Source organism: Adiantum capillus-veneris, chromosome 5, assembly GCF_014529385.1.
Source record: "Adiantum capillus-veneris isolate H3 chromosome 5, ASM1452938v2, whole genome shotgun sequence".
Lineage (NCBI taxonomy): Eukaryota > Viridiplantae > Streptophyta > Polypodiopsida > Polypodiales > Pteridaceae > Adiantum > Adiantum capillus-veneris.
The window spans coordinates 162647830-162792008 of record NC_140935.1 but is presented as its reverse complement, the minus strand read 5'-3'; the positions used below and the strand labels follow the sequence as shown (position 1 = coordinate 162792008).

At 45.1% G+C, this 144179-nt stretch overlaps 2 protein-coding genes across 10 annotated transcripts in view; one reads left to right on the top strand and one right to left on the bottom strand.

The window, feature by feature from the left end:
- LOC147458465 (uncharacterized) overlaps positions 1-35160 on the top strand; it is a 106952-nt gene extending 71792 nt beyond the window's left edge. Inside the window, exons 4-8 of one of the 5 annotated variants that reach the window (XM_086513089.1) lie at positions 905-1089; positions 1342-1509; positions 26841-27350; positions 27428-27743; positions 34420-35160. In XM_086513089.1, the coding sequence (XP_086369215.1) occupies positions 905-1024 (120 nt within the window). In that variant the 3' untranslated portion in view covers positions 1025-1089; positions 1342-1509; positions 26841-27350; positions 27428-27743; positions 34420-35160. Of the gene's footprint in view, positions 1-904; positions 1090-1341; positions 1510-26840; positions 27351-27427; positions 27744-34419 lie in introns of those variants that run through there. The other 4 variants (XM_086513088.1, XM_086513090.1, XM_086513087.1 and 1 more) reach the window with 4 other exon arrangements.
- Positions 35161-54282: 19122 nt separating this feature from the next.
- Positions 54283-134476, bottom strand: LOC147458464 (uncharacterized). 5 transcript variants are annotated; one of them, XM_086513083.1, is made up of 8 exons: positions 134103-134476; positions 100154-100223; positions 99973-100074; positions 78928-78998; positions 78765-78833; positions 78153-78172; positions 77932-78077; positions 54793-54887 (listed from the first exon to the last, which is right to left on the bottom strand). In XM_086513083.1, exons 1-7 carry the CDS (start codon positions 134103-134105, stop codon positions 77978-77980), a joined length of 435 nt encoding a protein of 144 aa, XP_086369209.1. In that variant the 5' UTR covers positions 134106-134476; the 3' UTR covers positions 54793-54887; positions 77932-77977. The 5 variants fall into 5 exon arrangements, with proteins under 5 accessions (XP_086369208.1, XP_086369209.1, XP_086369211.1 ...); XM_086513084.1 differs by lacking the exon at positions 54793-54887 and adding an exon at positions 77316-77808; XM_086513086.1 differs by lacking the exon at positions 54793-54887 and having other exon boundaries at positions 77933-77977; positions 78059-78077; positions 134103-134472.
- Positions 134477-144179: the final 9703 nt, after the last annotated feature.

Sequence of the window (144179 nt, the reverse complement as noted above, 5' to 3'; positions counted from 1 at the left end):
AACCACTTTCGTGGGCAAACGTATGCAAAGCATCCAATTGGCGTTGCATTCCCTCTGGGGATTCGGAGATCAACACAATATCGTCTGCATATAACAAAAGTGGAATCCATGTCCCTGCCAACTGTGCACCTTTATCCCCGTCCCTGTCAATGTAGTCAGAAACCTCATCCACATACATACCGAAAAGAGTAGGAGAGAGCGGGCAAACCTGCTTCACCCCAATAGTGGAGTGAACCGGTATTGAGAGTGCCTCCGGGGTGCGTACATACCCTACTACTGATCTGTATAATGCCATGATCCCCCAAATGAGCTCTGTGGGAACTCCCATTTCCTGTAATCTGCGCATCAGTCTAGCTCTGGGTACCGTGTCGAAAGCTTTGCGGAAGTCCACAAAGCTACAATAGATCCGTCTCCCATGAGATCTGCCTTCCTCGATGATGGCCCTGAGTGTTAGGATATGGTCAAGAGTAGAGAAGCCTCTCCTGAATCCTGCCTGCCCAGTCGCACGCATTCCTTCCCTCTCTGCCCATCTACTCAGCTGTTGCTCAAGAATGGATGCATACAACCGTGCCAGTGTGTGCCCGATCATAATAGTGCGATAATTCCCAGGCTCCATGGGGTCTCCTGATTTGAAGATAGGTACGATCGTAGATAGGCTCCAAGTGTCCGGTAAGCCCTCACACATGGCACGGTTAAACATAACTGCTAGAAGAGAGAGAGAGAGAGAGAGAGAGAGAGAGAGAGAGAGAGAGAGAGAGAGAGAGAGAGAGAGAGAGAGCTTAACATTACATACACATGTATGTGTTTTCTGAGAATCGTATTTGTGTCTAGATGGGAGCGTCAAAAGACGATGATGATTGGTTGTTTTAAAATATCTTTTGGGTTTCATTTGGGTCATTTGCAGGCAATTGGGGTTTTTGATCAAATGATGGAAGCTGGTCTTACTCCAGACAGAAAAGCAAAGGAAATGCGCAAGTACATCAATAAATATAGGGCCAAGAGCCAGAGACCTCAATTGAGATGAAGAGTCTTGCTACTGCTTGCGAAGATGTGATGGTGCAGCAGATGTTTTTTCTCAATACAGGCGTGGTATAGTCTCTTTTTTCATTTTTGTTACTGATTCAATTTGCATGAAATGCTAGCTGAAAAATGACCTACTAAAAGTATTCCATGTTCGTGTCTATGAAATGGCTCAACAACCTTAAATTTTGGATTGTGATTCAATTTTGGTCCATTTGTTGCGTTAGTTCCTAGTTTCTGCACTTTGAACTTTCCAAGTGACTATACTTTCATGCAAAGAAGATCAAGGTTTTGTTTAATGGGGCCTTTGTATTTTGGCAGGAGATTAGTCTTCATTGACATTGAAGAATCTTCATTAGCCCAAATTTAGCACCTGGAGGGGTGGGGGCTGGGAGATCGCTGCAATTTGGTGGAAATTCTTATTATTGGAATATACAACTGAACCTTATTATGTGTTCGTGTCTGCGATTCAGGAAAGTTGTTGTAAAGGTGAGTTCATTTTTTAGCATCTTGCATTCGCTTCCCGTAGTTGACTTTACTTTTGGACTTGCTTCCATTCTTTGTGTCCATGGTTAGATAATTGCTCACATATGGGTGCATGTGGGGAAGAATGCTTGAGAGAAAGAAAGAAAGATAGAAAGACTTTATTAACATTGTCTGGAGGTTGAACTCGGCTTCTGATATGAATCAATGTACGATTGTGGTTTCTTCATATACATATACATATATACATACATACATACACACACACACACACACATATATATATATATATATATATATATATATATATATATATATATATATATATATATATATATATACATATATAGATATATATATATATACATATATAGATATATATATATATATAGATATATATATATATATATATATATATATATATATATATATATATATATATATATATATATATATATATACATACATATATAGATATATATATACATATATACATATATACATATATATACATATATATATACATATACAGGTGGTCCATCTAGTACAATGTCTGAGTACAACTAAAAGAGGGGGGGGGGGGTGAGAAGAGAAATGAGAGCTGATACAATGGTGCAATGGGTGGGCTGATACAATGGGTGTCATAAAATGGTAGGTGGATCACACTCCTCTGGCTGCTCATTGTCTGGTGTAAAGAAATCTGTGATCTGCCTTTGAGACTGGCTCTCCCTTGATGTCCTCAACAAGCTCTCCCTCTGTCTGCGCAGCTCAAGTAAAAACAGACTTAGGCATCTTTGGCCTGGGTATCTCATGACTCTAGAAAGTGGTCCGAAACCCTCTCTGAACAAGCAGCGAAAGCGGCCACGGATCTCGCAGTACACAGGGTAGTGACATATGTTTTGCAGCTCTGTCTTTGGCTCAATATGACATAAATGACATATCCTGGCCTTTGCTGGTACTCCTCGAAATCTACCAGTCTCAAACCGAAGCTGATGCGAGAATGTGCATATCTGGGCCAATAACATAGTGTATCCCATGAGATAAGTGTGTATTCATGTACCCAGGCCTCGTCACAAATCCGTCGTCCATGAGTTGGAGAAGATGCTCTCTATAGAATGGTATATAGCTGAATCAGATCCTGACGTATGAGTCTAGTGATCGCTGTCCGTGTGATAGATAGGGATGGTGCATCCAAGGAGTATTGGAACGGGGGCAATCTGTCCATGCTAAACCCATGTAACTAAAACCATGATGTCATTTGCCCATATCAACATGCGGTATCACCCTGCATCGCCAGCTGGTTGGAGGATTCAAAAGCCAGCCAAGCATATCTGTTTCTGGGGAGGTCCCATAAACTGTGTATTAAGGATATTGATCTGGTAAGTGCCTCAACCACAAGGGGAGGAGCAGCTAGCTCGGCTCGAATAATGTCATGTGGCATTGAAGCCTTCACCCGAATCATCCGAGAAATCATTGAGACTAGAGGCCTCTCCATACATCTCCATCCATCAATGCTACGAGATCTGCCATGGTGATCCATCTAGGGTCCTCATCTCTCAACTCCATAGAGCATAGCTGAAGCCACTAGAGTTCCAAAAAGCCAGAGCTTTGTTCGAGGTTCGTGAAACTGAACCTGCGAACACATTCTCTCCAGTCTCCCTAACGAGCGTAAGCTTTGGTCAGTCACGTCTCTGCTACTCTCCTCAAGGAGAATATTAGTCCAATGAAGACCACCCCAAGATAGGTATATGCATCTGTATACTCCACAGTCTCTCGACCATACATAAAGGTGGGACCTGACCTCCTAACCCACTGTGCCATGGTGTTAAACACCATTACCTTGGTCTTACCAAGGTTCACTGACATTCCACTATCCTGGGCAAACACCTGTAATGCATCCAAATGACGTTGCACCCCTAATGGAGAATCTGAAATCAGCACAATATCATCAACATATAACAACTGCAGAATCCAAGTCCCTGCTAGCTGAGCACCTCTGTCCCCCTCTCGCTTTACATAGTCTAAAAACTCATCCAAATACATCCCAAAAAGAGTCGGAGATAGGGACATCCTTGCTTCACTCCAATAGTGGAGTGGACCATGTCGGACATGCCCTCAGTAGTGCGTACTCGGCCCACCACTATCCTATATAAAGCCAAGATCCCCCAAATCAACTTTGTGGGCACACCCATGTCGTGTAGTCTACGTATAAGTATGGCTTTCGGCACCGTGTCAAAAGCTTTGCGGACATCTACAAAGCTACAATAGATTCTCGTGCCATGGTGTCTACCCTCGTCAATAATAGCTCCGAGTGTCAGAATCTGGTCAAGAGTAGAGAAACCTCTCTTGAATCCTACCTGCCCTGATGCTCATATGCCCTCTCTCTCTGCCCATCTACTTAGCTCGTGCTCAAGAGTAGATGCATACAACCTAGCCAATGTGTGACCAACCATGATTGTGCGATAGTTCCCAGGAATCATGGGATCTCTTGACTTGAAGATAGGCACAATCGTGGACATACTCCAAGTCTCAGGAAAACCCTCATACATGGCTCGATTAAACATAATAGCAGAAGCATATCTCTGGCATGGATGAAATGCTATGCTACCAGACCATCATGATCATGTGCTCTCCTTGTTTTCATCTTGTTAATGGGTTTCCTTACCCTCTCAGCTGTAAAGAAAGTACACGTCTCCGGACATGTCTCTGGTGGGTCTGGCAAAGGTGGCTGCCCTGATGCTGTGTAGAGAGATGTGGCCTATTCCTCCCCATGTCTCTGTGGAGGTGATGGGGTGGTGGTGGTGAATGCTCTTGAAATAGCCTCCATGCCTCACCCGAGTCCTGATTCATAAATAGCTGATACAAATCCCGCTCTAACCGAGATATATAAGTCCTCTTCTTTCGTTGCACTAGGTGGCGAAAGATAATCCGTGATTGTCTACGTGTGGTAATACCCATGAGCACCTTCCTCTGTAGTCTGATGCTCGTCTCTCTACACTCCTCATCGTATCTGTTGTTCTGGGGTATGCTCCCAAATCGTCTCCGTGTAGGCTGAGTTGCATCATGGAGCGTCTTTGTCAGTATCTAAGTGAGCTCATCTAGTGGCCAGGATTCATATGGGCAAGCTCATGAAGGTGCGAGTAGCCTCACCACCCATCATGAAGAGAAGTTCCTCGACTTCCTCTTCCACATCATCCCGGTCTTTTAGACCGGTTACTCTTAAAGCAAAGCTCTAGTCTTCCTCCTTTCTCTTCTTCTAATGTCATATTGATGATTGTAGGAGTGGGGATAGATGCTGTTTCTTTCCCTTTCCCTTTCTTGGCGACTTCTATCCATTTCTTGGCCTCATCCACCTTCTGTGTCTTGGTGATCACATCCACCCAGGACAATGTCTTTGTTACATTTTGCTTCTTTGCTACAGGATCATCCGTATCTGCTCCTTGATAACTATGAGTTCCTCTATCATCGAGGGCTGGATTTCTCCTTCTTCAAGTCCACCGCTTGCTCTATTGGCAAGCTCTTGCTTGAGTGTTGAAACCTCCTCTTTAAGTGCTTGAGAGTCCGCCTTGAGTGCTTGGATTTTTGCGTGTAAATCTTTTTCCATTGCTTGCCTTCACTAAAAAGCAGTTGTGTGTGATGCTTGTGCTTGTGGATCTGCATGTGCTTGGGGTGAGTGTGTTCTGTATGACTGTTTGTGGTTGAGGTATGTGTGCGCGTTTGTTTGCCTGTTCTGCCTGTTTATTGCTTGTTCTTTTTTTTTTTCCCTCTTGTTTGATGGGTGATTTAGGTTTGGAATTGGTTTGGTGTGTGTGGGTTGGTGGGTGTGATGGGCTGTTCCTGCCTCACCTTCAGATTTTCACCATATACTGCTTCTGCTTGTTGGTTGAAGAATGTTATAGTCCTGTTGATCATTGCGAGGGGTGGCTAGAGGCTATTTCTCTCTCGGATTTTTGGTGCAGTCTTCTTGTGGTGGTGATGTCTCTTCTGTTGGGATGCGCCATTGTATATGGCCTTGGAGATTTGGAGTTGGCTATCAGAGATTCTTTGATGGAGTTTTTGGGCTCCTCTCGACTCACGATGGCCTGTTTCTACTCTAGCTCTCTACAACTTTCTTCCCTCACTCCCTTGCTCCTAACCTTTGTCTATCACCCATCTCTTGTAACTTTGCATCAATGGTAGTTTTTCCCTATGGTTTGTAATCATTGAATATCTCAGGGGTTTTTTCACTATCAGATCTGTTATTTGTGTTGCCTACGGGCTAATGTAATGCCTTCGGGCTTGTAATTTTGATTACATAATACAAAAGGGTACCAAGACCCACCACAGAGAGAGAGAGAGAGAGAGAGAGAGAGAGAGAGAGAGAGAGAGAGAGATGTGAGTTTTAGGGTTCCGTTTTTCTGATTTTCTGCATTTTAGGGTTTTGAATTTGTATTTTATGCTGTTTTGGGGTTTCACAATCTCTTTTTTGCCATCACGTTGGTCTGTTTTTGCTGTTGTTATGTGTATAAGCTTGTACTTTGCTTCAACCCTAAATCAGTACTGCCAAAGTCAAAGCAAATTAGCACCTGAAAATCTAATTCTGCACCTGCAAACCCTAAAACAAAAAAGTACAAGCGTTCAAGTGAATAATTAGGGTTTCTAGGTGCTGATTTAGGGTTTGCAGGTGCTGTTTTAGGGTTTCAGTGCTTGATATTGGCTTCTCTGCTTTTGAACGTTAGTGGGGATATTGTAGTATTCGATACTATGCATGATGAAGTTGATGGATACATTGTCTTATGGGTGAGTACCACGACTCCATAGCTACACTTTCCTTCATAGGTGAATTTGGACTTTTGTAGGATTCATATAGGTATATATATAAATGCTAAAGGTGAGCTAGAAGAAGATAGGGAATCTCTTCTTAAGTTTGCTAATTCTTTGCTACATGAATTTTCTTGAAGCCATGGTTTGGAAGTTGCTCAATGTGAAGAACATGCTTCTGTTGATACAAAAGAGGCGTTTCGTGCCTTTGTAGGCGTCACTGATAAAGCTTGCATCCTCTTCTTTGCAGCGAGTCTGTCTCTTGTCTTCCTAATACGGCGTTGGCTTAACTATCTCCTTAATGAAGATCTTGTGGAACAAATTTATGACGGGCCTAAGGAGTTTTATGACGTGCTTTTTCGAATTGTACAGGCTTGTGACACTGTGTTGCAACACGTGCCCATATTCTATGAGGGACAAATGGTACATATGTATTACGGTTGCATGGTGTCCTCTGTCTGGAATGTTCCTTATAGGTAGAATTGCAAAATTGCCCGGTATGTAATTGCAGCTATCGTATCCCGCTATTTAGCGTTTTGGTAAGGTGCTTGTGCCACATCGTGTATGAACAATGAACAAGAATAGATTATGCGTGCTTTGGGATAAGGTCCTTGTGCCACCTCGCGTTTGAACAATGAACAAGAGAAGATTATGCATGCTTTGGGATGGTGCCCTATTGGGTTTTCCTAGAATGTATTTTAAATGGGGAGCTTTTGCTGGCCATGGCCTTAAAGTTGGCTCATTTCAAAGTAAAATTTAGACAACTGGATGCTGAAAGTTCTAGGCGTTTATCGACTCAAGATGTTTCTCTGTCGCAACAACTCTTTGCTCAGAATGGTCTTCACATGAATATACGAGGAGATCAGCAGCCAAGCAATCAACTGTTCGGTTAAAGGCCTAAATAACCCCTTTTTGTACATTTTTATACTTTGTCCATGTCCAGGTTCATATTGAACCTGGACACATTTTTTAAAGGTCACTTATAATAAAAGTGGGAAAACCCAAAACTCACTTATTGAGTTTTCCCCAAAAACGTGAGCTCTCTCTCTCTTCCTCTTCGTTCTGCTAGCGCTTCCCTTCTGCAACACAGTGCCTCCGCTTCAAGCCTCAAGGCGTGCATATCTTTGCGTGCTTTATCACTTGCACACAACGCCGCGCGCTCATCAATTGGTATCAGAGCCAAATTAGGGTTTGCTCCCAAACTTGCAAACGCTGATTTTCAGCCAAGGAGGTCAACTTTCACGCGAGATTTTGCAATTTCATCGCCAAAGGATTCGTCCCCGGACACTAGAAAGCTCCCAGCAAGTCAAATTGACCTAAAACAGGCTGAAATTAGGTCAAAATCAGCAAATTACGGGTTATGACAGCAAAATACAGATTTTGCAAATCATGTATTAAGGTGTGGGAACATATTTGCTAGGTCTCGGCTACCCAAAAACATTGAAATTGCCGAAAAACAGGTCCCAAAACAGGTGTTTTCAGCAAATTTCAGATTTACGCAGGTTTTTGCAGGTGTTTTTATGATGCGACTATATTGGGGAAAGTGCAAATTGAAGCAATCTACACACGTTTGACAAAGTTTGGCTATGTATGACCATTTGTGGCTCAATTTCGTACAATTTGATGCTACAAATTGGGGCTTTTGCTCTTATATGCTTCTAAAGGCTGTGCATTAGCCTTATGTATGTTTTGTGAAGTTAAAAACAACTAAAATTGTTGTTTTTGAGCACAAATCCACTCGCTGAAATTTCCAACGCATAAATTTCAGAAATTGTTTTTTTTGCCTAAATCAACCTATTTTGCCCCAAATTGCTCATGTGACCATTTGGAGCTGTAGTGCACACCTCAGTGAGGCTATACTCCGGTTTTTGTCCATTTTGCCCAAAATTCTACGTGTTAGCCCTCTTATTCGTGCAACTATTGCCTCATTTTCTTCGGATGTGAAGAATCTCTTCGAGATTAGGAGGTTAGATGGAACAGGTTTCTATCTTTGGAAAAACAGGATCCAGGGAATCCTATTTCATAAGGATTGTGAAAGGGCACCTGAACAGGTAAAGCCACAGAATATGACGGATGAAGCATGGGTTAGCCTGAACAGGAAGGTTGTTACATACATTAAAATGGCCATGACCGATGAGACAGTCATTGATGTGAAAGGTCTCACACGTGCTTTTGATGTGTTGGAGAAGTTAAAGATAATGTATGAGAATACAACGCATGTCAACCAAGTGCATTTGATGCGAAAACTTGTTGGCATGCAACTAGATGAGTCCAAGAGCGTTGCAAAGCACTTGTCGTTGTTTGCAGGTACTTTGTCGCAGTTTTACTGGATTCAGGCTTGCCCCCTTTTGATGATAATCTGAAAGCTATCTTCTTGCTTATGACCTTCTCGAGTCACGGGAAACATTGGTGGTTTCATTGTCCAATAACCCCAATTTGACCTTTGATGGTGTTAGGGGTTCTATCTTGAATGAGGAAATCAGGAGGAAAGCAAGTGGAGAGGGAGGCAGCTCTGCCAACATTGTTAGAGGCAAGACAGAAAAGAAGAATGCTTATGCACAAAGGAGTAAGAGTAAGAGTAAGGAAAGGGGAAATGGCAGCAAAGGCAAGGGTGATGTGACTTGCTATCAGTGTGGCAGGAAAGGTCACAAGAAACCCGATTGTAGGTACTACAAAGCTGAGTTGGAACGGAAAAAGAACGGCGGAGACAAAAAGAAAGAGAAGAAGGAAGTCAAGACAGATGCACAGGATAGCTCAAAGGACAAAGAGAAGGCCAACGTGGCTTCTAGTGTTGTGATAGAGGAGCTGTCAGATGTAGAGGACATCTTGTGTGCCACTTTGTCAGATGATGATGCTTATGACTATGATGCCTCTCTTAATGTTCATTCACAGGACATGCAGATCACCAAGAGTGATCTTATTGATGCTTTGTTGACTGTCAATGATGCATTATCCCAGACCTAGATAGTTGATTCCTGTGCTTCATTTCATGTGACTCCTATCAAGGAGTGTTTCTCTACTTTTGATGCAGGCAAGCGTGGCCATGTATACCTTGGAAACAATCATGCATGTTCCATTGAGGGTATTGGCACTGTGCATCTCTCCATAGATGACACAAATGAGCTTGTCTTGCATGATGTTAGATATGTGCCGGGAATCAAGAAGAGTCTGTTGTCTGTTGGTCAGATGGATATGCATGGTTACAGCATCTTGTTTGAGAGAGGATCATGGAAAATGACTAAAGGCTCAAGGCTGATTGTAAAGGGCACAAAGAAAGGGACACTTTACTGCTTGCATGGAAAGGCCGTGTTGGGCAAGTTTAGTGCATTGGCTGAAATTAACTCTCACATGGAGTTGTGGCACAAGAGGCTTGGCCATATGAGCCAAAAGGGCCTTCCTAAACTTTGTACTTTGAACAAGCTTGATGCTAAAGGCACAAAGCTTGACTATCATTATGAATGTCAATATGGCAAGCAAGTAAAGCGTTCTTATTACTCTGGTGTCTCTCGTAAATCTTGTGTACTTGATCTTGTACATTCTGATGTATGTAGCATGCCTACTAAGTCTATGGGAGGTGCATACTATTTTGTCTCCTTTGTTGATGATCATTCTGGAAAAATTTGGGTTTATTTACTTAAATCTAAGGATGAAGTCTTTGCTGCGTTTAAGAGATTTCATGCATTTGTGACCACCCAAACAGGTATAGAGCTAAAATGCTTGCGTACGGACAATGGGAGGGAGCTCACAAGTGCTGAATTTAACAAATTTTGTGAAAATTTGGGCATTAAGAGGGAGCTTACTGTGCCATACAGCCCCTCTTCTAATGGTGTGGCTGAAAGATTCAATAGGATACTTTGTGAGAGGGTGAGATGCATGCTGTTCACAGCTAATCTCTCTCATGGATTTTGGGGAGAAGCTTTGAAAACTGTAGTGCATATATGCAATCGATCCCCTCACATGTCTTTGAAAGGTGACATCCCTGAAGAGGTTTGGTCTGGCAAGCCTGCTTCATATGATCACTTACGCATTTTTGGTTGCGAAGCTTTTGTGCATATTAGACCCGAGTTGAGAAGTAAACTAGATGCCAAATCCATTAAAGGTCTTTTCATGGGATATGGTGAAGAAGGCGAAATGGGTTACAGGATTTGGTTACCTCAACTCAAAAGGGTTGTGGGGAGCCAGGATGTTTTTAATGAGGCAAGGCTGCTTCAAAACAATTGTGCCTCAAAGCATGACCATAAAAGGGTCAAATTTCAGCATGACAGCCACTTGTTAGGCCTATTTTTGACCCTCAGGATGCACCACATATGGCTGAAAATGTAGCTGATCCAGTGGTGTTTGAGCCAGATGATGTTGGACAGCAAATTGAGGCTCGTGAAGGGCATTTGCAGCCACGAAACAATGCTGGAAATGGTGCGGAAAATGATCTACAGCAGCCCATTGTTGATGATTTTATTATGCCACCTGATGTAGACCCATTACCGGATAATGTGGATCATTGGGTGAGGCGGTCTACTCGTCCAAGACTGACTCTGAGTAGATATGATCCCTCTTTGCATTACATTATGTTGACAGATGAGGGAGAGCCTCTTACGTATAAAGAGGCAAAGACATGCGAGTCAAGCACTAAGTGGGAGCTTGCAATGCAAGAGGAAATGAAATCCTTGTATGCAAATGATACTTGGGATCTTGTGCCATTTCCTAAAGGGAGAAAGGCTCTTCCTAACAAATGGGTATACAAGATTAAGATTGTGGATAAAAAACCCAAGTACAAGGCAAGATTGGTTGCAAAAGGATATGCACAGAAAGAAGGAATTGATTTTCAAGAAATCTTTTCTCCCGTTGTAAAGCTTACAACTTTACGTGTCCTTTTTGCTCTCGTTGCGGTGCTTGATTTGGAATTGAATCAAATGGATGTAAAGACAGCGTTTTTGCATGGTGACATTGAAGAGGACATATACATGAAACAACTTGAAGGTTTTGTAGTTCCTACACGTGAGGAACTTGTATGCAAACTGAAAAGGGCTCTGTATGGTTTGAGACAATCATCACGGCAGTGGTATAAGAAGTTTGACACTTTATGCTGTCTCAAGGCTTTCAACGCAGCCATGCAGATCATTGTTTGTATACGAAAAGGGATGAAGATGGTAGTCCCATCATACTTGTTCTCTATGTTGATGACATGCTGCTTGCCGAGAAACATAAGACTAGTCTTGATGCTTTGAAACATAAGCTAAATTCAACATTTGCTATGAAGGATTTGGGTGATGCAGAGCATATTTTGGGCATGCGTCTTAAAAGAGATAGAAAGCTGAAATTGTTGTTTTTATCTCAAGAAAGGTACATTGCAAAAGTACTTGAGAGGTTTAATATGGCTGATGCTAAGCCTCTTGGAGTACCTTTACCTCCATACACTAAGCTTAGCAAAGCAGATTGCCCAAAGGATGAGGTGGCATTGAAAGCAATGAAGGGAATCCCTTATGCATCAACTTGTGGTTCTCTGATGTATGCCATGGTTGCCACTCGTCCCGACATTGCTTATGCAGTGAAAGTTGTTAGTCGATACATGTCGAATCCTGGCAAAGCTCATTGGGAAGCTGTCAAATGCATTCTGAGATATTTGAAAGGTACACAATCAAAGTGTATCTGTTATGGCAAAAGTGACTTAAAGTTGCAGGGATATTGTGATGCAGACATGGCAGGTGACATGGATACCAGGAAATGCACCAATGGATATGTATTTGCCATTGCGGGTGGTGCAGTCTCTTGGTGTTCTAGGTTACAGAAAATTGTGGCATTGAGTACTATTGAGGCTGAACATATTTCAGCCCACAGAGGCTTCAAAAGAGGCCATTTGGTTGGGTAGACTTGCAAAAGAACTTGGCATGCCTGCTCATACATCCGTGTTGGGTTGTGATAGCCAGAGTGCTGTCTATTTAGCAAAAAATGCCCTGTTTCATGTGCGTACCAAACACATAGATGTGCGGTACCACTTCACACGACAGGTATTGGAGGATGGTCTAGTCAGCTTGACTAAGATCCATACACAGGATAACCTTGCAGATGTTCTCACCAAGAGTCTTGCTAAGGCTCAACATGAGCATTGCATACAGCCGGTGGGAGTTGGTTAACTTAAAGGCGTCATTTATGCTTTTAAATGGGAGGTTGTTGGGTTAAAGGCCTAAATAACCTCTTTTTGTACATTTTTATACTTTGTCCAGGCCAATATGAACCTGGACACATTTTTTAAAGGTCACTTATAATAAAAGTGGGAAAACCCAAAACTCACTTATTGAGTTTTCCCCAAAAACGTGAGCTCTCTCTCTCTCTTTCTCTCTCTCTCTTCGTTCTGCTAGCGCTTCCCTTCTACAGCACAGTGCCTCCGCTTCAATCCTCAAGGCCTGCACATCTTCGCGTGCTCTATCACTTGCACACACCGCCGCGCGCTCATCATCAATTTCACGCGTCAATTGTACCTGATTACAAGGGCAACGAACTCATGCCAGAAGATGATCATTGGCAAGAAGTGGTCCCTGCGAGGACCGCAAAAGAACTAATGAGTTGGGGCATGTAGGGAATCATGCCATAGGGGCTTATAACGAGCCTGTACACAATAGAGGGCAGTACTAATTCAATTTCCTGTGAACTTTACACAGAGCACTGATAAGAAAAGAGAGCACTGATGCGTCTAGTGACTAGATCATCATTGCGCACACAAAGACTGACACCGTGTAGGCCCCAAAGAGTGGCGCCCCTTTCGGTATTTCTTTATTCAATTGAAAATAGACAATTGAACACTTAGATCAAACTCTCACCAAGCTGTCCAAACCTGTCAAGGGCTGAAATGGCAGGTTTTCGACCTAATTTCGGCAGCATAACGGTGCCAAAACCCCTGTAGGTCAAAAGTAGATGTCAATGACACTTTCCCTTGCATTTTGGAAGCTTTTTGGTGAGCTACAGGTCGGTTTCAGAGTGATGTAATTCTCTGTTTCGCCATTGTTGAGTGCCCAAAACCTTGTAAACGCATCCCTGGGCTTTCCGAGGCTCCCTTGGTGATTTCTTGCAGTTTAGGTGCGAAACCCTAAACCTGCAGAAAAACACAGCAAGTTGTAATTATTTGTTTTGGATCGTTTTGAGTAGAGCAAACACGCCTATGCGTGTCTCGAGTGCTCCTGCACGCAATGAGACGGTTCCCTTTTGAATTAGATGAGTTTTCATGCGAGAAAACTCTCCGTTTTCGCAATCCTTCATGATGGAATTGTGCGTACTTGTGGGGGATTAACAATTAGCTAATCCTGTACCTGTTCTGAACGCTCTTGCCTTGGCAAACGCGCATAAAACCCCCAAAACCATACATGATTAACTGAGAAGCCCAACTCATGGGGCATTACCATATGTGCAAAGGGGAGAGACATGCGTGAGAGCAAATCATCGTGCTACATGAGACAAAGGAGAAGGCAAGCTTTCCATTAAAGCTGTGAATCTGCATCCACCACTCACACACACACTGTAGTTCACTTATCATAAAAATCAGCCTCCCTCTCAGTTTTTGGGGACCCCGCTCTTGAGTGAGACTTCTGGAACTGTGTGTTGACTTGCGGGTTGCTCTCTTACTGCAATGTGTCCAGTTTGCTCCGTTTGGTTTAATTCCTAGTATCAACCAACTTATAAAGTTGTAAGTAACTTGCTGAGTGGCCCAAATTCCATTCTGGCGCACATAGGCTTCTATACTCAATAGATTTCAGTGCTAATTGGCCTGACCAAACCTAGACAGATTGACCTAGTTTCCCGATCTGAGAAACCCGTTCGGTCGCAGTCGTTTCACACTGGCCATGCAATGTCCACTTGCACTTTTTCATATGTAGTATATATTTAAAGAAGGCAACAAGAAAAATACACCTTTGGGTGACATACCCCACTCTTGAAATGTTGCAAGCGACCTTGCTTGCATGCTAATAATACATGCTGATATCTCCTAATATCACATTTATTCTATGATGGGAATCAAAGATATACTTGCTTCCAAAAATGTATCGTTGGCGATTAAACAATTCCACCAATCTGGCTACCACACATATACTAAGCCTAGAAGTTTTCTTGTGTACTCTCAAGTACAAACTTCTCTAGCCAAATTCTATATGGAAAGAGTAGATACAATTGCTTAACTACTCCTTCGAGCATCATGAACCATGCTCTCACCTTGCTCCATATAGCGACATCAGGTAGCTGTGGGTTGCATCTGAAAGGCTTCAAGATATAGTTACAATAGCTGAGATGAATCCACCAATTCGGACTCTTCCATCCATTTGGCATCCAATGATGGATAGCTAAGAACTTCACCAAGTAGGGTCTTGCAACCTTTCCTCTATAGAACCTTCCTTTCCTTATGTGCCAATATCCGTTCAGGAACAAGAATTTCATCCAATTCTTCCACTTCGGACTACTCCTCATCAAGCATATTCTCTGGCACATCACCACCTTAGAAGGTTGAAATGAAAAGCATTCTGTATTTTCGAGCCTTCTGGTAAACCTATAAGCTACATCCTTGATCTTTTCTCAAATCTGAAAGGGTCCATAATATCGCATATTGAGCTTTGGAAACAAACGTTCCTTGCCTTTCCTTTTCCTTAACCTGGCCTTTTCAAAGTGAAAAAGTACCCAATCACCAAGTGAAAATACAAGTTCACGATGGTGACGATCAACAAGTTCTTTTTGCTTAGCTTGAGTCTTCTCGAGAGCAATCTTTATCTTCTTGTATGTTTCATCCATGTCTTGCACATACTTGTCTACCTTCAATATCTTGTCCTTAGTTCGCAAAATGGGTGGGACTTTCCCTCCTTCCACTGTCTCAAATGGTGCCTTGCCTGTTGATGTATGCACAATGTTATCGTAAGCCATAGCTATAGGGAATGGCCATTTTGAGGTCTCCGTTCCCTATTCCCATTCCTACTTGCCGTTCCGAATCCTTGTTCCATGTTTCAAATGTGAGTATCCATAACAAGGAATGGCATTTCATGCCCATTGCTGTTCCCTGTTCCCATTTCCCGTTCCGGGTAACTATGTTGTAAGCATATTTAACCAATGGGAAATGGTGTTCCGAAGTTGCCTTGTGCTCTGACACGTAACATTTGAGCAGATCTAGGACATTAGAATTTGCCACTTCTGAAGATGAGAACCTTTAGTGCAGTGCCCATGTTCTCAAACAATGCTTTCCAAAAAAGACTCGTCATACGTGGATCCCTGTCAATGACATTTGATTGAGTCATCCCGTGATACTTAAAGATATTGCTCATGAATATCATGACCATGTGTTCTGGCGTACTGTTGGCGTTCTTGGAAGATCAAAGATTAAGTCCATCGCTATGCTTTCCCATGGCTTATCAGGGATCGGCAATAGTTGCAACAACCCCGGTTCTTTTTGCCTGTCAAATTTTACTTTTTGGCATACTAAGCATGATCTTACAAATGTGTGAACATCTCGACGCAAGCTGGCCACTAGAAGAATGCCTCAACCCTTTCACTATAGCATCAATTCCACAATGCCCAGCATATGGTGGAGCATGACTCTTTATCAAAACCTTTGACCGCAACTGTTTAGTAACGCATAACTTTCCATGCATCAGGAGAAAAGTCACTCTTAAGCATATAGTGTTAATGATGTTGCCCATCAACAAGTTGATCATAAATCCTTGCAAAATCTGAATCTTCAGCATATTGTGTCTTCATTTCAGTTAGTTCACAATGGTACGGAACTGATACTGCTGAAATTTGGGGCTTTCGTGACAACGCATCATCCACATTCTTTTTCCCTCCACGTGCACAATCTGAAAATGGAACATTGACAAGATGTTTGCCCATCGCATGTGTTTCTCAAACAACTCATTTGTGTGAGAGAGTATCGCAAGATCTAATGATCTGTTTGGACAACAAAATCAGCCCATAGCACATAGTGTTTCCAACTAGTGAGATCGTGATTTGCTGCCAACTGTTCTTTCTCATAAACTTGCAAGTTCTTTTCGGTCTCCAAAAGAATTTTGCTCTCATATGTGACAACTCGGCCATTTCACATTAGAACTGCACCAAGACTGTGGCCACATGCATCACATTGAACCACAAAAGGTTTTGAAATATGTGGAAAAATGATTACCGGATCTGAAGTCAGCTTTTTTTAAAGCGTGTGAAGGCTAGAAATTCCTTGGTTGTCCACTTGAAAGTAACTTCTTCCCTTGTAGTGCATGGAGTGGAGAAGAAATCTCAACAAAATTTCGGATGAACCTCGTGTAATAGGAACATAAGCATAGAAAACTTCGAATGTCATTTACGGACTTAAGTCTGGCCATGACCTAATTGCTTCCATTTTGGTGGATCCATACGTATTGTCATGAGTTTGTGGCAACTTTACTTGTTGATTTCTTTTTTGGGGAATTTTATTTGACTTGTTTTAAAGCACCCCTCTGGAAATGCCAATGCCCGAGTTGCATGGTGTGAGGCGGACAGTAAGTCTAGGCCGGACAGCTAGTGAGCACTGAAGTTGGGTAAATGGACTAAGGCTAGCCATGGTGGAGCTACGAGTGTAAATCACCTGATAGCTGGCGGACATTGCATTTTTCAATGTGGTTCCAGTGGTGACTGATGGTCAGATGACCAGTGTGAGTGCCACGGAAGCATCTCCTAAAATTTAGGGAACTGCTATTTTGGACCTGAAAATGTGTTCGCGTCATTAGCTGTGGAATGACAAGGGGAACGTTTTATTGCTCTACTGCCAAGTCAACTCACGCACCAATTGAGATATTTTTAGCCAAATTGGCCAAAGTCGGAAACTGGGCGAGGTGTCACTCTGTGAGCATTTCTGCCACTCTGGGATAGCTGGGGCGAGCCTACAAGAGAAAGGGGGCGCATTTTTCAGCAGACAGGCAATCCGGCGGATTGCAACAGGTGCAAGAGCTATGGAGTGCTTCCTTTCCCTCTTATGTACAGTGCGGTGCCAGGAGTGATGCCCTGCACGCTACGCACTGCTCTCTCTCTCCCCTACGAGCAGTTATGTTATGCCCCTCAAGTGGGCTTCTCATTTGACCAATGTACAGTTGTGTGGGTTCATACGCGATTGCCGAGGCAAGAGCCTCTTGCACAGGTACTGGATTAGCTAGTGGCTAATCCCCCACCAGGTACATGTGAATTCGGAGAGGTTTCATGTGCGAAATCTTGTCCGATTCAAAGGGCAAGTAGCCCTACAGGTGCGGGAGCTCGAGGACTTGCTACGGATGCGATCGGCACGCAAAACGGAGCCCGAAACAGGCAATTACAGCCTGCTGTGTATTTTTGCAGGTTTAGGGTTTCTGCCCTAAACGGTCCCTAATACCCCCGGGAGGTTCGGGGACGCGAAGGGACTGCTGTAGAGGTGATCTTGCGCATTTTTGTGGCAGAAAACAGAGAATTCAGAGTGCTGCAGATTTTTGCCAGGTTTTGCAAAGTGACCATATGCGTCGGGAAAGTCATCTATTGCGTGGGGATACTGATTGTGAAGCGTCCTAGTACAATTATGTTGCCGAAATCAGGCCAGAATGGATGGAATTCAGCCCGGATTATGCGGGACAGCTTGTAGGAGATCACAGGTTTTATTCCCTCTGTTAAAGAATAAAGAAATACTGAAAGGGGCGCCAACCTTTTGGGCCTACAGGTGTCGCTGTCTGCTTGGGAGCATTCTAGCTTCCTGGCCGTGCTTTTGTTTTGAAGTGTAATCCCATTCCCAGTTACAAGTTCCTATTAAGTCATTGCTTTGTGTCGTATAGTCAAGTGTTAAAGAATGGGGTGAAAGCTAACGTCTACCGCCCTACGGGCCGGGCACGTCAGGCTCCTAGACAGGTCCCTCCTGTCCATGAACAGGTGGCGAGAATCCCTACTCCACAGGTTTTGCCAGTTCAGCCGGCCACCTTTCAAGGTCAAAATGTTGCATTGAATGGACAGGGAACCAGTCTCCAAGCAATGCATCAGGTTTTTCCACCACCGACGGTACATCCTTGGTATTTCGGGGTGGATCCGTTTTCCAAAGTACGGCTGGTTATGCGCTTGGAAACCAACAGTACATGCCTGGAACAGTGTTTGGGGGTATGCATGGCATGATGCCAAACCCCATGTATGGTAACATTGGCATGGAGCAAGGCTTTCAGAACAATCAGGGCCAGTTTGGGGTGCCACAGGTCAATTTTGGCATGGCAGGTTTTTTTGGACAGCAGCAAGATATGACACCTTTGATGCAGAATCTCAATGACCAAGGGGCACAGATGGTCCCTACTTTAGTGTCGATGCTGCCAAACGCTTCCCTATGACAATTTGGGGCCAATAGAGAAGCCAAAACCATACAAAGAAGAAGGTGCAGCTGTGATGTTCAGCATCTTTAGTGGCTTCGAGGATAAAGCAAAGGCTCTTACTTTCCTCCAGTAGTTTGATACAGCTTATGCAGGAGGGAATTTTACGAAGGCCTCTAAAGTAAGAAAAGCTGCCACTTTCTTAAAGGACAATGCGCTTACATGGTGGACGACATTGTTGATGCAAGGACAGGCTCCTGCCACTTGGGGTTACTACAAGCAAATGTTTGCATCTGCTTGGCTGTTAGATGAATTTGAAGCCGACGTCATGACAGATTGGCACCAGCTTACTTTGGCTACATGCAAGAGCTTACTGGAGTACAAGAGGAGGTTTTGTAAAGCGTTACTCTTAGTAACCTCCTATAAATTTGTGCCTCTTCAGGTACTTGGCCGTTTTGGATCGTTTTGAGCGGAGCGAACACACCTACACGTGTCTCAGGTTCTCCCGCACGCAATGGGACAATCCCCCTTTGAATCGGACGATTGTTTACGTGGGAAAACTCCGTTTTAGCAATCCTTCGCGATGGAATTGTGCGTACTTGTGGGAGATTAGCAATTAGCTAATCCAGTACTTGTTCAGAAGGCTCTTGCCTTAGCAAGCACACATAAAACCCCCAGAACTGTACATGGTCAAATCAGAAGCCCAACTTGTGGGGCATTACCATATGAGCAAAGGAGAGAGAGAGAGAGAGAGAGAGAGAGAGAGAGAGAGAGAGATGCACGAGAGAAAATCATCGCACTACATGAGACAAAGGAGAAGGCAAGCTTTCCATTAAAGCTGTGAACATGCACCCACTACTCACACACACATTGCAGTTCACTTATGATAAAATGCAGCCTCCGTCTCAGTTTTTGGGCGCCCCACTCTGGAGTGAGACTTATGGAAGTGTGTGTTGACCTGCAAGTTGCTTTCCTATTGCCATGTGTCTAGTTTGCTTCTTTTGGATTAATTCCTAGTAACCACCAACTTTTAAAGCTGTAAGTGACTTGCCACGTGGCCCAAATTCCATTTTGCCGCACATAGGCTTCAGAATTTAGTGCTTACTGGCCAACCAATTCTTGAATGATGGACCCAGATTCCCAATATGAGAAACACGTTTGCCGTAGCCTTTTCAAGGGTTTCAGGGGAAATAAGTAAAAATGAAATAAATAAAAAATATATAGTACATATTTAAAGAAGGCAACATGAAAAATACATCTCTTTGGTGACAACACTGTAATTCCAGATAGGCTTACGACACAATTGTGAGAAGGCAATGAGTTTGAAACTTTGGTCAAGTCGTTTTGTTGGAATTAGGTTTGCAGGAAAACACACACAGCTTGGAGAAGACGAAGGAAGCTCAAGGCACACAATAGAGAGTGTATTGCTTAGTGTGCAATGGAAAGATAAGTTAGCCCTAAAGTGATGGGCGTATATACAATGCACGGGGGAAAAAATCTCCTAGTGAGGGAAAAAATGCCCCGATGGTCCTAAGTGTGTTCCCTACCACAAGGCAATACCACCATTACACTGCTTAAACTGTATACCCAAGGATGCAATAGCCCCAAATCTTTCATCTTGAAAGTAGCATTCAAATCACCCTTAAATTCAGTAATATGTCTCTCATTTGGTCTAGTGGTCAGCAAATCATCACGCTTTACATACAATGTGCTCTTTGTTGGACATTTACGAAAGCCTCGTTTGACCAAATGAGTGTCAGCCTTCTCATACCAAGCACGAGGAGATTGCTTCAACCCATACAAAGCTTTGTTACATTTGCACACCTTATCCTCTTGTCCTTTCTTGACAAAACCGCGTGACTGCGTCACTTAAACTTTCTCAAAAATGTCACCATTCAAGAAAGCAATAACAACGTCGGTAACAATGTCTGATTGATGTACATTCCAACCAAAACGAGCTACCAATGCACATAGGAAACGCACGGTAGTCATATGACAAGTGGGAGCATAATCTATGCCCTTTTGCTGTGCATAACCCTTCGCAACAAGTCGAGCCTTATAGCGATCAATCTCACCATCTGGCTTGCATTTCAACTTTTAAACCCACTTGGTACCAATGGCCTTTTTCCTAGGAGGCAAATCACATAAAGTCCATGTGTCCTTTTCTATAAGTGCATCATATTTTGATTGCATGGAAGCACATTATTTTCTGATTTCTATGCTTCATCAAAAGACAGAGTTTCCTCAACATCATGTAAGCTAGACACAACCAAAGCATAACAATCTGATGCATAAGATGGATGGTGAGAGCTTGAACGAGTGCGACTAGACAAAGGTGCATCCAATTTTTTGTCACGAAATGTATGCACCAACCATTTTTGCATACCTCTAGCCTTCTCATTTTCAGCCCTTTCCTCATCACGTACATCATGTACATCAGCATCAGTAATAGGTTGATCTGGAACATTTTGAGAAACCCCATAGGTTGTACATTTGCCTCATTGGAATTTACATTTGAACTTCCACTGCTGAAAAGAGGCAACAAAGTGTCATAAATGTCTTGTGAGCTTACATTATTGTCTCTAGTATATGACAGCAAGGGCTGAACTGAATCTTCCACAAACACATCCCATGAGACCAGAATACGCTTTGTTTGTGGATGATACAACTTGTAACCTTTGCTTTCAGCACTATAACCAACAAAAATACATTTGACAGCCTAATCATCCAATTTTTTGCGCTATGTTTGTGGCATCAAAACATATGCCAAACAACCAAAAACATGCATGTGCTCAATAGAAGGTTTTCTATGATGCCATGCTTCATATGGAGTCATAGACTGCAAAGCTTTCGTAGGACATCTGTTAAGTCCATAAGTGGCACACATGATGGCCTCAAGCTAAAACGAATGCGACAAAGCTTGACTTTTGACCATACATCGTCCGTAAGTGACCTGTTTTTCCTCTCAACAGCACCATTTTGTTGAGGCATATAAGGTGTTGTACATTGGTGTTTTATCCCACGACTAGCCTGAAATACATTAAATTCATGAGACATATACTCTCCCCCTCCATCAAACCGGAGGGTGCCCATAGTACATTTCCAGACATTTTCAGCCATAACCAGAAATTGTTTGAAGCACATAAATACTTCGGATTTTTCTTTAAGTAGAAATACCCATGCATGCATGGAATAATCACCAATGAAAGTCACGAAGTAAAGGTAATTGCACAAGGACGGAGTTTGCATGAGCCCACAAACATCACCATGCACAAGCTGCAACCTGCATGTGGCCCTAACTGAACCATCCTTTGGAAACTTAGAACGTTGTATCTTACCTAAAATACAGCCTTCATAGACATGTTTGACACGTGCTTCAAGAGGCGGCAAAGAAGCAACAATATCAGATTTCTGCAAACACAACAAAATGAAAAAATTCAGATGACCAAACGTGCATGCCAAAATTTTGCATCTGAAATAGCCTTTGAATCCATAACTGCATTTGCAAAATTCTGCTCACACTTGTCATACAAAGTGAGCTTATACAGCCCACGACATAAAATGCACGATGCAACAATTTTATCACCAAAACTATGATCATGTACTCTATATCTGCCATCCACAAATTTGACTACAAGACCAAGTCTAGCAAGTGCAAATACAGACAAAAGATTCTTCTTGATCCCATGTACATAAAGTGCATCAACAAGTGTGAAAGAACTGCCATTTGCTGCAGTAAGCACAATCTTTCCAACTCCCTGAACCGGATAAGAGGCATTGTTGGCACAAGTAACTGAATTCCCATGAGGGACAGACTCAAGAGAGGTGAACAAATCACGATGTGAGGTAATGTGCTTTGTAGCACCACTGTCAAAATACCACACATGTGAATCTGCAACAATTGACATGCATGCATCATGGACAACAGGATTATAAGTGCACTCTACACTAAAAGCCCATTGTGTATCCATCTCAGCATCACAGTCTCCTTTCACAGAAGACTCAACAATAGCTCCCTTTGTAGTGGAACCAGCCTCTTTCTTCTTAGCCTCTTTGGCCTTCAACTTCGGACACTGCTTGATCAAGTGATCTTTAGCTTTACAATAATGGCAATGCATCTTCTTTTTGTCCTCATCACCAGAATTTCGAGACTTGCTGCAAGCATAAGCATCAGGAACAGGTGATTTTCCAATCGCAAAAGAACCATGAGAAGTGGCTGCATTACTGTTACTACCTTTTCTTTGAGCAGCAATAAAGGCTTGTTCTGCCTAGTCCTGTTTTTTCTAGAAAGTGACTCTTGCAATAGCAATGTGCATAATGTATCAAACTTGACAACTTCAGGATTTCCTTGGGTCATAAGTCTCCAAGTACTAGCAAAAGTCTGGTAAGAATCTGACAAGGCATCAAGAACAGGCTGTAGAAGGGAACTGTTTGAAATGACTTCACTTGCAGAAATAAGTTGCTCATTGATATCCTTGACACCAGCAAGGAAAGTGTCCATATCATCTTCCTCATGCATAATCTTCGACTCCAGCTCTTCATGCAACAATGCATTTTTTTGCCTTACTGCGACCTACATAAAGACCAGCTAGAATATCCCAAGCTTGTTTTGCAAATTTCGTTGAACGAATGTGAGAAGGTAGTAGTGCGCTTCAGAGACAACGCAATCAATGCATGAGCCTTCGGATCTTTTACATCCCAGCGAGAGCTTGTTGTGTTGTAGGCAAAACAACTCTAAGAGCAGCAATCCTTGCAACAAGACCTGCAACATCCTCAACATCGCCTACATCCTCAAAACCAGGACGTACATCAATGCCCTGCACAATATTCCAGACACCCTTTGACACAAGAACATGTTGCATCATGTAAGCCTACATAGGGTAATTGTCTCCATCCAATCTGTCCTCAGCTGCAAACTTCTTGAACACATCTGTGTTGTTGTTGGCCATGACAAATGCTTGCAACTGATGTGATGAAAACTTCCCGAAAAGAGGAGAAAAGAAGCGGGAACAACACGTGCTATATAGCACAAACCGTAGAAGACTGTAAGGAACCTGTTATGCAAAAAACAGCACTGATTGAAATTCTGCACAAAATGACGAAATAGCTTGTGCAATACTATTGCCCGTAGTGGAAATGGAGGCAGAAATGAGCCCAAATCAAAATTCCAAGTAGACCAAGCTCTTCTAGCTTGCCTATAATATTTGTCGACCTGTGAACGCTCGCCAAAGCTTACTAAATCGGAGAAAGTGAGTAGGCGTGTATTGGAGTTGTTGGCGACTAAGCTCAAGAGGACGCAACCTGCTCTGATATCAATTGTTGAAATTAGGGTTGCAGGAAAACACACACAGCTTGGAGAAGACGAAGGAAGCTCAAGGCACACAATAGAGTATATTGCTTAGTGTGCAATGGAAATATAAGTTAGCCCTAGAGTGATGGGCATATATACAATGTACGGGCGAAAAAAACTTCCTAGTGAGGGAAAAAATGCCTCAGCGGTTCTAAGTGTGTTCACACACATCACTACCACATGTATATGGTAACACGTTTCATGCACCTTTTACTGCCTTGCAATTTTATGAGAAGAAAGTGGTGATGCCATGGGATGGCAAGTAAAGAGGAGAAAACGGTCCTTCAAAACAAACATTTCACTTCATCTAATCCTTCTTTGTGACATAATTCTTTTGTTGTTGTGGCTGATTATATGGTTGATGCAAGGGCTTCTTTGGCCATCAAAGACAGAGCGGGTGAGATATCAGCTTGTCAATGATCCTTTTATTTTTTTTCACAATGACATGGGCTTTTTGGAATGTTTGGAGGCATTTGTGCTCGGCAAAAATGATGTGAATTGTGGGAGACACTCTTCAAATCAGCTTGGGATGTTAAATGTTGTTGCACGCATTTTGGACATCGCGTTTTTTGTAAATTCGTACAGATGGACATGCCGTTGTATGTCGAAAGGGTGTGTGAGAATTCTTTTGTTGGGCTTTTTAAATTACATGTACATGCAATGCAAGTCGCTTGACAAGCACTAGGTGGTGGGTTGCCTTAAGTGCCCGTTAGTGAGTTTTTTGAACTATGACTTGGATATAACTAAAACTCATGTACAAACAATAAAAAGTTCAGCCACATATCAAAATTTCGCGAGTCTTGGGTCATTGTGCCTCCTCCATGCTTTTTGATGGAGTTTTTTTGTCCTCGATAATCTTTTTCTACGCGTAGTCGCTCCATAGCAGCTTGCTCTTTGGGATAATTTTGTACGTAGTGGTGCATCGATTTGAAGTTTAGTGTCTTCAGAACTTTTGTTTCAAAAATTGTGTCACAAAGTGATTACGTGGCATGTCTAACTGGAAGAGATGGCCGAGTGGACAAGAGAAACTGAAGAACTGAACCTAGAAGAGCTTTTGTCGAGGGGCCTAACCGTAAAAGTCCCAAAGCTACAACTCTGAGGACGATTTCCTTAAAATGTGTTGACATGCTGGCGTGGCAGTCCATATGGACGATGATGTGACAAGACAATACAGATTTTCCGCATTTTGCGCTGCTGGTGCCATGTGGTAGGTTGTACGGGTTTTCGCAAATTATGTTGATTGCTTTTGGAGTTTCCAACGCTAGCTTTTGAGAGCAGATGCTTTTGGGCTAATGTGCTTTTAGAACTGAAGGTTTTCGGGGCTGTTCTTTTGGGCATTCCTTGTAAGTTTCTAAGAGCCCCTAGGGCCTCACTCTACAAAGCATCCGTACGTAGAGTTTGAGAGCATAGGACTCTCGGGAGTTGTACTTTCTTGTGGACAATAATAAAGAAATACCGAAAGGGGTTTGGGGCCAGTGCTTCTTGCACGAAGCTGCTCCGTGCCATCTCTCTCTCTCTCTCTCTCTCTCTCTCTCTCTCTCTCTCTCTCTCTCTCTCTCTCTCTCTCTCTCTCTCTCTCTCTCTCTCTCTCGCGTAAAGTTCAGAGATTTTGTAGTTTTCGTTCGGTGTTGCAACTTGCAATTGATTTCTCGCTTGGAGTGTCCAAGCCTGTAACAGTCGTATCAGAGCCCAAAAAGATTCTTCTTCTATGGAGGATCCAATCCCTTTTGCAACACACATGGATTCTCGAGGAGAATTTGACAGAACAGCCAAGATTTTGTTTGTCAAAGAATCTGTGTCCGTGCCTCGGACTTATTAGCCACTCCTACCCTTAGTCCATCATGAATCGGACGCGCTCGCGTCTTCATGGCTCTGCCTTAAGGGGCATAATCAATAAAGAACTCAAGACCACACATGGGTTCTCGTGGAGAATCTGACAGAGTTAATGTTGGGGGTAAATGCCTAAAGTTCACTCCCGATCTCCTCCGGACCGTTTCCAGCGCGAAGCTCTCCTTGAGAGCTTCGCAGATATATTTTTTGTATATTTTTTAGCCCACCATTTTGGGCCTGTACAATCATTATACTTCATTTATTGGCCTTTGGACCACTTGCACTATTTTTTAAGATTTCTCATTGTCCAAGCGACCAAATGACACATTTTAACGAAAAAGTTCCAAAACCCTGGTCGCTTGAGTTTTTTGACTTCACAAAACTTACGTGTCTCTTCTCGTGCAACGAGCGCTTCCTTTTTCTCTCCCTGTGCACACCACCTACGTGCACACGCGCCGCAGCCCAAACTCACCCAACTTGGGTTCACGAACGTCCTCTATCAACTGGTATCACAGCCTCGTTCCGCGAGAAATTCGTTGCGAATAGCTGAGTATTTCGGCGCTACATCCTCGAGAACCTTAACTCCTATTTTAGGAAGTTTTCATCGTGGAAGGTCTCTCCGGCAAGGAATTTTGTGAGCAGCAAGTGTTTTCTATCCATTTTTGGACAATTTTGAGCATTTACAGGTCAATTTCAGCAGTGGAAGTTGGGCATTTGGATGTGCATAGCTGCCCCATGTATCAATTTGTGGTTTGTACCTTGAAATTGCGAAAATCTCCAAATTTTTGGGGAAAAAATTCAAAAATTCAGCGTGTTGTTATTTTACTGCATAAAATTTTAATTAATAAATTTCTGGAAATTTTTTGAGAATTTTATGAAATTCAAAGGGGAGCTTTTGAAAGTGTTTATTATCTTTGTGGCACTTGTTCTTGCCAAAAAATTGCAAAAATCAGTGAAATTTGAACAAATTATTAATTGCTGAATTTTTTTTACAAAAATTCAATTTTCTGTTTTTTGTGCCCAAAGTGATAATATGGCCTCCTCCCTTTCAGAGGTGAAGAAATCAAGAGATTGGAAGGCACTGGATTCCACTTGTGGAGAGAAAGAATGCAGGGCATTCTTTTCTGCAGCTATGAGAGATGAGACGTGGCTTAATTTGAATAAAAAGGCTATTGCGTATGTAAAAATGGTTGTCAAGGATGAAATTTTGGTAGACCTTAAGGGTCTTAACACTGCCTATGTTGTGTGGGAAAAGCTCAATGTTACTTATGAAAATAGGACGTCGGTGAACCAGGTGCACTTGATGCGTAAATTGATGCATATGCAATTGGATATTGCAAAGTCTGCAGCTGAGCACATTGGTGCTTTTATAGGTGTTCTTTCCCAGTTGCAAGACTCTGGTTTGCCCACTTTTAATGATAAGTTAAAGGCCATCTTTTTGCTTATGACCTTGCTTGATTCTTGGGAGGCCCTGGTGGTCTCATTGTTTAATAACCCAAATCTTACCTTTAATGGAGTAAGGGATTCTTTCCTCAATGAGGAAGTTAGATGAAAGGCAACTGGTGAGGCTAATGCTTCGGCTCAAATGTTTAGAGGCAAGACAAATGAAAGGAATGCTAATGCTGGTGCTTGATTGCAGGTACTTCAAGAAAGAGCAAGAAAGGAAGAAGAATGCGGGTGACAAGAAGGAAAAGGACGACAATGCAGATGTATCTGATAGTTCCAAGAACAAGGAGAATGTCAATGTAACCTCGAATGTGGTGATTGAGGAACTGTCTGACATAGATGATATCTTGTGTGCCACTATGTCTCCTATGGACGCCAATGGTGATGTCAATTGATGCTTTGTTGTCTATGAGTGATGGCTTGTCCCAGTCGTGGATACTAAACTTGGGTGCCTCTTTTCATGTGCCATCTCGGGAGTGTTTTACCTCTTTTCGATGCAAACAGTTATGGTAAAGTCTATCTTGGAAATAATCATGCTTGCACGATTGATGGAATAGGCACTATTCATTTGGCCCTTGATAATGGGCAAGAGCTTGTTATGCATGATGTCAGATATGTTCTTGGCATCAAGAAGAGTCGACTCTCTGTTGGACAGCACTCCTGTGGAGTAAGGTCTGTAGCAGGCTGGAGTGTAGGTCGCCCCCCCTGTATCACTATCATCCTGCTGGTGGAAGATAGCTCAAACTAAAGTGCCGGGCCCGTGAGGGTGAACCAAGCCGCTGCCCCCCAACTGTACTGTCAAGCCGTGGAGAGGGCAGGCATCAGCCGAAGAACTCGTAGCCATACCTGCTGGGCCGAGGGGCAGTCCCAAAGACAGTGTCGCTGACTCTCCACCAACTGGTCACAGGCTGTACATGCGGCCGAGAGACCACTATGCACAAGCCAGCTCCCTACTGCTGTGGCTCTGTGTGCAACCAACCACTGGAACAAAGTGACGCGCCTCGGCTGTCTGGAGTCCCATAGCCTCTGCCAAAAAGCTACCAAGAACTCAACTGTGAGGCCCTCCTCCTACCAATGACGTGCTGCAGCGGGGCGGGCCTCTCTCTGTGCTGCAAGTATATGACGTCCAAGCCGAACAGTGTACTGAAAGAACGGGACTCCTGGGCGGTCTGCAGAAGAGAAGGGGTCCCTTCAAAGCCACTCACCAGGATCCCACTGTACCCGTGCCAGTGGACACCACTCCCAAGCCCATAGCCTCCAGTGTCCTGCCTCAAGAGCTGTTGGGTCAGGATCTATGACGCAAGTCCTCCCACAGATGCCCACAACTCGGATCCTCTGGAAACAGCACTCTGCTACCTGCGGGGCCTCTACTGCAACTCGCTGTAATCGTCCCCCACCTTGAAGCTCGAAGAACAGGGCTGGGACAGTCTCAGAGCAAGCCCTGACTGAAATGAGAACCTCCAGTCGTGTGAAGGCTCCCATCCACCGGGGTGCTACTGGCTCGAAAGGCGTGAGCCACTCAGTTGGAACTGACTCTGAGATGTCCTGACACATGCTCTAAACCCCTCTCATGCCCTGTAGCTGGACAGCCTGCACCTCCTCTGACAAACCTGTGAACTCTAGCCAGTCACCTAGAGAGCGCGCTGGACCTGCTGCCATGGGACCCCAAAAAACATGAGTCCTACTCCCAACCAAGTGGCCTCTCTGAGTGCTAACCATGGGGTTCCAGATGAGGGGCTGCCGTCGGCGCTCCTCCGTGCACGTCGGCTGTCTCTGCTCTAGGCCACCCCGTAATAGCTCCCAAGAACGCAGCAAACTCACATCGAATCGGTCCTCCAGTCTCCTGCTCAAACCAACTCGGCGCAACTCTGTAAAGATCCATCTGGTCGAAGGTTGCCAAGGGCCTCCTGACTGAGGCACCCTGGCACGAAGCCTCTGCAGCAAGAACTCCTTCCAAGGCTCCTCACCTGGAAGAAGTCCTCTGACGACGAACTTCCCAAGAAGGGGTCTGCTCTGCTGTGCTGGATCAATGATCCCAAGCCCTCCGTGGGAACAAGGAAGTGTAATGACCGACCAAGCCACCTTGGCTCGGGCAATCTGAGTGTCGCGACCTGACCAAAGGAAGTTCCTGATCAGCCTCTCTACCTGGCTGATGCAAGAACTCGAGAAGATCCAGCAAGAAGTGATGTATCACATAGTCGCCAACAACACCTGGTTGGCAACTACTCTACCAACCAGCGAAAGTCGTGCTGAGCTCCAATGTAACAGCTTTCTCCTGATGGACAGGAGAAGAGGAGCAATCTGCTGCTCGGGGGACAAGTCCAAACCAACCTGACAACCCAAGTACCGAACTACAGTCCCTGGAGGAATCCACGTGAAACCCTCTCTTGGCATCCAATCTGGCACAGGAGCACTATCAACCGAGAAAGTCACTGTCTTTCTCCAGTTGATCAGTGCGCCCGATGCACAGCAGAAGGTCTCCAAAGCCTGCCCACATCTGTGTAAATTGGCCTCCTGGCCCTCTAAGTACAAGGCTGAATTGTCTGCAAACTCAACGTCCAGGAGCTCATCTCCCCGTATAGGGAGTGCTAAGCCCCTCAAACCAACCTGCTATGACACCAAAAATTTGCTCATCGCATCCGCATAGAACAGAAAGAGAAAGGGGGCAAGAGGACAACCCTATTTGACCGATCGTGTGAGCATGAAGTGCTCACCTCTACCTCCTGCCAAAAGCACCTGACTGTGAGCCTGTCTGTATAAAGCTGACATCCCTATGATCCAAGCATCTGAGAAGCCCATCCTGCGAAGCGTGCCCTCTAGAAAGTCCTAGTCAACTCTGTCGTATGCCTTCTCAAAATCGAGAAGAAGAATCACAAGGTCCTCCCCACGGAGACGTGCCAGGGCAGAAGCCTCCCAGAAAGTGAAGACATTGTCAAGGATATTGCGTTCCTTGACAAAACCTGTGAGAGTCCCATGTATAAGGATCTCCAAAAGTGGTTGAATCCTCAAACTCAGAGCCTTGGCAAGAATTTTGTAGGCTAAGTTGAGGATGGTGATGGGGCGCCACTGTCGAATCTCATCCAAGGAGCCACCCTCCTTCGGAATGAGGTAAATCAGGCCCTCACTCATGCTATCCGGCATCACTCCTATGTGCAGAATGTACTGAAAGGCACTACAAAGGTCTGGGCCAAGCAGGTCCCAGTACTCCAAGAAGAAGCTGGGAGTCAGCCCATCCTCACCTGGACAGCTACCACGAGGGAGGGCCCTAAGAGCCGTGTGCAGCTTCTCAAGCTGAAGAGGTATCTCTAGCCTCTGGCGCATCTCCTCAGTCACAAGACAAGGCATCTGCGCCCAAACCTGCTCCCTGCATGCATCCTGTCTCTTTGACTGGGGCTCAGCCGACAGTAGCTCACGGTAAAAATCAGTAGCAACTGCACGCATATCCTCAGGCTCACAAACAACTGACCCATCGGGTCTCCTCAGCTGATTGACCTTGGCATTCGAGTGCCGAGGTCCTACTGTCTCAAAAAAAGCACCTGTCACTCTGTCACCCACCTGAGTCCAGTGAGATGCCTATCGGTGAAAGGTAAACTCATGGCGCCTCTCCTCTGTGCAAGCAAGCTCCTATCGAGCCTGCTGTAACTGCTCCTCCAACCATGGACTGTCTGGATGCTGCTCGTGCATCCTCTGTAGTGAAGCAATGCCTCGTCTGAGACGCTGCTGCTCCTCTCTCACTGCAGCCCGTCGAGCCAAAGACTCCTGGAGAAAAAAGTGGCTAAGCTGAGCTAGGCCTAAGGCCACTCTGGCTGCAGGAAGAGCCTGGCTGTCCATGCCCTTGCCAGAGAGCCTCTACCCTCTCTCTGAGTGCCGAGTCCAACAAGACCCGCTCTTGGATGCGAAGCATCGTGCTCCCACTCCTCTGCCTGTCTGCCACCGTGAGGATCACTGGTGCATGGTCCGAGAAGGATGTCCCTGCCAGGATGCCCACTAATCCCCCCAAGTCACTGAAGTGGTCACTTGTGTAGAAGCGATCTATCCGCGATAGATTCACTCCTCCCACTCTGCGGTCCGATCTAGAGAAGGCAAGACTCTCTGGAGCCCTCACAAAGCCAGAATGCTGCCATGTATCCGAGACCCTCAAAGTCATACACAACCTCTCCCAAGCTGCTAACTCAACTCCATGTACAGTAGCATGGCTGCCTCCGATTCTGTCAGAGGGGTCCTCCAACATGTTGAAGTCCCCTCCTACACACCAATGGTCAACCTGTGGCAAGGACTCAACAATCTGTGACCAAAACTCTGCACGAGCACTCGCCACATTGGGCGCATAGATGTTCAGGAAGCCCACAAGGCCACCCTGAACCTGCAAAGTAATCCACTGAGCCTTGCCTGGCACAATAATCCCTCTGCCCACAATGGCCTGCTGCAATGAGTCCGCAATAGTCATACATACCCCACCCTGGATGCCTCCAGGTCCAAAAGCAGCTGACCAAAAGGTATCATAACGTCCCCGCAAAATCTGACCACATCGCCAAATGCGGCTCTCAGACAAATGGTGCTCCTAAAGCATAAGGAGATCAATCTCTCCTCCCACAAGGCAACGCTGAAGCTCCTGACGCAATCGGCCCCGCTGTCGCTGAAACTGGGGTCCACCTAATCCCTGCACGTTCCACGAGACGATCCTCATGGGGAGCGAGAAAGAACAGATGTTGCCGCAGCAGCAAGACGGGCTATCTTCGAGGCAGGCTTGGATGGGGAGTAATCCGCATCCGAGCGTCCTCTAGATAGGCGAGCCTGTAGTGAGTGCCTGGCCCAAGCCCAAGCAGAGCGAGCCGTGCGCAAAGCAACCTCCTCTGTCCAGGAGTCCTCATGAATGTATACATAGCAAGGCAAACACTCCGTATCAACAAAAAAGTACACCACAATGTGCCTACATCCTGCTGAGTTTGGGGGTGTCACCGCAAACATGGCCAGTGGCCACAAAGTCTGCAGCAAATCTGTAACTCCAAGTTCTCCCATGTGGTGAGAGAACTCGAGAACCTGTGTATGCAACCATCCCACCACTGAGTCTAGGGACCACTCTGTCTCGGTCCGATCACAGAGGGGAAAGGAGAAACCAACTGCTGAGTCCAAGGCCTCTGTCCCCCTAGCGGCGAGGAACAGAGCGTGGACCCTGAAGCAGGCTGCCTCGTGGTCTACTGCGGAATCGCCGAGAAAGCGAGTGAATCCGTAATCGAAGAAATCCCGGCGGCGTCGGAGGTCAACGCTCGTCAAACCACGAGGGATAGCTGCAAGGGAAGATGTCTGAATCTGCAGAGGGGGCCGCAAGAAGGGCTGACCCTCTCTCGCTAGGCGACTCGTGGCAAAGGCAGAGAAGAGAAGCGGGGTGGGATGACAAAGACAGGGGGGCGAGGTGGGGAGTGTGCGGGAGCAGAGGGCGGGGAAGGGGATGAGGAGGAAGAGGGGAAATGTGAAGGTGGGGTGGCTGGCGAGGGTGAAGCGGAAGTGGAGGCTAGCGTAGGGGGCTCCTCCTGCTCAAGAGGACCAAAGCGGTTCCCCGTGGGAACCCACTGCTGCTCAGTAGGCACCTGAGGGCCACTCTGAGTGCCAGGCTGCCGCTGTGGCCCCTGGCGTCGACGGCCACAGGCCTGCTGCCATCCCTCTTCCGCTGGAGCCCGAGGCTCGGAGGGTGGCTTAGAATCTGTGCGCTGTGCCACTGGCCTTGGCAGGCTGCGGTTGAGGCTGACGTGCAGGTCGTGGCCTCCTCCGTGGACAGGCCTTCGCTAGATGGCCCATCTGTCTGCAAATGAAGCACTGGTTCGGGAGACCCGAGTACTCCACACTCTGTCTAAACCAACCCCCACTCACCCGAGGCAGAAGGATGACCTTCGGGAGCGTGTGGGTATCTCTGACCAAAACTCAAATTGAAGGGATGCCAGTCGCCTTGGCAGCTACTGATGCTGCCGTACGAGGTGTCTCCATGACAGTCCCGATGGCGGAGCCAATCCTGGAGAGAAGTGGAAGGTACTCCCTCCGTAAACCCGGAAAGCAGACTGAGATGGGGATGTCTGCCTCCTCTACTAGCACATCCGAAGTCAGGTCAAAACCATGTCGCCACTGTCGAAAGTGGGCGCGTGATGCTCGGATAGCCAGTGGACTCATAGCTATGACCTTGGAGGCCATCTCGGAAGTCTCGAACTCGATCTGGTAGTACCCCCGTCTGAGGATCTGGACATCCAAAATCTTGCCCACCTCTGCGAGAAGGCGGGCCTGGAGAAGGTCTCGCAGCTCTCCTCTGCTAGGACGGGTGCCGAGAACCTTGCAGATGACAGAAGTCGCCTGCAAGCGCTCTGCCTCTGCGGCAAGGCTCGCTTGCTCTGTCGGCGAAAAAGCAAGTCGAATGGTGGGCTCAGCGGGGTCGGGCGAGGGGGCTTCAGGCGAGTCCCTCTGTGGGGGAGCTGGAGCCTCCATCTGTGTCTACTGCTGAGTCGAAGAAGCGGATGGTGAAGAAGAACTGCAACCAAGTACGCCGAACACTAGTTCGAAGAAAAAACGATGCAGAGCCAGGTGCAGAAAACCTTCGGGGGCAATGCGGACCGGGGGGGGGGGGGGGGGGGATGGAGGGAAGGATACAGTGGCGAGCGAAGGAACAAAAGGCTGCGGGGGGGGGGGGAGAAAACAGCCAGGGAATGGGGGGGCAGCGGGCGGGTTAAAGGGCAGCTAGGGGCGAGAGCGGCGGGCAGCTGGGGGCAGCGGTGGCGGGCTGGGCTGGGCGAGGGAGACAGAGCGAGGGCGAGAGGGGGGGGCAGGGGAGGCAGCGCGAGGGCGAGGGGGGGCAGCGCGGGGGGGGCTGGAGGCAGCGCGGGGGCAAGAGAGAGGGGGGGGTGAGGGGCAATGATGGCGCAGGGGGGGGGGGGGAGCGTGCAGCAGCAGCGAGCGTTGTACACGTAGCCTGGAAATTTTATGCAGCCAAAGATGTTTGAAATGCAAAATGATGAAACTTCAAGTTCAATGGATGTGCTTTCTGAAATTGTGTGGGACAAGTACAGGATGGATTGTCAGATGTGGATGGTGGATTATCAGAATTGAGATTTTCATGTGTTGCAAAATTTGGACTTGCTTATTTTTGGGAGAGGAAGGTGCTACAACATACATAATGATCAAGATTTATTGTTTGTAAATCAGATTACAACTGAACCGGTTCAGAGGATCTCTATGGATTATAAGCTGCTTATTTTCTTGCTTTTTATGGATGTTCAGAACATTCAGCCGGATTTGACAAATGGATTAACTGGAATGTGCCCGACAAAGGAGTATGTTCTGACATTTTTGATATGGAGTTAGCCAAATTTCATTGGAAAGTCTATAGTGCAGCGGATTTGTCAGACATTCGTAGAGCAGTATTTTGTAGATGGAAAGTCAGCAGATATGCAGAATTTTTAAGAGGATGTTTCTATGGAGTTTGTGTCGAATTGCTTCACCAAGGCGGAGTGGTTGCCTGCACTTTTTCTTCGGAGTAGAGAACTCCTGATTGAGTTTTGGTTCCATAAGTTTGTTATGTATTAGGTGATTTGGATGTATTTGTATATGAGAGGTTCCGAGCCTTGGCATGTTGTCATAAAATAGAGCACTTGTATTTCACATTTAAGTGTGAGAGGATGAACTGTATGAGATTGCACATGTATGGGACTTGATGGATCTAGGAGGTGCATTTGTGAATCTTGGATTAAGTTCCAAGCACTTTGCTTTGCACACTCTAGTCTATCTAGTTTGATTGCAGATCAAGGGATTGTGGGAATTGAGTCAAATTTTGAGAAAATTTCAAGCTACCGAGCAGTGCCCGTGTAAAAGGCATATCCAGCCATTACTTATTCCAGCTGTTACCTATAAGGTTTAAGGTCTAAAGTCTATTTTGATCTTAATATCCGTGTGGTTGTCTTGGGAGTCTCACATGATTAAGTTACGTTGTTCAGTTTCCTAGAAAAACTTGTTGTAATCTTGTTCCGCATAATCAATGAAAAAGCGTCAGGTTTTGTCTTCTCTCAATCTGCGTATATTCCGTTGTCTGTGTGATTTTTTTCATATGTTTCACCATAGGTAACAACACTCTAGCTCTGAGGCCGTGTTTTGTTTGAAGTGTAATTTCCAGTCACAGGCTTTTTCGTGAAGTTTCTTTGTGTCGTAAGGATTAACAGTGTAAAGATTGGGTGAAAGCTAAAGTCTATCGCCCGGCTAGTTTCAGTTTCTTTCTTTTCGCGCGGCTTTTTGAGGGTGGAATTTGGGAATGCATCATCAACCAATATGGATCGCTATCAGTCAACTCTTTACACCTGTTGAGGCATTTGCTTTGCTTGAGATGATGGTTTGCAGGATTGGTATTTTGTTTGCCTGGGCTATGTCTTTGGTTTCATGCACTGGCTGCCTCCAATGCATATCGCTTGCTCACCCCCTGCCTTGGATTTGAGAGCGTAGAAATCGATTATGGAATTTGCATAAGCCTCTTGTTGGGGTTTTTCTAGCGTGTCGGTGCATCGCTTTCTCTTTATGTTGTTGTTGCCATCAATGTGTTGAGATAGTACCTCATATGTGCAATGTTCTCATGCTCAAGTTTTTTTGGGCTACTAAAGGCCTTAGTATCCATATGGATGAAGGTCATTCATTTCTAATTGTTCGACATGTGTCCCTCAAGAAAACCTTAAAAGTCTTGAAGAAAAAGACATCAGGGCATTTCAAATGCTATTTCCCAAAGCTTCACTATTGACAGACTATTTATTTAACCATGCAATACTTTATTTACAATATGCATTGGAACTCTTTAAGATTTATAAAACTATGTATTTTTTTCGAATAGCTAGCTCTTTCTGTAAAAATCAACTTGTGCAGCTTTCAAACTCTTTTGGAAAATTTAAATGTATAGTTAAGAGTATTAGTGTGCTAAGCACGTCATGAACCTATGTGGAGCATTCAACATCAATCCGGCAGGCCTCGTGAAATTTTCACTTGTTTTTTTGTTGTGAGGTTACACAAAGGTTGTAATATGGTTTCTCTTTACCCGGAATGGGGGAACGGCCGAGGGGCTTGTAACGGGAACGGCATGGAATTGGAGACATAAAAAACACCCGAATAATGCAATTTTTATCTCTATGTGATTGAAAACAAGCCGTCGTAAAACAGGTCGAGACAATTGCAGCACTTTGCATGGTCTCCCAGTGTGGCCTGTACGCGAAAGCTCGCACCTGCCCAAACCCACATCAGGCATGTAAGGGTAGAGTGGTATCAAGGGCTGAATTATGTGTGTGTTGGGGTGCGCTTGCAAAGCATAAGGATACATATATTGCTTTCAGACTGCCTGGACGAATAGGATTGGCAGGGGTGTGGATGTGTCGTGCCTAGAGCAGATTCTTGAAGATATGCAGGTTCTTTTCCGAACCCACTACACCCTTGGGTTAAGCTGCCTGAGTACTGAGCAACCTTGACGGTGCTTTGTGATGAAGTGATGCGGCAATCAAATACTGCAGGTTGAGGAGGAAGTCTTTGTTTGGACCTTGACCTCTAAGATGGTCTACAATCTAAGTATTCTCAAGGGTCTCTGCCAAAGTACTTCATCTGTATATAGCTGTTTGTGCAGTTTATATAGTGTATTGGAGTGATTTACCCTTGTAAATCTAGTAAAATGGATCTAGTGACAATGTTGTATTGCTATCAGACCACGTGTAAGAGTGAAGTAGAGATGGTGTGTTGTGGAATACTCCAGACTTCGTCTTCAATGCTCCTGGATTGTTCACTTTGGCGATCACTGTAGTGGGTTTGGTTTTGGTTTACAGATGACTTTACTTTGTATGCACAGGTCTAATGTGAAATTTCCTCATAGCACGCAAAGTTTTGTGTGTGCGCGCGCACGCGCACTTGTGACATTGCAATTATAAGTTTTTATCGCAATCGTTGCTGCAGCAGCGTCTACAGAGTTGAACAGACTGTCCTGTACTGTGATTTTTGTGACTGTGTCTGTAGGCGTGAGTGTGAGAGTGTCTGCAGAGTTGTGCAGACTGTCCTGTGCAGTGACGCACACGTCCACGTGTGTCGGAATCGGCATGAGAGAGATTGTATGTGTGGCTTCTCTGCTTTAGAGCCCTTGTGCCTTTTGTTGGTGGCATTGCCTTTTTCGATAGAAAGGGAGGGTGTATGCCCAGGGAGTTTCAGTCTGTGTACAGCATGAGTGGCTTGATGTGATACGATGCAATGAGCTCTGAGGTTACGTATACAAAAGGTTGCCTTAAATGATAGGCTTGTTAGATTTGATAGGTCAATAGAATTAGGATAACCTTATCTAGGGAAAACCCTTGAATTTTAGACTAACATGTGTTACTTCTTCTCAACAAATGGAGTGTTGCTTTCAAAATGTATGTCACAAACATTTACCTGTACATTTGCGGATTGTGCAATCTATTTTAATAACCCACATTTTATTCTTTTCGTCACTGTTGCATTGACCAACTTACTTTCAGGTTTAGAAGTCTGAAATTTTTATGCAAAATTAAGTATCATAAGAATGCCTTGCATTTTCTCTCAATGAAACGACTGTGATCTCCTAAGCATTTTGGTGGCTTGAATATTTTGAAGATAGATATTCATGTATTAGCTGAAGGCTGACAATGCTATGTTACTATTTGATTCTCATACTAAAAATGAACCTTAAAGTCAGACGACGGCGCTTATGCGGGAAAGATGGGGTTCCTCTGCATTTGGCCAGTGGCATATACTTCCTTTCAGGATGTGATTTTCAATCGGGGGATGACAATGGGTAATGCATTTCACTTTTAATTGCTCAATATCATTTTGGTTCGGGTAATCACTACCGCTCCTTTTGGTATCAATTCGTGAATAGCTTCATCTGTGTTTGCAAATTCCTCCATTGATTGCTTAAGAAAGATTGGTGGATCAGCAGCTTTGTGAGGTTAGCGTTTCTCGGATTCTAGCTCACTCCGTATATGCAAAGCTACAATCACATTCTTGAGTATTTGAGTGTGCAATTGTTTGTGGCATATGCAAAAAGAGGTGCTTGGTTGCAAAAATGTTTTGCAAGCATATTGAGAAGTCAACTGAGATGTTACTCAAGGCTGAATCTTTTGAGAATAGTTAGGGTATCTAGGAAGGCCACATTGTTAGGATTTTTTATTTTTTAAAAAAAACTTTGGATGCAAATGTGGTGTCTATGCGTTTTATTTTCTAGTAGTTTGCTTTCAACAATTGGCATATTTTGTTTTGAGAAGTGAATTTTGGCAAATAATTAGGTTCAATGTAGGGCTTGGTATCCTAAAACTACCGTGGCTAGTAATCACCTCTGATATCCTATAGCTACCTTGGCTTGTAATTATTTGCAATTGAAAAGCTTGCAATGGATTTTTGCTTTTCCATTTGCTTTCTAAAATGTTGTGCCTAGAAAAATAGTCGGTTTTTTATAATTATTTGCAATTGAAAAGCTTGCAATGGATTTTTGCTTTTCCATTTGCTTTCTAAAATGTTGTGCCTAGAAAAATAGTCGGTTTTTTATATTTTCCTTTCAAAATTTTCCCTTGTTAGAGCACTTTCTTCCCTTTCTAAAAAAATTTTCCCCTCAGCTTGTAAATAAAAAATAGGCCATTTACAAGAATACAACTTAAAATTTTGGCATAGGCAAGAATCCTCAAGGTTTATGTATAACCTAACTAGATGATGAAGAAATTCTTGCCTTTAATTTTACAAAGTAAATACAAAAGTTTGGTAGGAAAACAAGATATCCTATGTATGAGAATGCTTTTTGAAATTCACTTCTGTTTTTTGATTCGTGCATAAACTTGATTGTACATGGAAGGTTGATCTCGTTTCGTACTTTGATACGGTTGCTTCAAACTAGGCTGTCATTTAAAAAGATGTTTGTGATATTTTAAGTTTAACCTAAGAGGGAATCAATAGTTTGCGTTGAAAACCCCTCTTTGCCTATCATGGGTGTCAAAGACAACATAAGCGATTATTTGCCGTCGCCTTAGAACTTGGAATGTGTGTAAGTTATAACACACGAGCAACCAAAAAGAAACAAAGTGCATGTAGCTACAACTCCCCACGTTAACACATGCAATTTTCATTGTATTGCAATGAGTTGCTATTATGCATCTTTTTAGAGAAACAAGAGAGCATTAAACTCACATCAAACTAAGCATTAATTTTTCTTCTCACTTAACTTAGTCAAAGCAAAAGCCTCTATTTGTATCTACAATCAATATTGATAATGTAACTTGCTTTGCCTAGTAGAGCTGCAAGTGACATATCATTGGTGTTGTGGGAGTGGATTGGCATAAATGTTGAAGTAAGGCCATCGAGGGGTTACCTAAACCAGGCGTGCAACTTTTGGACGCCTCTTACTAGTGGGTGAAAGGGTCCCTCTGTTTAAGCGCAAGTTCTTCACAAGGCTGCATATCAATGTTCCCACAATGGAACATCATCTAACTTCCACCTTGATAGAGATCTCTAACTACCAATGTGAGGCAGACGGGTCTGCAACCTACGCATTGGCATACCACCCTTGCATTGGGAACTTCCTCGGCCTTGAGTTGCGAGCGTACTCCAGGTGCCACTTTTGCATTGAGGGTTGTCAAACTCTGGGAGCCAATCCCACAACCCAAGAGTGCCAGCTATCCCATAACTTGAGAGTAGATAGGGCGCAACACCTCTCTTCCTTCTTTCCGCCATCGTGAAACTCAAGAAGAGAAGCTCTTTTAATAGACCCTAGCTAGCTCCACACTTCCTTTCTCCCCCCCATCAAAGTCAAAGCTTCCTTTTTGTTCTCCTAGAGGTATGGTGCATTGTGTGTGTGTGTGTGTGTGTGTGTGTGTGTGTGAGAGAGAGAGAGAGAGAGAGAGAGAGAGAGAGAGAGAGAGAGAAGAGAATTTTAACGTCGTAGGAAACTATCCCAAGAGACCTTAAAGATCTATCCAACGAGGAGAGTTGAACTCAAGACATGTTATTCAAGAGGGAAATGGCATAACCAATCTACCACTCTTGGGTGATAGAAAGGTTATACCATTTTCCTCTTATTAGCACTCACGCGCACACACACACACACACACACACCCGAGAAGAAGAGAATGTTAATGTCATAGGAAACTATCCCAAGAGACCTTAAAGATCTATCCAACGAGGAGAGTTGAACTCAAGACTTGTTATTAGAGAGAGAGAGAGAGAGAGAGAGAGAGAGAGAGAGAGATGAGGAGGATGTACGTCATTTTGTGGGGTGGGTAGGACCCTATTATTAGAGAGAGAGAGAGAGAGAGAGAGAGAGAGAGAGGGAACGATGTACGTTATTTTGTGGGGTGGGTAGGGCTCGATGTTGGTAATGAAAGAGAGCGTGTGCGGATGTGTGTGTGTGTGTGTGTGTGTGTGTGTGTGTGTGTGTGTGTGTGTGTGAGAGAGAGAGAGAGAGAGAGAGAGAGAGAGAGAGAGAGTGACTCTATCTGGCGGAGCCAACCGTAGACAATGGTGAGAGCCCTTTCTTCTCTGTACTCTAAAGAATAAGTAAACGGTAGGTGGGCAACCTAACACCTTGTCCAACCGAGTGTAAGACACATCGTCTTTGCTCCAACAACCTCCCACTTAAAGGCGAGTGTGCCGACAAGTGGATCCACTATAGGACCTAGTAGTATATACAATGATAGGTGAGAGACACTCTCAATCTACGCACACTGGCTCTTGAAATATATGCATGCCTTTGTATAGACTCTAGCAATGTGCGAAAGTGCGTATTTGTGCTAGAATGTGCATGCATATCTTGCAAGTATCCTGTATTGTCCTGCATGGCTCCATGATGCATCATGCTAGTGTCAATCATTGCTCGACTGAGAACTCCAACTAGGAACGCTCCCATTGCGATTGCTATGTCAAGTCCCGACACTAGAAGGTCGTACATGAGATTCCCAAAGGCCAATGAAAAGTGCATGATATCTGTTAGCTAGTCCCTATTATTCATATCAACTCATAGTGCAACCTCTCCAATATATCCGTGGTAGGTACCTCAATGCTAATTGCTAATATAACATAATCATATTAGCCTCTAGCATGAGCTCTAATATGAGTTGAAAGAGCATTTCATAAAATCTAATATCTAACCCACCCAAATAATTTTCTCATATTAAACTGATCACTTAATGTGGGAGAATAAACGGGAACACGGGTTAAGATTTAGACATGTGCTTATGTATCTATCTCAACGCGGGGCCAATGGTAAAGGGGCCCAAATGAGAGATGGTCTATCAAAGAACAAGGCTCGCTACCAATGGAACTTAGAAGACCTTAGGGTTAGCTTCATTGAACACCTCCAATAGTTAGTGTAAAAGTCCTTTGACCTTAAGTAAGCTAGGGCTGAGCTTGAGGTAGGAACCCGGCCCAAGCTTGACGTGCTTGAGGTGGGAACCCGGCCTAAGATTAAGGTGCTTGATGACTGAGATGCTTTAGGTGCTTGATGATTGAGATGCTTGAGGTGCTTGTCCTACTGGATGACTAGGTGCTTGAGGTACTTTGTTGTGCTTGCTTGAGATGCTTGTGAGAACACCCCCAAGTTAGAAGTGCTTTGTCATGCTTGATGAGTAAGGTGCTTGAGCACAAAAAGTCATAATGATTCCTACATAAAAGGGGACGAGCCCATATTGTAGGGGCTAGTGAGAGAACACACACACACACACACTCAAGGTAACCCCAAGCCTTAAGAGGCACCAAGGACACATGTCAAGCTCCTACCTATGCTACCTTCATGGTGTGCATGAAGCCTATTAGTTGGCCACCCAAGGGGTCCACTGATAATTTAGGAGATTTAATTAATTGTCTTTGTATTTATCAAGTCCTCTCTCACAAAGGGGAAAGGGGACACTTGCCCCAAGGCTACCCTTGTTGCTTGTAATGCCTCCTGCTTGTGATTGACTAGGCCTGGAGGGGTCCAATGAGCTTCAAGCATGAGCTACAAGGGGGGGTCGACCAAAGCAAGCTAGGGGGTTGCTTAAGGGGTATACTCTCCCACACACACTCACACACACTCTCATTATGCAATGTGCAAAGTGCAGGAGCTCCCTCTCCTTCTCCAAGCAAGTAGAGGTTGAGAGCCTACACCAACATTCTTGGCTATAGAGTGCAAATCCAACCAAGAGCCATGATTCAATGCTTAAGCTTGCCATCTTGTCCTTCTTCATTACTATGCTATTATGTATGTTAGCAAGAAGACTTATGATATGTGAGGAGCTAATTTTTCTCCTATGAAATGTTTCGTCTTCCTCTTTATGCAATTGAAGAGCTAGCTATGATGCATGAAGAGTTGCAAAGAACTCAATGGTAGTTTTTTTGATATATTTCTATATAGTATTTGATTAAAGCCACTTCAAACATTGAGATAGATAGACATACAATAAATAGCTGTAGATTTTGTAAATAGGTGTAGATAGAAATCATTCAAAAAGTCCAAGTAACGCATGTTCATATTTCCTTGTAATGATGGATAGGCTTCTAGTGGCTCCCCAATTTTTGCGACAAGAGGGCATAATGTTAGTAAAGTTATCGTGTGTACGCGTCTATACCATGGTTGTCTATGGGTTGCAAAGTAGCTTGCTAGATCAAGAAGGTGTGAGGATGGTGAAGGTTCTTCAAAGAGTTTGCATATTATTCAAAGATTTTGTGAACATGGCAAAACTAACCACCATGAGTCCAAGGAATATATATATATAAATTTTGGAAAGAAGTTCAACCACCTCTTGGTGAAGTCTCGACAAAGAGACATTTTGTGAAGAGTCGATGTCGACAATGAGATATTTTGGACGTCAATCAACATGAGCTCTACATGTTTACCAAATGCTTCTAGCATGAGGTGATACAACAACATAAATAGCAAGTTGAAGCCTTGAAAGAGAAAACACCCAAGATTTTGTGGTTGCAATTGCCACAAAATCTTGGGTGTTTTCTCTTTTAAACACCCAAGCTAGGAGGACGCAACTTTCTCTTATGCCATTGTTGGAGTTAGGGTCTCTTAAAACAATTGCATAATCAAATTTGTGTGCCTACATGTACTACTTAAGAAACATTTAGGCACTTGAAATTGAATAGGTTACCCAATTCCTTAATTGGAACATGGTCCTAGCTTTGTTGGTGCTTGAGGACATAGAGAGGTGTAAGAACAAAGGAAAAAGAAAGCAAGAAACCCCCATAATCCTTGTTGAGGAGAGAGATGGGGGAGGTTAAATAAATTAATTGAGCATGAAGAGGCCTCAATGAAACTTGTGCTCCTATAGGACTTTGGTCCACAAACGACATAGATTGAGTACTAGATGGAGATGAGATGATCGAGGTGTTCAAGTTATGGCATCTCAAGAAAACTACCCAATTGAATCCTAATATTTATTTTGGCTTTTAGGTATTTATTTCACTTATTTGTCAAAGTTTGGTAGGTACTTTACTGAGGTGGTTATATATACAACCCATTGTTCCCAATGCATTTGTATCAATTTATTGCCGAGGTTGGTTGGTTTAGCAGTATCTCTTTCTCTCTCGTGTACTCTCCCCATTGCTCTACACTTATTTGCATCGTTGAATTTGACATGGTATTAGAGCACAAGGCTTGTTGATTGTGCGAGAGGACATCGCCATGAAGAACAGGAATAGGAGAAGAAGATCTAAAGGCAAGTGAAGGAGCATCAATAGCAGTGTTTCAAAATGCTTGGTGCAGAGGTGGTTTCATGTGTTTTTTGATATTCTTGCAAGATTAGTGTGTGCTTCATGGTCCAAACCACTTGCCTGCAAGAGGAGTCCCTGATTGAGTTTTGGAACGCATGCTACAAAAAAAAATCCCTAGTGAAGAGCAGCAATTTGCTAGCATTTCAAAACACATTAGAAAAATTGATAGTCTTTGGAGCCCTCTAGAGTGGCCGTTTTGAAATGCATATGCGTAGCATATCTTGGGGCCAATTTGTGCTTTGCATCTTGAATAGCGCCTAAAAGTCTTCGAGATTGTGTGGCCACCCTTTTGGAGTGCCAGAGAGTTATTTTCAGATCTAGAAACTTCAACATGGCCCCCCCTTTCTCGAGTGCCAACGACATTGAGACGACCAACACCAACTATTGGCTATGGAAAGCGAATTGACCAGCATCCAGTTAGCAGCCTATGCATGACTAAAGTTCTAAAGGAAACATACAAACTGTTTGGCTCGAGATTGTGAAGCCCAAAGCAAATGCACGGGTTTGCTAGAGGACAAAGGCAAAGGCAAGCTCTAGAAGGATGGCCAAAGCTTCCTCGGTACCCACGAGGTCCGACAACCATTGTTATAAATGTAGCAAAAGCAGGAACTCACACGAGGACAAAGGCAAAGGAAATCTAGACAGTGATAGCAATGAACTTGATAGAGGAGACCGGCATGGCACATGTGGTGGCGGTCATGATGTTAGATTTCTAGTTATGAGGCCATTGCCACCACTAGCTTCAGCCAAAGAGAGGCTTGTGAGTGGCAAGCAGTGCTCCCTATAAATAGTTTGGACCCTTGTATCGGGGTTCAAGTTATTGGTGTTTGAACCCATGGGTTGAAGTTCAAGGCACATGCATCTGGCAGGGAACCAATGAGATGCATTTATAACGCTATGGATGAGTGCACCAATCCATTGTTTTTTACTGGATTATGGATAGGATGTGTTTCAAAGTTCATTATCTAGGAGTATTTGGACATGATGTGTTCATAGTTCAAAAATAGGGATTCTTCGACGTAGTGTGGTGTACATTTTAATTTTCTACAAGGAAACCGAACTCATGATGACATTCTTCAAAGGTAAAAAGATATCTAGTTATGTACAAGAACATGTCAGCTACAAGAGTTCCTGGCTAACCTGAGTCTCGACACAATTTTTTTGGGGACCTAGAAAATGGGGGAAACTTTAGTATTTCAAGGCAAGTGCACACACTTTACCACTAGTTGAATAACAACATAAAGTACTTTGAAACAATGACAAAGAGTTGTGCAAGTAAAGATGTGGCATTGTAACATGGTAAAGATTGTATTGCATCAATCAAGTACATAAGCAGATTGGCTTAGCATATGAGTTTTCTAAAGTGCTTTGTACAAGGGACATAGAGCTAGGCTCTCAGTCTCTCTCCCACCATTGTGATGAAGGGTTCCTCCCTTTCTATTCTATCGTTCCACCTTTTTGGCACCTTCGTCTTGCCTTTCACTTGTGGCACCTTTCTTTGTTGTAACTTCAGTAGACACCTTCAATTGATTCTTTGTTTTTGAGGTTCAATTCCACACTTGAATTTCCACCTTGGCTTGGTTGGTTCTTGGTCTACAGTCGAGCCACTAAGTGATTGATTATACCTTCCTAGGGCTTGAGTATTCAAATGCTGCATCCATGAAATTCCACGTTATAAACTTTTGCAATACAATTTTTGCAAATAAAACATGAACATAAAGATGTATAAGATCAAAACCTAAATACAATGTGAGCCTCTTAAATCCATATTGAATTTGATTGCAATATGAACGTTCAAACACTTTACCTCTTCCAAGAGCAAGTATTTGAACATTGTTAAGTTTAGGTCAATTGATACTTGTGGCCTACATTTTGAAGTGCATTGGAGTCAAATTTTCCAAGCCATTGATAATCATCTTACAAATGACTCTTTTGGAGGTAGTAGAACCTATTTCCCCCTTGCATTCCACTGCATTGGCACCAAGTACAATAGATCTCTACTCCATTGTAATCATTTGGTAGCTATGAGCAAGCACACTCCTGCTAGAAATTACTTGCACAGTGCATAGTTCACACACACACACACACACACACACAGTAATGAAGGAGATGTTGCATCAACTATGGAAACAGATCTCAAAAGGGATAGGGAGCTAGAGTAGGAAAGTAGATGCTGCACATTCCTACTTTCTTGATGTTGCCCATCAAGAAAGAGGTTATGGAACTCGAAGGAGAGATGCAAGCTTGGGAAATGAGCAAAAGTGGGTTAAGAAGCCTTGATTATAGAACTCAAAAGAGAGATACAAGCTCGGGAAGTGAGTAAAATTGGGCTAGGGAACCTTGATTAAGGAAGGAGATGTTGGAGCTATTGAGAAAAAGGTTGTAAATCTAGAAGGAAATGTTGGAAGTATGGAGAAAGAGGTTACATATCTAAAAGGAGATATTGGAGCTATGGAGAAAGAGGTTACAGATCTAGAAGGAGATATTGGAGCTATGGACAAAGAGGTTGTAGATCTAAAGGAGATGTTGAAGCTATGGAGAAAAAGGTTGCAAATTTAAAAGGATGTATTGTAGCTATGGAGAAAGAGGTTGCAAGTCTAGGAGGAGATGTTGTAGCTATGGAGGAAGAGTTTTCATATCTAGAAGGAGATGTTTTCGAGTACTTTTAATATTTGAAAATTGAAAATATATTTCTGGGGGGGAGAGTAACTCCAACTATATCTAGTAAAATCTCCATATACTTTCCAAAAAAAAAGAAGTAAAAGTACTTTTATATAGGCATGTCTATGCTGTCTACCCCACCATTCTAGCCTTTGTTCAAAATTTAATTAAGTTTTGAATATCTCCTTAAATTGACAAATAAAAAGGCCCTCCTATACCCGTTGTCTTCCTAATATAGGTGTGAAGCATATGTACATGTGCCAAGGAAAAACACAGTAAATTGGATCCAAAAAGCAAGAAAGATTGTGTCTATCCATCCTTGATGCATTTCATGATGACTCTATGTATAGAGCACCATCGCAAACAGTTCAGGTTCGTCTTGTAATTTTTCAAGAAGATGGGCATCGGTATGAGGATCCTATTGTTGCTCCGACACAATCAATTGCACCTCATGTGGGAGATCATCCCTTCTAGTAAATTACACAGATGTTGGACAGGTATATGTACTTCCTCCATAGGTTTTGATACGTTCAAAGCGGCGTGCTGGGCGAACATAGTGCTATGTCACACTTGTATGGACTATGTCATTCTCACGGATTCTGAAGAGTGACCATGTTATGATGAGGCTATGTCTAGTGTTGATCAAGAGGGAGTAGGCTATGCAACCAAATATGGATTCATTGCTTCTAAATGGTACTTGGGATCTGACTCCTTTGCCTAATGGTAAGAAGACACTACCATGCAAGTGGTTTTACAAGGTGAAGTTGTCTCTAGTTGATGGTACGCCTAGGTATAAGGTGAAACTTGTTGCAAAGGGATTCAATCAATAGAAAGACATTGATTCTAATGAGATCTTCTCCCCAATGGTGAAGATGAATACCCTTTTCATAGTGCTTTCTTTGTTGGCAACATAAGATATGGAAGTAGTACAGTGGGATGTAAAGACAACTTCTACCATGGAGATTTGCCTAAGGATTTGTACATGGAGCAACTAGCTAGGTTTGTGGCTCCTAATAGAAAAATTTGGTATCTAGGCCTCGCAAAACCCTTTATGGCTTGAAGTAAGAAAATTGTGAATGGTACCATAGATTCATGCAATCAGAGAGCTACCTCTACACTCGCAAGGCTCATGGTAATCTTATTCTTTTGATTTTGGATGTGGATGACATGCTAATTGCAAGGAATTTAGTTTTGGATGTGGATGCCTCAAAACATAGGCTACATGAGACCTTTACCATGAAGGACCTTGGGGATGCTAGTAATATCTTGGGTATGTGGATCATTCATGATTGTTCTTGTAGGCTACTTGTTTTGAGCCAAAAAGAGTACATTGACAAAGTTCTTCAGCATTTCCATATGCAATAGGGGGAAGCCCATTAGTACCCCATTGGCTACATATGTGAAACTTAATCATGATGACTACCCTTAGAAAAATGCAGAGACTATAGAGACATCTTGAATGCGTTAAGCTTCAACTGCGTTAGGCTTCAACTGTTTGATTCTTTGACATATGCCATGGTGGATGTGCATCCAGATATCTAGATATTGCTCGTGCAACTGGTATGGTTAGCAAGTACATGTCTAATTTGGGCACGCCATGAGAGGTATTCTCAAATACTTGAGGGAGAGTTCAAAGTTATCTGTATGCTTTGGTGAGCAAGATATGTATGTGCATGGATATGCTAATTCAAACTGTTCAGGGTCAGTATACACCAAGAAGTTTATTGTAGGCTATGTATCCGTAGTTGTAGGTGGACCGGTCTCTTTGGGCATCACATCTGCAACCATGCATTTCTTTGAGCACTATTGAATCTGAGTATATGGCTTCCAAAGAGGCCTTATGGCTCTCACGGCTAAAGGGAGATCTTGATATGGTTAGAGATGCTCCTATATTACATTGTGATAGCCAAAGTTCCATTGCATTAGCAAGGAATCATATCTTCAATGCAAAAACAAAGCACATTGAGGTGAGGTATCACTTTATTATAGAGGTCCTAGACGACAAGTGCATCTCGCTTGTCAAGGAACATAATAATGATAACCTTGCTGACATACTCACCAAGTCCTTAGTCTCACAACAATTTACACACTCTAGATCGCTGATAGGTATGGCTTGGCTTTTATTGTACTATATCCACTTTAAAGGCACATTGATTTTAAGTGGGAGATTGTTGGGTTAAAGGCCAGTGTGTCCAATCACCCATGTGTAAAATTACTCTTTTTATCCATATGATAATGATGCTGTAGGTAATTTTGATAATGTGGTTCTTTATGAGGTTTTCGCTTTGTATAAACGGAACCTGGTTAAGGTCCTTGTTGGTCGGTAAGAATATACGGTGATGGTATTTTGGCATGGCTTTTTACCCTTCCATTGGGTTTTCGGGTTGCTGTTAAACTTAGTAGTTACTGTTTGAGGAGGTTTCGGGATATGAGGTACCAGATGTTGCCGTTTAAAATCTTTGTAAAACCTAGTTTTTTTAGGGGGACTGCTCTACGTCAACATTGGATTTTTAGGGGATTGTGCTGCCACTTTACGTAGCATGGCAAGTACTCTGTCGGTAGTAAGCGGACATACTTTGGGGGCTTACTAAGCATCAAAATAAATAACTATGCTCACACTAGTATATTGGTTGTGTGTCATCTTTCCTTGTGCTCTTTGTGTGTGCCTCCTTGCTTGCCATTGCTTCCATTGCCTCCTTTCAAATATTTGTCTTTTGCATTTCTTTAAAAAAATTCAGATTTTATATTATATTCATGACCATAATAATTAAATCTAAGGTAGAAGTTTGAAAATACGACTTCATTCAAACAAGTATATCATTTCCTTTTAATGCTTACATAAATTAGTATGAGATATACAACACAAAGGTCTAATCACATCATATTTGGAAAAAACACTTCTTCCTTTCTTTAATAGAACCCATAAATGGCTAGGTTCAACTCATTCCCAAGATCTAAAACCAATATGGAGTTATAGCATACCCAAGATAAGAAGGGTACCACCCAAAGTTATCAATTATAAAAGACTTTCTTTTGAAAAATACCAACTAAAACAGTCTTCCTCCCCAAAAAAAAATTAGGTGAGTCCGTTCAACTGCTCTTCTTTTATTGTTCGAAAAATCCAAGTGAATTATCCTTTAAAAACATAGAGGCTTTAGATTTCTTTGTATATTTTAATAATCAAGGAAGAGAGAGCAATAACTACTCCTGAATATATATTCCAATGTCCTTAAGAAAATTAAGGTTAAAAAAATTTGTACATTACCAATAAGGACAAATTAAAGCAATCAAGGAGCCAAAAACGCAAAGCTTCAAAAACCCAAAGCATAACAAAAGGTAGTATTTAATGGCACAAAAGCCGACAAAATTATATGCATGCACACCCTTTTAAGAATTTCAGGGAGTAAAAGAATAGTAAAATATGACCAAAAACATGACTATTGTTGGATATGTTCCCTAAGATTAAATCAAACAACCCTTAGAAGTAAAAAGGGGACCGTCCCTAGGTAGTCTTTTTTCACAAGTGTATACTTAAGTACCAGAAGAAATTCCAGTAAACAAAAGTAAATTGTAAACTTCTAAGGATAATATAAAAAGCATGATGCTATAGCACATACAGCTACAAGCAAAGAACCACCCCTCCAACATCATGCAGTTTTTTGAGGGCTCATGAAAAAATACAAAAAGTTACAACATATTGGAGCAACATCCTTCTTTATTTATTTCATTAGACCAACAAGTCAAATCAAAATCATAAAACTATCTTTAGAAAGAATTAAATGGTGAAGTACAGGGAAGCACCATAAGATGTTTCTCAAAAGAGCACCAAACCAGTCGAACACTACTAAACAACACTAGAGCTTGAATGTTCATAATTACTACCATGAACAAAGCCTATCTAGAGAAAGGGAATGTATCCAACCAAGAGAGGAAATTATTTAACAAATTAGAAAGGTAGAGTATCATTTAGAGGGTCTATTGTAACCATATCCAAGATTAGTCCATTATATAAGATGTTTAACAACCAGTGTGTGTACATGTTTTTATCATTAATGCTCAACACATATAAACAAGATAGACCCATGTCAAAAACTAGTGAGCACAAACAGCTAAGGTGTTTTTTATCTTTTCCTCATTTAGTCTTGGGATCTAAACAATGGTTTAAATTTCTTTTTGCTAAATTTCAACCCAAAAACCTCCCAAACCAAATTCATCCCTTTACTGTGAGAAACTATTTAAAAGTGTTTTGTAACATAAAAGATCAACAGTTAGGATCCTATTTTCAAGACCAAATCTCCAATATCTTTGAGGAGCACAATCAAATAGATAAGAAAACCAAGAATTTAAAAATTTGTAATGAAATTTTAAGTTTCAACATTAACCAAAGTTAAGCATCAATGTTCAAGGCAAGTGGCCCTTATTCAAACCATTTTAACAATTAAACAAATATTGGCATTGCCTAGATACTGCTAAATCTACCATCTTAAAAAACCATCAAATTCAGTAATGCTAATAGCATAAACTATAAAGATTTCGATCGCAAGGTGCAATAGACTAGAAAGATTTTTGAGTCGTTCTCATCTTCTTTTTTGAATTATTATTGTCATTCTCATCCACACTATTAGAATGAAAACTTTTGTTGTCTAAGTTAGTTTCATCTTGACATCCACTTCACCTTGTGAATTCTCCTCATGGGTTCCTTACATTGTGGTCAGTTGGGTAGAGTGATCCTTGAGTAAACCTTCAATTGTATCTATCCAATAACTTTACATGTAGTTGTTTGACTTTGAGTAATTCCTAATGGTACGGTCTTATTGGCCTTCATATTTTGAGGATGCTAAAGTTCTAAGGTTTGGGTTCCATAAAGTTACGGGGGAGAATATCCTCTTGCAAATCTATAGTTATACTCACATAAAGTTCACCTTCTACTAGTTGATAATCAATTGTGATAGAAGAGGAGACCACTCTCCTACTAAGTTGGATGGTGTTGAAACTGACTGTGGAGCTTGGTGCAACTTTGGTTTACGAAATACCACTCGTATTCCATACAGCATGGGATTTTTCTCTAGCTCCAAGTCAATCTTAGCTTGACCAAATATTTCTTTTCACCAAATATACCAAGTTTGATACTTGCCAGAGGAGATAACTCACTGTCTTTGGTCGTTTTCTTTACTCCCATGTTAACTCCTTTGTTTCTCCTATTTTTCACTTTGTTCAAGGGTTGTAGTTGCAAAATATCCCGTCCTTAGTTCCTCGAGTACTAGCTATGGTGACAACCATGTCTGTTTCTTCCTTGGGAAAGCTATTTGATTTGGTCTCTTTGGTAGTGTCTTGCTCCTTAACCTCAAAACTCACTTGTGGATCTTGATTTGTGTGGATGAATGCTTGCCCTGAACACCCCTTTGATTGGTGCTTGCTTTGCATTATCAGCTTCATCTGAGATAGCTAAGGTAACAAATTAGGAAAGTGTTAAGGATTAATCAATAACTTTGACCAAGTAACTAGAATTTTCCACCTCAACTATCCTCCTACATTATACTATCAAATGAATTCTAAGATATTATTGATGCAAAAGATGCATTGCTTCACTCAATTGGTAATTGCAATAGCAACAAATGGCACAGAATGCCTGCTAGTAGATTCAAAATGCTTAGTTGTGCACCGTTTAGGCTGTGCTCGTGAACTTTCATTCAATTGTGGTACCTAACATGAACTCGAATGTGATCCTATGGATGGTGCACTATTGCTAGACTCCGCCACGAATCTAATTGATGAGAGTGCATGCATGCAATTACAACCATATTTATGTTCTATAAAGTGCATGCAATATGAGAGACATTGCAATAGTTCAAGCATTCATGCCCTCAACTCGTTAATTACTTTTTTGAACCACTTGCACTTCTTTGTGCTAGTCTGTTTAATTGGTTGACTTGGCAAAAAGCGCACATTTCAAGGTGACCGCTTTTCAATCTCTTTTACAACGAAATTGCACGACCTAGTAATGTAAAGGTGTTGATGAAGGGCTTGAGCTCGACACTTTGATAGATAAACGGATTTCAAAAATAAAATTTTGATATTGAGAAATTGTTTCCTTTCTCTATGTCCATGTTTCTCCATTTCTCTTGCATCTACAAATTCTCTTGTTTACAAAGGGTCCTCCCACGTTTTCATATAGAAAGTAGGCCTCAAAAGTTGTTCCCACCACAATCCTTAACCCTCACAAAACACTTTTCCGAAAACTATGTATCTTTCTTTAAAGAAAAAATAGAGCATTGGCTCTTGAAGTAGTGCAGCACCTTTGAAGGTGTGAGGAGATTCTGAGCAACCATGCTAGTGCCATCACTTGTGGCACAAATGTTGCACGTGAAACTGCAACCCACTTCATGTATCTCAAATGCTTGTATGTGCCTTTATTTTCTTTAAAGGAGAGTTTACACGTATTTGGTACATCTCATTGACACTATGCCAAAAATAGCTTTAATGTCTTAAGTATGTCAGCAAAAATGTAGTTTACACCTATGACTATTTGAGAACTCAACCATCAACATGCAATGATGTCTTGAGTAATAGCTAAACAATTAAGACTGGGAGTCTTATAAAAACAAAAAAAGAAAACAAGAACAATCTACTAATTTGCAACAGTACTTTGTAGGAAGCACCAACAACAGAGTGATTTCTTGAAGTTAGGAGTCAATGCCAAATAGAGGCAACTCTTAGTTTGTATATCAACCAATTAAGAATCAGAGCTAAAACGGGCATCCTGACTCCAAGATCAGCAAGAGATGCATGGGAGCTTTCTGTCACTTTTCTTTTCACTATTCTCACAAAACTTATTTTTATTCCCGGGAACTTTGATCGAACCTCTTGATAGAGTGTAACTGTAGTCCTTTTTTTACTCATTTGTGATTGGACTTCGATAATGTTAAAAAAGAAAAACATATGAAGTTTCACACATACCTTAAGACTACAAGAAGGAAATTGAAGGATCCTTGAAAGTTTTCCAAATTAGCATCACGTCTTTGAAATCCAGACATGCACAACTGTTGCACTCATTGAAAAATAATTCGTCTTGCTTCTAATTATGGAGAAGCTTCCTTAGCCATACCCATAGAGGCTTTCTAAATTCAAAGTGTTTTCCATGTTATTGCACTTGTTTCCAAAATTCCCCAAAAATAGACTTGTGTCTAAACTATCAAAAAACAACATTGGATTACCCATCTTGAACAGTTTGCTCTAAAAGGAGCAATGGGCCAGGCTAACCCTCCAATCTCTGTGTTCGGGAAAGTCTTTTTTGTTAATTTCCTCTGCATACAGATGCAAACCGGATATACCAATAATATTTTCGAAATTTGCAGGATTTTTGAACTATTTTCTTGCATATTTCACTGATTTTCCTTCCCTCTATGATAGTTTAGAACCGCTAATCTTGATTTTTAATCGGCTCAAGGCTAAGCTGAGGCAAACCTTTCCCAAACACTACCAACTCTTATTTTTGTTAACCTTCTGTTCACCCATTACTAACTATACAGGCAGTGCACTGAGCATTCTATACTAAGAACTACCAACAGATTTTGCAAAGTTCACCCTTTTTTTTTTCCTTTTTCTTTTGTTGGGGGGGGGGGGGGGGGGGGGGGGGGCAGCATGAGATGAAAAAAACACTTGCACACATCTATTGCCTTCATACATGTGCTAGCCTCCGCGTGTTTGACCTCCTTTTGACATTCAAGTCTTACAGATCCGTTCAACCATACTCCATACTAGGACATGATTTAACCAATCAATCCACTCCCAAAAAATTACTTGGAAAACAAGTTTCACTACCCAGCTAAACAAAGCAGGCTGTTTGAGGAAATTTGAACAAAAGAAATACTGAGAAGACCATAATCTGAAACAATAATGCCTTGCACCTTCCCTTTGAGTGATTTGATGTGAAGCTGCATTGATCAACTATGGCATCATTAAACCTTATGGCCTATGGGAAGATAAGTCTGCATACAGCAGCAACTACTTGTAAAGCGGCAGGACCCTGGAGGCAGTTAACTTATTGGTTCGATTTTGAGTCCTCTCCTCCTCTTCTTTAGTGAATTCTTTGTGCCATTCTCATCCTCACTGCTAGAATGGAAGCTTTCATTGTCTGAGTCAGTTTCAATTCCTGAATGTGTTGTATTTATAACCTGACCACCAGCTAGCCTTTCTGCTACAGAAACAGCGTCATCAGAGCAAAGGTCTGCGACACCGAGGGCCAAGTCCTGTGACAAAAACAAAATATATAGGCGATTTCACTTGAAACTGCCAAAGCAAACTGGAAGTTGAACAATTATTAGCATTAAAATCCAACAGTTCCAGGCAGCACATGACCATCATCGACCTCAAATGAACAAAAGGCTGAAGTCACAAGCCTTCCATCAACGAACAAACTTTTCAGCTGTCTTGATGTCCATAGTGCCAATGAAATAAAAAAACTCTCTCATGGGTTGCCTTGTCATAGACTTGGATCTCCTCCATCATGAACTGCCTAGTGGGCCGTCCATGTGTCATAAGGAGATTGTCGAGTCGGCACTCTGCTGATGTGGCAGTCACCCATGTGGCAGCTGGTAGAAGTTGAACAACACAAAAGACCAGGGAGACTGCGCCAGAGAGCGCAAGCTTGCTGATGACTAGCCAGGATATTATTAATAATAAAGTAGGGCTGCCTTTTTGAAGCACAAACTCAATGAGAGTGACAAGATGATCATGGGTTGAGTTTCGGGCACCCACTTTACACCAGTTCTTGCGGCCAGGGACTTGGCGAGGCGGTGAATCAAAAACAGACACATTGGAGGTTAGAAACTCTAACTCGAGACACGGTAGAGCGGAGTTCTCTACCCAGATGCACTGACCCCTAAGTCAGGCGCCTCTTCCACTCTGCAACTGTGCAACCATGCACTGATCTGTCAGAGTGGGCTCCCAAGGCTCACTTATAACGGCACTAGGGTCCAAAAACAACTGTTACAAAAGCTAGCACCCAAAACTCTTTTCAGTTAAAAACATAGCCCCCAAAAAGCTCTCCAAATCGATGCTTTCAAAAACTGGTGACAAAAAGCAACCTGTTGTACTGCCATGTCAGCAAGTGAAACGCAGCGCGTTTTTCAATGGAAATCCTGCTACTACTCCAGCATCCGTACGACGCCACATCATCAACTCTCTCTCTCTCTCTCTCTCTCTCTCTCTCTCTCTCTCTCTCTCTCTCTCTCTCTCTCTCTCTCTCTCTCTCTCTCCCCAAAATCCAAAAGAAGGAGAGCTTGCTATTCTTTTGTATTATGTAATCATATTACACACCCGAAGACATTACAGAATATGACGGATCTGATAGAGAAAAAAACCCTGAGCTATTCAACATCCACATACCATAAGGGAAAAACTACCAATGATACAAAGCTACAAAAGATGGGTGATACAACAAAAGCTAGGAGCCAGGGAGTAAGGGAAGAAGGTAGCAGAACCAGGCAACCTAGATGTCGACGAGGCCAAAAACCAAAGAATCTCCGATAGCAGCTCAAGGTCTCCAAGGCCGTAAGCAACAGCACATTCGAGCAGAATAAGCACCACCACCGCCAAAGACTCTGCATCAAAACTCCGGGAGAGAGATAGCCTCGCAACCATACCTGGCCAAATCAACAGGGCTATGACTTTCTGCAACCTGCATAAGCAAAAACATAGTATGGAACAAGCTAAAGAAGAGGCTATAGGCTCAACCGTCCAACCCTCCATGACCACCACATACCCTAAACACTTATCCTATTGAGCAAAAACAGGGGAATTAAACTGAAAAATAGGCAAAAGCATACATCATACAATCATCCACACACACACACACAAGCAGACAGGCATACGCATGCAAGCATGCAGAAAAAATACCCATCACAGACTAAGGAAAGAAACCACAAGCATGCAGCAGGCAAAAACATACATCATGCAATCATCCACACACACACCACCCACAAGCAGACGAGCATACACATGCATATAAACATGCAAGCATGCAGACAAAACGCCCATCACACACCAAAAAAAGAAATCACAAGCATGCAACATCCAACTAGCATGTAAGTAAGCAATCGGAAGGACAAGCCTGCGTGAGAAAGAAGGCAGAAAACAAAAAATGTCACAGGCAGGAGATCAATAGGAAAGGACGTCAGAGTTAGGGTGGAAGAAGGGTGTCAAAGAACCACCAGGCAAGTAGGACCGCGTGCTTCTGAGGCATGGAGAGCAGGATCGTTGCGGGGAAGAACTGCCAGAAGAGGACACAAAGACCCGCACGCATGCATGCGCATTCTGGCCTTTTGAAGACATTAATATAACATTTCATTTAATTTCATTTCTCTCTCTCTCTCTCTCTCTCTCTCTCTCTCTCTCTCTCTCTCTCTCTCTCTCTCTCTCTACGCAATGGAAGAAGGAGAAAGAGGACATGCACGCAAAGATACAAGCACTTAAGGCGGATTCACAAGCACTCAAAGAAGAGGTCTCAGCCCTCAAGCGGTAGACTAGAGGACGGTGAATTCCAGCCCTCGGTGATAGAGGAAATCAAGGTCATCAAGGAACAGGTACGGATGATCAAAGAGGAAGAGAAACAGAATGTGGCAAAGACGTCTTTGTGGGTGGATGTGATCACGAAGACACAGAAGAAGGCAGACGAGGCCGAGAAATGGATAGAAGTCGCTAAGAAAGGGAAAGAGAAAGAAACCACATCTATCCCCACTCCTACAATCATCAACATGACTTTAGAAGAAGAACATCGAAGGAAGACTAGAGCTTTGCATGTACGGGTAACCGGTCTAAAAGACCGAGATGACGTGGAAGGGGAAGTCAAAGAACTTCTCCGCATGATGGGTAGTGAGACTACTCATACAAAGTCATGGAGGGTAGGGAAGAAGTCACAAGGAAATGGGGAGACTTCAAAGGAGAGAGCTCTAATCATGCGTTTCCCATCCATGGAGGCAAAGGACTTCTTGAAGAAACGTCCTACACTAAAGAAAACGGGCATATTCCTTGGTGATGACCTCACACTCTCACAACTCGCTCATATGAAAAAAATTATGCCCGAGATAATAACAATTCGAGAAAAGGGGAAAGTGGCCTTCTATAGGGATGGATGAGTGGTTGTTATGGAGAAGCGCCCCGCATGACGGCGCGAGACCTGTGGGACCACACTCAAAGTGGCTACATGGAATTGTAATGGATCTTTGCGCCTTGATGTAGGGGCCTTTGAGGATAGTTTCACAGGGAGGGACATCATTTTCTACTCTGAGACACATCACACATCAGGCCCCGGGGCAGTCCATGCCACATGTAAGCGGATACAGATGGGAGACAGCTTGCAGACAGGAGACTCCATCAGAGCATAGAGGACGAGGTTTAGGAGGAGTGGCAGTATTATTCAGGGAGTTACAACCTCTAGCTCGGATGGATGAGCATTATGTGGGTGAGGCTGAAGGCAGAGACGGGCAGATACCTCTACATCGCTATTTGCTATTTCCCTCCTAATACGTCAGTATATGCATCACCTAGAGGACAGTCCCCCTTCTCTATTTTGGATGATGATATATGGGAGTTTTCTAGGGAAGGCAACATTATTATCTTGGGGGATTTCAATGCTAGGACTGCCCATCACCAGACAGTATTCTATGATACCTCAGAGGAGTTGATGCGGGAGCTTGATATTATAGAAATGGGCTTGTCTAGATTGTCACGGGATGAGGAGCAAGATGAGGATATTTGGGAGTTCTCGAGGCATGGAGATGTCATCCTACTTGGGGATTTCAAAATGCTAGGACAGCATGCCATCAAGCACCTTTCTTTGACACTTCCGAGGAGCTGTTTAGAGAGCTAGACTCCAGAGAGATGGGACTCTCCAGGACCTCAAAGGATGCTGAGAAATTTACAGAGTATGGGATATCTCATTGAGATGGGCAAAGCACATGGATTGGCTATTTTGAATTGCCTTGATAGATATTCCGGTCCAGGCAGCTTCACTTGCTTCCCTCGTAGACATGGTGCTAGCACTGTGGATTATGTTTTAGCTCCCACATCACTTATACCATGCATTCAGGTCTTATCAGTCTCGCTCGCACCTGTTGGAGTGGCTGTAGATCATGCTCAAATATCTTTTGCAATAGATTTTACTTACACTGTTTGTGGCTTTCATCATGCAACACATCGCCATCCAAGATACCACTTCTGCAAAGAGACATAAGGAGTGTACATAGAAGAGTTGTATAGTCTTCTAGCAGGGGAAAATCCCCATAAACCCTCGTCAGAGCTCACCCAGATATGGACCTAGTGGAAGACCACAATCTAGGAGCACGCATCAGAATAGTTGGTATGATGATCAGTATCGCGAGACGAGAGCCGGCTACAAAGAGAGGTGGCTTTGGGAGAGATCCAAGCATGGGCAATCGCATATCCTCTTATGCCACCTTATATGGCGAAAGAAGAGAGCTTTCTTGGCTCAGCTTGAGAGAGACATTTATCAGATACTCTTGAGCCAAGACTCTAGGGAGAGTTGGCGACTCTTTAGAGAGCACTCACCCTCTCTTGTCATTACTTCTATAGAGAAATGGACACAATATGCATCCTCTCTCTATACACAGTAGCAGAAAAATTACCATTGCCAAACCCATCGGAGCAATATCCTCCCACCTCTACTTTCTTCACAGGAGAGATGGTGAGAGGAGCCATTGACAGATTGCACACAAGAAGATGATGGTATAGTGACATGGCATTTTATACATGCTAGGGAACATATTGATGGTTTCTTGGCCTTCATTTTCAATAGGGCCATGTGTGAGGAGTTTCTTGAGACTTGGAGTACATCTACCATTGTACCACTACTCAACTCTAGAGATCCAACCCTACCAACTATCCATCTCACTATCATGATTTGCCACTCATTAGCCAAGCATATGCATCTATATTTGAGCATGAGTTGAGCAGATAGGCAGAGAGAGAGAGAGAGAGAGAGAGTACAAGCTTCAGGGCAAGCTGGATTCAGGAGGGGATTGAAGATTCTCTACACTTGATCATATTTTCACACTTAGAGCGATCATTGAGGAGAGTAGAGCACATGGGAGAAGGATTCATTGTAGCTTTATGGATTTCCGCGAAGCCTTTGGCACACTCCCAAGAGCCAAGTAGATACACCAACTACATGATTTGGAGTCCCACCGGAGCTTTTTTGGGGTATCATGGCACTATATAAGACAACTATAGGTAGAGTACAGATAGCCGAGATAGCCGAGGGTCTTTCAGAACCTATTCACTCTACTATTGGGGTGAAGCACGGATGCCCTGGCAAAACCAAGGTGATGGTATTCAGTACTCCGACGCAATGGACAGGAGATCGTAGAGTATGTAAACTCTTATACATATCTTGGTGTTGTATTTAGTGGACCTACTTTCTCTATGAGAGGTGTTGCAGAGGCGAGATTGACTAGGGGATATGCAGCAATAGCAGGACTAGAGAGGATATGTTCACATGTGCAGTTTCAGGAGCCACACACAAAGCTATGGCTATTTGACACATTGGTCACTTCCACAATGCTTTATGGAGTGTAAATATGGGGGCCTAGCCTGAATCATCATAGTAGATTAGGGTGCACATATAATTGATCCATGGAGAGGCCATTTGTATCCATGATCTCCACGTTGATCCGGGTGAAAGCCTCAATGCCACATGAGATTATCAGAGCCTAGATGAGCGCAACACCAATTGTGGTGGAGGCTCTTCCTAAATCAATGTCTTTTATTCATAGCACATGGGAGCTACCACGCAACAGATATGCACAACTAGCGCTTGCATCATCGCGACAATTGGCCAGTGAGTCGTACTTCACGAGAGTAAAAAGTGCCCAACCAAGCTAAGTGGAGAGAGGACGTCTTAGTAGTCTCTGAAAGATATGCACTTTGACCGAAAGCCCAGTGAGCAACTGTAAATCAAGAACCGAAGCCATGAAAAGCCACCAGCAATGAAGATGAAAGTGATCAACTACCAGATGCTCGGTGTCGGGCAGATGACCGCCAACTAGTAAAATGTTGCAGCAAGAGGTAATGAGGAACAAAAGGGACAAAGCAGACAATGGCGAAGTGAGAGAGAAGAGGTGACTGACATCACCAAGGTCCAAGATACATCAGGAGGATGGCACAAGGTGGGTAACAAAGCACTGCATCGGAGCTGACAAGGAGCTTTCATCCAGAAGAGTGAGCAGTCCGCTTGTTAAAGGTGGCTCCTGAAGACCATTGCTGGAGAAGGAACTTCTAGGAGGCACTCTAGGAGGCTTTGACATAGCAGCCAGGTGGAAACCGGCTGAAGAAGCTTGGTAGAGAGAGCTGAGATGAGCACAGATGGTCAACCACGAACAAGAAACAACCAAAACCAAAACCCCAAACAAACAACCCAAGCCAACCAAAAGAAGGGGAATGAAAGCAAAACAAAAACAAGCAAAAACAACAGAAACACGAAGCAAACAAAGCAAACCTTAAGGACAAGCGTCCACGCACACTCGCACACGCGCACACTCAAAAGCAAACCTAAAGGACACACACACACACACACACACACTATGCAAGCCTCCACACACTCAAACCCACTCACACCCATAAGCAAACCATCAGAGGGACATAGTGCACACAAACACATGCCAACACAAACAGAAAAGCAAAAACAAACAAGAACCAAAAAGGAAGGCCAACATAGGGAGAAATGCCTAAACTAGTGCCAAAGAGTCTGCAGCACGAGAATGGGAAGCTGGAGTGGGAGCAAGGGCGCGGGAGCAGCCTTCTCTAGAAAGAGACAGTTGTCCTGGCAGGCTCCTTGTTGATGGAGGTAGGGCGGTAGCTTGAGAATCGGGCATGAAGACGAAACGCGAATCTGTGGAGAGGCCAGCTGCGCCGCTGCATGTCGAGGACGTCACGAAGCCACTCTCTACAAAGGATTCCTTCTGCGGCAGAGTTGAGGGGAGGCAACCGCAAGGGAGAGGGGGAAAGCCAGGTCACGGAAGAGGTGGGGAACAATGCCACAAGGCGGGGGTAGATGGTAAGGACAGGGCACGCGAAGGGGCAGGGCTGATGGTAGGGGCAGGGGCGGCCAAGGTAGCACAGCGCGTCACATGACACATCCAACCCTATGTATCCGTGGACAAGCCACAGTATGACCAGGGTTCAGTTCAGTCAGTCTAGAATAAGCAGTGATCTGACACTTTTGTGAGTCTGTTCATAGACCGTGCATATCCAGACACTTAGAATAGATGCATATCCTCTGGTTGGACACAGCATGACCATCAGATTTCCATCAGAACCCATCAGGAGCATTTTTACAGTGCATAGACCTATTTTTCCTATTTTTGACATTTTTCACTTATTATTTTTTAATGACTTGTTGGAAACTAGGTAGGGCAATTTTGCTATGTTTGTATATATAGAAACCTAGCGCTAGCACTTTCTCGCAGAAGAGGCAGCAGGAGCACCTTGCTCAACAGGCAACTTCTCAGCAAGACCCCCACAGAGGCCTAGCGTTTTTGCAAGAGACAGCACAACCTAGAGTTTTTGGATTCAAGACCAGCCCTGGCGTTTTGCGCAGCATATCAGCCCCGGCGACCACAGAGACAGCAGATTCCCTAGCGTTAGCAGATTCCACAGCAGATATCAGTTTAAGCTGTCACAAAGTGATGACGTGGCGGACAACAGAAACCCTAATTTTTGCCAGAAACCCTAAAATTCCTACAAACCCTAATTTTTGCCAAAAACCCTAATTTCCGGAAATCGCGGAGGCGGATTTTTTTTTTTTTTTTGGAAAATGATGAGCGACGCAAATTTCGCTTTTTCTCTACTTAAATGAGAAAGAGAGAGAGAATGCTTTTGCTTTCATGTTTTGACTCTCTGTGAGAGAGAGAGAGCAATTGCTTTTGATTTGAAGCTATTGGGGCTCTGCTTTTGGGCATCCCTTGTAACCTTTAAATTAGTGGTGAGGGCCTCACTTCTCAGGGCATCTGGACGCAGAGTCTGAGAGTGAAACCCTAACCGCTCTCTTGTACTTTGATGATTGATTAATATAAAAAGAAATACCGAAAGGGGCGCCAGTCTTTGGGGCCAATATCTCTAGGCACGGAACTCCGCCGGGCCAGTGCAAATCTATTGTGATCTGTGAATTGTTTTGAAGTGGTTATTTGGTGCTGTCCCGGTTGATTCTTGACTTGGAGTGTCCAAGTCTGTTACATCAGCCCTAGCGTTTTTGCATCAACCTGAGACCATCAACGTTTTTACAAATCTTCGGGACAAGACCTCAGTTAGCATCAACGTTTTCAGTTTTCAGCAGTCAGTACCCGCAATAGAACCCCCGAACCTCGCAGATCTCACCTTCCCGCAACAGATCCTCGCCGCACGGTCCCATCCAGCGTCGTTCACAGTTTCAGCCCGGAAAACGTAGATTTCAGCATCTGTGTTTTCAGCGCGTCGTCGCGCATCGTCGCCATCGACATAGAGTCAAAATTCAGCAGATAAAGATTGCACATTTCAGCCCTTAACATTTTCAGATTTCAGCCCGTCTCGTCGTCGACATCATCGGCAAGTCCAAAGCATTGTAGAGATTTGTGCAATCATAAGTAGACCACTCTCGCCATAGAGAGTGGGCCCTTGGAGGAGGGTTTGACAACTTTCTGGTGTTGTATTCTTCTCTCTCTATCTCTCAGTCTCAGCACCTTTATTCACAGTGTTCATCCACTTTGTTTGTGTCCATTGCACTCTCTCACTAAAGGAACGGAAGGCTCTCCCCCTTCCGTAAGTAAAACGAACCCTTGAGCACAATTCGGAGCACTCATCTTGAGCAAAGTTCAACATTCACTTCAGCTCCACCTTACATTGGTATCAGAGCTTTGGCAGTGTTCTGTATCACTCAAGGAAAGAACCACAAGAAATTTGTTTTGCTTGTTGCGGTCGCACGTAACCCAAGTTCTCTTGGGCGTGTCGATTCCTATTTGTGTTTTTAAAGAGTGACAGGAAACCCAAGAAAGAAGGGCTTGTCCAGCCTCCCCTTGTGCCTCTTTTCACTCATTGAGAGCGGACCGTGCACTTGGCGGCCGGCCAATCGACGTGAGGTGGGAAAAAGCAACCTTGGTGTGAGCGCAAGGCCGCCAAGGGGTGCACCCGCGTAAAAGAGTAGAACTCGGGTGAAGAGAAGATCCTTCTCTAACACAAATTGCAAGCGAAAGAAGAACCTCAAGACTCCAAGAAGCTCAAGACTCCAGAACCTCAAGACCCCAAGACCCCCAAGAACCTCAAGACCCTCAAGAACCCCAACAACCAAGACCCCCAAGAACCCAAGATCCTAGTGAACTTAAGAACCCAAGACATCAGTGGATGGTCATCACCCGAGGCGGAATGGATACTTCGCATGGAGGTGATGAGCATGGAAGTGGCGAAGAAGAGTTTTCCTCACTAGGAGGTTTTTCCGACCCTTCCCCATCTACGCCAAAGATTGCACCAGATCCTATGGCAGCTTTCGACAAGATGATAATGGACAAGGAGTTAGAACGCAAAGCAAGAAAAGCAGAAATTGATTGCGCGCGACAAAAGTACGAGGAAAGAATGGCAGCCATAGCGCGTGCGCGCAACAAAAGAGAAGCAAAGTTTGATCGCGAGAAGAAAGAAAGACAAGCAGAATTTGATCGCGCGAACAATGCAAGACAAGCAATGAACAACCGACACATGAAAGAGATGTTGCGACTCTTTTCTCAAGTGCAGGCACAGATGCAAGAGATTCGGGAAAAGGAGACTCTCAGTCTCTTCTTCTCCAAAGCATGAGACACAAGAGTTGAATGATGAATTGCATGATAATGATGAGCATGATGATTTGGATGATAAGGATAAGCATGAAGAATTGTCTGACAATGACAAGCATGATGAACTGCGTGATAGTGACAAGCATGATGATTTGCATGAAGATGATGTGATTGTTTACAAGCATGATGTGTTAGTTGATACTTTTTCTAGTGAAGCTAACCTCATTGCAGAGACGATCAATCACGAAGCACCAATCTTGGCTCTGGAGTCAAGGTCCAAAGAACCCCCTTAGGAAGAACCGATCTTGGCTCTCGAGCCTAGGTCCACAGAACCCCCACAGGAAGTATTATGTGTTCAAATGATTAGTCAGCAAGCATTGTTCGAGTGTTTCATTTGGGATCGTTTCATGTATTTTAGTCAGCGTCTTTATGTGATCCCTTTTCCTAGGCATGACATATTGTACGTTGAGCACGTTTCACTCATGAATGAGCACGGATGTATGCGGATTGTTCATGGAAAGCTGAAATGTTTGCAGTCTAGGAAGTCACATTTAATGTCTCTTCCTTGGCATGACACAATCGTAGAACGAGCACAAGAAGAATTGAGCACCAAGCATGGGCATTTCCGTTGTAAATTGCCACAGATGATTGATTTAGATCAAAAAGACACTATTCAATCTCATTGTTTGCATGTGTGTAGTGAACGGTTTGGCACTCCGTCTATTTGTTCATCTACATTGCATGCACAGTCTTTGAGGAAGACGAGATTTTCTCCACTCACTTTACATGGAATAGGTATGTTCATGTTTTTGTGTTGGAAGTGGTTTCAGGAATTTTCAGCCTCGGAGATTCTTGAAGAAGGTAGACGCATGACTATAGACGGTTGAAGCATTGAAGGAGCCACAGATGACTTTGTGTCGCTTTCGGCGCGGCCCAAAGAAGAAGGCATTGCAGACCTTTATGAAGTTCAAGTATCGCACGACACACGCATCAGAGTGGGCCAGCGAAGAGTCCTTTCAAGGATTCTGGATGTTGTTGGCGATCTCCCTCGACGCCATACAGTTCGGTACCAGTACCTCACTTTGAAAAGGAGAGGATGTCACGTGACACATCCAACCCTATGTGTCCGTGGACAAGCTACAGCATGACCAGGGTTCAATTCAATCAAGTCAGTCTAGAATAAGCAGTGGTCTGACACTTTTGTGAGTCTATTCGCAGACCGTGCATGTCCAGACACTTAGAATAGATGCATATCCTCTGGTTGCACACACCATGATCATCAGATTTCCATCAAAACCCATCAGGAGCATTTTTACAGTGCATAGACCTATTTTCCCTATTTTTGATATTTTTCACTTATTATTTTTAAGTGACTTTTGTTGGAAAGTAGGTAGGGCAATTTTGCTAAGTTTGTATATATAGAAACCTAGCGCTAGCACTTTCTGGCAGAAGAGGCAGCAGGAGCACCTTGCTCAACAGGCAACTTCTCAGCAAGACCCCCACAGAGGCCTAGCGTTTTTGCAAGAGAGCACACAACCTAGAGTTTTTGGATTCAAGACCAACCCTGGCGTTTTGCACAGCAAATCAGCCCCGGCGACCACAGTAGACAGTAGATTCCCTAGCGTCAGCAGATTCCACAGCAGATAGCACTTTCAGCCCAAGCGTTTTTGCAGATCCTCGCGACAAGACCTCGGTTAGCATCAGCGTTTTCAGTTTTCAGCAGTCAGTACCCGCAGTAGAACCCCCGAACCTCGTAAATCTCACCTTCCCGCAGCAGATCCTCGCCGCACGATCCGATCCAGCGTCGTTCACAGTTTCAGCCCGGAAAACGCAGATTTCAGCATCTGTGTTTTCAGCGCGTGGTCGTCGCATCGTCGCCATCGAGATTGTCATCGATATAGAGTCAGAATTCAGCAGATAAAGATTTGCACATTTCAGCCCTTAACATTTTCAGATTTCAGCCCTTCTCATCGTCGTCCTCATCGTCGTCGACATGATCGGCAAGTCCAAAGCGCAATCATAAGTAGACCACTCTCGCCATAGAGAGTGGGGCCCTTGGAGGAGGGTTCGACAACTTTCTCGTGTCGTATTCTTCTCTCTCTAACTCTCAGTCTCAGCACCTTCATTCACAGTGTTCATCCACTTTGTTTGTGTCAATTGCACTCTCTCACTAAAGGATCGGAAGGCTCTCCCTTCCGTAAGTAAAAAGAACCCTTGAGCACAGTTTGCAACACTCATCTTGAGCAAGTTCAACATTCACTTCTGCTCCACCTAACAGCGCGAAGGCTGTCCAAGGCAGGCAAGTCGCGAGGGAGGCGAGCAGGCGACCCTAGGGTTTCTTGCGCACAAGAGACCTTGTTCGACATGCTCTCTCTCTCTCTCTCTCCCCCCCCCCCCCCTCAGGTCGCGAGGGAGGCGTGCAGGCGACCCTAGGGTTTCTTGCGCACAAGCGACCTTGTTCAACATCTCTCTCTCTCTCTCTCTCTCTCTCTCTCTCTCTCTCTCTCTCTCTCTCTCTCTCTCTCTCTCTCTCTCTCTCTCTCTCTCTATAAAAGTGAGGCTTGACCCTTTGCATTACATAAATCGACCATCTGTCCTATGGGAAAAAACCTGACAAATGTACAATGAAATTTTAATCATGGGGGAAAATCCCATAACAAACCACAAGAAACATCTAGGGGTAAAGATACTTTAACCAGCTGGTGAAGTATAGCTATCTCGATAGTGATCAAGTCTACATAAATCTGCCCCAAGCTCTTTCCACCTCAAGCAATGTAGCGAAAACCACCAAGTCCAGTGATGTTCATCTGACTGATATAAATCATCCGCTGGAAAAAACCTCCTGTAGCAGCTCACAACATCCAAGGGACTGTGAAACCCCTAGGTCATGCCTCCAAAATCATCCACATCCATCATTGCCTGATGATAAACTCCAAAAAAGGATGCGGATCTATGGCACAACCAAACTGTAAGAGAAGCAAGGGGGACCCACTCGCTGTCCACCTCAAAAGCCAAGGGAAGGTACCAAGATGCACATCTCTCTGACCAAACCGACTCCCTAAGACCTCTCTAAACTAGCTCTCAAACAAATTTGCAAACTGCCTGATATCCACAAAGTAAATGGCCTCAACCATTGTCTACTCCTGTATGGTATCATAGACAGCCTCCCTTGTCCAGAAGGAGTTACCAAGTAAAACCTCTACTCTAAATCTGATCATGGGCGCTCTCTCTGGGCTGAGGAGAATGGAAAGTGTTCCTGATAACTTCAAAAAAAGCATGTCAACACATAGTGGCCCACTCCTCAAAGAAACATATGGAGATCTCCATGGACCAACCATAAAGACTAGCTGGAAAGATCTCAGAAAGCGAGACATCTACTGGAGATGCGAAACCTACTGGAGATGCGAAACCTGCTGAATAATCAAGCCCTCTGTAAACTACGAAGACCACTCTCCTGCTCGCCCTGAACAGTGTCTATTGTGAGAGGCACTTGCAACTGAATCTCTAAGAGATCCAAAGTTCGTTGGACTGGTCTATCCTAGGGCAACTCAGGATGCTTTGTTGATCCTCCTCTATCCCTCTGTCCAACCGCCTAGGAACCTCCTCTCAATCCTAGACAGCTAACCTCTCCTCCAGAGGTCTGTCTGTAGGTTGCTCTACCTCTACCCTTCTGTAAACAAGGATGGGTTGTGCTTGTACCTGTCTACCTGCCTAACTCTGTCCTGTCTCTGTGTCTGCTCTACACTGTGCTTGCTGAGCACTCTCCTACTACTTACTCTACGCAGGGTCCTACTGCTGTACAGAACTCTATTGTGGCTGTGAGGGTCGTCTCCTCCTCCGACCAATCTGTCTCAATTGCTGCCCTCTAGGGCAATCACTCACCGAGTGTCCCATCTCATGACATCTAAGGCACTGGTTCGGTATGTTCATAACCACAATCCTATGCAAGCAGAACACCCCTTTCCACTCAAAAGAAATTGTATCTAGAAGGACTATGGAAGGGATAGTAGCTACCTTAATAGATGGCACAAATGTCTAGATCTGCACTAAGCGCATGAATGGTATGCCAAAGATAGAATCCATCTGCCTCAACATGTCTGGCAACCCAAATTGTGTTGGTAGCTCTGGAAAAGCTATTTTTACGGGAAACTTTGGAACCTAACATCTGTCTTCAAATGCAGCCAATGAGAAATTCTCGTACCAGGGATGAAAAAAAACCAATCTATCCCCGAAGCCAAGAGGAGTGCGGCTCATGACCCTAGAGGCAAGTTTCTTTGACGAAAAATAGCATAGAAGTACCTCTACCGAGCAAGATGATTTTCTCTACTTTGCCTTTATCCGAACCAGAAAGAGTGCACGAGAGCCACTCCCAGATGTTGACACGAGCGTAGGAACACCCCACCAAGCCACCAACAACCCCGCTTTGAGAAAGAACCTCAATACGATCACCAATCTTGCTCTGAAGATCTTCTGAAATAGCCATAAAAGGTTCCATAATACTTGAGAGAGAGCCAATGAAGAAAATTCCCAGGCCGAAACCTTGACCTTTCCTTTCCTCAGGCCCCAAACCTCAAAGCACAAGAAGAAAAGCGGGAAAGAGTTAGGCAGTGTGTGCGAGGTGCTTGTGTGTGAGACTTGGCTGGACAAGTGAGCGGGAAAGAGTGAGTTATGCAATGCAAGTGTAAGAGGGTAAAGCCTGAAGCAGTAAATGAGGGAATGCGGGAGAGGGTTTGCAGCTCCAAATAGCAATTGCTGTCAAAACGAGGGGGTTGATGGCCTCCACAATTTCAAGAAAGCAGAAGGTTACAAGATGCAGGCGACTGCGAGGAGTAAACAACACGGGCGGCTGACTCGCGGGGTAAGCAGAGGTGTGAAAGGGTTTATGCACGCGTGGGCAAGGACGAGGAGCAGCGACAAGCTTAGCAAGGGTGAGGGAGGGCAACGACGAGGGTGAAAGAGCAGCAGCTGGCAAAAGGTGCGAACTCATGCACGGGTGACGCAAAGGGGTGTTGAGCAAGACGCAAGCAGAGAAATGAAATAGGTGCGTTAGGGTTTTAGGTATTAGTATTCGCATCAGAGTTAGGGTTTCAGGGCTCTCTCTCTCTCTCTCTCTCTCTCTCTCTCTCTCTCTCTCTCTCTCTCTCTCTCTCTCTCTCTCTCTCTCTCTCTCTCTCTCTCTCTCTCTCTCTCTCTCTCTCTCTGTTTCCCTTCGTTGGAAGTAAGAGAAGAGACCAACACTCAAGCAAACTGGGATATTTTTGGGTGATAACCTCGCTCTAACACAAGTAGCACGCATGCAAGAGATGATGCCAGAGATCAAGGCAACAAGGGAGAAAAGGAGAATTGCTTTCTACAAAGGAGCCAGAGCAGTGGCTTTGGAAAGACGCGTTGCATGATGGTGCAAGACCTATGGGACTAACCTTAAAATGGCAGCATGGAATTGTGATGGATCAATGAAGCTAGATGTAGGCGCATTTGAGGATAGCTTCAAGGGAAGAGACATTATTTTTTACTCGGAGAAGCATCAGACTCCTGGTGGCACATCACCTAGAGTGACGAGATACCATTGGGAGACTACTTGTAGACACGAGGTGAGATCAATGCATAAAGGACGTGGGTCAGGAGGTGTTGCAATCTTATTCAGGGAGGAGCTTCAGCCCCTCATTCGTATTGTTCGAAGAGATGAGCATGCCACATATATGTGGGTCAGAGTGACAGCGGAGATAGGGAGGCCACTCTATTGCAATATGCTATTTTCCCCCCAACACATCTCATTATCCATGGCCCAAGGGGCAGTCACCCTGCATGATACTTAGGGATGGAGACGTCATTTTTCTGGGAGACTTTAATGCCAAGACGAGCCACTCTTAGACAGCTTTCTACAATACCTCTAAGGAAATGTTGAGAGAGTTGGATATCAGTGATATGGGATTGGCCAGGTGTTTGCAAGATGATGAGCACACTAGGGGTGGAGGATATCTGACACACATGGGGACTGCACATTGACTAGCCATCTTGAATGGCCTCCACAAATTTCCAACATCGAGTGGGTTTATTTGTTTTCCTCATAGACATGGGGCTAGCACAGTGGATTACGCTCAGCCCAATTTTATACTCTCTATTCAGGACTTTACAATCTGTCCCAGGCCTATCGGGGTAGCAGTAGATCATGCCCTCCTCATGTTTACCATCTCATTCCAATTCAGCACAGCTCCATTGGCATAGACATCTACGCATACCCGATACACTTTTACTTCGAAGACTGATTCTCATCGATGGTATATACAAACACTTATGAACACAGAATCCGGGGAGACCTCTAGAGGAGCTCACTGATATATTGACAGACACTGCAGGATGCAATAACAGAGGCATACCTACACACTGAAACTGGGCAGAGATGACGTTCTGTAAGCATACCCCAAAATAGCTGGTATGATGAGGAGTGCAGAGAGAGGAGAACCCGACTTCACAGAGAGGTACTTCTAGGAGACATCACTCATAGGAAGTCACGGATTGCTTCTCGACGCTTGATGCGACGGAAGAAGAGGGCCTTTCTAGCTCGATTAGAGTAGGATTTATACCAGCTCTTTTTGAGCCAGGACTCAAGCGAGGCATGGAAACTCTTCTAAGGGCATCCTCCCCCACTAGTCATCACTTCTACGGAGGTATGGGGTCAGTATGCATGATCTCTCTACACAGTTACGGACAGCCACCTCTTCTTGATCCGCCACAGCCATGCCCACACACATGTGCTTTCTTCATTGTCGAGATGGTAAAGAAGGCCATTGACAGGATGAGGATTGGAGAGCATATGATCATGATGGCCAAGTAGCATAGCATTTCATACATGCCAAAGATCTACTGGCAAAGCTTCTAGCAATGATGTTCAATCGTGCCATGTGTGAGGACCTACCTGATACTTGGAGTTTGTCTACCATTGTACCTATCTTCAAGTCGTGGGACCCTATGGAGCCTGGGAACTACTCCACTATCATGATTGGACACACATTGGCACGATTGTACGCATCCATCCTTGAGCAACAGTTGAGTAGATGGGTAGAGAGAAAGGGTGTACGGGCAGCAGGACATGCAGGTTTCAAGAGAGGTTTCTCTACTCTTGATCATATTCTGACACTCAGAGCCATTTTTGAGGAGGAAAGATCACATAGGAGACGGCTCTATTGTTGCTTTGTGGATTTCCGCAAAGCCTTCGATACACTGCCCAGAGCTAGACTGACGCGTAGATTGCAAGAGATGGGGGTACCCACATAGTTGATTTGGGGGATCATGGCTCTATACACGTCAGTAGTGGGGCATGTACACACTCCAGAGGGGATTTCGCATTCAATTCACTCCATTATCGGGTGAAACAGGGTTGCCCGCTATCTCCCACACTATTTGGCATGTATGTGGATGAGGTTCCTGACTACATTAAGAGGGATGGTGATAGAGGAGCACACTTGGCACGGACATGGATTCCACTATTGTTATATATATGCTCATGATATTGTGTTGATTTCTGACTCTCCGGAGGGGATGCAACGTCACTTACATGCTTATTACACATTTGCTCATGATAGTGGATTATCTGTTAAACTTGGAAAAACCAAGGTTATGGTGTTTGACACACCACCACAATGGGTCGGGAGGTCAGCACCCACATTTACATATGGCCACGAGACGATGAAGTATACAGATGCATACACCTATCTTGGGGTAGTCTTTAGTGGACCGGTGTTTTCATTGAGGAAAGCACCAGAGATTGACGAGAGGTTATGCAGCCTTGGGAGGATTGGAGAGGATGTGTTCGCAAGTTCAGTTTCAGGAATCTCAAACAAAGCTTCGGCTTTTTGACACTCTAGTCGCTTTAGCTATGTTTTACGGAGTTCAAATTTGGGGACCCTCAGTGGACCACCATAGCATTGATGGATGGAGATGTATGGAGAGGCCTCTAGTCTCCATGCTCGCTCGGATGATTCGGGCTAAGGCCTCAGTGCCACTTGAGATTATTCGAGCCGAGATAGCTGTCTGCCCCCCCCCCGCCCCCCCCCCCCCTCGTGGTCGAGGCACTTACTAGATCAGTATCCTTCATGCATAGTTTATGGGACCTCTCAAGAGATAGATATGCTCAACCAGCCATTGACTCATCCCAACAGCTAGCGCTACAGGGGATACAACATGCTGGTATGGGCAGATGACATCATGGTTTCAGCATGGATAGACTACCCCCATTCCAGTACTCCTTGGATGTACCCTCCAAGGGGAGAGCAGTAGAGACTAGACTGACGAGAGCTTATGCAACCTTGGGAGGATTGGAGAGGATGTGTTCGTAGGTTCAGTTTCAGGAACCTCGAACAAAGCTCTGGCTTTCTGACACTCTAGTGGCTTCAACTAAGCTTACGGAGTTCAGATATGGGGACCCTCAGTGGACCACCATGGCAAATCTAATAGCACTGATGGATGGCGATGTAAGGAGAGGCCTTTAGTCTCTATGATTTCTCGGATGTTTTGGGCTAAGGCCTCAGTGCCACATGAGATTATTCAAGCGCCCCCCCCCCCCCCCCCCCCCCGCATGATCGAGGCACTTACTAGATCAATGCACAGTTTATGGCACCTCCCCAGAGACAGATATGCTCGGCTGGCCCTTGAATCATCATGAGAGCTAGCGCTGTAAGGGGATACAACATGCTGGTATGGGCAGATGGCATCATGGTTTCAGCATGGATAGACTGCCTCCATTCCAATACTCCTTGGATGCACACCCTCCCTTTCTCTCACACGGACAGAGATCACTAGACTCATACGTCAGCATCTGATTCAGCTAGATACCAGGAGCACATGGATACAGCAGACACAGGAGTTGGGCACGAAGATGGCTTTCTATAAAGAGCATCTCATGGAGGACGGCTTTGTGACTGGGCCCGGATACATGGATATACAATTATCTCATGGGATATGCTCTGCTATTGGCCAGATATGAACATCCTCGCATCAGCTTCAAATTGAGACTGGAAGATTTCGAGGAGGACCCGCAAAGGCCAGGATATGTCACTTGTGTCATATATAGCCAAAGACAGAGCTACACTAAAATGAGACACGAGGCCGCTTCCATTGTCTGTTTAGAGAGGGTTTTGGACCACTTTCTAGAGTCACTAGATACGAGGACGAGAGGTGTCTCCGATTGTTTTTACTCGAGTTGCGCAGATATAGAGAGAGCTTGTTGAGGACATCAAGGAAGAGCCAGTCTCAGAGGCAGATCACAAATTTCTTTACACCAGCCAGTGGAAAGCTAGAGGAGCAGCCGTCACAGCAGATTTCAGATCCCACCCAAACCAGAGGTACGTGGATTGATCAAGCGATTGAGCTAGGTAGATCGAGGCACCCACGACCACGGGGGCCTCACAGCATCGACGGAGGTTGCAGCAGAGGATCCGGGTCACTCTAGCTCAACATGCGAGACGCCCGGTCAGAGTACTAACCATGGAGGATATTGATAAGTTTCAACAGCGATCGATGAGGGATCTCCTCTGAGTTTGATCCACCCACCTTTGTTGATTTGTATCACTCATTGTATCAGCTCTCACTCCCCCCCCCCCCTTCCCTCCCCACTTCAGTTCTTTGTACTCTTCAGTGGCATTGACCAAGGTCGAAACCTGTGTGAAGGCAGAGCTCCGAGAACGACACCTTAAAGAAGCAAACACACTCAAGGTTCGCATTGGGGGCCTACCCCAAGCATGGGACAAGTGTGAAGACAATTTCTCTGAACGCATCAACTTCCTCAACGAAACCCTCAAGCCAATCCATGTGGACTACGACATGATCGAAAGCATCACCAACAAGCTCAACCACAAAAATACACCAAGCGGACATACCATCCTCGAGTTTGAGAACAAAGAAGGACGACTCCGGCTACTCAACCAATCGCGCCTCCTCAAAGGCACCAGCTTTTGGATTGCCGAGGAGCTCACCACGACACAACTAAAACACAAAGGTAGCGAACTCAAAAAAGTACACGCAGCAAGAGTCCAAGGGAAGTGGGCGGTATATCGCGGAGGAAAGGCTCTCATACAGGAGTTTCGGTCTCCCAAGCCTCCTATCACACCGCCGGATACCACCCCCTAGCCCCATAGTTCCCATTTACCCTACTTTATTTTGTATTGCATCCTAAGGTTGTCCCACCTATCCACTAGATCTTACCCTAGCCCTACCGACCCCTTTTTTTTGGTCACACATGCTAATGTAACAACCATTACCCTCTCCTTGATGAGAGGAGATACCCTTTGTACACATGTTTTGGTCCCATGGGTCATATTTGACCTCCGAGGACGATAATGACATCTCTCTCTCTCTCTCTCTCTCTCTCTCTCTCTCTCTCTCTCTCTCTCTCTCTCTCTCTCTCTCTCTCTCTCTCTAACTTGGCTCTTCATAACTTGGTAACTTTGTAATTTCCGTACTCAGACATGGTATCAGATTCACCAATTGTAACTTTTTGGTCTCATAGGTCATTTTGGCCGTTTGAAGACGTTAACGTAACATTTATAACATCTCTCTCTCTCTCTCTCTCTCTCTCTCTCTCTCTCTGGGCCGAGGTTTTCTTTGGGGAGAGCAGCAGAGACTAGACTGACCAGAGCTTATGCGGCCTTGGGAGGCTTGGAGAGGATGTGTTCGCAGGTTCAGTTCCAGGAAACTCGGACAAAGTTATGGCTCTTTGATACTTTAGTAGCCTCAGCTATGATGTATGGGGTACAGGTATGGGGACCTTCTGTAGGCCAGGATGGTTGGAGACGTATGGAGAGGCCCTTGGTATCTATGATCTCCCGATTGATTAGAGCCAAGGCCTCCGTACCTCACGCGATCATTCGAGCAGAGCTAGCTGCCCCCCCCATGGAGATTGAGGCGCTTACCAGATCAGTGTCCTTTGTGCACAGCCTATGGGATACTACTAGAGACAGATATGCTAGACTGGCCCTTGAGTCTTCCAGACAGTTAGCTCTACAGGGGGACACTTCATGCTGGTATGCACAGATGACTTCATGGTTTCAGACGCATGGCTTCACCATGGACAGGTTGCCCCCTTTCCAGTATTCTCTTCAGGCACCCTCGCTGTCTCTTACACGGGTGGAGATCACTAGACTCATTCGTCAGGACCTGATCCAGCTCGACACCAGGAGGACATGGATAGAGCCGCCTCAGGAGTTGAGCACGAAGATGGCTTTCTATAGAGAGCATCTTCTCCACCTCACAGGAGATGGGTTTGTGATTCGACCCAGCTACATGGACACACATATGTCTCATGGTTTGCGTTGTGCCATTGGTCAGATACGCACATCCTCACATCAGCTCGAGATTGAGACTGGTAGATTCAGAGGGATACCAGCAGACAGCAGGATATGCCGATTATGCCAGAGAGAGCCAAAGACAGAGTTGCACTACATATGTCATTGCACAGTGTTCTATGAGATACGGGGGCGTTTCCACTGCTTATTCAGAGAGGGTTTTGGTCCTCTATCTAGGGTCATGAGTTATGAGGATCAGAGATGTCTTGGACTATATCTACTTGAGTTACACAGGTATAGAGACACTTTACTGGGGAGAGCTAGAGAGAGGCAGTCCCAGAGACACATTACAGATTTCTTTTCACTAGATATGGGACAGCCAGAGGAGCAGCCACCACTGCAGAGCTCGTCCCACACTCATTCGACCACTACTGGCACTCTCATCGACCGAGCATTGGAGCTACAGAGATACAGACGACCGCGACTGAGGAGAGGAGCTACACAGCATCGACGGAGACTACAACAGAAGATTCGAGCCATACTCTCTCGACATCCATAGTGCAGATGAGGATGGATCCTCACCATTTCTTCCATCTTTGTTTCACACACTGTTACATCCAGTTTACCGGGTACCTATTGTGTCAGCTGCTACACCCACGTAGTTTTAGATTGTAGTAGTAGTAGTAGTATTTTGTTCCACTTCTAGTTCTTTTCTAGTTCTTTTGTACCCAGACATGGTATTAGATTCACTATTTTGTAACTGATTGGTCTCATAGGTCATTTTGGCCTTTTGAAGACGTTAATATAACATTTCATTTCATTTCATTTCTCTCTCTCTCTCTCATTGTACTACACATTGTACTGGGCACCTTTTGTATTCGCTGGCACATTCATACAGTCCCAATTTGTAGTAGTTGTATTTTTTGTTTCGGTTCTTTTTGATTCCCGACATGGATCAAGAGATCAGCATCGACTTTCACATATGGTCAGGAGATTGTAGAGTATACAAATGCATACACTTACCTTGGGGTTGTCTTCATTGGGCCGAGGTTTTCTTTGGGGAGAGCAGCAGAGACTAGACTGACTAGAGCTTATAGGGCCTCGGGAGGCTTGGAGAGGATGTGTTCGCAGGTTCAGTTCCAGGAACCTCGGACAAAGTTATGGCTCTTTGAAACTTTAGTAGCCTCAGCTATGTTGTATGCGGTGCAGATATGGGGACCTTCTGTAGGCCAGGATGGTTGGAGACGTATGGAGAGGACCTTGGTATCTATGATCTCTCGACTGATCAAAGCCAAGGCCTCCGTACCCCACACTCATTCGACCACTACCGGCACTCTCATCGACCGAGCACTGGAGCTACGGAGATCCAGACAGCCACGATTGAGGAGAGGGGCTACACAACATCGACGGAGACTACTGCAGAGGACATCCAGAGTGCAGATGACGATGGATTATAGTAGTAGTAGTACTTTTGTTCTAGTCTTTTTGTACCCAGACATGGTATCAGATTCACAATTTTGTAACAGTTTGGTCTCATAGGTCATTTTGGCCTTTTAAAGACGTTAATATAGCATTTCATTTCATCATCTCTCTCTCTCTCTCTCTCTCTCTCTCTCTCTCTCTCTCTCTCTCTCTCTCTCTCTCTCTCTCTCTCTCTCTCTCTCTCTCTCTCTCTCTCTCTCTCTCTCTCATATTGTTGGGCGCTCCTCTTTGCGACAAGGGCCAAGTGGATACTTGGACATATAAAACGTTACACCCATCTAATGGTAATCATTAGCTAAACAACTCGGACAAGACACACAACAAGTGCAAAAGTGGCCAAAAGATAGTTTCAAGCTGAAATTCTAAACTTCAAATATATTGTTGGCCTCCAAAGAGAGGGCAAAGCAAGTTTCAAGCTGAAATTTTAAAACTTCAAATGTATTGTTGGCCTCCAGAGACGTCATAGTGCAGGCCAAAGCATATGGCAGAGGAGACACCACTGGCTGGCTGATTTCTACAAGAAGAGATGAATAAGTGAGGACCTCAAATGGAGCATCAGGCTCATTTACCGCATAAATGTAGTACAATAGGAACACCCCCTGTTGCCAACTTGGAAAAAGACAAACTTCATCAGCTTATGTATTCAAAGTGTTGATACTGTATCCTGAAGATCTTATTGCAGACTCACAAGAGTAGACACAAAGATACTTGGCGGAATTTACCTGCTGTCAAGAAGAGCTATAAATTTAGGAGCACCAAAATCATGACCTACAGTTTTCCAGCCTCCAGGTAAGCACCATCCTTCACTTTTTGAGGGTGCATAGAATGGGTTACGTTACATGTTTTCACCTTTGCAGCCAAACATTCCCTACGCAAAGGGCTGTTCAGGAACGAATTACGCAGGATTTTGAAGCTCTAGGTACGCTGAGGAAATTATGCTTACATGTGCAAAATCTCAAGAGCCTGCAGACCAAGCTCTGGTTAATATTTACTCACACTACATCAAGTTAACATGGTCTATAAAGTAGTTGGTAGCAAAAAGGCACACAAATACTAAGGCTGGGAGCACATAAAGAGAGCCTCGATTAGTATGGTTGACAGAATAGAAAGTCTTAAATGATCTCTAGCTCAGGATTGTCAAAACACGATTTGCTGATTATTACTTTTCTTTTGAACTATTCCTTCTTTTATAAAGCTAAGATTGTTTTGTTATTCGTCTTTCTACATCCCTCTTCAAAAAGTCTTGGTTTTGGAAATTTCTGGTTGTATGTAATGATGCACATAATTAAATCACCCATGATTGCACCTTTTGTGCCCTTTTGTCCTATACCAATGAATACAGCAACTAGAGTTCTGGAATACCCTCACTTCCACATCTACTACTCCCGCAGAAACAAGCCACACGCTTCAGCTCAAAATCTTAATCAGTTCAACATTGTTTGAGCTGCACATAAACCTGAAATTTATGCATTGACGATTCCGCTTTGGCCTTTGAACCTAGGAAAAAAAAGTTACTCTGCAAAAAGAAATGATACAACTTTTTGGAAGTACTTACCATTTCCACATATGTGTTTGTTTCATGACTTTCCAAAACTTCAATATCATAGTCATCACGGCCTTTTTCCTGAATACATGTTTTCAGACTCTTGATTAGAAGCTCTCAACGACTACTAGTGCTTTAAATTTCAATTTACATCATGAAACGTTACAGTGAGCACCTTAATAGCTTCCGCTAGCTTGCGATTGGCTTCATCCAGCACCGGAAGAAATGCTTGCACCCTGTGTAGCACTACAATAGAGCCTGATCAGGACTCGAGTGACTCCTCCGATTGCCAAAAGTCAAATCACTTCCTCACAATGTTCCTTTGTCACAAGCATTCCTATATTAGTGAGTCAAGCAAAAATCTGGACATAGGAAAAGATGACCTTGCACATAGTTTTTTGATGCTACAGCAGCTAATATAATAAGTCAAAATGATGGAGTCAAGAGAGAAAACACACTACAGCATCAAGGACTAAGGAAAGCAGTCTATTTGTTTTTTATTGGCACTCTTAAGCGAGCCTTTGTGTGGCTTGCAACAGACCCACTTGGGAGGTTTCAACCTACATTATCACAAAATTGCTACACTACTATACAGGGTGCCTATTGGAGAGGAGCTTGAGGTGCAAAGCATTTGAGGATTACTTCAGAGGGAGGGACATCATTATCTATTTAACCTCCTGAGGGTGACTAGATAAAGATGGGAGAGCCCGTGCACACACTTGGCTCGTAATGAGCACAGGTTCCGCTATTCTGCACTCGTCCATCCTTTCAACTTTCCTCCCGACCTGAGAGGAGAAGCAATGGCCTCAGGACATCTCGAATAAATCTCATCAATCGGGTAATTCTTCAAGTGTTTCGGAAGTCTCGGGTCAACCTACAGTTGACGTTTGTACTCCGGTCTGGCAATATTTTCCACCCAGAATCTGTCCAAATCTTCATTTTTTTCTTTTGTTCCTGCGCCGGATTTCAACTTTTCTTTTGCCTGCCCACCTAAAGGTGTTATTTCTATCAGATTCTCTGAGAGAACCCATGAGTAATCTAGAATTCTTTATGGCTTATGCCCTGTAAGACGGAGCGATGAAGACGGGAGCACACCCGATGCGCGATGTACGAAGGGTGGGAGTGGCTAATAAGTCCGGGGTCGGGGTACGAAGATTTTTTCAAAAAACTGCGTGTGCTGCAAAAAAAAGGATCGGATCCTCCGTAGAAGAAGAATCTTTATGTGCTCTGATACCACTGTAACACACTTGGACACTCCAAGCGAGAAATTAATAGCAACACACAATCACAAACTTCATAATCATTGAACTTTAATAGAGAGAGAGTTGACACGGCCCAGCGTAGTTCCGTATCCAAAGAGATTGGCCCCAAAGACTTGCGTCCCTTTTGGTATTTCTTTTTCATTAATAATTGCAAAGTACAACTCCTGCGGGTCCTCGGCTCTCAAGCTCTGCGTCCAGATGCCCTGAGAAGTGAGGCCCTTAGGGCTCTTTTATTCTTACAAGGGATGCCAAAAGCAGAGCCCCAAAAGGAGTAAACTTAAAAGTAGGGGGTTCCAAAAGCAATTAACTCTCAAATCTGCCAACAAAAACAGCCAGCGTAAAAAGCGAAAATCAGTACACCAGGCCACGTCATCCAATCAGCCCAAAAAGCAAAAATCCTACATTGTGTAACGTCAGCCAGTCAGCGTGATTTTTGGGAATCTGTATAGCGTGCCAAGTCAGCCTGTCCATACCGCGTGCCACGTCAGCAGCCGTATTGTCCGCCTGTCAAGACTGTCCGCAGGTGGTCAAGACACGTCATCAATTCGTGACAATCACAACACAGGATGTAGCATGTTTGTTCATTAAGCGCTCGTATCTCCTTTGTGGTTTGTCAAAGTCGATAGTATCAGATAGGTATGTCAAGTTTACGTGGCATTTTTTACAAGCACTCTTTAAAAATTTTGGCACTAAGTTGAATTTTTCATCTGCAATTCATCTACAGTCCCATAATCAAACTAAGATTTACAATCAGTTAGGCCTGCGATATCCTAAAGCCATATGTACATGATCAACAATCTCACAGGGAGTAATATCTCAGTACAAGCGAGTTGAAATGACTCCTAATCCTGTGCTCCTAATCCTGTGCCATTGGTAGAACTTCGTATGAGGCAACATTTGGCCATCTATCTCGGACTTTGTTGACCACATCCGTGAGTCATATGTCTGTTTCCAATGCTGAGAGCCAGGCCTTGGACGAGATGTCACAAATTGATGACGTGGCGATACAACCAGGACACACACACAACATGATGACGTGGCAAAACTGTACGACACCCAGATTTCGCTCTGACATGATGACGTGGCAGACTATACTGATTTTCGCGTTTTGCGCTGACTGTCGACGTGACAGTTGTACGGATTTTTGTAAATCACATTGGTGCTTTTTTATGGCAGTTTTTGACCAGTTGCTTTTGAAACAGTTTGTTTTTTACCAGTTGCTTTTAGAACAGTTTGTTTTTGGGTTTAACTGCTTTTGGGGCTCTGCTTTTGGGCATCCCTTGTAAGAATAAAAGAGCCCTAAGAGCCTCGCTTCTCAGAGCATCTGGACGTAGAGTCTAAGAGCTGAGGACCTTCGGGAGTTGTACTTTGCTCAAAGATTAATATAAAACAAATACCGAAAGGGGCGCCAGTCTTTGGGGCCAATCTCTCTCGGCGCAGAACTACGTCGGGCCGTGTCGACCAAATTGAACTGTGATTTTAAAGTTGTGAAGTATTTTAAGTGATTCTCTCGTGTCGTGACAGATTCTAGACTTGGGGTGCCCAAGTTTGTTACAGTGGTATCAGAGCATCAGGCGTGTGCTTTTCTCAAAGCATACCGGTCCTATCAAAGAACAGACAGGGCACTTGGGCACTTTGGAAATTTCTATTATCCTCTCCCACCCTTCATACATTACGCATCGGGCGCGCTCCCGTCTTCATTGCTCTGTCTTACAGGGCATGAAGCCATTAAGAATACTAGATTACACATGGGTTCTTGTGGAGAATCTGACAAAAATAACACCTCCCAGTTGAAATCAGACGTGGGAACTGAAGAAAAGAATGAAGATTTGGGCAAAAAACAATTTGGTGGAGAAGTTTGCCAGAAGATTACCCGATTGATGAGATTCACTCGAGAGAATCCCGCCTCAGGTTGGGGTGGAAAACTGAAAGACAAACGAGTGCAGAAAAGCAGAAGCTTTACTCGCAGGAAGAGCTGGGACAGAACTATTGACCAAAAGATGAACCCGATACTGGAAAGGACACTGAAAGAGATACTGACAATCTGGTTGTTTGTGACAGATAACCAAAAATAGGAGCAAGGAACTCACTTCTGTATGGATTGGGAAGCATGGAGCTGGACAACCACTCTTTTGCAACGAGGTGAGCCATCTCCTTGCCTGTTTTGTAGGTGAAATCAAGGATGAGATGGTGAGATCGAGAGCAACGACAGCTTAGGAATGAATCGGATATCCTTACGATTCGAGATAAGAATGATAAATTTAAATGAATGAATGATGACCCATGTTGAATGATTCTAGTGCATCAAGATTCCCATATGAATGAGATGATTGGATACTGTGGTGAGCGCATCAAGAGTTCCTACAGGATGAGATGGCTACACAGGGATCTAGGAGCATCAAGACTTCTGGACGGATGAGATGACAGGATGACTAAAGCATTGTGTTCAGTATGAACTAAGTGTGTGAATGAAGAACTTTGAAATAGGAATTTCCGAAGATGATTCTGATTTATGTATGAGATTAATGTTGTCTGGAGAAACTTGCTAGTTGTGTGCACATAACATGTGAAATCAATGATTATGAATGCAATGGGGAGCGAGAGCAATGACCGCTCCAAAATGAACCTGACAACGATAAGTATCATGAATTTTGTGTGAAACTAATGGAAGAACCTGCTATTTGTGAACAGATAACAAGATTGAGACTGAGACGATGATGATTTTGGAGCAGTGACAGCTCTCAAATTAACTTGATAATTGGATCACAAATGATTCAATCGAATGAATTATTAAACCACTCTGCTTGATATGAACTTAGTGATGGATTGGGATCCCCCGAAACGATTCTCGCACACGTTAGTGCTTGAGGCGACAAATACTCGCACACGAGAGTGCTTAAGGCAAATGACTACTTGCACAGGACAGTGCTTGAGTCGAAAATCTCTATAGACATGATCACAATATGGGATTAGTTAACCTGACATCAGTGAGGTCCTGAATGGATCTAGATGTGGTTACTAAATACGTTGCTAGCAGTCATGGTCTGAGATTTGGAATGATTTTTTTTTCTGTGATTTGTCATGTGATGTCTTGTGATGTCCTGTGATGTGAATGTCGATTTGTACAAGTGCTAGATGTGTCCTGTCTAGTGCGTCAGTACTAACAATCAGTGTCTACTAAGACAATTTATGGCCTCTGTCTGTTTTGCAGGCGTAATCGAGGGCGATTACAATTCTTTCAAGAGGGGGGTATGCCACAAATTGATGACGTGGCAAAGCAACCCGGACACACACACGGCATGATGATGTGGCAGAACTTACAGACACCCGGATTTCATGCCGACATGATGACGTGGCAGACTGTACGGATTTCAACGTTTTGCGCCAATTGCTGACGTGGTAGTTGTATAAATTTCCATAAATCACGTTGGTGCTTTTTTATAGCAGTTTTTGACAAGTTGCTTTTGGTATAGTTTGTTTTTGAGTTTAACTGCTTTTGGGGCTCCGCTTTTGGGCATCCCTTGTAAGAATAAAAGAGCCCTAAGAGCCTCACTTCTCAGAGCATCTGGACGTAGAGTCTGAGAGCTGGGGACCCTTCGGGAGTTGAACTATGCTCAAAGATTAATATAAAAGAAATACCGAAAGGGGCGCCAATCTTTGGGGCCAATCTCTCTAGGCACGAAACTACTTCGGGCCGTGTCGACCAAATTGAACTGTGATTTTAAGTTCTGAAGTATTTTAAATGATTCTCTCTTGTGTCGTGACAAATTCTAGACTTGGGGTGCCCAAGTTTATTACACGAGATTACTGAGATATGAAGGTTCGTCGAAGCAAGGCTCAGGAATTTTATTCACAGTAGGCTAGCAAGCATCGTCAGGATGTTACTGTCAAGGAAGGGGATTGGGTGTATCTTAGAATCATGAAACGTCTTCTTAAGCAAGTAGGAAAGAGGTGTCCAAAGTTCTCTTTTAGGATGCATTGTCCATTTCCAATCATTAAAAGATAAATGATGTGTCTATGAAATTGAGGTTGCCTAACTCATAGTCAATGCAAAACGTTTTCCATGTTTCTTGGTTGAAGTTGTTTCAGGGAGATCTTCCAAGGGAGATTTCTAAAGAGGACAAACGTGAGATCAAAGACAGTGAAGTCATGGAGCCGGAGCATATTTTTCTACATCGTTTTCGTCCAGGGTCATAGAAACAAGCATGCCAATACTTTTTGAAGTTCAAGGATCGTGGAACCTATGAGGCAGTGTGGGTTGACGAAGATTTCTTTACGGATTACCCTGAGTTTTTTGCGGACTACAAGGCAGCCATGCAGCTCGGTACCAGTACCTCACCTTAAAAATGGGGGGATGTCACATGCACATCTAACCCTAAGTGCATGTGCACCAGTTGTAACCTCTATCTCTAGGGTTTAGGACAGCCTAAGAATTGTTCGGCGAGCACCCTTGTGAGCTTGTACGAAGGACATGCATGTCCAGGCACTTGAGTGTAGTTGTGTACCCTTTGATTGCACATAAGCATAGCCAGTGTCTGCTAAGTGCAGAAGGCATTGAGGAGTGTTTCCTTGCAGTTGCATTAGTACCAAGCCTAGCAAATCAAATGCATATAAACCACTTGTTATAGAGAGTTGATAACTTATTATAAGTGACATTTTAGCCTTTTTATCGCAAGTTGTGGGACCTCACTGAAGACCACTCACGAGCCGAGGGGTCATCGCTTCAGAATCCAGATATCCAATACTTGCAAAATCAATACCCGCAGCATCTCAGCACCTTGGCATTTTTTACAATCACTAGCGTTTCCCTCATCAAGTCAACCAGCGTTTTCAACCTACTATCGCTAGATTCCTTAGCAGCACAGCAAATACACCAGCGTTAGTCATTTTTCAGCCAAAGATCTCAGCCCATAGCATTAGCGATTCCAGATTTCAATTGGTAGCCTCCCAGATCCAATCATTCACACACGAAGATCCCATCAGCATCTCAGCATCTAGGAATATTGTATCGACATTTGTGCAATCTAAAGCAAATACCTCTATAGCGATAGATAGGGGTACCCTTGGAGGGGGGTTTGGGACCCCATATGGTGTTAGTCTCTCAGCTCTCTCTCTCTCTCTCTCTCTCTCTCTCTCTCTCTCTCTCTCTCTCTCTCTCTCTCTCTCTCTTCATTTACAAAACCTTCACTCACAGTATCATTCTCTCTTCTCTCTCAAGTCAATTGCACATCTCTCTCATGAAGTAAAAGGAACCTTCAGTACGCACTGAGTACTTATCCTGAGTTATCACCATAAATCACTTTAGTTGCACGCTACATTTTGAGGACACTGTATCCCGTGGGAGGAGGATCATGTTGCTAAATTAGCTTTATTTAGATGAAATATAATGTCAAAAATGAGATGGTTTTTCTCCCTTGAGACATGAGGAAAAATAATTCTAAAAGAATTATTGGATTTATAAGTGGGAGGTTTTTTCTCGCTTGAGATATTCGAGTACAGATATTTCTAGTGTGTCATTCAAAGTAATGACAGGAGCATTGTGAATGTGAATATTTGTAGGGCCACCAAGAACGAGTACTTTTGATGCATCACATCGGATGGGTGACATAGAGCATCGAGAAAAAGTATTCGACCATCTGGAACGCACATATCTGATCCGTCATTGGATGGGTGACAGAGCGTTGATCGGAGATTGTACCGTAAGCTCAATGAGAAAGGACTAGGTAATGGGTATTCTTGATGCGTCACAGGGTGGGTGACGGGAGCATTCGAAAGGGAATATTCCATAGTCCGAAGGCATTCCAAACTGAGTTAGAATTGTGCACAAGAAATGAGCAAGTGTCACAAATCGCTAACGTGTCAAGTGAAACCGGCCCGTAGGGCGGTAGGCGTTGGCTTTCACCCGAAAATCTTTACTTAAACACACACACAGAGCACTTTGCAAAGGAGACCTGTAACGAGAATTAACACTTCATCACACACACGGCTCGGAAGCTAGAATGCTCCGAGCAGACGCCGACAACCTGTAGGCCCCAAAATTGGCGCCCCTTTCGGTATTTCTTTATTCTTTAGGAGGGTAAATTACAAGGTAAGGTCTTGGGAATCCTTCACGTGTATCCACCTAGATACCATTTGATTTGGCCAAATTTCGGAAGCATAACAGCCCCAAAACTTGCGCGAAACCAATTCCCCTGCTGGAACTCGCTTGCACTGTCGTATACCCTCTGATTCCTGTCCAAAAACAGTCAATTCAGCACGCTGTATTTACTGGTTTTTGCCCTGTTTTCAGCCCCAAACAGTCCCCTAACTGTCCTTTGCCAGTGGGGCACGATTCCCAATGATCCTGGCGTCCGTATGGCTGAAAAACAGTCAAATTACAGCGCATACACAGCGCTGATTTTGCACCTGTACGGTGAGGTTATGACCCTCACCAGTGCCTGCTTTGGAGCAGCAGTTAGCTACCCCTGTTCCTGCTCAAGGAGGCTCTTGCCTCAGCACAAAAGCATGAACCCACACAACTGTACATCAGTCAAATGAGTAGCCCTCTTGTGGGGCATCACATAACTGCACGTAGGGGAGAAAGAGAGCAGTATGTAGCGTGCGGGGCATCACTCCCGTCACCATACTGTGCATAGAGGGCAAGGTAAGCATTCCATAGCTTCTGTACCTGTTGCAATCCGCCTGTGGCTGAAAATGGCGCCCCCTTTGATGATATGCAGCTCGTTTATGCCTCCCAGAGTGGCAGAATCGCTCACAAGCTGACACGTCGCCCAGTTTCCGAGTTTGGGCTTTCCCTGCTAAAAATATCTCAACTGGTGCGTCAGTTGACTTCGCGGCAGAGTTGTAAAGCGTTCCCCTAGTCATACCGAAGGTAATGACGCGAACACATTTCGTGGCCCAAAATAGCAGTTCCCTAAATTTTAGGAGATGCTTCCGTTGGGCTCCCACTGGTCTTCTGACCATCTATCCTCATTGGGACCGCATCCAAAAATGCAATGTGGCCCAACTGTCGGATACTTTTTGTTGGAAGTCCCACCTTGACTTTACGCCTTAATTGAGTTCACTTCCTAGTATCCACCAACTTGCTAAGTGCGACAGGGGGACCTATATGATCTTGCTCTGAGCCTAGACATCCTCTTACCATACGAATTCCAGTGCCGACCACTTCCCGTCTGCGGGTGAATCTACCGTTCACATTGGCCATACAATGTCCGACCGTTTGCTACTTCAAGAAGAGGGTCTTAAACAAATAAAATAAACCCCATTGGAAAGAAACCAACAACCAAGGTTAGCAGTTGCCACATCTCTGTGACATGGTTAATAACTGCCACGTCCTCATGACATACCCCCCTCTTGAAATCGCAAACGTCCTCGATTGCATACCATAAATACACGCCACTGATGATCTTGTGCTATTAACACTCTTTTATCATCGCATGTATCCGCAAGAAAGGTCGTAACATACATAGATACAAATGACTTAATGAGGCCTTCATACTTTTGCCATTTCCATCTATGGCACTGAATTCATATGTACATTTGATGTACTAGCTCTATCATTACCCCTCCTTTGCACACGTTGGGTTGGGGCATAAGTAGGCTGTAACCCAAAGGCTTCAAGGTAAAGCTGCAATACATTTGGTGACTCTGACAGTTCATGCTCTTCCATCCACTTTGCATCCATAGGCGGATAGTTCTTGAACTTCACCAAATAGCGTCTTGCAACTTGTCCTTTAACTTTTCTGTCCTTATGTGCCAAAACTTGCTCAGGTACCAGGATCTCATCAAGTTCCTCAACTTCTGGCTGATCCTCAACTGGCATATCTTCTGGCACATCACCCACGAAGGGTCTTAGAAGACTCACGTGAAACGCATTATGAATCTTCCACGCATCAGGCAGTTTCAGCCTGTAAGCCACATCGCTGATATTGTCAAGCACTTGAAAAGGCCCATAGTAACGCATGCTGAGCTTAGGAAACAGCCGTTCCTTGCCCTTCATCTTCTTTAACCTTGCCTTTTCGAACCTTAGCAAAACCCAATCACCAGGTGATAGTAGCAATTCACGACGCTGACGATCAGCAGCCTTTTTCTGTTTTGCCTGAGTCTTCTCAAAGGCAACTTTAATCTTCTTATACATCTCATCCATGTTCTCAACATATCGATCTGCCTCAAAGATCCTGTCCTTGGTGTGCAAAATGGGAGGAACCTTTTTGCCGCCTTCAACAATCTCAAAAAGTGCTTTGCCAGTAGACGAATGCACCGTATTATTGTACGCATACTCAAGCATAGGCAAATACTGTTCCCACTTGCCCTTATTATCTGACACATAGCATTTCAGCAGATCTAAGACAGTAGAATTGGCCTCTTCTGACTGTCCATCAGTTTGTGGATGAAACGAAGACGAGAACTTGAACGTAGTACCCATGTTCTCAAACAATCCTCTCCAGAACAAACTGGTCATGCGAGGATCACGATCACTGATAATCGATTGTGGCATACCATGGTACTTAAACACATTGTACATGAACAAGCGTGCCATCTTATCAGATTTTATCTTCTTCCTGACAGGGATAAAATGGGCCTGCTTGCTGAACCTGCAGATAATGGTCCATATACCATCATTCCCTGTTGGCGTCCTTGGAAGATCAAAGATAAAGTCCATAGCAATGCTTTCCCATGGCTTATCCGGAATCGGCAGTGGTTGTAACAACCCTGGTGCCTTTTGCCTGTCAAACTTGACCTTTTGGCAAACTATGCATGCTCGCACAAAGGCATCCACATCTCTCCTCAAGGTAGGCCAATAGAAGAACGTCTCTACCGCTTTAACTGTTGCATCAATGCCACCATGCCCGGCATACGGTGGGACATGACTCTCTTCCATGACCTTATGTCGCAGTGGCCTAGTGACACAAAGTCTGCCATGCATCATCATAAAACCATCTTTGAGGAGATAGTGCTCGTGATGTTGCCCCTCTTGTAACTGTTCAAAGATCCTTGCAAAATCTTCATCACCAGTATACTGTTCCTTCATGTCATCTAACTCATGATGATAAGGAATTGACACAGCTGAAATTTGTGGCTTTCTTGATAACGCATCAGCCACAACATTCTTCTTGCCTTCCACATGGATAATCTGGAAGTGGAACATGGAAAGAATGTTTGCCCATCGCATATGCTTTTCGGATAACTTTGACTGTGTCAAGAAGTATCGCAAGGTCTGATGATCTGTTTGGACAACAAAATCAGCACCTAAGAGGTAGTGCTTCCAGCTAGAAAGCGCATGAATCACGGCCAAGAGCTCTTTCTCATAGACTTGCATAGTCCTCTCTGGCCCTTGCAAAATTCGGCTTTCATATGCTACTACCCGTCCATCTTGCATTAGCACTGCTCCGATGCTACTGCCACACGCGTCACACTGGACCACAAATGACTTCCTGAGATCTGGCAAAACAATAACTGGATCTGAAGTCAACTTTTCCTTTAAGAGACTAAAAGCTGAAATCTCTTTTTGGGTCCATCTGAAAGTGACCTCTTTCTTTTGCAATGCGTAAAGAGGCGATGCTATCTTTGCAAAATTTCTGATAAACCTTCTATAGTAGGAACACAATCCCAAGAAGCTTCTGACATCGTGCACAGTCTTCAAGTCTGGCCATGTCTTGATAGCTTCGACCTTTGCGGGATCCATTCTAACACCATCCTTTGAGACTATGTGGCCCAGAAAGTGGATCTCTTCAAGGAAGAATTCACTTTTCTTAGGATTGACAAGTAACTTGTGACTGCGCAGCTCTTCGAACACAATGGTCAAGTGACGCCTATGCTCCTCTTCATTCTTCGAATACACAATCATGTCATCGAAGAATGTTCCAACAAACTGTTGATGCGAGCGGAAAATCCGGTCCATCATTCTGTTGAACGTGGCTGGAGCATTTGTTAGCCCAAACGGCATCACTAGAAACTCATAAAGACCAAATGTCGTTCTAAACGCAGTCTTGTGCACATCCTCTGGGCTTATACGAATCTGATGGTACCAACTCTTCAGGTCTATCCTGCTGAAAATTGCAGCACCCTCTAAACGATCAAGAATATCATCAATGCGAGGAATAGGAAACCTATTCTTGATGGTATTCTTATTCAACGCACGGTAATCAATACACATGCGCCATGAGCCATCCTTCTTCTGCACTAGGAGCACTGGGGAGCAAAAGGGTGAAGAACTAGGCTGAATCAGCCCCTTCTCTAATAACTCCTCCACCTGGTCCATAATCTCTTTCTGCTGTGCCGCACTAACCCTGTAGGGAGGTCTATTTGGTGGGCTACACCTTGGCACCAAATCTATCCGATGGTCCTCAGGTCTCTCTGGCGGCAATTGCGACGGTAATGAATCAGAAAAACAGTCACTAAACTTTTGCAAAAATGCTGACCTTTCTTTATCTAACACAGATAAATTTGACTGATCCCTATCTGAGACATCACGTGCAAAAATCAAGTACACAGAAAGATGATTCTTTATTACATAAGTGATAGCAGAAGCAGATACAATAGGGACTGACTCTCCTTTAAGCTTTACATCCAAGATGTGAGTTTTGCCCCTATGCTGTACAGTGATCTTTTTGTTGTAGGCATCCAAGACTCCATGCACTCGGAACATCCACGAGATCCCCAACAAGGCGTCACAACCTTCCAGCGGCATGATGTAAAACTCTTCAGTGTCCACATACGACTGAATATGCAGACGCAGTTTTCCAATGATGGGAGTAACACACTCTGAGTGGCCAGGACATGCCAACCCTGCCTCTGCTGTGTACCCCATCTCTTCAGCTTTGATGCTGAGCTTCATAGCTAACTCTGGTGAGATAAAGTTGGCTTTGGCACCTGGATCAAAGAAGATGAGTGCCGTCTGATCCCTAACTTTACCCCATGCCCTGCATAACTCACTGGCATCTGTGCTGGATCTGTCACCCACCATGTCTCGCACTAAACCTGCCGTGGGTTTAGGCTTCTTGCCTTTCTGGTCTTCTTTATCCTCTGAGTCAGCTGGCCTTTTCCTTTGTGGACAATTGATAGAAATATGACCAGGCTGCTCGCATATAAAGCATTTGTTCTCAGCCATTAGGACCTTCTTTTCCTCGAGCGACTTGCGCACAAAAGACTTCCTTTTCTGTTTCTTTGCCTGCGCTCCAGAAGTCCCAGCTGAATCCTTGTCTTTGGTGGCCTGTTCTGACCCCTGTGACGCATCAGGAGCCGTTTTCACAAAGGGCTTCTTCGCTGAATTTTTCTTTTGCTGCCCTCCTTTATCACTGCTCGGAAATCCACTGTCCTCTCCTTTCAACAGGGCAAGACCAGTGTTCGCAACTTCCATAAGCTGAGTAAGGGTAGCCACTCTATTCTTTGTACAGTAATCGCGAAGCCCTTTAGGCAACCCACAACAATACTTCTCTATCTGCTCTGTCAGTGGCACAAATCTGTAGGAGGTCACTGAGAGTAATGCTTTACAAAACCTCCTATTGTACTCCAACAAGCTCTTGCACGAAGCTGCCGTAAGCTGGTGCCAATCTGTCAAGACATCGGCTTCAAATTCATTTGATAGCCAAGCAGATGCAAACATTTGCTTGAAGTAAACCCAAGTGGCGGGTGCCTGTCCTTGCATTAACAATGTCGTCCACCAGGTAAGCGCATTGTCCTCTAAGAAAGTGGCAGCTTTCCTGACCTTCAAGGCCTCTGTAAAATTCCCTCCCGCATAAGCTGTATCAAACTGCTGGAGGAAAGTGAGTGCCTTTGTCTTGTCCTCGAAACCACTGAAGGTACTGAACTTTACTGCTGCACCACCTTCTTTGTAAGCCTTCGGCTTCTCTAGTGCCCCCAAGTTGTCATACGGAATGGTCTGCAACATGGGCACTGTACTAGGCATGATGGGCACGTGTTGGCCATTCACATTTTGCGTCAGAGGTGCGATATCTGGCTGCTGTCCAGAAAAACCAGCCATGCCAAAATGACCCTGTGGCACCCCAAACTGGCCCTGGTTGCCGTGGAAACCTTGCTGCATGCCGATAGTACCATACATGGGGTTTGGCATGATGCCTTGCATACCCCCGAACATTGTTCCTGGCATGTACGGCTGACTTCCAGACGCATAACCAGCCATACTTTGGAACACTGATCCACCCCCGAAATACCCAGGATGTACCGTGGGTGGTGGAAAAACTAAGTGCATAGCCTGGTATCCAGCTCCCTGTCCATTCAAGACAGCATGCTGGCTCTGAAAGGTGGCGGGCTGAACTGGCATAACCTGTGGAATAGGCGTTCTAGCCACCTGTTCAAGCACGGGAGGAACCTGCTTTGGAGCCCCCGACTCCGCAACATGCGAGTGTTCCCTTTCCTCCTGCGCCTCATGAAGTACCTGGGCTTGAGCTACAACAAGCTCTGTACGCGGCGTAGGTTGCCTATTTTGATGTTGCACTGGTGGCGCTTGTAAGAATTCCATAAACCTCGGATTCTGCACCAGTTGCGAAAAGACATTCACCGCGGCAACTAACTGAGTCTTAAACGCATCATCCTCAAGTTTCCCTGTCATAAAGCCCTGTACTACTGGAGGGACATTCACGTTGACAGGAGGTACAGATTGACGTGGCCGTGAGCTCTCGCCAATCTCAAAAACCATAGGAATCTCCTGCCTGTCCTTTGGAGAGGAACCCTCTTCCATAATTCCCTTCCCCTTGTCGGCCATAGTGTAATCCCTGCGTTCTTGCACTGTGTGTCTTTACCCTGAACAATCCAGGCTCACTCTTTGAGGAAAAAGTGATTGATATCCCGGCAATGGAACCATGAAACCGGCCCGTAGGGCGGTAGGCGTTGGCTTTCACCCGAAAATCTTTACTTAAACACACACACAGAGCACTTTGCAAAGGAGACCTGTAACGAGAATTAACACTTCATCACACACACGGCTCGGAAGCTAGAATGCTCCGAGCAGACGCTGACAACCTGTAGGCCCCAAAATTGGCGCCCCTTTCGGTATTTCTTTATTCTTTAGGAGGGTAAATTACAAGGTAAGGTCTTGGGAATCCTTCACGTGTATCCACCTAGATACCATTTGATTTGGCCAAATTTCGGAAGCATAACAGCCCCAAAACTTGCGCGAAACCAATTCCCCTGCTGGAACTCGCTTGCACTGTCGTATACCCTCTGATTCCTGTCCAAAAACAGTCAATTCAGCACGCTGTATTTACTGGTTTTTGCCCTGTTTTCAGCCCCAAACAGTCCCCTAACTGTCCTTTGCCAGTGGGGCACGATTCCCAATGATCCTGGCGTCCGTATGGCTGAAAAACAGTCAAATTACAGCGCATACACAGCGCTGATTTTGCACCTGTACGGTGAGGTTATGACCCTCACCAGTGCCTGCTTTGGAGCAGCAGTTAGCTACCCCTGTTCCTGCTCAAGGAGGCTCTTGCCTCAGCACAAAAGCATGAACCCACACAACTGTACATCAGTCAAATGAGTAGCCCTCTTGTGGGGCATCACATAACTGCACGTAGGGGAGAAAGAGAGCAGTATGTAGCGTGCGGGGCATCACTCCCGTCACCATACTGTGCATAGAGGGCAAGGTAAGCATTCCATAGCTTCTGTACCTGTTGCAATCCGCCTGTGGCTGAAAATGGCGCCCCCTTTGATGATATGCAGCTCGTTTTTGCCTCCCAGAGTGGCAGAATCGCTCACAAGCTGACACGTCGCCCAGTTTCCGAGTTTGGGCTTTCCCTGCTAAAAATATCTCAACTGGTGCGTCAGTTGACTTCGCGGCAGAGTTGTAAAGTGTTCCCCTAGTCATACCGAAGGTAATGACGCGAACACATTTCGTGGCCCAAAATAGCAGTTCCCTAAATTTTAGGAGATGCTTCCGTTGGGCTCCCACTGGTCTTCTGACCATCTATCCTCATTGGGACCGCATCCAAAAATGCAATGTGGCCCAACTGTCGGATACTTTTTGTTGGAAGTCCCACCTTGACTTTACGCCTTAATTGAGTTCACTTCCTAGTATCCACCAACTTGCTAAGTGCAACGGGGGGACCTATATGATCTTGCTCTGAGCCTAGACATCCTCTTACCATACGAATTCCAGTGCCGACCACTTCCCGTCTGCGGGTGAATCTACCGTTCACATTGGCCATACAATGTCCGACCGTTTGCTACTTCAAGAAGAGGGTCTTAAACAAATAAAATAAACCCCATTGGAAAGAAACCAACAACCAAGGTTAGCAGTTGCCACATCTCTATGACATGGTTAATAACTGCCACGTCCTCGTGACATCAAGCCACTGAAGAACGGAGCTAACTTGCAGATCCCGACCGAGGGGCCCAACCCTAGAAGCAGCAGAAGAAGTTGACGCCAAAGTGGGTCTATTTTTAAAGAAGAGTTCCCACCAACTTATGAGACCCTGTCCGATGGGGCCCTGTAACCTAAAGAGATTAAAATAAAGCAGGACCCGCTTACACTCAAAGATAGAGGTGCGTAATAGATGATGACATGGCAGCTCTACGGACACCCACGATTTGCGATGGCATTGCCACGTGGCAGCTTGTACGGAATTCCCTGATTTTATGTTGGCTTGCTAACGTGGCAGCCTGTACGAATTACCGTGATTTACGCTGGGCAATTTTCAGCGCCAGCTTTTAAGCAAGTTGCTTTTGAGTTTCAAGCTTTTCATGTAAACTGCTTTTCAAGGCCAAGAGCCTTTAAATAAGTGCAGAGGGCTCAGGCTTTGGCAGGCTTCAGTGAGAAGGTGCAAAGTGCGAGTACCGGCATTATACTGAGTTCAAGTAATATAAAGAAATAGCAAAAGGAGTGCCAAAGTTTGAAGCCAATACTTTCTGGTCCGCCACCCGGTGTCGCGTGTGCTCTCTCTCTCTCTCTCTTTCAGTTTCAGTTGTAATTGAAGTGCTAAAAGTCTGTTCAGTCTGTTCTTTTCCATTGGCACATGGTGCCCGTCTTGTGACAACGAGAGGAAACTTTGAGGGAGTGTAGTTGCTTTTTGAGAAAGCGAGTTTATTTTTTAGCAAGCAAATGCTTTCCCGTAAAGAAGTCTATGTTCGCATGGCATTTGTGCATGAGACTGCATCCAAGAACGCCTAGATTGTGATTGTGTACGCATTCTTATCAGGTTATAAGGTTTTAATGAGTTTTTTTTAGGTTCAAGCCATTTTTTTAATGTGTTCGGCCGTCCACTTAATCAATGGCAGCCCGTAATACAGAAAGTAGCAAAAGCAGAGGACCGAGCGGAAAGTCCTTATGCTTATGCATCTATACTCTTGAATAAACAGTGAGCTTGCTGAAATTTACTTACCTGCAGCCCAATAGACTGACTTGACGCTTTTCCCTTCTACTTGCACGTCACACCTTCTTCCGATCTGTAGGTCTACAACCGGTGCTCGTTTCCAAACACCTACTTGGCTGAAAATCGTTGTTTCGATGCTCGTTTGGCTGCGTTTAACTTTCAGCTCCAGACAGCAACACGAGAGAGAGAGAGAGAGAGAGAGAGAGAGAGAGAGAAGGATGAGAGATATGTGTGAGAGAGATCTCATCACCATCATGTTCCTTTCGAGCTGTGAACTGAAATCCAATATGACCAGTTTGAAGCAGCAAGGTCTGAGCACCAAACCGGAATTGGGTATGAGCAGTTTGAGGCAGTGAGTCTGAGTGTAATTACTTAGTCTATAGCAGAACTGCTATTTTCCAATCATGAAAAATGATTTTATGATTTTTAAGACTTAATGTGCACATATGAATTAATGCATCCATAGTTATGGGACAAGATGTATGGAGTTTATGACCGTTATGAATTTTCCCGTCGTCCGGGCACTGCAGAATAACCGGACACGGAATAAGGCGCGCCAAAACGACCAAGCACATAAATGAAGATGGGTTTCTAAGAACACCGAGTGCATTCTCGGTCAGAAACAGATTAATATGATAAGTTTCACGGATGCCCAAGTAAAATTTTTAAGTATTTTTAAATGCTCATGTTCCCGTTAGTTTTTGCAGAAAAATTCCAGGTGAAATCCCCATCTAAATTTGTTAAGTTTAGCATGTAAAATCGTCTGTTTAACATATATTTTATGCAAGGGGGGTCAAATGATTTTCAAAAGGCCAATTTTACATAAAGTGACCACATAAGTTTGAAAGGGCCAAAATAACTAAAGCCCATATAAGGTTTAAAAAAAACCCCACGATCTCTCTCTTTAGCCAATGTGGAATTATCGAGCAACCATCGTGGGCAATATGGAAAGATTTAAACGCGCACACACTTGGCAGAATTGATCGCCGGCACTCCCCCTTGCGTATTGAAGGTAAATCGCCCCCCCTCATAGAATATAAAAATGTTTACGATTTTCAGAGAATAGGCTCAAGTTCGACCTACTCAAACCTACAAAGTACAAGGCCTTTCCTTGTGAAGGGGGCCTCTTCAAGATACGATGCAACGCGGAGGTTCTCTCTCCCCAATCAAGCGAACGCGTCTTTTCGTGCCCACCCCATGGGTGGATCACATGGATCATCTTTAAGCTCAAATCCACGAACTCAAGGATGAGAACGTAAAGTTCAAGGTGCGTCTTGCAGCCCTTGAGACGCGTCTCTCCTCCTTGGAGTCTCAAAAGCAAGTCAACAATGAGCATGCCCTCACCAAGCCGAAAGAAATCGAACTCACCCTCACTACAAGTGTGGCCAACCTTGCCACCCAAGTTTAGGAAGCAACCGTCGCAGTCTCTTCCAAGGTAGAAGAATGCATGCAAGAACGTCACCGACGGGGAGGATTGGCACTCTCCGTCCACTAAGCGGCTTGTCATCTACTTAGTGGGGAGAGAACGAGGACTTAACCTCGACACTAGTCAAGCTCAATTAAGTCGTTCATCCAATCGAGCTCGATCTCAACACAATTGAGAAGGTTCACCATGACAAACGCACCAATCAAGGCATCTTGGTCTTCAAAACTAAAGAGGCGTGCGTATGGCTTCTACAACAAGCACGACTTCTGAAGGGCACTAAAGTAAGGCCTCAAGACCCTCGCTCAGCTCAGAGTCAAGAAACAAGAACTTCAAAAGGTTTGAGAAGCAGCCAGAAAATGAGCCATCTACCGAGGCGGCAAGGCCATCATCGAGGAATTTCAGGCTCCAAAAAGTCCCAAACCACCTTCCCCTTCTTACCTCCCTAAGCGACATATGCCACAATTTTCTTGTTGTATCCACATTAGTTATGATTCTTCATGTACTTTTCTAGTAAGATCGGGAAACCCTAGGAATGGGGGTCTCGCCTCATGCAAGCCTACCGGGTGGGCAACATCGTGGAGTGCATCGCCGAGAAAAGGTACGTCTCCCTCGGATCTGGCCGCGCACAGGTCCTCACTCCCTAATTTGCACTAGGGAGATACTGGAGCCACCATTGGGCAGGAATCTGAACTCTAACACTCTCTCTGAGCTCTTGGCTAGGAAACAAGTCCAAGGGAGTTGGCATGAGAGCATAATGTCGCCTATGGAAGAGGTTTGGTGAAGATATCAGCCCCATATCAGCAAGGTTATCTAACTTCAGAATATAGTCTAGTCGAATAGAGTCATCCTTGGTCTTCTCACGAACAAAATGGTATTGTATCTCTATATGCTTGGTACGGGCATGAAACACTGGGTTCCTCACAATGGCTATTCAACTCTGGTTGTCATAGTACATCATGGTCGTGTGTTGGGGAAATCCCATCTCCAAAAGTTGCCTTTGTAACCACACTAACTCACATATAGTACTGCAAACAGCCGTGTACTCTACCTTTGTGGAGGATAAGGCAATTGTCGGCTGTTTCTTACTGCTCCATGAAACTGCTCTTGAGCCAAAAGGAAAGGTGTAACGTGCAGTGGACCGTGGTCCATTTGGATCTCTTGAATCACTCCATCCTTGTAGAATGATTTTGGAGTCTGTACCTCCAGCCGCATAATGAATGCCTAATGACTTGGTCACCTTTAAATACCGTAGAGTATGAAGAGCCTGCTCCAAATGTGACTTCGGCAGGCTCTGGATGAAAGAACTGAGAAGTCCCACTAGGAAACTGACATCAACTCGAGTGTTCATGATCCAAATAAGAGAACGGATCAGTTTCCGATACTTTGTAGCATCCGTCACATCTGAGGGGTCATACTATGACAACTTTTGACTGGGATCCATATGGGTTGAGATAGGTTTGCACTCAATCATACCAAATGCTTCCAACAACTCTTGGATATAGCGCTCCTAAGAGATAAAGATGTCCCCCTCTGTCTACCATATCTCCAATCCAAGAAAGTAGTGAAGCAAGCCAAGCTGTCATCTCAAACTCCTTAGCCAAGGTCTCCATAGTGCTACGCATGTGCTCAACATCGCTATCTGTAATCACAAGATCATCCACATAGAGGATAACAAGGGCCATCAATCCTCCCTCACTGTAAATATACAAATCTAGGACTATAGAAGAACGTTTAAAGATGTGTCATAGGAAGAGAGAGTCTATCTTTTGGTACCACGCTCGAGGGGCCCGCTTCAGGCCATAGAGGGCCTTCGGCAACCTACAAACCATGTCTCTGAAATCTGGATCTTGAATCCTAGAGGTTGCTCCACATACATCCTTCTCTAGGTTGCCGTTGAGAAAATCCGAAACTACATCCATCTGAAAAGCCGGCCACCTGAAAAAGGCAGCAAGGGCAGAAACTGTCTGAATAGTCGCCATCCTCGTAGTCGGTGCAAAGGTCTCGCTACGGTCCACACCCTATCTCTGAGAGAAGCCCTTGGCAACAAGTGGTGCCTTGTGCTTGTCCAAAGAACCATCAGATTTGTACTTAGTTCTATTGACCAAAACTGCCGCTGAAAAGTTATAAAAAAATGATTTTTTTAATATCTGCTATCACAGTCAAAGCGAACGAGTGAATGTGTAAAAATACGAAGTACTTGACTGATTGCAGCAATCAATATGAAAAAAAAAAATGAAAAGATGGAAGCTATCTATGCATGACTACATATAAATTATTTAGGAATATATATACTTGTTCCCTGTAAACCTTCAAGTAAACAATTTAAAAAATAAAGACATCCACGCATGGGTACATAAATTGTTTCAGAATATATGTACTTGTCTTCTGCAAACCTTTTCAAATCAATTACTAATTTGACCAAATGTTTTGCTAACATGTGGTTCAGTACACATATAATGAACAAGCAACTACATTGAGCCGCTGGCTACTGCTTGCAACGTAGAGCACATGGCGATGTTACTCTACTGGACTGAAGTATTTTTCTGTATCTCATACTGGTTGAATTCAGCTGCTGTTGTACTCTTTGAGGTTTGTTACATTCTGATGGACTACCCCACCTCCCCAAGTGATCAGCATAGCCAAAAACCTCCAGAGGGGGTCTTAATTCTTAGGCAGCCGAGGAGCAGCCCAAATACCACTAAGGTATTATTTATCAGAAAAAATGATCTCTACTTGTTGCCACTGTGAACCAATAAATCCAAAACTACCCTTTGAGCGTCTTTGAACTCACGTTAAAAAACAAAAAAAATAAACCTGTAAAGAACTTCAATGTCTGCTATCCTAGACTTGATTGACAGGGCCTTTTTGACCTCATGAAAGCTTGAGACAGATTGGGAAATTGTCTCTCTCCTCATGAACAGACAACCAATAATTTTGCATAACAAAGATGCTTAAATTGACCTTTCCACCTACTTTTTTGTGTACGGACTTCTGCCGATTATAAAATCACTCCAGACACCGAAATCTCAAATGCTTAATAGGAAACTTTTCTAGCATTTACATAAATTCTCTTCAGAGTCCCTCTATGAGACTCATTATGTTGATAGACCTAATGGCAGCAACAGGCCTATCAAACTCACTATGCAAAGACGACATCAACCACATTGTACTGAGCTTCACAAAAACTTGGAAGTCTAGAAATTTACCACTACTTTCTCCAACAACATCACCGAAGGGCATAGTTCTTAATGCGCTTGGATGGCTACTTTGTGCCTTCTTAGACTTGCAGATAGACAAAAACTTTGCTCCTGCCATTTAATAAAAAAGTGTGTGAAGGCTAACAACCTAGCAATTTTTTGTAAATAAGCCAAAGAAACGAGAGAAAACCTGCTGCAGAGGATGTGTCAGAGTGCTCCAGTTGCAAAAGATCCTTGCTTCTGTGGGCCTTTGAAGGAGCCTTCACAAATGATGAGAGGTCAAGAACTAAACAGCTTGAACGTAGAACTTATGTGTGTAAGAGTGAACTATTCAGGAAGCCTTCATGAAAGATGAGCGCTTGAACTTAGATCAATACATTGTGTATCAGTGTCGGGTGTGTATGATTGGGTACGCACGCGCACGCACACACACACTCATATGGCAAACAAAGTCTTCTCGGATTACTCAGGTATATAGGGGGCAGGAACCTACTATCCAGGGCCCAACTTTGGATGTTTCCACTTCTTCTATAGATATATCACCTGTTGCTAAAAACCCTGATAAGGCTCTTGAGGATAATGCAGTCCCTTCATCCTCTCAGATAAAGATGATAATGGTATGGGGAGAACTTTCGACCCCTTAAAGCTGATAAAATATGAATGTATTTGAAGACGTGAGAGACTTGAGAACCAAGAAATGGACGTGGTCTTGTTTGATTGTAATATGTATGTTTCATGCAATTGGGGATCACACCTCTGAAGTGGTCTTTGAACATTTGTAAATTCTGCCTTGAGGATTGTCCTTGAGATGTTTATTTAATAGATCTTTTTTTTTTTTGTGTGTGTGTGTGTGTGTGTGTGTGAGAGAGAGAGAGAGAGAGAGTTCTAATTTTAAACAATATACATAGCACATGAGACATCCATCAAAGACCATAGACTACAGTTTTAGTGACAGTCATGTATTCATTGGATAGTCTATCCAAAAATATACATCAAAATTACAGGCCGAGAAAAGTAAAATTAGGTCCTGTAAAAGGTAGACAGTAACAAGGACAGCATGTCTTCTTTTCAATCAGCAGCCAAGGAGAGAGCACCCTTACCTGCATCCACAGTAAGAAAACAACCTAGCGGTTAGCTTCCAAACAGCATTGCAGGTAACTAGGGTGATCTAGTTGTCATCCATGTCACCAAGGTAGCAAACAGAAGAAGAAAAAAAATATTGTTTGTGTTTTTTTTTTTTAAAGGGTGATAAGTGAAAAAAAGTCCTCTTAGGAATCTCCTCATTCCAACTCATTAGTCCCCAGTTACACTGAGCATTCTTAAACCCTGTCCAGCACAATGTCAGTTCTTTGTTGAGATATGGCAGATACGGACATCCCAAAATAGCAGGCTACTACTTAGCAATCTATGATACATGTTAAAACTATGTTAAATAGCAAAGGGTTGTTTTACCAGAGTTATCTCAACTCTGTATATAAGTGTGTGCTAATCCTTTCCACGCTTTCCTCTAATCTCAGGAATAAACAGAATTTTATACAAAAACTAAAATGACCAACAGCCGTTGTCTGGTATCCAGAGTCAGATACCTTCAGCCAAACAAGAAAGCATTCTCTTATGTGAACTTTACTAAGTCGCAGGGCAAAGGTGTAGTAACCCCCTTGTTGGTAAGTCTACATAGTTCAGTTGTTTTATGCAAAAGATCAGAGAAAGTTAGTATAGTTCCAAAAGAACCTGTGTCCTGCTGTCATGAACCAGCTAAAGGAAGAAAAAGGTCAGACTAGAACAACAGGTGTTTTAGGGTAAGAAAGGAAAAAGAAAGAATCCGGGTGTTTGTTCCCAGAAAAACAACCCAATCCAGCCTGTACCAGGTTCAGCATTCCCAGCCTTACCACTGTGCTGTGAATCAATAGAAAGGAGTATGCATAAGTACAAAGACATACTCATGATATTTGCAGTAGCATAGTCACCCGGCCTAAGTCAGAGGTCAGTAAAGGTGTGTGATTATACATACAACCCAAACCCAAGCTTGTTTTTGTTACCATCCATCTAGAAATAAACCAGTAAGTTAGTCTATATTCTAGTTTACTACTGAAAAAAATGTGAGATAATAGAGCTGTGCTACATATTTCCAAGAGCACTCTCAAATACCATACGTATCTTACCGTTTACTGCAACCCAGTTTCAAGGTAAAGTCCTTTTTAGAAACCTCAATAGTTTTGAAGGATTTCCATTATCACAGATAATAGCCAGAGCCTGCTGTAAGAAAGATAAGAAAAAGCAGAGGCTGTCTGCTGCCTGTTAGATATCGATAACCATACCAAATTCAGACCACATATGGAAGTCATATTACGTCGCAGTTCAGTAACCTATTAGCCCCACTGGTGTCCAGTCAGATATTTCAGAGTTTATGCAATCAAACAGATAGTGTTAGTGTTTTTTTTTAAAAAAACTATTTTTAGCATGCTGTCCTGAATCAGTTATGATGACCAACAAAGTTATTATGAAATATACAGTTATGTAACCCGAGAAAAGATAAGAATCTACAGTCGGATGTTAGTGCCAGGAACCAAACCAACCCGTAATCAGATTATAGCAGGTTTAACCTTTCTACCCACTTGAAGTGTTATGAGCCATCAGAGGAGTTAGTGTAGGTAACTAATCATCCTATTCTGACCATTTTTAGCAGTATAGAGCTAGACAGCTATATCCAGTCAAACAACTTATTGAGGACAATGTTTATGTGTGAGTCAGGAAAACAAGCCATGGCAAGGCTTATTGAGGACAATGTTTATGTGTGAGTCAGGAAAACAAGCCATGGCAAGGCTTTGTACTGTGAGAAAGAAAGGCCAACCCAAGAACAAATATATAAAGCCCTTTAAAGATTTTGCCAACTGCAGACCCATACCGAAGCCAGTTACTTCTATACAGGCAAACCATTAGTGATTAGCTCTGATAATACAAAACAGTAGTTAAAACCAACCATATCTAAGCTTTCTACTCAATTACCTTGTAGAATCATCTCTTTCCAAATATCTACCATACCAGTAATGCCAAACCAAATATGACGTGCATCTTACCTCAGAAGGTTCAGCAACTGCCTTTTTGTGAGGAGCCATCAGTGGTGGTTGTAATATGCTTGTGGGCAATACAAAAACAGTACGCAGCAAACAAGAAGTACAGAGAAAAAAACTGAATGAAAGCTAAGTGAGCCTGAGGCTCACCTTATATAGCCAGGTAGGTTACCCTCCTCCACACACAGTAAGATACACCCCATTGAGTCCGCGTCAGACATGGTGGAGCAGAAAGAAACCGACGCAGTGAGCAACCGCCACTCGATATTGCGAGACCACCAAGTCAGAGCATGGACCAGCCACAGAAAATGGTGGGAGAAGCGATGTTGCAACACGTTGTCTGTACTGCAAAACAGAAATTCTGTTTCGGCAAGTTGGCTTTTGCCACTTATAGACAAAGCCACAGTCAGACAAGTCATAACTAGGTTAGTTTAGGTTGCCTAGCTAAGGTTGGCAAGGGGTCCTATCATAGAGTAGCTAGGAAATTAGAGTTAGTGATATTGAGCTTGTTGTGACCATAGGGAGTTCATATAGTGAGCAATGTGTAAAGAGAGAGAGAGAGAGAGAGAGAGAGAGAGAGAGAGAGAGCGCTGGCTATTCTGGAGTGCTTATACTTGTTCGACATGAACTCTTCCCGACCTTGGTTTTCAATGACCCGGCCGGGAGATGGATGGTCATCCAATGTATTGTTAATGGGGAAATTTTCAAATTTGGAGGATTATATGCATACACAGCTTTTGCAGATAGGGCATGGTTGTGGAGTGCCATCTCCTCTTATTGTTGGAGTTCCAATGCTTTTCTCTGCGGGGATTTTAATAATGCACCAAACCTTGCGGATAATACTACTGGTCATTCTCACATGCTTCATATGGAACAGCAATCATGGGACCAGTTTATGTCGACCTGTAATGGGCTTGATTTGTGGCCCTTTTTGCATGCGACTGATCCAGGATTCACTTTTCAGCATAATGCTCAATCTGTGTATCACGCTCGGCTGGATCGCTGGTATCTTTTTCACATGCAGCAGTATGATGACTTTGTATGCGAGATGAGGATTGATTATGCTATGTGTCTCTTGAATCATTTTCCCGTATGCTTCAAACTTCGTTTTGGCTCTTTTGATGTCAATGACCGCCTACCCATGAAAAGACTTTTGCATGTCAATAATGCTTATCTCAAGCATGAGCCTTTTCGCGCTATGATTGTGGATATCATCCCGCCTTTGATCTCCCATATGTATGTTGATATGGACATAGCCTGGTTCCGTTTTGTTATGCGTGTTCAATCTGTTATCCAAGATTATGGTAGGAATTATTTGTCACAATTAAGGGAACAGGTTAATCCGGCAAAGAATGCTTGTAGCCAAGGAACAGGTTAATCACGCAAAGAATGCTTGTAACCGATTAATGCACTTGGCTAATCATTCTTCTCTTACTGACGCTCAAATGATTGAGTTGTTTTCTGCTCGTGCTATGTTATGGCACAATGATGAGAGGAAATTGGCCAAATGGCAGACTCGAAATCGTCAACAGGCTTTTGCAGATAAAGGATGTGCTTCTAAACAACTCTTCCAGCATTTGCATCACTCCAAGCAGTCACAAGCTATACAAAGAGTTAAATTACCGTCAGGGAGTGGACCTCCACTTTCCGAGAGCTAGCACTAGCCCAACACTCTCATTATGGCAAGATTTTTGAGGCCCCTTCTTCTCCCACGAGAGAAGCTTGCCAAGCGTGTCACATGTTTCTATCGCATGTTACTCCCATTCTTTCGATGCGGCAGGCACAAGACTTGGAAGTTGTTTTCACTGAGTCGGAATTGTATGCCAGCCTGCTTGATTTGGGTCGATGGAGAGCTCTTGATGGGATGGTCTCTCTGTGGAATTTTTCTTGTCTTTCTGAGATTATTTGAAGTTGCCTCTGTTGTTCATAATGAATACAGCTTGGGAACAACAGGAATAGCGCTCCTCTTGGAAAGAAGGTTTGCTCAAGCTGATACCTAAGCATGCATTGTGTGAAGAATTCTCTGATTGGCGGCCTATTAGACTCATGCCTGTGGTATATAAATTAATGGCAAAAATGCTTGCTAACCGACTCAAGTGCTTTCTGCATGAAGGCTTGCATCAATCTCAATATAGCTTTATTCCACGACGTCAAATTACTGATAATCTCGCAAATATCATCATTGGTATGGAATAAGCAAAATATACTCGACATGATGTCTTGGTCATGCAGGTCAACATTGAAAAGGCATTTGATATTGTTCTTTGGGATTATATTGCGGATACCATGCAACATTTGTGCTTTGGGCCTAGGCTATCCAGTGTCGTGCTTTTCTTGTATGCACACAGCACTTCTGCAGGCTTGCTGGATGGATCTCTCATAGAATCTTGGCCTTTGGGACGGTAGGTAAGGCAGGGCTGCCCTCTGAGTGCTTTGCTTTATGGGATCGCTACTCATCCCTTGTTTATGTATTTGGATTCCTTGACTTCCACTGGTAAGCTACATGGCCTGACTTTACCTTCTAGACGGCAGTTTGCTGGTCAGGCTTATGTGGATGACTCTTTGTTCATGCCTCGCAATAACTATGAGGATGTACAACAGACTATGCATACTCTTCACTTGTTTGGATTGGCAGCAGGTCTCAAAGTTAACTTTTGCAAATCCAAGCTATTGCCTCTGAAAGAGTGTGAGTGGCATAAGATATTGTGGTCTGGGGAGATTGTTCCTCCACATGTTCTGGTTCGCCATTTGGGTTATCCGCTGGGTTGGAATGTATCGGCTATGCAGAAACTGGATTGGGTGCTCCAACGTCTGCATTCCAAGTTGAATTATTGGAAATTGTCCACGTGGCCACTTCATGTGCATCTCAGGATTGTCCAATGCATCCTTGTGGCTTATGTGCAATTTTACTTGCCTTTGTTATCTTGGCCTCGGTTGCGCTTGCGGTCCCTCATGTCCAATATTTTAGAGCATTTTTGGCGGACCTCGTCTAGCAAGAAGGGTCCTCGGCTTCTATCTATGGACAAGCTGTGTTCTCCCAAGCAGCTTGGAGGGTGAAATATTTTGGACTTGAGACGTCATCTTCTGGCTCGGAAAGCTATGTTGTTGCCAGTTTTGGTGGAGCACTAACACCCTGGGCTCTCATGGTCACACATTTTGTGTACGCACATTGTCATCCCTTCTTTTGGTCATTGGAAACCGACTTATTGGGATGTTGTTTTTGGGAAGCTTGAAGGACACATTCCTGGATGTCCCTCTACTTCTTCTCTAATTGTTGATTGAAAGGTTGTCACTTCGCATTTGGCTTGGAATGGTTGACAATCCTCTGTGGGTAACTCTCTTCGCTTCGAGAGTCTGCATTGGGGCAGGGATTTCGCTTCGACTTTGCTTCAACGGTCTCCTCGCCAAGCGCATTTTCTTTCCCAAAAATGAATCTGTCAGCAGCATCAAGTGGCTGATGACTCGGGTTATGTTCTTTCGTTCACTGATACAGTGTCCCACTTTCGGTTGGGTCTTCACAATTCTCCTCTCTGGTGGGAGATTCAAAGGATGCTTGTTGCTCACTCACCCATTCCTCCTTTGGATGTGGACTCTCGCTTCTTTTTTTTTTCCGAGAAAAAGATCCTTCTATTAGTTAATGAAAACTGCCCATAGGGCTACAACCACCTCTGCAACAGAGGGCTACAACAAGCATGATGGGGAGACACTCCCAATGAAAAAACAGCATATATACAATGGGGCTAAATCAAGAGATGGGAGGAGGGAAAAGCCACACAGGTGGACAGTAGTGCCATCTGAGCACCCCCTGGACTATGGTGTAGAAAGGCCCAGGGCGCCAGAGTCGAAGGAAAGCCTCGCGGCGCTCCCGCATGCGGTCGGAGCTGCCCTGGAGTCCCTCAAGCTGTCCTCTAAGAGTATGGATCAGCTCTAGCCAAAAGCCACGAGCAGTCTCTGCTGATGGCACAGGGCGAGCCTCAAAGATGCGGAAACAGCGGGCCCGCCAGATGAACCAAAGTGTCAGGCAACTGATGAGCTCCCAACACTCCTCTCTCTCACTGCACCACTCCAGTGGAATAAGCTCTGCAGCAGGCTGGAGTGTAGGTCGCCCCCCTTGTATCACTATCATCATGCTGGTGAAAGATAGCTCAAACTGAAGTGCCGGGCCCGTGAGGGTGAACCAAGCCGCTGCCCCCCAAGTGTACTGGCGAGCCGTGGAGAGAGCAGGCATCAGCCGAAGAACTCGTAGCCACACCTACTGGGCCGAGGGACAGTCCCAAAGACACTGACACTGACTCTCCACCAGCTGGTCACAAGCTGCACATGTGGCCGAGAGACCACTCTGCACAAGCCAACTCCCTACTGCTGTGGCTCTATGTGCGACCAGCCACTGAAACAAGGTGACTCGCCTCGACTGTCAGGAGTCCCACAGCCTCTGCCAAAAAGCTGCCAAGAACTTGACTGTGAGGTCCTCCTCTTGCCAATGACGTGCTGCAGCGGGGCGGGCCTCTCTGTGCTACAAGTATATGACATCCAAGCCAAACAGTGTACTGAAAGAAGGGGACTCCTGGGCGGTCTGCAGAAGAGAAGGGGTCCCTCCATAGCCACTCACCAAGATCCCACTGTACTCGTGCCAGTGGACAGCACTCCCAAGCCCATAGCCTCCAGTGTCCAGTCTCAAGAGCTGCTAGGTCAGGGTCTATGACGCAAGTCCTCCCAGAGATGCCCACAACTCGGATCCTCTGGAAACAGCACTCTGCTACCTGCAGGGCCTCTACTGCAACTCGCTCTAATCGTCCCCCACCCTGAAGCTCGAAGAACACGGCTGGGACAGTCTCTGAGCAAGCCCTGACTGAAATGAGAACCTCCAGTCGTATGAAGGCTCCCATCCACCGGGGTGCTACTAGCTCGAGAGGCGTGAGCGGCGAGCCACTCAGCTGGAACTGACTCTGAGATGTCCTGACACATGCTCTGCACCCCTCTCATGCCCTGTAGCTGGATAGCCTGCACCTCCTCTGACAAACCTGTGAACTCTAGCCAATCACCTAGAGAGCGCGCTGGACCAGCTGCCATGGGACCCCAAGAAACATGAGGCCGACTCCCAACCAAGTGGCCTCTCTGAGTGCTAACCATGGGGTTCCAAACGAGTGGCTGTCGTAGGCGCTCCTCCATGCACGTCGGCTATCTCTGCTCTAGGCCACGCCGTAAGAGCTCCCAAGATCGAAGCAAACTCACAGCAAATCGGTCCTCCAGTCTCCTGCTCAAACCAACTCGACGCAGCTCTGTAAAGATCCATCTGGTCGAAGGTTGCCAAGGGCCTCCTGACTGAGGCACCCTGGCACGAAGCCTCTGCAGCAAGAACTCCTTCCAGGGCTCCTCGCCTGGAAGAAGTCATCTGACGACGAACTTCCCAAGAAGAGCTCTGCTCTGCTGTGCTGGATCAATGATCCAAGGCCCTCCCTGAGAACAAGGAAGTGTGATGACCGACCAAGCCACCTTGGCTCGGGCAATCTGAGTGTCGCGACCTGACCAAAGGAAGTTCCTGATCAGCCTCTCTACCTGGCTGATACAAGAACTCGAGAAGATCCAGCAAGAAGTGATGTACCATATAGTCGCCAACAACACCTGGCAACTACTACTCTACCAGCCAGCGAAAGTCATGCTGAGCTCCAATGTAACAGCTTTCTCATGATGGACAGGAGAAGAGGAGCAATCTACTGCTCGAGGGACAAGTCCAAACCAACCTGACAACCCAAGTACCGAACTGCAGTCCCTGGAGGAATCCACCTGAAACCCTCTCCTGGCATCCAATCTGGCACAGGAGCACTGCCAACCGAGAAAGCCATTGTCTTTCTCCAGTTGATCAGTGCGCCCGATGCACAGCAGAAGGTCTCCAAAGCCTGCTCACATCTGTGTAAATTGGCCTCCTGGCCCTCTAAGTACAAGGCCGAGTCGTCGGCAAACTCAGCTTCCAGAAGCTCATCTCCCCGTATAGGGAGTGCTAAGCCCCTCAGACCAACCTGCTGTGACACCAAAAATCTGCTCATCACCTCCGCATAGAACAGAAAGAGAAAGGGGGCAAGAGGACAACCCTGTCTGATCGATCGTGTGAGCATGAAGCGCTCACCTCTACCTCCTGCCAAATGCACCTGACTGTGAGCCTGTGTGAACGAAGCTAACACCCCTCTAATCCAAGCATCTGAGAAGCCCAACCTGTGTAGCATGCCCTCTAGAAAGTCCCAGTCAACTCTGTCGTATGCCTTCTCAAAATCGAGAAGAAGAATCACAAGGTCCTCCCCACGGAGTCGTGCCAGGGCAGAAGCCTCCCAGAAGGTGAAGATGTTGTCAAGGATACTACGTTCCTTGACAAAACCTGTCTGAGTCCCATGTATAAGGCTCTCCAAAAGTGGCTGAATCCTCAAACTCAGAGCCTTGGCAAGAATTTTGTAGGCTGAGTTTAGGATGGTGATGGGGCGCCACTGTCGAATCTCATCCAAGGAGCCACCCTCCTTTGGAATGAGGTAAATCAGGCCCTAACTCATGCTATCCAGCATCACTCCTGTGTGCAGAATGTACTGAAAGGCACTACAAAGATCTGGGCCAAGCATGTCCAAGTACTCCAAGAAGAAGCTGGGAGTCAGCCCATCCTCACCTGGACAGCTACCACGAGGGAGGGCCCTAAGAGCCGTGTGCAGCTCCTCAAGCTGAAGAGGTATCTCTAGCCTCTGGCGCATCTCCTCAGTCACAAGACAAGGCATCTGTGCCCAAACCTTCTCCCTGCATGCATCCTGTCTCTCTGACTGGGGCTCAGCCGACAGTAGCTCACGGTAAAAGTCAGTAGCAGCTGCACACATATCCTCGGGCTCACAAACAACTGACCCATCGGGTCTCCTCAACTGAATGACCTTGGCATGCGAGTGCTGAGGTCCCACTCTCTCAAAAAAAAACACCTGTCACTCTGTCACCCACCTGAGTCCACTGAGATGCATGTCGGTGAAAGGCAAACTCATGACGCCTCTCCACCGACAAGCATCTCAGTGGACTCAGGTAGGTGACAGAGTGATAGGTGCTTTTTTTGAGACAGTGGGACCTCGGCACTCGCATGCCAAGGTCAGACCCGATGGGTCAGTTGTTTGTGAGCCTGAGGATATGCGTGCAGTTGCTACTGACTTTTACCGTGAGCTACTGTCGGTTGAGCCTCAATCAGAGAGACAAGATGCATGCAAGGAGCAGGTTTGGGCGCAGATACCTTGTCTTGTGACAGAGGAGATGCACCAGAGGCTAGAGATACCTCTTCAGCTTGAGGAGCTGCACACGGCTCTTAGGGACCTTCCTCGTGGTAGCTATCCCGGTGAGGATGGGTTGACTCCCAGCTTCTTCTTGGAGTATTGGGACTTGCTTGGCCCAGATCTTTGTAGTGCCTTTCAGTACATTCTGCACACAGGAGTGATGCCGGATAGCATGAGTGAGGGCCTGATTTACCTCATTCCAAAGGAGGGTGGCTCCTTGGATGAGATTCGACAGTGGCGCCCTATCACCATCCTCAACTCAGCCTACAAAATTCTTGCCAAGGCTCTGAGTTTGAGGATTCAACCACTTTTGGAGAGCCTTATTCATGGGACTCAGACAGGTTTTGTCAAGGAACGTAGTATCCTTGACAACATCTTCACTTTCTGGGAGGCTTCTGCCCTGGCACGTCTCCGTGGGGAGGACCTTGTGATTCTTCTTCTCGATTTTGAGAAGGCATACGACAGAGTTGACTGGGACTTTCTAGAGGGCACGCTTCGCACGATGGGCTTTTCAGATGCTTGGATCAGAGGGGTGTCAGCTTTGTACAGACAGGCTCACAGTCAGGTGCTTTTGGCAGGAGGTAGAGGTGAGCGCTTCATGCTCACACGATCGGTCAGACAGGGTTGTCCTCTTGCCCCCTTTCTCTTTCTGTTCTATGCGGAGGCGATGAGCAGATTTTTGGTGTCACAGCAGGTTGGTTTGAGGGGCTTAGCACTCCCTATACGGGGAGATGAGCTTCTGGAAGCTGAGTTTGCCGACGATTCAGCCTTGTACTTAGAGGGCCAGGAGGCCAATCTACACAGATGTGGGCAGGCTCTGGAGACCTTCTGCTGTGCATCGGGCGCACTGATCAACTGGAGAAAGACAGTGGCTTTCTCGGTTGGCAGTGCTCCTGTGCCAGAGTGGATGCCAGGAGAGGGTTTCAGGTGGATTCCTCCAGGGACTGCAGTTCGATACTTGGAGTGTCAGGTTGGTTTGGATTTGTCCCCCGAGCAGCAGATTGCTCCGCTTCTCCTGTCCATCAGGAGAAAGCTGTTACATTGGAGCTCAGCACGACTTTCGCTGGCTGGTAGAGTAGTAGTTGCCAACCTGGTGTTGTTGGCAACTATGTGGTACATCACTTCTTGCTGGATCTTCTCGAGTTCTTGTATCAGCCAGGTAGAGAGGCTGATCAGGAACTTCCTTTGGTCAAGACACGACACTCAGATTGCCCGAGCCAAGGTGGCTTGGTCGCTCATCACACTCCCTTGCTCTCAGGGAGGGCTTGGGGTCATTGATCCAGCACAGCAGAGCAGAGCCCTTCTTGGGAAGTTCGTCGTCAGAGGACTTCTTCCATGCGAGGAGCTCTGGAAGGAGTTCTTGCTGCAGAGGCTTCGTGCCAGGGTGCCTCAGTCAGGAGGACCTTGGCAACTTTCGACCAGATGGATCTTCACAGAGTTGCGCCGAGTTGGTTTGAGCAGGAGACTGGAGGACCGATTCGCTGTGAGTTTGCTTCGTTCTTGGGAGCTCTTACAGCGTGGCCTAGAGCAGAGACAGCCGACATGCACGGAGGAGCGCCTACGGCAGCCCCTCGTCTGGAACCCCATGGTTAGCACCCAGAGAGGCCACTTGGTTGGGAGTAGGCCTCATGTTTCTTGGGGTCCCATGGCAGCAGGTCCAGCGCGCTCTCTAGGTGACTGGCTAGAGTTCACAGGTCTGTCAGAGGAGGTACAGGCTGTCCAGCTACAGGGCATGAGAGGGGTTCAGAGCATGTGTCAAGACATCTCAGAGTCAGTTCCCGCTGAGTGGCTCACACCTCTCGAGCCAGTAGCACCCCGATGGATGGGAGCCTTCACACGACCGGAGGTTCTCATCTCAATCAAGGCCTGTTCAAAGACTCTCCCAGCCCTGTTCTTCGAGCTTCAGGGTGGGGGACGATTACAGTAAGTTGCAGTAGAGGCCCCGCAGGTAGCACTCTGGTAGCAAAGTGCTGCTTCCAGAGGATCCGTGTTGTGGGCATCTGTGGGAGGACTTGCGTCATAGACCCTGACCCAGCAGCTCTTGAGACAGGGCACTGGAGGCTATGGGCTTGGGAGTGCTGTCCATTGGCACGAGTGCAGTGGGATCCTGGTGAGTGGCTATGGAGGGACCCCTTCTCTTCTGCAGACCGCCCAGGAGTCCCTTTCTTTCAATACACTGTTCGGCTAGGACGTCATATACTTGCAGCGCAGAGAGAGGCCCGCCCCGTTGTTGCACGTCATTGGCAGGAGGAGGGCCTCACAGTTGAGTTCTTGGCAGCTTTTTGGCAGAGGCTGTGGGACTCCAGACAGCCGAGGCGCGTCACTTTGTTCCAGTGGTTGGTTGCACACAGAGCCACAGCAGTTGGGAGCTAGCTTGTGCATAGTGGTCTCTCGGCCGCATGTACAGCCTCTGACCAGTTGGTGGAGAGTCAGTGTCACTGTCTTTGGGACTGTCCCTCGGCCCAGCAGGTGTGGCTACGAGTTCTTCGGCTGATGCCTGCCCTCTCCACGGCTCGACAGTACACTTGGGGGGCAGCAGCTTGGTCCACCCTCACGGGCCCGGCACTTCAGTTTGAGCTATCTTCAACCAGCAGGATGATAGTGATACAGGGGGGGCGACCTACACTCCAGCATGTTACAGATCTTACTCCACAAGAGTGGAGCAGTGAGAGGGAGGAGTGTTGGGAGCTCATCAGCGGCCTAGCTCTCTAGTTCATCTGGCGGGCCCGCTGTTTCCGCATCTTTGAGGCTCGCCTTGTGCCACCAGCAGAGAAAACTTTTGGCTAGAGCTGATCCATACTCTCAGAGGACAGCTTGAGGGACTACAGGGCAGCTCCGACCGCATGCGGGAGCGCCGAGAGGCTTTCCTTCGACTCTGGCGCCCTGGGCCTTTTTACACCATGGTCCAGGGGGTGCTCAGATGGCACTACTGTCCACCTGTGTGGCTTTTCCCTCCTCCCATCTCTTGATTTAGCCCCATTGTATATATGCTGTTTTCTCATTGGGAGAGTCTACCCATCATGCTTGTTGTAGCCCTCTCCTGCAGAGGTGGATGTAGCCCTATGGGCAGTTTTCAGTAACTAATAGAAGGATCTTTTTCTCGGAAAAAACTCATGGCGCCTCTCCTCTGTGCAAGCAAGCTCCTGTCGAGCCTGCTGTAACTGCTCCTCCAACCATGGACTATCTGGATGCTGCTCCTGCATCCTCTGTAGTGAAGCAATGCCTCGTCTGAGACGCTGCTCCTCCTCTCTCGCTGCAGCCCGTCGAGCCAGAGACTCCTGGAGAAAAAAGTGGCTAAGCTGAGCTAGGCCGTTGGCCACTCTGTCTGCAGGTAGAGCTTGGCTGTCCGTGCCCTTTGTCGAGAGAGCCTCTACCCTCTCTCTGAGTGCTGAGTCCAACAAGACCCGCTCTGGGATGCGAAGCATCGTGCTCCCACTCCTCTGCCTGTCTGCCACTGTGAGGATCACTGGTGCATGGTCCGAGAAGGATGTCCCTGCCAGGATGCCCACTGAGCCCCCCAAGTCACTGAAGTGGTCACTAGTGTAGAAGCGATCTATCCGCGATAGATTCACTCCTCCCACTCTGCGGCCCAATCTAGAGAAGGCAAGACTCTCTGGAGGCCTCACAAAGCCAGAATGCTGCCATGTATCCGAGACCCTCAAAGTCATACACAACCTCTCCCAAGCTGCTAACTCGACTCCATGCACAGTAGCATGGCTGCCTCCGATCTTGTCAGAAGGGTCCTCCAACATGTTGAAGTCCCCTCCTACACACCAATGGTCAACCTTTGGCACAGACTCAACAATCTGTGACCAAAACTCTGCACGAGCACTCGCCACATTGGGCGCATAGATGTTCAGGAAGCCCACAAGGCCACCCTGAAGCTGCATAGTAATCCACTGGGCCCTGCCTGGCACAATAATCCCTCTGCCCACAATGGCCTGCTGCAATGAGTCCGCAATAGTCATACATACCCCACCCTGGACGCCTCCACGTCCAAAAGCAGCTGACCAAAAGGTCTCATAACGTCCACGCAAAATCTGACCAGATCGCCGAATGCGGCTCTCAGACGAATGTTGCTCCTGAAGCATAAGGAGATCAATCTCTCCTCCCACAAGGCAACGCTGAAGCTCCTGACGCAATCGGCCCCGCTGTCCCTGAAACTGGGGCCCACCTAGTCCCTGCACGTTCCACGAGACGATCCTCATGGGGAGCGAGAGAGAACAGATGTTTCCGTAGCAGCAAGACGGGCTATCTTCGAGGCTGGCTTGGATGGGGAGTAATCCGCATCCGAGCGTCCTCTAGATAGGCGAGACTGCAGTGAGTGCCTGGCCCAAGCCCAAGCAGAGCGAGCCGTGCATAAAGCAACCTCCTCTGTCCAGGAGTCCTCATGAATGTATACATAGCAAGGCAAACACTGCGTATCAGCAAAAAAGTACACCACAATGTGCCTACATCCTGCTGAGTCGGGGGGTGTCACCGCAAACTTGGCCAGTGGCCACAAAGTCTGCAGCAAATCTGTAACTCCAAGTTCTCCCATGTGGTGAGAGAACTCGAGAACCTGTGTATGCAACCATCCCACCACTGAGTCGAGGGACCACTCTGTCTCGGTCCTACCACAGAGGGGGAAGGAGAAACCAACTGCCGAGTCCAAGGCCTCTGTTCCCCTAGCGGCGAGGAACAAAGCGTGGACCCTGAAGCAGGCTGCCTCGTGGTCTGCTGCGGAATCGCCAAGGGAGCGAGTGAACCCGTAGTCGAAGAAATCCAAGCGGCATCGGAGGTCAATGCTCGTCAGACCACGAGGGATAGCTGCAAGGGAAGATGTCTGAATCTGCAGGAGGGGGCCGCAAGAAGGGCTGACCCTCTCTCGCTAGGAGACTCGTGGCAAAGGCGCTGCCAAGAGATCTCCTAGCCGCCAGCGAGGGACCAGTCTCCTAAGTCGACTGTGGTACTGGAGCAGGAGGAGGGGGAGAAGGAGCTGCGGGGGGGCGGAGGAGAAGAGAAGCGGGGTGGGGCGACAGAGACAGGGGGGTGAGGAGGGGAGTAGGCGGGAGCAGAGGGCGGGGGAGGGGATGAGGAGGAGGAGGGGAAATCTTAAGGAGGGGCGGCTGGCGAGGGTGAAGCTGAGGTGGATGCTGGCGTAGGGGGCTCCTCCTGCTCAAGAGGACCAAAGCGGTTCCCCGTGGGAACCCACTGCTGCTGAGTAGGCACCTGAGGGCCACTCTGAGTGCCAGGCTGTCGCTGTGGCCCCTGGCGTCGGCGGCCACGGGCCTGCTGCCACCCCTCCTCCGCTGGAGCCCCAGGCTCGGAGGGTGGCTCTGAATCTGTGCGTTGTGCCACTGGCTGTGGCTGCGGCCCAGCCTTGGCAGGCTGGGGCTGAGGCTGAGGTGCAGGTCGTGGCCTCCTCCATGGACAGGCCTTCGCTAGGTGGCCCATCTGTCTGCAAATGAAGCACTGGTTCGGGAGACCCGAGTACTCCACACTCTGTCTAAACCAACCCCCACTCACCCGAGGCAGAAGGATGACCTTCGGGAGCATGTGGGTATCTCTGACCAAAACTCGAACTGAAGGGATGCCAGTCGCCTTGGCAGCTACTGATGCTGCCGTACGAGGTGTCTCCAAGACAGTCCCGATGGCGGAGCCAATCCTGGAGAGAAGTGGAAGGTACTCCCTCCGTAAACCCGGAAAGCAGACTGAGATGGGGATGTCTGCCTCCTCTACTAGCACATCCGAGGTCGGGTCAAAACCATGTCGCCACTGTCGAAAGTGGGCGCGTGATGCTCGGATGGCCAGTGGACTCATAGCTATGACCTTGGAGGCCATCTCGGAAGTCTCGAACTCAATCTGGTAGTACCCCCGTCCGAGAATCTGGACATCCAAGATCTTGCCCACCTCTGCGAGAAGGCGGGCCTGGAGAAGGTCTCGCAGCTCTCCTCTGCTAGGACGGGTGCCAGGAACCTTGCAGATGACAGAAGTCGCCTGCAAGCGCTCTACCTCTGCGGCAAGGCTCGCTTGCTCTGTCGGCGAAAGAGCAAGTCGAATGGTAGGCTCAGCGGGGTCGGGCGAGGGGGCTTCAGGTGAGTCCCTCTGTGGCGGAGCTGGAGTCTCCATCTATGTCTACTGCTGAGTTGAAGAAGCGGACGGTGAAGAAAATCTGCAACCGAGCACGCCAAGCACTTGTCCGAAGAAGAAGTGTTGCAGAGCCAGGTGCAGAAGACCTTCGAGAATGATGAGGACGGGGGGGGGGGACGGATAAAGCGGCGAGCGAGAGTTCAAAAGGTTGCGGGGGGGGCTGGGGGGGGGGGGGGATAAGCGGCCAGGGAATGGGGGGCAACGGCAGGCTTGGGGGCAGCTAGGGGCGCGGGCGGCGGGCAGCAGAGGGCGAGGGTGGCGGGCAGGGCTGGGCGAAGGAGGCAGCGCGAGGGCGAGGGGGGCAGCACGAGGGCGAGGGGGCAGCGCTAGGGGGCTGGAGGCAGCGCGAGGGCGAGAGAGGGGGGGGGGGGGGGTGAGGGGCAGCGATGGCGCAACAGGGGGGGGAGCGTGCAGCAGCAACAAGAAGGACTCTCGCTTCTTTGATTGGAATGTGGCTACTATTAGATTGGACTGCATCTCAGCTGGCAGTATCTATGCCATCCTTCAGTTTGATGTATGGATTGTGCATCAGGGTAATCAACTATGGTCGCTTTCCGAGTCATCCTTGTGGTGGCAACACACATTGTCTCGCATTTGGCATTCATCTACCTTTGAAGGAACGTGTTTTCTTGTGGCGCTGCTTGGTGGGAGCTCTACCTGTTGGCATTGTTACATGCTCAGCATAGTGCGCCTTCCCGCTGCCCCAGATGCCTTGAAGCTAAGGAGACCGTGACACATTTATTGTGGCGTTGATGTCACTCCAGAGCCTTCATTCGGCAAGTATCGACTACTCTTCAGCTGCGTTTTCCTTCCGGCTCTTTTCACAGATGCTTTTGGCTTTTTGGGGTGCTCCAGTCACCGCAATCTCAGTTTTCAGTGTTCTTCACCTGGGTCAGATTTTGACCTTGCTAGAGGCACAAAAGACTTAAGCTGGGCCATCTGGCACCATAGGAACTCCTTAATGTTCCAAGGCACTTCTGTTGACCCCTTCCCTATTTCAAATTATCTCTTGGTCAAGCGCTGCATTTTGCCTATGACGTTGGAGACATCACTCTTGATACCTACAGGATTTACTTTGACTGTTTCTAGCCTTTGGAGCCTCATAGTTCTCCGCATTTTGTATCCCTTTCTTTTCGTGGGTTTTCCTCGCTTTGAGGTTTCCCACTTGTAAATTAATCAAAGCAGATTTACAAAAAAAGTGTGTGTGCGTGTGTGTGTGTGTGTGTGAGAGAGAGAGAGAGAGAGAGAGAGAGAGAGAGAGAGAGGAATGAAACGAAATGTTATATTAAACATCTTCAAAAGGCCAAAATGACCTATGAGACCAAACTGATACAATCCTTGTCACAAAAATAAAATGAAGTAAAGTGAAAGACTAAAACTAAAAGGCTCAAATCATCAGCCTGAAAATCATCATCATTATCATCATCATCCATGCCCGAGGATGCCCCGACATAGAACGTTGTCCGAGAAAGTATTGCTTCGGTCGCTGAAGAGCTTCGTCAATGTCTGCCTCTGTAAATAATCGTACTTGGCGTCTCCCATGTCGTGCTAGAATAGTCCTGATTCTTTGGTGGAGCCTCCATCGATGTCGTGGTCGCCCCCGTAGACGCGGGCGTCTAGCTCTCCCGAGCTCAATGGCTTTGTCCACTAATATACCTCTGGTAGAAGTGGGCTCTGAAGTCTACTGCGAACATGCTCATCCGGCTGCTGAGTCCCTACTTTAAAGAAGTCAGTGATCTCCCTCTGTGAATGTCTCCCGCTACCTGGTCTCCTCAACAGACTTTCCCTGTGTCTGCGCAGCTCTAGCAAAAACAACCTAAGGCATCTCTGATCCTAATATCTCGTGACTCTAGCCAACAGTCCAGAGCCCTCTGTGAATAGACAGTGAAAGGCCTCGTATCTCGTAGTATACCGGACAATGACAAATGTGATGTAGCTCTGTCAGAGGCTCTATATGACATAACTGGCATATCCCGGCTTCTGTTGGTACTCTCCTACATCTGTTAGTCTCAATCTCTAGCTGATGCGATGATGTGCGCATCTGACCAATAGCACATCGTATCCCATAGGATAAATGAGTGTCCATATAGGCCGGTTTGATCACATCTCCATCCTCTGTTAGTTGGAGAAGATGCTCTCTATAGAAAGCCATCTTCGTGCACAGATCTTGTATTGGTTGTATCCATGTGCTTCTTGTATCTAGTTGAATCAAATCCTGACGTATGAGTCTAGTGGTCTCCATCCGTGTGAGAGGAAGGGAGGGTGCATCCAAGGAGTACTGGAGTGGATCCATGGTGAAGCCGTGTGACTGAAACCATGATGTCATCTGCCCATACCAACATGCTAAGTCCCCTTGTAGCCCTGGTTGTCAGGATGACTCAAGTGCTAGCCGGGCATATCTGTCTCAGGGAAGGTCCCATAAATTATGCATGAAAAAAATTGATTTAGTAAAGGCCTCAACTACGAGAGGAGGGGCAGCTAGCTCAGCCCGAATAATCTCATGTGGCACTGAGGCCTTAGCCCGAATCATCCGAGAGATCATAGAGACTAGAGGCCTCTCCATACATCTACATCCATCACTGCTACCAGATGTCACAAATGTGACTATGTTAACAGTATTACATCTACTCCTAGTTGACGATTACACGAAGTGCCATGCCAAGGAGGACCCCTACACTTGGATGGTCACACCCCTTCGCCCAAAAGACGTGACTCTTCGCCAAAAGCCACGCTCCTTCGACGACTGGTCACACCCCTTCTCTCTACGGGTGCCACTCTTCGCCCAATGGTTGCAGCTCTTCGCCGAAAGGATGTGTCTTTATGTTTAAAGTAATGTCTCTTCACCAAGAGACATGTCTTTTCATTTGTGTCTCTTCGTCTCCTATATAAGGAGCCCTTGTATCACACATTCAATCAATCAACACAGAGTCTTCTAAGTCTTGTTTCTGCGTTCAGTTCAAGTTTCTTAAATCGTGAAGTTCCTCTCTGTCGTAAAGTTGGAAGTAAAGTTTTTCAAGTAAAGAATCGGGTGAAAGCTAAAGTCTACCGCCCTACGGGCCGGTTCATAGTGGACCCCTCTATTATTGCCCGTTGGTGGAGCTAGGGAAGTTTGCTAAAGATGTGCATGAGTAGTGATTTTCGCCTCCACTGGGGTGTGTGGGTGACTGGAGGAGAGTGTCCCTCTCTCTCTAAATTTGTAGTGAGAAACGACCCAATTGTCTCTGCCATCTGGTCTCGACTTTAATAGCACTATTAAGTGTGGGTTGTCATGTGAAAAAGATTGTATGTTGGCCGTGTAAGCTCTCATAAGCTCCTCATTCTCCATCATACCTCCACATATCTTGTAGGCATAGTTACCCGGAAAGGAAAATTGGAACGGGAAACAGGGAATAGCAACAGGCATGAAATGTCATTCCCTGTTACGAATACTCACATTTGAAACACGGAACGGGAAGTTGGAATGGGAAGCTGGAACGGAGACCTGAAAATGGTCATTCCTTGCTATGTTTGCAGGTCCTCTAGTATATGTCAATTTGTGCTACCTACTCAAAGTTAATCTCTAGTCTATGAGATGAGACCCTGGGCTGTCCAATCACCACTCTAGCACTAGGTGGCATACGTGAGTTCATATATCGTGGCCGCTGGATGAAGCGATCCTCTAGGATCATGTAGTGATCTTTGTAATACAGCATGTTTGGTGGAAGAGGTTGCTTGGGTGTAATCCATGTCTTCGGATGTATAATTGTTAGAGATCTTGTCTGAAAACCCGGTCCCTCACTCAATCCCTCACTCTGTAAGAGGCATACAAATGGTGCATCTTGGTCGCCTTGAAATGGTGGGAGCCCCTCTATATCCAAACCATGTGCATTAAACCACTGTGTCATCTGCGCATACCATGATCTGTGCGTCTGTGCATTAAATCCACATGCCTCTGCCAACTGCCTAGAGGCTTCAAGAGCTTTGTATGAAAGTTTGTCGTGCAATAGGTCCCTCAATCTCTAAATGGAACATACTGTTTGAAAGAGAGCGTGCACCAATATGGACAGCGTGGCGCCAGCTCCTCTTTGATAATGTGATGTGGGACAAAGGGTTTGCAACAAAGGATCTAGAGATTGTCATAACCTGCAGACAGAATCACAGTCTCTCAATTTGTGTCCACCATGAAGCTGTAAGTTCAAGTGCCCAACCTGTTGCTGCATACATCATGCCAGGGGTAACCAAGGTGCCAAAAAGCAACCCCTTTTTCTGCGGGACTCTTCGAAAGGCGCCGAGTGACAGCAACGCTCTAGTATGGCTAGTGCAGCATGCCCTCTAGTGAGCCTGTCTCTGGCTGCGCTCAACATGTAGATAGCAGGGTGTGGTCACTATGATCGTAATCCCAAGATATGCGTATGTGTCCACTGGATCTTTAGCTAGTGTAAATAGGACTACTACAGACCAGGTTGGATGTATGTAAAATCAGAACCTTGGTCTTCCCAAGGTTCACAACGAGACTCATCAAAGCTTGCATATGGAGCTGTAGTTCCTTCTGTGACTCAGAGAACACGACAATATCATCAACATGTAGCTTTAAATGGACTAGAGCGCCAGCCAAATCGACCCCCGCACCCCTTGCACAGAGAATAAACTCTGATATCTCATCAATGTAGAGGCAAGATAGAGATTGCTTCACACCAATCGTGCAATGGGGTCAGAGGTACCCCTTGGGCAGCGTACTTGGCCTATCACCTACTCGTAAAGAGAGATAATCCCCCAAATCATCTTCAATGGCACACCAAGTGTCTGAAGGTGCAAGAAGAATCTGTTACATGGAATAGCAGCAGTATAGTCTCCTCTTTCACACCTTTGGTTGATCGGTCAAGAAGCGCAGAGTAAAGACATGCTCTCTGATTTTGTAGTCCACTTGGATAATAGGAACCTCATCGTCTCTCATGGCTGACAAGTTTACTGCGATAGCTTTTGCTGCTGCTTTTCTCTTCTTACTTATGAACTTGGTAGAGAAGGCTCCTCTAAAACCCGCCTGTCCTAGGGCTCATAGACCCTTGCTCTCCGCATAAGACATCAACTCTGCTTCCAACACTGCTACATAAAGTTTGGCCAATGTATGGCCAATCATGATGATCCTATGTTTCCCAGGTCAAGTGTCCCCGGACTTCTTGATAGACACATGGTGCACCTAGTCCACTCTACTAGTAATCCCTCTGTTGGTGCCTACGGCATATATGAGATGCTCAATTTACAAACCTGTGTGATCTGTGGAACAGCAATGCTGCATATGGCGAATAGCCCTCTCCACCATCGTAGACGTGGCTAGGCGTGGAACCTTGAGCAGCTCGAATGGAAGACTATCTAGGAACCTGATAGAGTCTTTATGCATAGTCATGCTATCTTTATGGATCCTCATTGAGGGGTGGTGGGCGGGGCTCTCGTAGTGACACCATGACAAGACTGAATTTCTGCTCATGACTAGGTGGTAAAACTCGAGCTCCTTGGCCTCCTCAACCTCCCGCCTTTTACAATGGGTGAGGGTTCTCATCTCTTTGCAAACCTCTCGGTCAGTGATCTGAGATCTCAGCTAATGCACACTGCATACAAAGTAGCTCTCTGTGCTGGTCATTATACCATCTGCTCTAGGGCAGTGTTGCTTAAGTGAGTATCGTGTGGGAAGCTGCCAAGGCTGATGCGTAGAAGATGGACAAGAATTGGGTAGTGAGTATCTCAAGTGCTCTGACAAGTCAGTGGCGTGGCACCACCAAGTTTCATCCCAGCCGAGGAGCCTAACCCCTAGGATGAGGAGAAGAAGAAGATCTACCAACCTACTAAAGACCAGCCGAGAGGCCTAAGAGACAAAGTGGGTTGGGATAATAAATCCTAACCCAACCAACTTACAGGAACCTTGGCCAAGGGCCTAAACCATAAATAAAGCAGATGCTTTTGGTACTTACAGCTTTTGTGTAAGAGTGCCCGTGTGCGGAAGAGAGAGAGACCCTGTCAATACATCAGATGATCTCTATGTGATGAGATGTGGAAGTGGCCCCATTTATAGGTGCCAAAGGGAAGGTAGGGCAAGGCCTGATAAAAATCCCCATGACCCAACAGAAAAATGATATATGGAAATATATGAAGGCGCCCGGACAAAAGTGGACGCCCGGCCCCAAACTCAGCCTGCCGAACCAAGTACAACCTAGACTATGGGTGGCCATCCCGGAGACACACTAGCCGTACAAGTATGCCCTAGACCTGTGAAGCAACAGAGTAGTGTAAGTCTAACACCCCCTCTCAACACCTGATGCTGAACAAACCGCATGAAGCCGAAGATGTGAGGTAAATGATGAAGATGTCTGCTGCAATGTCCACTGAAGGATACTCCATCAGTGTAGCAGCAGTCTCGGGTGTCACGATTGCCAAGAAATCTCCGTGGAAAGATGTCGTCGAGCAGTGTAGCAAACTGCTGTCCTCTGCCGATACAAGGTGAAGATACTGCGTAAAGGTTCCAAACTGAGTGTGAAAACAACTCCTTGTCGTAAAAGAAGTGTCAATAGACTTGCAAGTGTCCTGCCCAATAGGATTTGTGGTATTTGTAGTCAAACCAGCCCAAAACCGTCATGAGAATGACCAAAAGCCTGTCAATGCATGAACCTATACCCTAGTGTGGCCAGGTGGCTAAGCTATGTAAAACTCCAAGAAGGCCAGATGTAGCAATTTGCGCCGTAAACTCCTCCAAATCAAGGAAAGCCAGACTAAACAGTCTGCATTGTAGAAGCTACCATAAGCTGCAGCACTCACTGATAGACCGCATGGACCAACACCGGGTGGTGTCCTGTCAGTAGGTAGGGTAATCCAAGATGAGGGAAAAGCTAGACTCAACAATCTCCGCTGTGAAGGGGCCTCTGAGAAGAGGTGTGGTTAGACCGAGCTATCTGCACTGTGATCATCCTGTAGAAGTAGGGAAGCCAGACTGAGCAGTCTCCGCTGTGAAAATCCTCTGAGAAGAGGAAAGGCCATACCAATCTGTCTGCGCCATCTTGCCTGTATCTCCTGCCTCCAATCCTCCGGTGTCAACCAAAACAAAATCCATGACAACGCCACCAAACTGCATCTCGGTGTGGCTCTCAATGTGAATGAGCTGGGAGTGGCCTATTGCCCAGGTCAGGGGATAAGTCTGTTGTAAGGTTACCGAGGGTGAGTGTAAGAAACTCTGAAGGTAGCAATCCAAAAGCTCAGGAGTGTAGAAGAGCAACTGCATTACCATCCAAGCCAAGCTTTGGGTGACTCCAGATGTAGTCGCGGGATGCCTGATCTCCCGCATCTAGCAGGTAATCTCCAAGAGAGTGCAAGGCACTGAAGTCCCACTCTGGTCTGTAGATCCAAGCAATTAGCCTGTCCGAGAAGAGATCCAAGATCCTCTCCCTAAGTCCATGCAGATGCTCCTGTGTAAGCAAGTGATCTGACGTGTCGAGGTCAAGTGGTAAGTGTCTGTCACCCAAGGATGGTGGTGTCTGCTCTGGGAATGTCGTGATCCCATATGCCATGTGCATGGCCATATCTCGTGTTAACTCCTCTGATGAGTGCATAGGTGTGTCCATAGTAAACCAAAGTCACCACCCCCTCTGGAGTGCGCAACCGCCGAATGATGGCTGAAATGAATGTATCTCCCAAGGATCGTACGCCCGTAGATGATCAAGCCGATGTCGAAGATACCATGTACTGCAGCAGTCAATAAGAGACCGCATGAACCACCACCGGATGGTGTCCTAGTAGGAGGTAACTTCATCCTTTGTAAAAAACGCAAACCATGTGGCTGCTGTCCACCCTAGTGCAGAGGGTGTAGGGAAGGGTGGTGAATCACTGTCACTGCCCCAGATAGGCTGAAAACAATCGAGTGTTTTCTCTCTTCCTCTCTCTCTCTCTCTCTCTCTCTCTCTCTCTCTCTCTCTCTCTCTCTCTCTCTCACAGTTATTCAAGTTGTTTTGAAGTAATAAAGTGTTGCAAAGTTTTGGTTATCTTTGTGTTTCTGCCTGATCTGTCGTCTAAAGTGATCAGAGTGGCATCAAAGATCACCTTGCTTCCTTGCCCTTTGCAAAAAATCAAAGTACGATTCTAACAACATGGACGGAGAACATGGAGATCACAACAGAGAAGGGGGAAATTTATTGACCCACAAGCATTCAAAGGAGACACGTGCTCAATATGTGGAGAGAGATGGAAGGAGAACCTTTTTGTTCATTCATTAATCATTTGCCATTCTAACAAGCAAACAAGTCCTACACGAACCTAGACATGGAAGCTATGGAGATGGATGAAGAATGAACAACAAGAGCTTGAGGAGAAGAAGAAACAGGATTTCGTTTCTCCCCTAAAAAGTTCTAAATACATGCTTTTTGATGTTTTTGTGTTGCAGGCCTCCAAAAATCTCTTCAATGGTTCAGAATTTGAATATGCAACAAAAGTCAAAGTTGATCCTCTCGACGAGCCCTATGCATTGACAAACGGATTTTGATTGATATGATTTTGAAAAAAAACTTAGAGTTTTCAACAACAAATTAGGGTTTTTGCAAAAAAATTCAACATGAGTAAAGTTAGTGTTTTTTAAAGATCTTGTTATTTATGTGCAGATAACAGGTAATAGGAGTGAGGAACGTGCATACGAAGCATTTGGGAGCGTCGGCGGCTTGAGAATGAATCCGATAATTTTTCGATTGACAATAAGAACCATAATTTTGTTTTGTTTAAAGTATTTTATGAGTTTATGACAAATGATGATTTTGATTATGATTATGATAATCTTGGGTGTGTGATCGGCATCCAAGCATGCTCCAATGTCCTTTTATACGCATTGGCTATGATACAAGCCATACGACAGATTTTCAGAAACCCTTTTGCTCCCCAGTGCTCCTAGTGCAGAAGAAGGATGGCTCATGGCACATGTGTATTGATTACCATGCGTTGAATAAGAATACCATCACGAATAGGTTTTCTATTCCTAGAATTGATGATATTCTTGATCGTTTAGAAGGTGCTGCAATTTTCAACAGGATAGACATTAAGAGTGGGTACCATCAGATTCATATAAGGCCAGAGGATGTGCACAAGACTACGTTTAGAACGACATTTGGTCTTTATGAGTTTCTAGTGATGCCGTTTGGGCTAACAAATGCTCCTGCCACGTTCAACAGAATGATGGACCGGATTTTCCACTCGCATCAACACTTTGTTGGGACGTTCTTCGATGACATGATAGTGTATTCGAAGAATGAAGAGGAGCATAGGCGCCACTTGACCATTGTGTTCGAAGAGCTGCGCAGTCCACAGGCTACTTGTCAATCCTAAGAAAAGTGAATTCTTCTTGGACTTTCTTGGCCATATAGTCTCAAAGGATGGTGTCAGAATGGATCTCGCAAAGGTCGAAGCTATTAAGACATGGCCAGACTTGAAGACTGTGCACGATGTCAGAAGCTTCTTGGGATTGTGTTCCTACTATAGAAGGTTTATCAGAAATTTTGCAAAGATAGCATCACCTCTTCACGCTTTGCAAAAGAAAGAGCTCACCTTCAGATGGACCCAAAAAGAGATTTCAGCTTTTAGTCTCTTAAAGGAAAAGTTGACTTCAGATCCAGTAATTGTTTTGCCAGATCTCAGGAAGTCATTTGTGGTCCAATGTGACACGTGTGGCAGTAGCATCGGAGCAGTGCTAATGCAAGACGGATGGGTAGTAGCTTATGAAAGCCAAATTTTGCAAGGGCCAAAGAGGACTATGCAAGTCTATGAGAAAGAGCTCTTGGCCGTGATTCATGCGCTTTCTAGCCTCTTAGGTGCTGATTTTGTTGTCCAAACAGATCATCAGACCTTGCGATACTTCTTGACACAGTCAAAGTTATCCGAAAAGCATATGCGATGGGCAAACATTCTTTCTATGTTCCACTTCCAGATTATGCATGTGGAAGGTAAGAAGAATGTTGTGGCTGATGCGTTATCAAGAAAGCCACAAATTTCAGCTATGTCAATTCCTTATCATCATGAGCTAGATGACATGAAGGAACAGTATACTGCTGATGAAGATTTTGCAAGGATCTTTGAACAGTTACAAGAGGGGCAACATCACGAGCACTACCTCCTCAGAGATGGTTTTATGATGATGCATGGCAAACTTTGTGTCACAAGGCCACTGCGACATAAGGTCATGGAAGAGAGTCATGTCCCACCGTATGCAGGGTGTCGTGGCATTGATGCAACAGTTAAAGCAGTAGAAACATTCTTTTATTGGCCTACCTTGAGGAGAGATGTGGATGCCTTTGTGCGAGCATGCATAATTTGCCAAAGGTCAAGTTTGACAGGCAAAAGGCATCAGGGTTGTTACAACCACCGTCAATTCTGGATAAGCCATGGGAAAGCATTGCTATGGACTTTACCTTTGATCTTCAAAGAACGCCAAACAGGGAATGATGGTATATGGGCCATTATCTACAGGTTCAGCAAGCAGGCCCTTTTTATCCCTGTTAAAAAGAAGATAAAATCTGATCAAATGGCACGCTTGTTCATGTACAATGTGTGTAAGTACCATGGTATGCCACAATCGATTATCAGTGATCGTGATCCTCGCATGATCAGTTTGTTCTGGAGAGGATTGTTTGAGAACATGGGCACTACGCTCAAGTTCTCGTCTTCGTTTCATCCACAAACTGATGGACAGTCAGAAGAGGCTAATTCTACTGTCTTAGATCTGCTGAAATGCTATGTGTCAAATAATAAGGGCAAGTGGGAACAATATTTGCCTATGCTTGTATATGCGTACAATAATACGGTGCACTCGTCTACTGGCAAAGCACCTTTTGAGATTGTTGAAGGCGGCAAAAAGGTTCCTCCCATTTTGCATACAAAGGACAAGATCTTTGAAGCAGATCGATATGTTGAGAACATGGATGAAATGTACAAGAAAATTAAAGTTGCCTTAGAGAAGACTCAAGCAAAACAGAAAAAGGCTGATGATCGTCGTGAATTGCTATTATCACCTGGTGATTGGGTTCTGTTAAGATTCGAAAAGGCAAGGTTAAAGAAGATGAAGGGCAAGGAACGGCTATTTCCTAAGCTCAGCATGCGTTACTATGGGCCTTTTCAAGTGCTTGTCAAGATCAGACAAGATCAGCGATGTGGCTTACAGGCTGAAATTGCCTGATGCATGGAAGATTCGTAATGCATTTCACGTGAGTCTTCTAAGACCCTTCGCGGGTGATGTGCCAGAAGATATGCCAGATGATGATCAACCAGAAGTTGAGGAACTTGATGAGATCCTAGTACCTGAGCAAGTTTTGGCACATAAGGACAGAAAAGTTAAAGGACAGGTTGCAAGACGTTATTTGGTGAAGTTCAAGAACTATCCGCCTATGGATGCAAAGTGGATGGAAGAGCATGAACTGTCAGAGTCACCAAATGTATTGCAGCTTTACCTTGAAGCCTTAAGAGTTACAACCTACCTATGCCCCAACCCAACGTGTGCAAAGGAGGGGTAATGATAGAGCTAGTACATCAAATCATAGTTACCGGGGAACGCCCCCTAGCCCCCGTTCCGACGTTCCGGGGGGCAGTTCCCTTCCCGAACGTTCCGGAATGTCCCGAAATGTCTGACGTTCCGGGTGGCCAATGCAAACCGGAACCGCCGTTCCGGAACGTTCCGAAACGCCCCCGGACCGTTCCGGAATGCCCATGGAACGGCCAACGGCTACAAACAAATTTGGCAAAAATTGAAAAAATTGAAGTAAATGTTTGGGCTTCTTTTGAAAGTGTGCAAGGCCTCAAGGACTCATAAAATGCATCCCCCTCCCCCTTTCTCTTCACAAGCTAATCCTCAAGGCTCAAGCTCTCTCCCTCTCACTCTCAAGATCTCTCCCTCTCAAGACTCACTCTCTCAAGGCTCAAGGCTTCAAGCCTTCAAGCTCTCTTCCTCTCCCTCCCACTCTCTCAAATCTCTCCCTCTCCATCTCACTCTCTCTCTCTCTCTCTCTCTCTCTCTCTCTCTCTCTCTCTCATCATCTAGTCATAGCAAGGTTGAATGGTCTTCAAAACGAGTTTTTTGTGAGTATTAGAGTCAAAGCACTCTAATACTCCTTGTATTTAAACACAAGGAGCTAAAAATTGCACTATTTGGGTGTTTTTATACCTCCCGTTCCGGACCCCTAGCCGTTCCCCCGTTCCGCGGGGATCCCGTTGCCGTTCCCGTTCCGTGTTCCGGGTAACTATGCATCAAATGTACATATGAATTCAGTGTAATAGATGGAAATGACAAAAGTATGAAGGTCTCATTAAGTCATTTGTATCTATGTGTTACGATCTTTCCTGCGGATACATGCGATGATAAAAGAGTGTTGATAGCACAAGATCATCAGTGGCTTGTATTTATGGTATGCAATCGAGGACGTTTGCGATTTCAAGAGGGGGATATGTCACGGGGGCGTGGCAGCTGTTAACTATGTCACGAGGACGTGGCAACTGCTAACTTTAGTTGTTGGTTTCTTTCCAATGATTTTAGTTTTATTTTTGAGACCCTCTTTTTGAAGTAGCAAAAGGTCGGACATTGTATGGCCAATGTGAACAGTAGTTTCACCCGCAGACGGGAAGTGGTAGGCACTGGAATTCGTATAGTAAGAGGATATCTAGGCTCGAAGCAAAATCATATAGGTCCCCCCGGCGCACTTAGCAAGTTGGTGGCTACTAGGAAGTGAACTCAATAAAGGCACAAAGTCAAGGTGGGACTACCAACAGAAAGTATCCGACAGTTGGGCCATATTGCACTTTTGGATGCGGTCCCAATGAGGATAGATGGTCAGATGACCAGTGTTAGCCCAACGGAATCATTTCCTAAAATTTACGGAACTGCTATTTTGGGCCGTGAAATGTGCTAATCTATGTCCAATCATGATAGTGCCATAGTTCCCAGGCTCCATAGGGTCTCCCGACTTGAAGATAGGTACAATAGTAGATAGGCTCCAAGTATCATGCAAGCCCTCACACATGGTACAGTTAAACATAACTGCTAGAAGCTCTGCTAGTAAATCTTTGGCATGCGTGAAATGCTCAGCCACTAAGCCATCATGATCATATGCTCTCCCAATCCTCATCCTGTCAATGGCCTTCCTCACCATCTCAACAATGAAAAAAGCACATGTGTGTGGGCATGGATCGGGGGGGGGGGGGGGGGGGGGGGTCGGGAAGGGGGGGCTGCTCAGGAACTGTGTACAGAGATGATGCATACTGGCCACAAGCCTCTATAGAAGTGATGGCGGGGGGGGGGGGGGGGGGGAGAGTGCTCATGAAAGAGCCGCTATGCCTCACGTGAGTCCTGACTCAAGAATAGCTGGTATAGATCCTGCTCTAGGCGAGCCAAAAATGTCCTCTTCTTCCGCCGCACTAGGCGTCGGAAGTCAATCTGTGACTGTCTGTGAGTGATGTCCCCCAAAAGCACCTCCCTCTGAAGTCTAGCTCTAGTGTCCAGGCATTCCTCATCATACCAATTGTTATGGGTCATGCTCCCCGAACAGCGTCTCTGCTAAGGCGGGGTATGTGGATATGCCTCTGCTGCTGCATCATGTAGTGTCTGTGTCAGTATAGTAGTAAGCTCCTCCAAAGGTCGCCCTGGCTCCTCTGTGCACAGGCATCTGTAGATCCCATCTATGTATATTGTCACCAGGAGGTGTATTTTTCCTGTTGCCTTCCGTAAATAAGTATTAGATATATTTATTTTATTTTTACTTGTTTGTCCCGGAACCCTTGAAAAGGTGCAAGTGGACATTGCATGGCCAATGTGAAACAGCTGCAGCCAAATGGGTTTCTGACATCGGGGATCTAGGTCGGTCAGACAGGGAGGACTACCCGGGCCAGTTAGCACTGAATTCTGATGAGTATGGAAGCTCGTGTGCGCCAAACTGGAATCTGGGCCACTCGTCAAGTCACTGCAACTTTATAAGTTGAAAGGGGCCAATAAATTAACCCACATTGTAGATGGTGGTCAAATGGTAGTCTTCAATGATGGTCAGGAGACCGATAGGGACGCCATGGAAGCATCTCCTAAAATTTAGGGAACTGCTATTTTTGACCGGAAAATGTGTTCGCGTCATTAGCTCTGGAATGACAAGGGGAACATTTTATTGCTCTGCTGCCAAGTCAACTGACGCACCAGTTGAGATATTTTTAGCAGGGAAAGCCCAAACTCGGAAACTGGGCAACGTGTCAGCCTGTGAGCGATTTTGCCACTCTGGGAGGCAAAAACGAGCTACATATCAACAAAGGGGGCGCCATTTTCAGCCTCAGGTGGATTGTAGCAGGTACAGAAGCTATGGAATGCTTACCTTGCCCTCCTCTATGCACAGTATGGTGACGGGAGTGATGCCCCGCACGCTACATACTGCTCTCTTTCTCCCCTACGTACAGTATGTTATGCCCCACTAGTGGGCTTCTCATTTGACCTATGTACAGTTCTGGGGGTTTATGCGCGTTTGCCAAGGCAAGAGCCTTCTGAACAAGAACCGGATTAGCTAATTGCTAATCCCCCACAGGTACGCACAGTTCCATCACGAAAGATTGCGAGTTTGGAGAGTTTTCTCGCGTGAAAACTCGTCCAATTCACAGGGAAACTGTCCCATTGCGTGCGGAAGCCCTTGGGACACGCGTAGGCGTGTTCGCTCCGCTAAAAACGATCCGAAACAGGGAATTACAGCCTGCTGTGTTTTTCTGCAGGTTTAGGGTTTCGCACCTAAACTGCAAGGGAACATCGGGGGAGCCTCGTGAGAGCCTTGGGATGCGTGTACAAGCTTTTGGGCTCCCAGCAGTGAAAAACAGAGAATTACAGCCCGCTGAATTTCTATGACAGCTCACCAGAAAGCTTCCAGATATCGAGGGAATCCATCCTAGACAGGTGTTTTTGACCTACACGGGTTTTTGCGCCGTTATGTTGTCGAAATCCGGTCAAAAACCTGCGTTTTCAGCCCTCGCCAGGTTTGGACAGCTTTGTGAAAGCTTGTGCTAAGTGGTCGGATCGTCTACCTTAATTTGAATAAAGAAATACCGAAAGGGGCGCCAGTCTTTGGGGCCTACAGGGTGTCGGTCTCGTGTGCGCAGTGACATTCTAGTCGCTGGACGCAACTGTGTTCTCTTCCCTTCTCAGTGCTCTGTGTAAAGTTAACAGGTAATTGAAATAGTACCGCCCTCTACGTTGTATAGGCCGGTTATATATACAGTGTCCATCTCCCGCGTGAAGGTGTAGCGAGTAGGGGCTACTGCCCGTAGCCTGTGTGCTACACTAAACTGAAAAGAGATGGTCAACGACACGAGCACGGTCCAATGCCACACCAACAGGTCTGGGTCCAACCGTGAGATCCTGGATAATAGAGATGAGGCTCGGTTGTGCCATGACATAATCCACTGTGCTGGCTCCATGTATGTGTGAAAAGCATGTAAAACCCCCCGCAGCGGGAAATCTCTGTAGGCCATTCAAGATGGCCAATCCATGTGCAGTCCCCATGTCTATCAAGTGTCGTCCATACTCAGTGTGTTCTCCATCCTGTGATAGTCTGGATAGGCCCATCTCTGCAACATCCAACTCTCTCAGCATCTCCTCTGAAGTATCATAAAATACTGTCTGATGATGGGCAGTCCTAGCATTGAAATCCCCTAGAATGATGATGTCACCATCTCTAGAGAACTCCCATATGTCATCCTCCAAAATAGAGAAGGGGGATTGTCCTCTGGGTGGTGCATAAACTGACGTACTTGGGAGAAAGTAGCAAATAGTGATGTAAAGATATTTGCATGTCTCTGCTCTCAATCTCACCCACATGTACCTAGCTTGCTCATCCCTGCGGGCTATATGTATCAATGGCTGCAACTCCTCCCTGAATAACACTGCCACTCCTCCTGAGCCCCGCCCTCTGTGCTCTGATCGTGTCCTGTCTACAGGCTGTCTCCCATCTATATCCACTAATGTGAGGCATAGATTGCCCCGGGGCCTGATGTGTCTCAGAGTAGAAGACAATGTCTCTTCCCATAAAACTAGCCTCAAAAGCACCCACATCAAGGTGCATAGATCCATTACAATTCCAGGTGGCAACTTTGAGTGTGGTCCCATAGGTCTCGCACCGTCATGTGGAGCGCCGCTCTACAATCACCACCCGGCCATCTATGTAGAAGGCCGTCTTTCCCTTCTCCCCTGCCGCTTGAATCTCTAACATTACCTCTCTCATATGCGCAAGCTGTGTGAGAGTCAGGTCATCTCAAAGGAATATGCCCGTTTTCTTTAGTGTAGGACGCTTCTTCAAGAAGTCCTTCTTTGCCTCCATGGATGGGAAACGGATGATTAAAGCTCTCCCTTTTGAAGTCTCCCCATTGCCTTGTGTCTTCTTCCCTACCCTCCATGCCTTTGTATGAGTAGCCTCACTACCCATCATACGAAGAAGTTCTTCCACTTCCCCTTCCACATCATCTCGATCTTTTAGACCGGTTACTCTTATATGCAAGGCTCTAGTTTTCCTTCGCTGCTTTTCTTCTAGAGTCATTGGAGGAGTGGGGACAGATGACAGAGAGAGAGAGAGAATGTGGCGCACACAACGCTAGCAGACTGCAAAACGAGAGAGAGTGCCCAAACGTTGGATCTTTGCACTAATCGACACATGCCAAAAGTAGAAGAGGGGGGGTTGCATATATAGGCAAATCCCATATTTTCCCTGCCTACTAATAAACCCCACAATCCCTTGTGAATGGCCTAAAATGCTAATATTTATGTCAACTCACTAAGAGTGACCGTCGGACACACATATTTAGTGGCAGAACTGCAGAAGACTCGAGACTCTAACCCCGGGAAACCCCTAGGAAAAGAGGTACATCGTGAAGTGCACCGCCATGAACAGGTACGACTATCTCAAGTACGGTTGGGCACAGCCACAAAACATCACTCCCTAATCTGATCCTCGGAGATACTGGAGCCACCACTGGACAAGAATCTAAACTCTAACATGCCTCTCCCTTTGAGACTGATGGTGGGATACATGCGAGACCTCAACCTGGCCATTGACCCATCCCATAGAAAACAAGACGGTGTTGTGATCCCAATCGTAGTAGGTGCCATCCATAAGTCAAGAGTGTCACTGAATCTATTAAGGTCCTCTCGACTCCCGTCTCGGTCGTGGACTCCTCACAGTCATGCCTCATATTCACTGCTCTGTCTGCTTGTTGAAGTCTCCCTTGAGGAAGACCTCTCTGAGGTTGGAATACTCCTCTTCAAGACATGTATGTGCCAGGAGTGTATCACCATGCTCCTCCCCCCCTCTGCATCTCCTCCCGCTATGCCAAACTTCAACACACACACGTCTTGACAAAGGAAACTATTGAAATATCACCAAAAACATCAAAATGAATCTTAGGATTAAAACAAGGATACAATTCCCCCTCTATTTGTAAAAGTTATTGATTCTGTGACAATACCTTTAAAATAAGAAAACAAGCATAAGCAGAGGTTTCTCTCTAATATGTGTGTGGATGAGTGCGTGGGCGTGTGTGTGTGTGTGTGTGTGTGTGTGTGTGTGTGTGTGTGTGAGTGAGAGAGAGAGAGAGAGTGTGTGTGTGTGTGTGTGAGAGAGAGAGAGAGAGGGACTCGGGATGTAATTACCATTTGCGTACCCTCAGCTTAGAGCCCCAAAAGACCACCTCTCGCGAAGAGAAGGGACGAATTACATGCGTGATTCGATGGAGTGACAGAGTTGCAGCAACTGGTTAACAAGACGTCCAATGGACGAGGGCACTGCCGAAGAGAGAGAATCATTCACGACCTGAGACCCTTGTAGTTGTTGGGAGGGAAAATCGTGGAGCCAATAGCCCTCACCATAGGCGTAGGAGAAATGCAGTTATCAGAAACTGGTAGCAACAGTTGTCCGTAATAAAAGAGCTGCACCGGTGGAAAAGAGAAAAAATTATACCAGCCTTGAGGATGTTCAATCCAACCCTACAATTCCACAAAGGACTGCTGTGCCTCCAAAACAACAAGCAACAATAGTCGTTGTAGCAATAGGCTTTATGCTTTGATGAGGTGGTGAAACACAGCTTGAGCCACAAGGAGCTTCTATAGTCGTCGAAGCTTCTTCTCCTAAACCTTCTTATGAATAAACAAATCTCATCATCATTCGAGCGAACCCTAAAATCCTGCGCAAGACTGAGGAGCTTGGTGACGAGAAGAGCTGTAGAACGCGAGAAGTCACCAGAGCTAGTAGAGCAGGCCGATTATAGTTCACACGCCCAAATTCTACCCCGTTCACCCCAAAATTAGTTAATTGCTTGTATGCAAGTCACATTAAAAAAACACCCTCACACGCCAGTTTTTCATTGGCCAAAGCCCCTATGGCCATGCTAGCAAAATTCCTCCCTATAGCCCTGCCTTACGACAGTGCCAACAAAAAGAGAAGCTCTTTCAACGTAAAGAGACTCAACTATAAACTTAACGAATAAAAACCAAATTATCTTTGTCTAATGGTGACAATCTATCTAAAAAGGGAAGGGTCAACTGAAGTGGTGAGGCACTATTGCCCCAAGTTCGATACGAGCTTTTTTAATGCTACAAAATATGTGATCATGTTCAAGAGCTAGAATATTCAAAAAAAGACAAGGAAACATGCATGCACATGCACACGATTTTTATTTGCCTACCATGCCTGTGTGATGCATATCAAAGGTAGGTAGGTCACTTCTCTGTCTCCCTCTTTGTCTCCTAATCTCTTGCGTTTTCCTTTTCCCCTAGAAACTCTCTCTCTCTCTCTCTCTCTCTCTCTCTCTCTCTCTCTCTCTGGCACAAAAAGTGGCTATAGTAGTTTGTACAGAGGCCTTTGAAGATGCTTGAAGGCCTATTACCTAAAGGATGTACAAGACGAGGAGTACAATGTGGCCGCTATGTTACATTAAGGAACCACTCTAGAGGTGTGTAATGCCACTTGATGTGACCATGATCCAAACTAAAACGGACTAAAGATCTCGCCCATGTCGGAAGAAAAGAGTATCGAGGCCTCTCCGCTACCTTGGAGGAGCCCACTGAAGTGTCCCACTCGCTAAAAAGAGTATGCAGTAGCTCAATCCAAATAGTTGTCCTTCCGTGTGTAACAAGAAATGTTTCGTGTGTTTCGTCATTTCGTCGTTTCGAGGCGTTTCGTTTCGTTTCAAATATGCCAAATACGAAACACATATATTTCTAGAAAATATTAAAAAAACCAATATCTAGGAGTCTAGAGGATGGATACATCCTATATGCATGGTCATAAAAGTGGTAAAATATGTTCATTATATGGCTAATTTTGAATTTTGAAAATGAGACCCCTTTTTTCTTTGAACCTGAGAAGCGAGTTTCGTCCCCATGTTTCAAGTTTGTTTCAAAACGTTTAAAGTTTCGTGTTTCGTTTCGTTTCGAAGGGACTGAACGCGTTTTCATGTGACTATGCTTCCACATGTCCGAAGAGTGATGTTGCATATCATAGTAAAAACTTCATCCCTTTGGAAGAGGTCCAACTAATGACCTATATCTAGAATCATTTGTAGAGTGCACGATCTAGAAGTAAGCATGAAGACCAAATCTATCGAAGAGCCCTGAAAAAAGATGTGTTGACCCCACAAATCACAAAAGCCATGCAAGTGCCCCCCATGAATGCCCACTCTTACCACCAAACAACAACCGTCCTCCACATGTTTATAGTTACACTTTCATGTCCGGTGTTGGCTCCAGTATCATATTAGGGAGTGAGTGTCACATGCACATCTAACCCTATGTGCATGTGGACATGTTATAACTCCTACAATTAAGGTTTAGGACAGCCTAGGAAGTGGTCTTACACTTTTGTAATCCTACTCGTAGGACGTGCATGTCCAAGAGCTTTAGTTAGTTCCATACCCTCTACTTGCACAAGGTAGTATCAATTGTCCCACGGGAAGTGGGCATCAGAGACTATTCACATTGTAGTACATTATCTTTAGGACCATTGTTAGGCATTTACTGCATGTGAATCCCCTCTTATAATATTTCACTTATAAGTAAGTGACATTTAAAGTCATTTAAAAAGGAATCGTGGAAACTTGAAAAAGTGCCCTACCTCCTCTTTGTAACATCTATATGTATTCTATAATAGCAGCCGGAGTACACTTTACATGTCATAAAATCTAATATCCAACCAACCCAAATGATTTTCTCGTATTAAACTAATCATTTAATGTGGGAGAATAAACAGGAACAAGGGTTAAGATATAGACATGTGCTTATAGATCTATCTCAACACGGGGCCAATGGTAAAGGGGCCCAAATGAGAGATGGTCTATCAAAGAGCAAGGCTAACCAATGGAGCATAAGACCTTAGGGTTTGCTCCATTGAAGACCTCCAATAATTAGTGTAAAAGTCCTTTGACCTTAGGTAAGCTAGGACTGAGCTTGAGGTGGGAACCCAGCCCAAGATTAAGGTGCTTGAGGTGCTTGTCGTGCTTGATGACTAAGGTGCCTGATGACTAAGGTGCTTGTCATGCTTGAGGTGCTAGGGCTGTACTTGAGGTGAGAACCCAGCCCAAGCTTGAGGGGCTTAAGGGCCAAGCTTGTGGTGAGGACTAGGCCCAAGGTTGAGGAGCTTGAGGTGGCACAAAAGTCAAACTAGATCCCTACAAGGAGGGGGTGAGCCATGCAAGAAGGGGGGGTGGTTGCTTGACCACTCTCTCTCCTAAAGGGCACCCCTTGCCCAAGAGGCAACACAAGGACCTCTTCCACTTTATCTTCCACGTCGGTAGTGTCCAGCCTTTTCTATCGCTTTACCACCATATTGATAGTTTCAATTACTTCTTTCCAATCTCATTTCAGCCCTAATTCCCCTGCTGAATTCTCAAGGATATCCACTAAGCTCTTTTGCAATTTTAAGTCTGCAGCTTGCACAAATAATTCTACCTTTTCATAATTCAAAGCGGCATGTTCGGTAGCAGATAACTGATCAAATCTTTTTTGAAATTCTCCTAGCAGCTCGGGTGCAAAAAGCCCCTTATTGCGATGTTGCACCCATTTCAAAAAGCCTTTTTTTGTAACACACTCCTTATCTTCAAGAAAGTAGTTGTCAAGCCCCTAGCAAGGTTACCCTCATGGTGTGCCTAAATCCTATCGGTTGGCCACCCAAGGGGTCCAATGACAATTTAGGATATTTAATTAATTGATTTTGCATTTATCAAGTCCTCTCTCTCAAAGGGAAAAGAGGGACACTTGTCCCAAGCCTACCCTTGTTGCTTGGTATGACTCCTGCTTATGATTGGCTAGGCCTGGAGGGGTCCAATGGACTTCAAGCATGAGCTACAAGGGGGGGTCAACCAAAGCAAGTAGGGGGCCTGCTTAGGGGGTATACTCTCCCACACACACACACACACACACACACACATACACATACACACACTCATTGTGTGAAGTGTAAAGTGCAAAGTGCAAGAGCTCCCTCTCCTTCTCCAAGCAAGTAGAGAGGTTGAGAGCCTACACCAACACTCTTGGCTGTGGAGTGCAAATCCAACCAAGAGCCATGCTTCAATGCTTAAGCTTGCCATCTTCTCCATCTTCATTACTATGCTATTATGTATGCTAGCAAGAAGAGTGATGATAAGTGGGGAACTAATTCTTTCTCTTGTGAAATGTTTCTTCTTCCTCTTCCCTACCCTCTTTCCCTGCTAGCTCTCTCCACCTTCAAAGGTGTTTGAGGTCTTGGGATAGTTAATGCTTTCTTCAAATTTTATGTTATGCTCGTAATGCATGAAGCTTTCCATGTTCATTGCATCACCTAGGTCACAAGGAACACAAAGATTGTATTGTGACAAGTCTCTCTTGATGGAGGAAATCATAATACAAATGCCTATTGGAGGGGGGACCGGCTCCCATCCGGTCCTCAATTGTTGTCATGTTCTCCAAATTATCTCTCTTGCAAAAGTATTGTTCATGCCAAGTTAACTAAATGCTATGTTTATGTTTGTACCATCAATTATGTTCACTCGTTGTGCTCACAAAGTAATTTCACAAAAGTACTCTCTCTAATTTCCGCTACTCTCAAGTTAATAAGCCAATTCCATTACATTGGTATCAGAGCATTTGGTTTCTTTTTTCTTGCTTAAGAAGAGAGGTCCTTAGGTAGCCTATAAATGGTTGATGTTGTTAATTATATTAGGGTAAGTGGAACTTGGATCTATTATCGGTTTTGTTGAGCCCACTATGTGGGATATGGTGCACACCTCCGGAGCTTTGGACTTAATAATGGAGTCTTTTTAGACTTGCCTACGGCTTTACCATTATTGAGCCATAAGATGTCCAAAAGGAGCTAGCCCTCTGAAACTCTAATATGTTATACCTACTCCACTACTCTCTATAATTTGTAGATACTTAAGAGCCAATTTTCAAAGGCTAAGAGGAGTGGCAACTAAGGTTTTGAATTGCCAAACCATACACTAAGTACGTGCATAAATTTTGTTAATATGGCAGACAATAACCAAGAGAATAAAATGAATATTGATAGCTTTGATTTTGCACATGAAGATGCTAATGACGATGCTCCCATGTTTGTTAATTATCTCGTTACTAGGTTGTAGCAAGCTATGGGCAACCCTGCTTTGCAAGCCGAAGTTACTCAACAACTTTGCCCTTATGGGATTTCCCTTCCTCTCCAAGATGAGAGAGAGCTTAGGAGGCCTCTTGAAGAGACCCCCAAAAAGAAGACTCTCTCCCATACGAGAGGAGGAATCCAAAGAGCAAGAAAGCAATGAAACTTTAAGTTCCTTTGAAGATGTGGCTCCACGAAGAGGGAGGTCTAGACGATTGCCAACTCCTCCTAAGAGGAAAAGATCAACACACAGTCCTTCTCCTCGTCATTCCGAAAGGGAAGCGAGGAAACAAAGGAAGAAAAGGGCAAGAAAGAGGTCACCCTCTTCTCCTTCTTCTTCACCTTCCTCCTCTTCCAATGAAAGCTATGGCTATTCTTCTATTGAATACAGGAGTGGAGGACATCGCAAATCATGCCCTGCATAGCGAAGGTCACAAAAACTAAAGAAGTTCAAAGAGAGAGGAAAGAGTATCTCTTTTCTCACCTATGATGGCACCTTTGGTGCTACCAACAAAGTGTTGGCCTTCATCCAACAATTTGATGCGGCTTTTGGAAACGAGGTCTTCACAGAATCCTCCAAGCTACGCCATGTAGCTATGCACTTCCAAAAATCAGCTCGTCAATGGTGGGCTAGCCTTCGTGGCAACGGTGAAGCCCCAAAGACATGGAAAACTCTACGAGTTTCCATCATGAAGCAATTCCTTGCAAGCGATGCAAAGGGCAAAGTGCTTACCGAATGGTGCAGCTTGAAGCTTCTCTCTCATGATTCTATCCACAAGTATGTCGACAAGTTTTGGGATTTACATATCAAGGCTACTGTCTTTCAAAATATAGACTTTGCTGAGCAAAAGCAACAATTATGTGCGGGATTACCTGAAGAGATGGCCGAATACATCAACTCTCGGCTTGGTTCTATCACCGAAGTAATCCATCACACCATAGTTGCTTCACTCATCAATTTCCATCAAGGGGCTAGATAGAATGTCAAGCCCATGGAAAACAAAGACAAAAATGATGCAAAGGGGAAAACCAACGCTCAAAATTCTTCCCAAGGCACTTCCAACAACAACAACAACAATCGGTCCAAGGAGAAGGGAGTTTACAAAGGCAAAAACAAACTCTCTTTTGAAGAGCTTGAAGCTTTTCGCAAGGACCATAAGTGTTTCAAGTGTAGGGAGCAAGGACATGGCTACCATCTTGCCCCAAGAAGAATGCTCGCAATGAGACTCCTAGGGCTTCCACCATTGAAGCTCCAAAAGAGGATGTTCATTGCAAAGAATCATCACTTTCCTATGCTTGGGGAAAGATAAGAGAGCATGATGCCTTCATCTTGTTTGACCCTGGCTCTACTCACAACTTTATATCAACGGAGTTGGCCACCCAGTTGAGCATTCAAGCATTCGAGATGGGAGATAGGGTAACGGCTGACACAACTTTCAAGGGACAACAATCCTCTGTTACTCCCTTGATTGGGAAGTTGAGGCTTCACGTCCAAAGCTATGTCGACAAAGAAGACTTTTTCATCTCTCCTCTCCAACATGAGGATGCTATTCTAGGGCTCCATGGTTTGATTGCATGGCTGCCAATATGAAGTTCCTTAAAAGGAGAATCTACTTCACCTATAGGGGAAAGAACATGTATATAGATGCTAGTGAGCATGGTCGCACTAATCCACTTGTAAATCCTCCTGCTTTTGATAAATCAATGAAGAGCTCAGTTTTTGCTACGTGATTTTTGTCAAATAGTCTCTAAAAGATCCTAATGTTTCATCAAATGAAAATGGTAGGAATCAAGAAGAGTTAGACTTGTCTAATTTTCTAAAAGGATTCCAAGATGTGTTCATCGATAATATCCCTATGGACTTACCTCCAAAACGAGGGGATGATTACCATTGCATTGCAGGAAACTCATCGCCTAACAAGCCTCCTTATCGAGTTTCTCGAGCTCAACAAGAGGAGATCATGAGGCAAGTACAGGAATTGGTAGACAAAGGGATGGTGAGGCCTAGCTCCTCTCCCTTTTGTTCTCCAGTCCTTTTAGTGCAAAAGAAAGATGGTACATACTGTATGTGTGTGGACTATCGAGCACTAAACCGTACCACTATCAAAAACAGATTTCTCTAACCTCGGATAGAAGATCTGTTTGACAAGCTACAAGGCTCTACCTACTTCAGTAGGATTGACCTTAAAAATGACTATCATCAAATAAGGATAGTGGATGAAGATATCCTAAAGACCGCGTTTCGCACCACGTTTGGTCTTTATGAATATCTAGTCATGCCTTTTGGCTTGACTAATGCACCAGCTATATTCAATCGTCTAATGGAGAAAATTTTTAGACCTTACTAAAAATTCATTAGAATGTCCTTTGATGATATCATCATCTAGTCCAAGTCTTTGGAGAAACATAAGCAACGTCTCAAAGTGATTTTTCAAGCCTATTATCTCTCAAGATGGTATCTGTATGGATCCATCAAAGTTAGAGGTAATAAAAGCATGGCCTAATCGCTATGAATCTTTATTGGTATGTGCCATACTATAGAGGCTTCATAGCAAAATTAGTAGGACCACTATATGACTTAACTAAGAAGAACGTTAAGTATGTATGAATTGCTAAGGAGCAAAATGCTTTTGAAAAGCTCAAGGAGAAGCTAACCTCTCAATTATTCCTTATGCTTCGTGATCTCTTAAAGCCATTTGAGGTCCAATGTGATGCTTGTGGTGATTGCCTTGGAGCAGTTTTGCTTCAAGAAGGGGCATGCCATATCATATGAGAGTCGAAGGCTCAATACCGATGAACGAGTCTTGGGCATTTATGAGAAAGAGCTTTTAACTGTTCTACATGCCCTAGACACATGGAAGCACTGCTTATTGGGGACTCCATTTATTCTACGAATCGACCACCAAAGTCTCAAGTATTTCATGACGTGAACCAAGCTTTCCGACAAACAAATGAGGTGGGAAAATATTCTTTCGGAATTTAATTTCCATATTGCTCACATTGCTACTAAGCACAATCAAGTGGCTGATGCACTTTCACGACAACCAAAAGTTAATGCGGTGTCTATAGCTACTCACAATGATCTATCCTCTATGATAGATGAATATGCTACTAATTGTGACTTTAGAGACATAATGTTAGCCCTTGCTTTGGGAAGAAAGAGGAACCATTCACCTTGCAGGATGGTTATCTTGTCCACGGCAATAGGCTATGTGTTACCCATTCCCTTCGTAAGAAACTTATGTGTGAATCCCATGCTCCCCCCTATGCGGGGATTAAAGGCATTCAACCTACTCTCTGAGGAGTAGAGACGTATTTCTATTGGCCTACCATGAATGTGGACATACAAGACTATGTTTCAAAATGTGTAGTATGCCAAAAGACCAAGTATGATAGAGGGAAGCAACCTAGATTACTCCAGCCATTGCCTATTCCAAATTCACCATGGGAGATTATATCCATGGATTTCATCTTTGGATTACCCAAGTCCATCCATGGGAATACGGGAATGTGGACAATAGTCGACAGATTTAGCAAGCAAGCACACTTTATTCCTGTCAAAAAGACTATTAAGGCACACCAAATGGCAACTCTCTTCATATCACAGATCTTCAAACACCATGGATTACCAACATCCATCGTGTCAGATAGAAATCCTAGAATGACCAGTAATTTCTGGAAAGGTCTCTTTGAAAATCTAGGAACAAGATTGAATTTCGGCCTATCACCCACAAATGGATGGCCAAAGTGAGATAGCCAATCTTACGATACTCGATCTACTAAAGACTTATGTTACAGAAGTAGATAAACGCTCACAATGGGAAAAGCACTTACCTCTTGTAGAGTATGCCAATAATATTGTACATACTTCTACGGGAAAAGCACCTTTTGAGATCATTGAGGGAAGACCTAAAAGTCCCTTGCTACTCAAAGTACATGGGAAGATCTTTGCTGTCGATGAGTATAGCCGTGACCTACAAGAATATTTTCAAAAGATTAAGGAGGCTATATCCATCTCTCAACAAGGGCAAAAAGCTGATGTTGACAAGTACAGAAGGGCCTTAATGTTCAAAGAAAATGATTGGGTCTTGCTTAAGTTTCCTAAGGCTCGATTGAGGCAAACCACGGGCAAAAATCCTATGGGCCATCACAAGTATTATGCTAAGCTAACAAAAAGATACTATGGTCCTTTCCAAATTTTGAAACCTATCAATGCAACAACCTACCACCTCAAGTTGCCCACCCATTGGCTCATACACAACGCTTTTCATGTGAGCCTACTCAAGCCCTACAAAGGAGAGCCACCCAGTGAACCAATTATTGAAGACCCTCCCGAAAATGAAGACCAAGAAGAGGTGCTACAACCCGAAGTTATCCTTCTGTTAGGAAATAAGACGTAGCTAAATAGATATTTGAGTAGATTACTTAATGGAGAGAGATAGATTTCACACACAAGAGATTCTAGAGTAGAGAGAGAGAGAGAGAGAGAGAGAGAGAGAGAGAGAGTACACACGATATACGTGGTTCACCCAATGTGGGCTACGTCCACGGGAAAGCAGCCACTCAATGGCTTTAGTACTTCAAAACAAGAAGTAGTTTACAAAGGAAATGGAGCTCCCGCCTTGCTTCACTCTCACCACTTCACACTCACCTTGTTGCATCAACTTCACACTATGAAATGTGTGTAGAAATGGCCTCCTTTTATAGGCCAAAAGGGTTGCCCTCTCTCATGAGAGGCAGCAATGTGTAGCCGCCCTTATGTAGATAAGTCCAAATCGGACCCTTCAATCCACCCATGTGTGGCCGCCTTTGAGAAGACAAGTCCACTTTTGAATTCGGCCACTGGCCATTGACTTCCGACCATCGGCCACCGGCCACCACCGGCCAACTGACTTGTTGTTTTCCGACCACTTTCCGGCTGCCGTTCGGCCATAATATTCCCGTAAAAAGGAATATTCCGGCGAGGGAAAAAAACCGTGAAAATTTTGGTTTCCAGCGAGTGATTTTCCTTCACGCACGATGGCTTCTCCTCATAGTGGGGGCCTTACAAACGTGCGCTTTTACCACAGAAAATTACAAGGGTAAATCAGGCTCCATACTTAACACCT

Bases quoted from the DNA above. Each gene is read 5' to 3' on its own strand.
- LOC147458464 (XM_086513082.1), bottom strand. The intron at 78,834-78,927 runs GTGCTCACTGTA...ACATGTATTCAG, and splicing joins AGCTAGCGGAAGCTATTAAG to GAAAAAGGCCGTGATGACTA. The intron at 54,888-78,764 runs GTAAGTACTTCC...TTTTTGTCACAG, and splicing joins CAAACACATATGTGGAAATG to GACTTGGCCCTCGGTGTCGC.